The sequence below is a fragment of the Mytilus trossulus genome, chromosome 7 (assembly GCF_036588685.1).
Source record: "Mytilus trossulus isolate FHL-02 chromosome 7, PNRI_Mtr1.1.1.hap1, whole genome shotgun sequence".
Lineage (NCBI taxonomy): Eukaryota > Metazoa > Mollusca > Bivalvia > Mytilida > Mytilidae > Mytilus > Mytilus trossulus.
Window position 1 is genome coordinate 64020371 of NC_086379.1, and position 126328 is coordinate 64146698.

The 126328-nt window shown below is 32.3% G+C and overlaps 7 protein-coding genes across 7 annotated transcripts; 4 read left to right on the forward strand and 3 right to left on the reverse strand.

The window, feature by feature from the left end:
* Window positions 1–455: 455 nt before the first annotated feature.
* On the forward strand, window positions 456–9103 carry LOC134725551 (uncharacterized). The gene is made up of 5 exons (XM_063589465.1): window positions 456–640; window positions 3626–3746; window positions 6692–6788; window positions 7610–7722; window positions 8906–9103. The coding sequence occupies exons 2-5, from the start codon at window positions 3642–3644 to the stop codon at window positions 8981–8983; spliced, it is 393 nt and encodes a 130-aa protein (XP_063445535.1). The 5' UTR covers window positions 456–640; window positions 3626–3641; the 3' UTR covers window positions 8984–9103.
* A 10702-nt stretch (window positions 9104–19805) lies between these two features.
* LOC134725545 (DNA topoisomerase 3-alpha-like) lies at window positions 19806–69391 on the reverse strand. The gene is made up of 31 exons (XM_063589454.1): window positions 69090–69391; window positions 65086–65222; window positions 64121–64196; window positions 63620–63728; window positions 62389–62440; window positions 61953–62044; window positions 61029–61199; window positions 60584–60629; window positions 60311–60365; window positions 59726–59800; window positions 59027–59207; window positions 58475–58581; window positions 57968–58078; window positions 57387–57461; window positions 41862–41912; window positions 41347–41425; window positions 40753–40866; window positions 40108–40177; window positions 39841–39869; window positions 38943–39001; window positions 38388–38454; window positions 37400–37487; window positions 36677–36776; window positions 34711–34784; window positions 34190–34248; window positions 31389–31844; window positions 27252–27381; window positions 25866–25964; window positions 23983–24089; window positions 23353–23511; window positions 19806–19902 (listed from the first exon to the last, which is right to left on the reverse strand). Exons 1-31 carry the CDS (start codon window positions 69228–69230, stop codon window positions 19871–19873), a joined length of 3201 nt encoding a protein of 1066 aa, XP_063445524.1. The 5' UTR covers window positions 69231–69391; the 3' UTR covers window positions 19806–19870.
* LOC134725549 (uncharacterized) lies at window positions 42085–51111 on the forward strand. Its single transcript, XM_063589462.1, has 2 exons — window positions 42085–42504; window positions 50024–51111. The coding sequence occupies exons 1-2, from the start codon at window positions 42104–42106 to the stop codon at window positions 51081–51083; spliced, it is 1461 nt and encodes a 486-aa protein (XP_063445532.1). The 5' UTR covers window positions 42085–42103; the 3' UTR covers window positions 51084–51111.
* On the reverse strand, window positions 52584–55227 carry LOC134725547 (uncharacterized). Its single transcript, XM_063589460.1, has 2 exons — window positions 54552–55227; window positions 52584–54095 (listed from the first exon to the last, which is right to left on the reverse strand). The coding sequence occupies exons 1-2, from the start codon at window positions 55106–55108 to the stop codon at window positions 52892–52894; spliced, it is 1761 nt and encodes a 586-aa protein (XP_063445530.1). The 5' UTR covers window positions 55109–55227; the 3' UTR covers window positions 52584–52891.
* A 222-nt stretch (window positions 69392–69613) lies between the features above and the next one.
* LOC134727211 (uncharacterized) lies at window positions 69614–87062 on the forward strand. The gene is made up of 2 exons (XM_063591591.1): window positions 69614–69792; window positions 86449–87062. Exons 1-2 carry the CDS (start codon window positions 69728–69730, stop codon window positions 86870–86872), a joined length of 489 nt encoding a protein of 162 aa, XP_063447661.1. The 5' UTR covers window positions 69614–69727; the 3' UTR covers window positions 86873–87062.
* A 10294-nt stretch (window positions 87063–97356) lies between these two features.
* LOC134727212 (uncharacterized) lies at window positions 97357–99220 on the forward strand. Its single transcript, XM_063591593.1, has 2 exons — window positions 97357–97523; window positions 98660–99220. The coding sequence occupies exons 1-2, from the start codon at window positions 97462–97464 to the stop codon at window positions 99081–99083; spliced, it is 486 nt and encodes a 161-aa protein (XP_063447663.1). The 5' UTR covers window positions 97357–97461; the 3' UTR covers window positions 99084–99220.
* Window positions 99221–113593: 14373 nt separating this feature from the next.
* On the reverse strand, window positions 113594–116128 carry LOC134725552 (histone H3.3A). The gene is made up of 3 exons (XM_063589466.1): window positions 115966–116128; window positions 114696–114986; window positions 113594–114034 (listed from the first exon to the last, which is right to left on the reverse strand). The coding sequence occupies exons 2-3, from the start codon at window positions 114975–114977 to the stop codon at window positions 113906–113908; spliced, it is 411 nt and encodes a 136-aa protein (XP_063445536.1). The 5' UTR covers window positions 114978–114986; window positions 115966–116128; the 3' UTR covers window positions 113594–113905.
* Between the last annotated feature and the right edge of the window lie 10200 nt (window positions 116129–126328).

A 126328-nucleotide genomic window follows, 5' to 3' on the forward strand; every position in this document is an offset into this window, starting at 1 on the left:
AACAAGTTTACTTTAAACATTTTTGATTTTGAAGCTCTGTGATTCACTAAAAGCTTTGTGCATGATATTGTATGATTTATCGGGATACAATGAGATAATTTTAACCTGCTTGATTTTTATTTTTTATAAAACATACAGTCAGTAAACAAAAATCTGAGATCTTTTTCATACTATGTTTGATCACAGCAAATTATTTCAACAACAAGTTTAGACCAAGTATTTATAGTTAGACTTTAGAAATCCTTGTTTAGAGTAAGACTAATATGTTTTCATTGCAAAAAAGAAATTCACTATATTGCTAGCCATTTCTATAGAAATATGCTATTTTGTCGGCCTGAATTAAGATATGTTTAATCAGAGCCGGCAAAATAGCCACTGCCTTAAAATATGAGCCATATAAAATGAAAATCCCGGATAACCCGTTCGATTTCGGAATCGACTTTTGGTATTCTAATGTATCGACTGGTATCTTCTTTGTGCAAGGAACCAGCTTGCAACAGAATCAGCTGGCCAGGGTATCCAGCCAAACCCGGCGAATAATCTGAAATCTGGGTCAGTCTGTTGAAAGAAAATGTGCTAGATGAAAGAAATAGTGTTGAGGAAGATAACATTTAGTCAAACAGGAAAGTGAGGGGAAGAGGTAATTCAGACTATTTGTCGCAAAATGATACGCAGTTTGTTTTTGTGACCCTGAACTCAACCGGCAGCAAATTGGGCTTGCATGTATACTGTCTGCATATATTTACAACAAAATGAGAATAAAACTGCATATATCACAATGATTCTTATAAAGACATTTAGTTGAAAAAACACACCCTCTGCATCTTCAATAAGTTTGGAAAATATTGATTTCTTTGAAAAACATAGGCAGACCCAAAAGGGGGGCTGGGGGCCTGAATCCCCCCTTTTGTCGGGAAAATTTGTTTGATCTTAAAGGGAATCACTTAAGCATGACGGGAGTTGTACCCCTTAGGTCAGTCAGCAGGTCCCCCTTATAAAAAGTTCTGTATCCACCACTGAAAGATATGAATTTTACTTAAAATATGATATTGTAGAAGTCAGTACACCTTATCGCTATCTGTCTAGGTTGACCTGAGAATCTGTATCAGTTGATGAGGGAATTTGCCCGGCTTGAACTATCTACATCAAACAACAATCACTTTTCCTTTGTGGCTTCAGATATTATGTATTATGACATGAACATTTTTCGGGAACCTTTGTGATGTCCAGAAATGGCAGATAAATAGTAATAAGGTGTATATTACATGTATTATGAATCCGGGTAAGTTTGCCCTGATTCGCATTCGCCATACTACCTGTTCGCCCTGATACCCGTTCGCCCAGAGTCCATTCGCCCAGATTTTTATTTTTTCTCTATTTGTTGTCCAGTCGCATAATTTTAAGTATTTAAACAAAATAAGTTAAAGTTTGTAAAAAAAATTGACAGAATATTTATATTATCGTAATCATTTTGTCATTTTCCCTTTGATTTACAGAGTAAAATACTAGAAAACAATGTATTTCTCTTTATTGATATCTGTTAACAAAATAATTGTATTCAGTCAATCATGAATGTATGCAGTATGAGACTAGTCTCCGAGTATAATAATAAATGAACTTGTAAATCCGTTTCATGATTTACAGTTCTTACATCATTGTGTTTCAAGCTTAATATTTTATCAAAACAGAACGTTTGATTTTTATTAATATTCCATCTATATCAAAATAATCAGTGATCTGATTCAGAACTTATTTTGTCATTGAACAATTATAACGATCCTAAACAAGCCATAAACTTTTAAATATTTCCCTGTTTCCAAAATTTCAAGAATATATACTATAGAAATATCTGAATAAGTTTATTCAAATTCAATGCCCTGAAAATAAATATCTTTTAGTAGGGCGAACAGACTCTCTGGGCGAACGAAGTCAGGGCGAATGTACCCAGGGCCAACATGTTATTAGGACGAACGTTCCCGATACCATGTATTATAGGGGATCATAAACCAATCACCCAAATACTAAGTCACTCATTCAATATGGTGCTCATTAAAGATGTGAGGATGTTTTTGAATGCCACTGCATCTAGTTTGAGATTGCTCTGACATCCAACATCTATTATATTGCCAGACAAGTTTGGAACGTCAGAGCTTGTCCCTATATAAAAATGTGGATATTGCACATCGTGAAGAGTTGTGCTGCTTCTTTGTTTGATGGATTAAACTGACTGACAGCCTCAATTTGATCATAAATCTGGCTCCAAAATTTGTTCATTTTTAATTGACATCTCTTCATTTATAAATGTAAAAGAGGGACGAAAGATACCAAAGGGACAGTCAAACTCGTAAATTTAAAACAAACTGACAACGCCATGGCTAAAAATGAAAAAGACAAACAGAAAAACAATAGTACACATGACACAACATAGAAAACTAAAGAATAAACAACATGAACCCCACCAAAAACTAGGGGTGATCTCAGGTGCTCCGGAAGGGTAAGCAGATCCTGTTCCACATGCGATACCCGCCGTAAGATTCATCTACCTGCCACCCTTTATTTTCTCAAATTTGGATACATGTAGCATTCACAGTGACCCATTGATACTGGCATATTAAATTTAATTTTCAAATGGATGTCATGTTACAAGAGACTTTGCAGCCTTGACCCTTCCTAGTTAAACATGATAACAATTGGAACAAACTCTGCAATTCAGTTTATTTGTGATGTAAATGAATGATTTGTTAGGTTATGTATTCATGATAACCCAGGGTCATTTGATTAAACCAGCTCCCATAATGTATTGTGTCTTACTTTTTCTCGTTGGTCACATGACAAACTTTCAAAGTGAAAGTTCAAATGCTGGAATCAATGTGCAGTAACGCCAAAGTAAGTTCTGCAAATTAGTTTATATACATATGACCAAAATTGTCATTTGTTAATGCAAAGCCTAATGGAGTTACATGTATTGTCTTTTAAGGAAGCTTACATTAAAAAAAACTGCTGAATTGTTGCAATAATGATTATAAAAGATTGATTAAAAAATTATGATGAAATTGACCACATGATCAGTTTATGCTTATGGGATAAAATTGAGAATGGAAATGGGGAATGTATCAGAGAGACAACAACCCTACCATAGAAAAAACAACAGCAGAATGTTTAAAAGATGTATTTTTGAGCATCAAAGTTGTAAAACGAAGCCAATGAATTATAAACCATGGGATAATGCATTTAGATAAGCTGTTTGTCATGGAAATATTGAGGGCAAGGCTGGTTACTATAACAGGTCATTGTATGACCTTCAACAATGAGAAATACCCATACTCTAACTGTCTGTTATGAGAGTGGTACACATATTTGGTTGATTGTTTACCAATAGCTCTACAATGTATACATCAAAATGAAGTGGCCACCCTGAATGTATTCCAGTGAGAACCCTGTTCCACCTTTGTGTTTGATCTGTCATGTGGTATTTCTCTAATACAAAATTGTTTGTAATTTAATTTACAATGGAAAGAGTAGACTTACTTTCTTTGCTAGCAAACCAGCAGCTCTGGATGTATATTTCTTCAATGATTTTTTTCTTTTTCATCCTTTACATTATATATATTTCATATTATATCAGGAGAGACAGTAGAAATATGCCAAGAACAAGAAATGGTAAAAAGGGTGTTGTTAAAAGGAAAGAAGTTGAGGAGGAACATCTTAAAATCTTCAAAAAGACAGTACCATGTGGGAGATACAAGGTAAAATACAATATTAATAATGTAGGTACTCTTTGAATAGAGTCTCCATGAGTTCATTTACATATATAAAGCAAGAATTAATTATAACCCATTTCTCAAGAACATTAAAAGAAAAATCTTGTTTAACCTGTGTATGTATCTTGTGATGGACTTGCATACAATTTTAAAGTAGGCCAACATGACATGTGTTTCATGCTTGAAGATCTTAAACATGTTGAAGAAAATGTTTTGAAATCATATTCACATCTTTGAAACACTACTATATTACCATGATTACATGTACAAAAAATGTAAGTTATAGACTTATCTTAATGTTCATGCATTCAGACGGAGATACAAAATATGCATGTTTTTACCTGCTTTTAATCATTAATAAAATTGTTAATGTTCAATAAATGTTTATTTTGGATTATCCTGTAACTTCAAATATTACATGCAAAATTTTAGTAAAATGAACATGGTCAGTATCTTAAAAGTACATTTGTAGGAAATGCATAGTTGACTGACTTTAACTAAATATTGAATTATGTTTGTGTAACATATTTTATTGATATGTGATATGTTACACAGATATAAAATTCAAAATAATCTTTTTGATATATTCTTGATGTTGTTATTTTTGTTTTTATTAGTATGGTTATTAATTTCATTGATGGTTCCTGAGGGTGTCATCCTGGTTTGCCCACTTTTAATTACATGTATATATAAACATAGAGGGAATTGTTGTTTTAACAATTATAGTTTATTTCTGTATTATAGTCATATTTGTTACCTTTTATTTTATCTGTAAATGTTCAAAAGAACATTTTATTCTGTTATTAAATCAAGGAAAGTGTGCAAAACTTTCTAAATTTTATATATTTTTGGTAGGAAAATGTATTTTTATTCATACAAAAAATAGGAAAAATGTGCACTTGAAATGAACTATTTTTCCAATTTATCAACAAATAGTTTTAATTATTGGTACATTCTGAAAAAAGGTAAAAAGTAAAAGAATGAAACTAAAGATTTATTAGAATAAATCTCATTGAATATCTTTAACTTTATTTAACTTATTTTTTTTTAAATTTTAATAAAATACACTGTTCTGAAACTTAATATAAAAAATATCCAATTTATTCTAACAACTAGAATATAAATGCAACTGTTCAATAGTCAAGCTATAAATATAACACAATTTACACAGTAATCTGCATCCAAGCTAGCATTTTCTTTACAAAAAAACAAATAACAACAATAAAATATTTTTCGATTAATAATCATAAGTGCTAACAACATCAGTTAGAACTTCAACCAGAAAGGCTATTTACTGACTATGAAACAGCAACCAACAACGCAGCACGAACAGTGTGGCCAGGGGTTAATGTGAAAGTCTGCTACTTCAACTTCACCCAGTGTATTTGGCAATAGTCACAGAAATATGGACTACAGTCCTATTAAAGAGATGAAGACATAACTCAATTGCAACGAGGAGCCGCAGTACTACCTCTTGTTCCACCCCACCTTGTTGGGGAAGTTTGGCTAAACACTAAAGAAGACATTTAAGAAACTGAAAACATACTGGCTACAACTTCATTTACAGAATACATGACAGAGTTCAGGATTGAAAGCTACCGTTTTCTATGGAATCACTATTACACAGAAGGACCCCCACCACAAATCACTTGGAAGGGTGGCACAACAAACTTAAGAAGAGACTCAAACATGCCCACGCAAACATCTACGAGATCATTGAGCTAATGAAAAAGACACAGGCACTTACAGAATGCAACATTATCCAGTATGCAGCAGGAGGAGCCTGCCCCCCAAAAGATGACGATACAGAGTATAAGAACCAGACTCCAACTACTGAAAGAAAGATTCCAACAAGGACTATTCAGCGTGGTAGATTACTCGGACGCAGCTGATGATCGATCCCATCTTCTCCATTTGAACTGGACAATGAAGTGAAGATTTGTGAATATCATGTTTTGTGACTTTTGGTGTGAATTTAAAAGATTGTATTTATCCTCATTTTACATATTTCCTTATGCAATGCATTTATAAAATTGAGAATAATGAGAAAAAATATTTGATTTTTTTAATAATTTTTTCTATACAAAAAAAAACCTGAATATGCAGAAAACACTTACTAACAATATACCTGACAATACCTAAGTTGGAACAGACTATACAATTGTATGCTCATTAAACCTTTTGTCTTTTTTGTTTTCTTTACTAATAGATAATTGGTAGAATTAAAAGTGGGCAAACCAGGAGTAAACCATTCCTGAGACACATGGGGCATGCTGGGACAAATCCCCAAAATATATCTAATACTTATATTTTGATTCTAATTAATGCATTATTCATGCCTGCATTTTTCAAGCAAATTTGTGGTTTGAATAAAAATTTTCTTTGTTTTTTTTTCAAAAGATTTTTATCATATATATCTTATACACTTTAATGAGGTTATCTAGGTTATAGAGAGTCCAGTAAGGTTCATCCCTAAAATGTAATGGCATCAAATTACTGTTCATCATGGTACCTTGACATTACTGTGTGCATGTTTCAGTAATACATTATATTGTTATGAATCCATAGCTGCGTATTATCTCACCATAATTTTATCAATGTGATGACTAGCTGAAACCTGTAGTCCTCTCCGTGCAGAGTTCTCTAAATCATGAAGTCTGAGGGATTTGACTTCCAAAATTTGGAAAAGTGTCGGTCACTCAATTTATTTATTTTGCAATAGAATTAACAGTGAGGCCAGCAGATTTTTCATAAAGGACCACCTGGAAAAACTCTGACATTGACCTTTAGATGTCTTGATTTTATTTTTATGGGTTTCTGTCTAATTTGGGTGTATCAATATACTTATTTTTGAACGATTTGATATTTATAATGTTCATTTTGTATTTGAAAAAAAAATTGATTTAAAAATGTGCATTTTTTTTTTGTAGACTACAAACTTAGGTATTTTTGAAGACCTAGAGAAGACCGAGAAACGTCTACAGTACATACATGCTAGAAATGAGAGACGTCTCTGCTCAGATGAAGGTATTACATTATAATAATGTCATTTATACATTTATTGTAATGTGTACATGTCTGTCTGGCACAGTTCATCTGACCTTGACCTCATTTTCATGGTTCATTGGTCAATGTTAAGTTTTCCTGGTTAATATAAAAAAAAAAGATGTGGTATGATTGCCAATGAGACAACTATCCACAAAAGACCAAAATGACACAAACATTAACAATTATAGGTCACTGTACGGCCTTCAACAATGAGCAAAGCCCATACCGCATATAGTCAGCTATTAAAGGCCCCGATAAGACAATGTAAAACAATTCAAGCGAGAAAACTAACGGCCTCATTTATGTAAAAAAATGAACGAAAAACAAATATGTAACACATAAACAAACCACTGAATTACAGGCTCCAGACTTGGGACAGGCACATATATAAATAATGTGGTGGGTTTCTTAGAAACTGTATATGTATAAGCAAAATATTAACTTTACTTGGTGAATGGAATGATTGTAAGGTGTAAATGTATTTCCAGCTTGGTTTATCTGACATTGACCCCATGTCCTTGGATCATGTGATATGTGTAGCAAAAATTTATATTTAGTACACATACTATCAACATAAAATAAATGGTCAGTAAAGCAGGTGAGGCATTAAGTGTGTACATTCTTGTTTTTTTACGGGTCCTGTTTACTTAGAGAAACATATTCCCCAAACACAAAAAAGTATTAGATTTAAAAAGTAGCTTCTCACCATGCAGTCTTAGTTGACATTATTTAATTGATATAATTCAATGTTAACTTTTTCAATAATAAATGAAACCAAGTTGATATGTTTTTAATTTTAGATAATCAACCCGAGAACTCAACAAACAAGATAGCAGAATTAAAACAAGAGAAACAACAAATGAAAGAAGAAATAGCATTGTTGAAATTAAAGATTGATGTTTTGTTAAATACGGTTGGTATTCTAGAAAGTTGAAATGGATTTTGAAAAAGTATATCAATATGTATAGAGGGCGCACAAATAACACATTGAACATGGAATTTATGTAAATTTTGTCAATTAAAGACAAACAAACAACTTTTGTGATTTATCTGAACCCTCAACTTCAAAACATTGATGATTTCCCTCTAAGCAAAATTCAATGGATGCAGCGATGTTCAGATGCTTTTTTGACTGTAATGTCATACAATAACTGTTAAAAATAATTCATAACAAATATTTAATGAATTTTAATTGCTAAAACTCATATAAAATTTAAATTTAGTTTATTGTCTGACAATCTCATCTTAAATTCATAAATTTTGAAAATCAAGGATGCAAATGAATTTACTTGATGATAAAAGAATATTTGTATACCCCTTCCCCAGCACAGCAAGGTTGTACAAAGATAATAGTGTAACCATTGGTTTATTTGGGTTTTTTTTGGTTCACATATAAACACTCTGTATTAATAACTCCTTCTAAAGCACTTTTCACATATAAACACTCTGTATTAATAACTCCTTCTAAAGCACTTACGCTTTGAATTCCCAAGCATTTTATGAAAACCTCAAAATTGATGGAATTGGATTTCAGTGTAACATATAAAGAATTTTTGGTTCAGTTTAAAAAAAAGTTATAAACAAATTGAATGGGATTAGCTATATAGACAACAAATCAAGGTTATGTCAGCCCCTCTCCACATCTTATGCAATGTTAGGTTCAATGAATATCAGCTACCATTTGATTTTGATGCATTTCATATAAGTTGTTACAAAGTGATACTTTATCTTAAAATTTGAAAAAAAACACATTTACTTGTATTTATATGCATGTAATGTTTGTCACTGGACAAAATTTTCCTTTTCATGGTTCAGCTGTCAAGCATCATAACAGTAATTTAAACAATCCTGAAGGTGTCCGGTTTCAATATTGCAAACTATTCATTCAGAGGAGTTTGAACTACCGAAGTACACTGAAGAGTAACAGTTTTACAATACTGTTACTCAAATTGTGATTTTTACCAATAATATATAACATATAACTAATGTCAGTTGATGGATACAGGCTTCTTTAAGTCTCTAATGTAGTTTATATTTCACATATTCCCTGATTCTTTTGTGAATTGTTGCTTAAACCAGTGTTTTTGTACTTTTAGTTGGCCCAGGCTACGGCTGTCACGAATTACCAAAATGATGAGCTGAAAAGACTCAGAGCTCAAATTGGAAACACATAGAAAGACCACAGAATAAAGACCTATAGATCTGATTGTTTGGTTATAGTTCATGGATGAACTGTTTGGATGATTCTGTTCAAATATAATTGTATTTTATCTTAAATTTTTTTAGAAATTTAATTTTTTTTACAATATTTTGATTTTGATTTTCTTTTTATCAACTATAAATCAAACGGATCGTTAAATTTGGACCATTGTATTTTTTTTATATTAGGAAATTTATGTTATAAGATATTAAGATAAAAACTTTAAATTTGAACATATTAGTGAACTAAACTTTGATAAACATTGCAAATTTTTGTATTGACTTGGTTATTTTTTTTTTAGATTTAGCAGAAGACACACACTACTCCATGAAACTTAAAACCAAGACAATATAGAAATACAAAATATATATCTTTTAGCACAAATGTATTTATTTATACATTGTTATTGAAGATATATATCCTTTTTATACAGATTAGCCAAGTTTGTGAGAATTTTACTATAGGCACTTAATACTGTGTAAAATTCATATCATAGTGGTTTCAATATACAGTATAAAAAGTTTTGTTAAAAATATATGCCATTTTACGACCTTAAATGACGAAGATTTTTTTTTATTTAGTGAATTTGAGCTGTGATTTATGGCACTGAAAATTTAAAAGAAGTTAACAGAGCCCTTTTTTTTTCATATATTTGTTATGGAGATTTTGTAATATTTTTCTCTAAACCCATCACTTTTTTAAGGATATTTGCTACATTGATAGCTTTAAATAACACAAGAAATAGGCTTTAAAATTGTTAGATTTTTGTTAAAACTGTCAAAAGTTTGAAGTACTTATATTGCTGTAAAGGTTTATACTGTTCTGTGATATTTTAAGAATATTGTTAATTGACAGCAATTATTGTTACACAGTTAATTTTTTTTTTTATATAATAAGAACTTTTTTTTTTTAAATGCATCTGTTTATCATCCTTGTATTGTTATTCTACTTGACATAGTTGACCTAAAAAAATTAGCACATAGAACTTGCGTATTACTTTTAAAGTAGTTATTAAATGAGATTAGAAATATAGAAAACCAAAGTAATATTATATTTAGCATGTGTTTATTCTCAGAAAAAAGACGCCCACTCAGTATAATTTCAGAATTTAGAATATATAAGTCTACATACTTTCATTTACCAAAAACTGATAAATAAGGAAGATTTTTTAATTTGGTGGATAAACCATTTCATATGTACATTTTTGGGGGACAGGTTTAATGGACAAGTTTAATGTTCATATGTTTAACAAGGACAATTTTAATGTACATGTGAAAAATGATGTGTTAAACATGGGCAAGTTTAATGTAGATCTGTTTCTATATGGACAAAATTAATGTACATGTGTTTAACTTTGGCAAGTTTAATGGACATGTGTTAAACATGGTCAAATTTAATCTACATCTGTTAGATATAGACAAATTAAATGTTCATGTGTTTAATATAGACACATACACATGTAAAAACTTTTGAGATTATAAGAAGATCACAGGAATCTTCTGCTAGTTAAAATTGTTATGTACAGTATATAGGATTAATTATTTAAAAATTTTGATCACTTTTAGATTAGTCATGTTTAAAAAAGATTGAAGAAAAAAAAAAGGCAAAATATCATTTATATTTTCTTGAATGAAGATGTTTTCCCATGTATTGCAAGGCAGCATTCTAAGCTTCAATGACAGGGATATATTGTTCAATACAATAAAATGTTACTCACAGCTTATTTTTTTATTAACATTTATGTTGCAAAATTTAGAAGAGGTTCATATTTCCTTTTTGGTTTAAAAAAATACTAAAAAAAAATAATAATGTTTTAAGCTAGAGTTTTGGAGTCACTTTTACAAAAATGATTGACTAAGACTGATCTTAAGTTAGTACACTGAATTGTTCATGACCTACAGTCAATCTTAATTGTAAGTTTTTTTGTGTAACTAACTCCTGATTCTGACATCTTGGTAACTGTTGTTTAATGATATTGTATGAATAGACGAGGTATATGTATTCTAATAGTTCTTGTTAATAATAAGTTTTAAAAATCTATTACTTACTCTATTCACATAATGTATAGAAAATATTTTCAAGTCTTTTATTATATTTATAGCAAGGTAAAGTTGAATCACTACTGGAACCACTTAATATATATATATATATAAGTGAGTTTAAGATACAATATTTTACCAAAGCCACAAATACAATTCTGGTACAATATTTGCTATGTTTCCATTACTTTGTGTAAAACTTTCAAGCATTTTTCACCTGTAATACTATTTCCTGCTTTTGGCTTAATTATATGCTTATGTTTTTCCTATTCATCAATATAGCCATGAATTGATGCTCTTTATATAAAAATAATCTTCTGCTAGTTTGTGTAAAATTGACAATAATAATATAAATACAGCATGTAATATTATACCTTTTTGTATAATGTAATTAGATGATATTAGATGTAGAACACCAGGGTTTTTCTTCTGCATTATTGTTCCCATTAAATTAGGATTTATAAAAAAAATTGTAATAACTATGAAGGTGTATTTGCCTGTGAGTACTACTTGTTGTGGATTGTAAAATCAATGATTTTTAAAGATAAATACTTTTGGACTAATGGAAAATATGTTATTGCATTAGATACTAATTTTTTTAATGAAGGAGACCCAGAAAGCCACGAAATTGTACACCATTAACAATTATACTTTCTCAGTTATCACTAATTTTATGTCTGCTTCTTTTTGTTGTTTGTGTTTTTCAAAGATATGTTCAGGGATTATTATATACTGTGCCATTATTTCAAATATAGGAATGTTTCATCTTTCTATAAATAATCTGGAAAAATCATCTTACTGCTCATAATTTATTAAATCACAAAGAATATTTTCTAATTTGGAATACTTTTTTTTTAATATTAATTGTATATGAGCAGAAAACTCTTAAAGCTGAGAATTTTTTTTCTATCTAAATGATTCAAAATTTCAGTACAATGCGAAAGTAAAACTTTTTGAAAATAAGTATACATACTCTTCCTGTTTGAAAGATTTAAATGTTTTGTTTTAGAGGATCTTGTAATGAATATTTTTGTCTGTTGTTTTGTACTTGTGCTTCTTTGATCATGCATGTTTAAAAGATTTCTTAGGTTTCATAGCTACATCTAATTTCAAAGTGAAAATCATAAGATCATTTTCATGGTATAGATTGTCATGGGTATTTAGGATTTTCTCTTTTGTATTAATTATGAGTTTTTGACTTTTTTATGAGCTTTCATTTTTTGTTAGAACTTATATTTTGAACACAGCACAGCCTGCATATTTTAACAGATATAGAAAGGATTTATATTAACATGTCACTTGATGTGGTCATGCCAGATATAAAATTTGCATTTTATTCCCTTTAAAAAAAAAAAAATCTTATTTTTATAGTCTGATATACAAGTTAGTTATGTAAATTACTTTGTACCATGTTATAAATTTGCAGAGGGTACTGTGTATAAGAAATTTTTAAAAATGAGACCTGACATATTTGTTTAAAAAACAATTTATTTTGAGAAATAATTTTACACACAGTTAATTGTCTGGATAACTGTGTTGTGACCTACATTTCAACTTGGAGGAGAGGGGGCAATGAAATTAAAGTACTAAATAAATGTAAAAATCAAGAATTTTAATATCATAGATAAAATTAGAAACCCAATTTACAAAAAAAGTGAAAAATAAAAAAATGGGTTCATGGAACAGACAATGCAACAATGTATGCAGATTATTTTTCAGAAAATCTTCTGTGACATTGTATGTGGACAGTATGTCTGACAGTAAAAAACAGGACTACTTACAGATATAATTGTATCAGTCAACACACAATGTTGCTTTATATGCAAATAATGTATCAATCCACACACTTGCATAGTTATACAGATGGTGATTTGATCATTACACAATGTTACATTGTATGCAGACAGTGAGAGCATCTCCACACAATGTGAAAATGTGTAAAGATAAGGAATTAGGAAGCATACAATGTGACATTGTATGCTTATAGTGCCAGTCTAAAACCACAATGTAACAATGTGTACAGATAGCAAAAGCCTCTCCACACACTGTGACAATGTGTACAGATGAGGCATTGGGCAAGCATACATTGTGACAATATGTACGGACAAAGTATTGGGCAAGCATACATTGTGATAATGTTTGTAAGTCATGTTTTAGTTAAGTCTACCTGACTTAATCCTCAATGTTAATTATTATATAGCTAAAAATAAATATTGTTTTGTATTTTGATACTATTGTTACTCAGTTCTTTAAATACTAAAAGTTGTTGTTGTAACTTCAAAATTAAAGTCAGTAAAGTATAGAAAACCTATCGTCTAGTTTGTTATTTTTGATGTGTTTTACAGATTTAATACTTTAACAAAATAATACACCCACACTTCCACATATTAATTTGATCACTAAACATATTTAAGCTCATTAGTTCACAATTTCAAAAAATGAGACACAAGATTAACAAAACCTGAGAACAACAAAAAACAAAAGTGCACACCCAGAAGTGTCTTTCCTTTGCTGATCATTGATATTATATTGAAAGTAAAAAAAGATCAAGTATCACATATACTTAATATTGATAAAGACCCATTATGAGGTCAAGGTTAAATAAATCCTATTAGACTGACATGTTAACATGACGATTATTCCATACACCAAAATGTAGTTGACCTATTGCTTATGGTAATAGAAGAACTGCCTTAAACACTAAAACTTAACACTGACCTATTAAAATTAAACCAAGGTCAATTTATACCTGCCAGACAAACATGTACCCCTTACAATCATTCCATACATAAAATAACTAATCCATGAAATGAGGTTGAGATCAAGTGAACCCTGTCTGATGGTCATGTAGTCTGCAAGGAAGCTGTTTACCAAATATAGGTATCCTATTATTCATAATAAATGAGGATTTCACTGGAAAAAAATATAATTGTATGTCCCCTCTGTAGTTGAGCATTGAATTTTACATACATTCATATGTCCCATATTGGTTTCTGTACTTTAACTTCAGTTTTTTTAAACCAAATGTTATAAAACTCATACACAATAATTATTTGCACAAAAACACATTTTTAGCTCACCTGGCCCAAATGGCCAAGTGAGCTTTTCTCATCACTTGGCGTCCGGCGTTAACTTTTACAAAAATCTTCTCCTCTGAAACTACTGGGCCAAATTTAACCAAACTTGGCCACAATCATCATTGGGGTATCTAGTTCAAAAATTGTGTCCAGTGACCCGGCCAACCAACCAAGATGGCCGCCATGGCTAAAAATAGAACATAGGGGTAAAATACAGTTTTTGGCTAATAACTCAAAAACCAAAGCATTTAGAGCAAATCTGACACGCGGTAAAATTGTTTATCAGGTCAAGTTCTATCTGCCCTGAAATTTTCAGATGAATCTGACATTCCCTTGTTAGGTTGCTGCCCCTGAATTGGTAATTTTAAGGATTTTTTGCTGTTTTTGGTTATTATCTTGGATATTATTTAAGATAGAGATAAACTGTAAACAGCAATGATGTTCAGCAAAGTAAGATCTACAAATAAGTCAACATGACCAAAATGGTCAGTTGACCACTTTAGGAGTTATTGCCCTTTATAGTCAATTTTTAACCATTTTTCGTAAATCTTAGTTATTTTTTACAAAAATCTTCTCCTCTGAAACTACTGGGCCAAATTAATTGAAACTTGGCCACAATCATCATTTGGGTATCTAGTTTACAAATTGTGTCTGATGACCCGGCAATCAAACCAAGATGGCCTCCATGACTAAAAAGAGAACATGGGGTAAAATGCAGTTTTTGGCTTATAACTCAAAAACCAAAGCATTAAGAGCAAATCTGATTAAAGTAAAATTGTTGATTAGGTCAAGATCTATCTACCCTGGAATTTTCAGATGAATTGGATCATCGGTTGTTAGGTTGCTGCCCCTGAATTGGTAATTTTGAGGAAATTTTGCTGTTTTTTTGTTATTATCTTGAATATTATTATAGATAGAGATAAACTGTAAACAGCAATAATGTACAGCAAAGTAAGAACTAACTAGAGGCTCTAAAGAGCCTGTGTCGCTCACCTTGGTCTATGTGCATATTAAACAAAGGACACAAATGGATTCATGACAAAATTGTATTTTGGTGATGGGGATGTGTTTGAAGTTCTTACTTTACTGAACGATTTTGCTTCTTACAATTATATCTATCATGAACTTTGCCCATTAGTAACAGAGAACTATATTTGGTAAAAATTTACATAAATTTACCAAATTAATGAAAATTGTTAAAAATTGACTATAAAGGGCAATAACTCCTTAAGGGGTCAATTGACCATTAAGGTCATGTTGACTTATTTGTAGATCTTACTTTGCTGAACATTATTGCTGTTTACAGTTTATCGCTATCTATAATAGTATTCAAGATAACCAAAAACGGCAAAATTTCTTTAAAAATTACCAATTGGAGGGCAGCAACCCAACAACCAGTTGTCCAATTCATCTGAAAAATTCAGGGCAGATAGATATTGACTTGATTAACAATTTAACTTCTTGTCAGATTTGCTCTAGATGCTTTGGTTTCATAGTTATAAGCAAAAAACTGCATTTTACCCCTATGTTCTATTTTTAGCCGTGGCGGCCATCTTGGTTGAATGGCCAGGTCATCGGACACATTTTTCAAACTAGATACCCCAAAGATGATTGTGGCCTAGTAGTTTCAGTGGAGATTTTGTAAAAGATTACTTAGATTTATGAAAAATGGTTAAAGATTGACTATAAAGGGCAATAACTCCTAAAGGGGTCAACTGACCATTTTGGTCATGTTGACTTATTTGTAGATCTTACTTTGCTGAACATTATTGCTGTTTACAATTTATCTCTATCTATAATAATATTCAAGATAATAACCAAAAACAGCAAAATTTCCTCAAAATTACCAATTCAGGGGCAGCAACCCAACAACCGATTGACCGATTCATCTGAAAATTTCAGGGCAGATACCGGTAGATCTTGACCTGATAAACATTGTTATCCCATGTCAGATTTCCTCAAAATGCTTTGGTTTTTGAGTTATTAGCCAAAAACTGCATTTTTCCCCTATGTTCTATTTTTAGTGGTGGCGGCCATCTTGGTTGGTTGACCAGGTCACGCCACACATTTTTTAAACTAGATACCCCAAAGATGATTGTGGCCAAGTTTGGATTAATTTGGCCAAGTAGTTTCAGAGGAGAAGATTTTTGTAAAAGATTACTTTAATTTACGAAAAATGGTTAAAAATTGACTATAAAGGGCAATAACTCCTAAACGGGTCAACTGACCATTTTGGTAATGTTGACTTATTTGTAGATCTTACTTTGCTGAACATTATTGCTGTTTACAGTTTATCTCTATCTATAATAATATTCAAGATAATAACCAAAAACAGCAAAATTTCCTCAAAATTACCAATTCAGGGGCAGCAACCCAACAACCGATTGACCGATTCATCTGAAAATTTTAGGGCAGATAGATCTTGACCTGATAAACATTTTTATCCCATTTCAGATTTCCTCAAAATGCTTTGGTTTTTGAGTTATAAGCCAAAAACTGCATTTTACCCCTTTGTTCTATTTTTAGCCGTGGCGGCCATCTTGGTTGGTTGACCAGGTCACGCCACACATTTTTAAAACTAGATACCCCAAAGATGATTGTGGCCAAGTTTGGATTAATTTGGCCCAGTAGTTTCAGAGGAGAAGATTTTTGTAAAAGATTACTTTAATTAACGAAAAATGGTTAAAAATTGACTATAAAGGGCAATAACTCCTAAACGGGTCAACTGACCATTTTGGTCATGTTTGACTTATTTGTAGATCTTACTTTGCTGAACATTATTGCTGTTTACAGTTTATCTCTAACTATAATAATATTCAAGATAATAACCAAAAACAGCAAAATTTCTTCAAAATTACCAATTCAGGGGCAGCAACCCAACAACCAATTGACCGATTCATCTGAAAATTTCAGGGCAGATAGATCTTGACCTGATAAACATTTTTACCCCATGTCAGATTTGCTCTAAATGCTTTGGTTTTTGAGTTATAAGCCAAAAACTGCATTTTACCCCTATGTTCTATTTTTAGCCGTGGCGGCCATCTTGGTTGGTTGACCGGGTCACGCCACACATTTTTTAAACTAGATACCCCAATGATGATTGTGGCCAAGTTTGGTTTGATTTGGCCCAGTAGTTTCAGAGGAGAAGATTTTTGTAAAAGTTAACGACGACGGACGACGACGGACGCCGGACGCCAAGTGATGAGAAAAGCTCACTTGGCCCTTCAGGCCAGGTGAGCTAAAAATAAGTCAACATGACCAAAATAGTCAATTGACCCCCTAAGGAGTTATTGACCTTCATAGTCAATTTTTAACAATTTTCACAAAATTTGTAGATTTTCACCAACATTTTCCACAGAAACTACTGTTATAGATTGAGATAATTGTAAGCAGCAAAAATGTTTAGTAAAGTAAGATCTACAAACACATCACCATCACTAAAGCACAATTTTGTCATGAATCCATCTGTGTACAATGTTTAATATTAACATAGACCACGGTGAGCGACACAGGCTCTTTAGAGCCTCTAGTTTTAATTTTGGTGGCTTCACTGAAACTACTCGAGTAATGGCCCTTCACAAATGAAAAAATGCTGAATTTTACATATACATACAATGCTTTTTACCACAAAACTCAGATAAAGTACAAATCAGTGTTAAGTCACTTTTACCATTCTTGATGTTATGTCCATTTATAGACTTGTATGCAAGTAACCTTTGATAAATTGACCTCAAAATCAAAAAGTATCTATCTATCCTTATATGTGAAAATATATCTAAGTTTGGTTGCAATCTGATAAAAAAAATATTGAGTTAGCAGAATTCGGAAACAAAAATGACTATCAAGGGAATGACTGATAGACAGGTCATAAACTCTATGTACCCTAGATACCAAGTATAGCCTGGGGTATAAAATAGAAAATTTTTGTTTACTTATATATATTTATGACTTCATAAGTAAATAAGTTATTTTTTTATATCAATTGTTAAATAATGATTGAAAATTGAATGATGAAGTTAAAGGCATCTTATGGATAAAACTTGAAATACTAGGAGACCACAAATAAAGGTAGATCTGTGTCCTTGACTTGGACCTTGAAATCCATAGAAGGGCTTTGGTCTCAGGATAACAACAAAAGACATGACTTTAATTTTCCCCATCATGAACTTTCCATTTGTATGTAGTTACATTGTGGAATAGCAACTGCATATCAATTACTAGTATGTAGGCTATTCCAGAGCTTGTGTTCCTATCAGTATTTACCTGATGGACATTTTCTGTTTACAAGGAAGCTACAAAATTGTTCTTCACTCCGCATGTGGTCAAGTTGATTTGATTTCTTTAAAAACAAGCATGTATCCCCAGTACACGGATGCCCCACTTGCACTATCATTTTCTATGTTCAGTGGACCGTGAAATTAGGGTCAGAACTCTAATTTGACATTAAAATTAGAAAGATCATATCATAAGGAACATATATACTAAGTTTCAGGTTCATTGGACTTCAACTTCATCAAGAACTACCTAGACTTAAAACTTTAACCTGAAACTGGACAGACGAACGCACGAATGAATGCACAGACCAGAAAACATAATGCCCCTCTACTGTCGTAGGTGGGGCATAAAAATATGCACTCTAACTTTACAATTTACATTTATGATTGTTTCAGAATGTCTTGTCAGAGATGGACCTGTATGTTAGTCACAATCCTTGTCTTCTTTCCATGTTGAAGACTTACTACTAGTTTTGGTCTATTAATGAGCTACATATTACTTTTCTACATTGGCTAGAGGTATAGGGGGAGGGTTGAGATCTCATAAACATGTAAAACCCTGCTGCATTTTTGAGCCTGTCCCAAGTCAGGAGCCTCTGGTCTTAGTGAGTCTTGCATTATTTATTAATTTTAGTTTCTTGTGTACAATTTGGAAATTAGTATGGTATCACTGAACTAGTATATATTTGTTTAGGGGCCAGCTGAAGGACGCCTCCGGGTGCTGGAATTTCTTGTTACATTGAAGACCTGTTGGTGACCTTCTTCTGTTGTTTTTTCTATGGCGGGTTGTTGTCTCTTTGATACATTCCCCATTTCCATTCTCAATTTTACATGACATGTGCCGTAAGTGGAGCATGAACTACTTACACTTCAGTGGTACTTAGTTCACTACATGTCTTTGTTATGTTTGTGTTATACCATATTTTTGGTTATACATGTATTATGTTCATTTGCCTTGTACTTTACTGTAAATTCAGAAATTATTGCGTGCATTTATTATTGCAACTTTGTCATTTTAGACTTAAATGCGATTTTATTTTTTACAATTTTGAGAAAAATACTGTTTAATTCATATAAAATATTTCAAAATGCGAGTTTAAATTATTGCGTTTACAACACTGTCACTTTTTTCGCAATAATAAAAACCTCGCAATAATTTCTGAATTAACAGTATTATTCTCCATTTCTTTAGATGGGTTTTGGTTGTCCCTTCCTGGTTTTTATTTATTTTTTGGACTACTGTTGGTGTTTTCAACATTGTATTTAATCAATAACCTCCATATTTTTTTTTCATCTCCTTGATATTTTCTTACTTTTTTTCTTAACACAAGACAAGTTAGTTGAATCTGAACTTCAGTCACGGAATACTGTATACTTTAGCATACATAAATATGAATAACAATGCATGAGGTGTTATGATTTTATATAAAAACAATAATAAAACAAGTTATCTTCTATCACAGTCGTTGTTCTATTTGTGTGGACAGGTCTTCTTAGTATGTCCTAAAAAGAGAAAAAAAAACCAGGATAATCTCAACTATTTTGTATCAGATTATAATACCAACAAATTAATTTCATAGTCTATAGTACATTATACACATGCCTAGAGTACTCAAATAATCTCTCTCAACTCTATTGAGATATATACTAACCAGATGCTCCGCAGGGCGTAGCTTTATACGACCGCAGAGGTTGAACCCTGAACGGTTGGGGCAAGTATGGACACAACATTCAAGCTGGATTCCGCTCTAAATTTGGATTGTGATTAAATAGTTGACACAGCATAGGTTTCTAACACAGAATGAATGTATTCAAATGAACTTAAAATTTTTGTTTTCTCTTAGAGCAATTCACTATGCTGTTGAATATTAATCCTCTCAAAAAAATGTTTGAAGAAATTTTCTTTTTATTTATGAAATTTCAAATGAGAAAAATTGAACCCAATTTTTTAATCACATCCCCCTTTCCCTTATTCCAAAACTAATTTCAATTAAAATATTCTAATGGAGTTTGCAACAATTACTACTCATTTAAATACATCATAAAATATTAAGATGTAAAAAAACTGCTTGTTATCACTGAATGGTAAAGATTATTTAAATTTATCAGTTGGTAGTAAAAAGTGAATATACATTGTATATTGTATATAACAAAGATTTAAGTTGATTCTAGACAAAGAAAGATAACTCCAATTAAAAAAAATTCTTGCAGATATTTCTTGCTTACTATACTGGACAAAGAAAGATAACTCTTAATTAAAAAAAATTTTGCAATTTCACAATATTGTGAAATTAGATATTTCTTGCCATTGCACAATACTGTGCAATTGAAAAGACTTGCTATTGCACAATACTTAATATAATAGTTTTAGATCCTGATTTGGACCAACTTGAAAACTGGGCCCATAATCAAAAATCTAAGTACATGTTTAGATTCAGCATATCAAAGAGGCCCAAAGAATTTAATTTTTGTTAAAATCAAACTTAGTTTAATTTTGGACCCTTTGCACTTTAATTTAGACCAATTTTAAAACTGGACCAAAAATTAAGAATCTACATACACAGTTAGATTTGGCATATCAAAGAACCCCAATTATTCAATTTTTGATGAAATCAAACAATGTTTAATTTTGGACCTCGATTTGGGCCAACTTGAAAACTGGGCCAATAATCAAAAATCTAAGTACATTTTTAGATTCAGCATATCAAAGAACCCCAAGGTTTCAATTTTTGTTAAAATCAAACTAAGTTTAATTTTGGACCCTTTGGACCTTAATGTAGACCAATTTGAAAACGGGACCAAAAATTAAGAACCTACATACACAGTTAGATTCGGCATATTAAAGAACCCCAATTATTCAATTTTGATGAAATCAAACAAAGTTTAATTTTGGACCCTTTGGGCCCCTTTTTCCTTAACTGTTGGGACCAAAACTCCCAAAATCAATACCAACCTTCCTTTTGTGGTCATAAACATTGTGTTTAAATTTCATTGATTTCTATTTACTTTAACTAAAGTTATTGTGCGAAAACCAAGAATTATGCTTATTTGGGCCCTTTTTTGGCCCCTAATTCCTAAACTGTTGAAACCAAAACTCCCAAAATCAATCCCAACCTTTCTTTTGTGGTCATAAACCTTGTGTCAAAATTTCATAGATTTCTATTAACTTAAACTAAAGTTATAGTGCGAAAACCAATAAAATGTTTATTTGGGCCCTTTTTGGCCCCTAATTCCTAAAATGTTGGGACCAAAACTCCCAAAATCAATACCAGCCTTCCTTTTATGGTCATAAACCTTGTGTTAAAATTTCATAGATTTCTATTCACTTTTACTAAAGTGAGAGTGCGAAAACTAAAAGTATTCGGACGACGACGACGACGATGCCAACGTGATAGCAATATACGACGAAAATTTTTTCAAAATTTGCGGTCGTATAAAAATAGATAAGAATGTGTCCATAGTACACAGATTTCCCAATCGCATTCTAGTTTTCTATGTTTAGTGGACTGTGAAATTGGGGTAAAAACTCTAATTTGGCATTAAAATTAGAAAGATCATATCACAAGGAACATGTGTACTAATCTTCAAGTTGATTGGACTTCAACTTCATTTAATACTACCTTGACCAAAAATTTTTAATCTGAAACAGGACAGATGGACGGATGAACAGCCGAACAGACACACAGACCAGAAAACATAATGCCAATAAACGGGCTATAAAAAGAAATAATACTCACTTACAAACCAACTGCCTAAACCATAATCCGGGCAATGTGAAGCATGGTAGAAAGTTGACCCTCTCTAGTGAAATATTTCAAAATTCTTTATTTTTTACTATATTTTTCATACAGTTAAAATTTAAATACTTAAAATTTTAATGTTTTAATACTGACAGTGTAAACTGGGAAATTTTGAGCAGTCTTTTTTTTAACAATTTCCCAACAAAATCTAAATTCCCTCCGTTTTGAATTTGTGAAGTCCCAGTCGTGTCCTCTATAGTTTTTTTTCATAAATGATTTGGAAACAAGTGCTAAAAATTGTTTTTAAATGAAGTGATAAAAATCAATCAGAATTTTTGTTTGTTTGTTCACATTTTAAATTAAGTCATTTTTGCCTTGTAAAAACACAATCACAATAGACTAAGAGGAATGACCTAATAGACACTTTCGAGTCATCCATTACGGGGTAAAACTTGTCAATTATGCACGCCTTTATGGCATCATTTACAAGATAAAGGGGATCACCTGTATCCCTGCACTATTAACGTTCATCAAGCGTCTTGGTGATCGTCATTGTGCAGGATAAACAGAAGGTAAAGTTCGTTTTGTAAGTACTTTATCACAATCCCCTAATGACAGCAGTGCTGAATAACAATCATAAGAATTTAATGTTTTCCAACCACTTGCTCAACATTGGAACGGAAGTGACGATGCCCCTAAACGCACAAATGATGTTGACGAAAACCAGAGTTTTAGACGGAACTGCATCGAACTCGAAAGTTGTGTATTAAGAGTGAGTTAAATGCTAACAGATGATTACTGCTTATTAGTTAATATTTCAATCTGATTGATCTGTGTAGCAGATACAATGAGTAATCATATTATAACTGTGCCATTTACATAACTATAAAGATATAGTTGTTTATTCAGCAATATCAGTAATGTTCACTTGGATTAATTAGGACTAGAATGACTCCTTTAGAAATAAATTTATGTTTTTCAGTATAGATCTGTTGTCTGTAAAACCAATGTTTAAAATTAGCCATCTACATACCCTATGGACATACGTTCATGTTTGGTATTCATATTTGTATTCAGATTTCCTTCAAATTTTCGCGCTGTCATTAATTTTCATGTTTCAACTCTTATTAGGAAAATAGCAAAAATAAAACTGTCGCGAAAATTTCCCTGTTTACAGTACTGAAATTCATTATCATGACAATTGACAACTAACCTTCCACACCACACAGCCCACATTTCCTGGCTCTTTTAGCACCAGGTTCATTGGATGTAGAACTTGCTCCCCGTTTCTTTCCCCCTCCTCCTCTATTACTCCCTCCACCCCATCCATCATTACCTCCCCCTCCACCACTCCCCCAGTTTCCACTGGTACCTGAGAAATAAAATTGATATCAGTATAAATAAATGGAAATGTGAGTAATCTGTCAAAGAGACAGCAATCAAACAACAAAATTAAAAGGCTATATTAGACAGATGTCTATGTAAAAATATGCCAAGTTCTAAATCATCTGGAGTCTATAAAATATTGGCCATTATAGCCCCTTCTCCTTTAACCACAGATCTGCCTAAGGAGCTAGTTCACTAACTCATAATTTTTACCTTAAAATTCTGAAAAATTTTCCATATGAGAATGCAGTGAAAACTTGCTTAAAATATATGTTAAATTGTCCCAATTAATTCTGTTAAAACATACTTTCATCAATTACGTCGTCATAAGTAACATAATTGTAACATGATAATAAAGCGAGAATTATTAAAAAATTTGAATTCTTTAAACTTTATGACAGTTTTCTGACAAAGGAACAGTGGTGCCACCTTTTACGGACAGAAATAAAATTTTCACCTGAATTTTCATCTGCCCATTGAAAAAAGTTACATCCTTCACCTCTAGGTTTAGAACAGCCAAAGAATTGTTTCCCTTTATTTGGTCCTTCTTTCTGGACTGTTAAACTACAATATAGTCATGTTACATATATCAATATTGAAAAGTAAAAGTCACAATTCATATATGAATATTGCATAACAACATGACATATGTTTAAACTAACAACATGACAAATAGATGAAAAAAATATTATCAGGCAATTTCATCCAATATTTGAATGACATTTCATCATTCATAACACCTCTCAGAGCAAATTTTTTTCTGAAAATTCAAATATGTTACTGTAATTTCAGTATAGGAGTAAGTCCTATAAGAACCAATTTTGGCTTCAAATTTCAGTTCATCTGACGAATGATTTTTACCACTTTTTAAACACTTAAGTGTCTATTTCATTTGAATCAATTAGTGTATGTGAAAGATTTTAACTCATTTAGTCAGTAATAACGATCCGATTCAAGATATGAAAAATCTACCAAATATGCAGAACAATATCACTTTTCAGATGGTTTTTGTCAAAAATGAAAGTAGCCGCATCCGTGTTCATCCTCAACCTTAATATATGTTATGTATTATCATCAAATACAACTAACATTTCAATATTGAGGATGAACACGAATGAGGACACTGCCATTTGAGACAAAATGGTCTGAATATTAACTCAAATGCTAGAATTGTGAAGATTTCAGTAATTTAGCATGACTTAATGGTGCTAGTACTCAATATATGTGCATTAAAATGTCAAAAACACCCCATATTTATGTAGCAGAAACATTCTACTGTCCAATAAATAACTAAAAGTTTATAATTAAGGTAGCACAATACAAAGATTTTATAACTCCAACTACCAAGTTTTAAAATGCTGTAACTTTCTTAATAATGCTTGAAAATTTATAAAAGTTGTAGTTTTGGATAGCTAACAGATTACTCTTCCAAATTAATGCAATGTTAGCATTATGCAACAATTATGTAACCAATTATAATGTTAACGGTGTCTTAAATATTTTACACCAAATTTCCACTTTCAAATGAAATTAGCTTCTGCATAGGTATCCCTAGAGGCATGATTTTATTATATGTTGTTTCTATGGCCATTATCTACAAAAGGGTGTCTCAGATTTCAGCTAGAATGTATAGAACAAATTTTACACCTAATTAAACATTATCTTCTTTTATGTGGTTAGGATGTTTCACTAATTGGAGATTTTTGAGAGAATAGAATACCATAGAGACAATCTGAGACACCCTTTTGAAGCCCATGATGTGTTGATTAAGATTTTGTTAAAATTTTCTGTATAGTTAAAGAGATGAAAGAGCTAAATTCATTCAAGTGACCTTACCCAGATTTTGCCACTAATTACATAATAATTGATTACATAATGATTCCATAATAAAAATATTACATTCATTTAAAAGATTAATCTTTTATCTATATATATATACCTCTTCTATTATTTTCTATGCATTCATAAGAAAGTTACAGCATTTCAAATGTTAGTGATTGGAAGTAAAAAAATCTTTGTATTGTGCTACCTTAAGCAATTTTGTAAAACTGCTATATTTTTGGGCCAAAAAGGGGTCTTACTGGACCTACTCCTTTCGAGTGCATCTACTATTGCAATTGCTGATCAAGGACAAATTGTGAGATTAATTAATACAACAAAATTTGTCCAAAATAATGCAAAAATATAAAATGTGATTTTTATATTTTGAGACACCTATAGCATTTATAATTTTCCTATACTCAGCATTACAAACATGGCAAAATTTTCTCAATTTAATGTATTTTCAGTTAATGTAAATTAAATAAGAACTTTTAGGTTGATATAATTTACAGTATTTACCTTTTGCCAGGGTTGCCACATTTACAACAAGGATCACCACTATCATTTGCTGTAGGAGGATAACTTCTTTGTGTTGATGAAAAACCAGAATCATTTCCTCTGAAAAACAAAAATAGTTATGCACAAGAGAGTTTATATAGAGAATAATACATGACAAAATCCGTATCATATGTCGTATCATCCCGAGACATCAATATCAGCCCGAGGGCCCTTAGGCCCGAGGGATGATATTGGTCGAGGGTGATACGGCATGTGATACGGATTTTGCCATGTATTATACGCTTTATCATATATTTCAACAGAAGAGTTTTATATTATATGAACTGTTTTCTGATGCATAGCACTGGGTTACCTTCAGTTCTGCTTTTGTCTTGTTTCAAAGCTTTAAAATAACTGCTCAATTATTTATACGAAGCACCTAGGTTACCTTACAATCTGTTGTTTTGAAAATATTTTGTTTATTATTGTATTATTGAGTGTTTTGTATTTTTTATAGTTGCATTTAGTGTGCCAAAAAAATTGTTGTAAAAACTTGATGTTCGTAACGTTACATACCAAACAATGACGTCATTAAAAAATTGACCTATTTTTTTTTTTTTTTTTTTTTTTTTTAATATTTAAAAAAAAAAAATTTTTTAATAGAAAAAAAATTCTTAAGCAAAAAAAAACCCCAAAAAAACTGACTTAAGTTTAAAAAAAAAAAAAAAAAAAAAAAAGGTATGCAAACGGGTTTTACCATGCGATACGGGGTATGCGATACGGGTTTAGCCATGCGATACGGGGTATGCGATACAGGGTAGGTGATACAGACTGGAAAAAAGAACCTTTATTAGATATACAAAATAGCTGTATTTTGTACTAAATATATGATAAATATAAATATTCACCAGTCAAATTTTGCCATTAATTCAGAAGATTCAAATTTTGTTTACTTTGTTCAATTTAGAAATTTACCTTTTATTCAATTTTTTTGTCATATATTGTCAAGGTTTACACAAAAAGAAATTTTGAAGATGACCTTAAATATAGTTTTGGTTAGTCCCTTACTCATATCCAAATATATATATTAATAATAACATCTCAAAATGAGGCTTTTAAGGAAATTTTCTACAAAATAAAAGTTGGACGTCCTTAAACGGAGATTAAAAAAGTATAAATACTGATATCTGATACACTAATGTCTAGCAAACATCTGAAGAATATCATATGAAAGATCAATGTTTAAATTCAGATTATCACCATTACAGTATCCGCCAAAATATTTATTTTGGAATTAAAGAATCTGCAAAAACTTTTGTATACCTTGTTGCAGCTAAATTGCTAAATTTTACACCTGCAAAAATTACCCAATATAAGGTATTTTGCAACATTAGAAAATTTATTTACCTATATGAATTAGCTCCACTTCCTCCATACCCACTACTTGAGCCAGAAGTATTATTTCTGTTTTCCCCAGCCTCATCAGCCCAAAGAAAAAATTGACACTTAGAACCACCACATTTATAAAACTGTCTTCCTGTAATTAAATAAAATTTTCTGAGAGTTTAAGTAATGAAAAGTCTGTTTTTTATGAGTTTCATATGTGAGCCTTGTTTATGACGTTGACATTTTATTTCCATAGAGTCTCATTTATGATGTACATGAAATATACAGGTTTGCAAAATTTTATGTCTTCCACTCCAAATTAAGCAATGCTGGTTTTGTACTGGGCTGAAAACAGGTAGAAATGCTTGGCATAGCCTTACTTCCCATCTGTCTCTAAGCCTTGAATAAATCAAATTCATATTTTTTCGAGACAATATATGGTTATTCTATATTTATCAGAATGATGTTCTGCAGAATGATGTTCTGCAGAATGATGTTCTGTTCTCAATTCATATATATTCAAAGCCAAAAATAAAGTTTTATAACCAATTAAACTTTAGATGTTCACCCTTTCACATTTTTCCAATTTTCTGTCTACATCTAAAGTATATGCAAGACCAATTGCAAAGAATTAAAATTTTAAGTGGTGTGAAACACGACCCCATGAGAATTTTCTTCAATGATCTAGTGAAACTGGTCCGTGTAACACTTATCAATTCATAGTTTTAAAAAGTTTTGAAATTTTAGATTTTTTGAATTTTGATCAAAGTTTTAAAATATCAAAATTTCAAATTGTGTTAAAGTTTTGAAATTTTGAAATTTTAACCAAATTATTAAAATATCAAAATTCTAAATATCGTTTATAAATTTGATAGTTTAGAAATTTGATCAAACTTTTAAAATACTAAACCTAACGCGCAATTTTGATTATTTCACTGTTTGAAAGTTTGATTTTTTAAATGTTTGCTTAAAATATCAAAATAGAAAAGGGGCAATAAGAGGGATACCTGTAAAAAGCGAAACGAAATAAAAGCTGAATGAAACGAAACAATATGAATTAAAAACATACTGATACTTAAAAGTTTATGTATGAACTAAAACGGACATTTGTAAGCGATGCAAAGTTGGATGACAAAATTAATATTTCTTAAAAGAAGATAATCTATTTAAAAAACAGACGTACGGCTCTGATATTGACCATTTTACCTGCTGGTTTTATTATACTGAATGATGGTGTCCTAATTAAGGTTGTGCTAGTCCACAGTGTGGGAGGTTTTTAATATAATCTTATTTACGCTGAAATTAAGACGGTACTAAGATCCAATATCAGCAAATTGGAACCAAGATACTGTTACAAGGTATCTACAAAAACTCAGCATAGATGGATACCAGAATATAAATTTTGCCGGTTTTTGCGCCAGACGCGCGTTTCGTCTACAAAAGACTTATCATTGACACTCGAACCAAATGACGTTAAAAAGGCAAATAAAGTCAAATAAAATTGAAAAGGCCAAATAAAGTAAACTTTTAAATCCAAAGTATAGCTCTGGTTTGGAAAAGTTGAAACCTTTCATATCATATATAAACGTATACCATAAACATTATTTTCACGAGCATTCATATTTATGTAAAAGTTACCGCTGTACTACATTAAGCACCCAACTTGCATTCATGTTTATGTAATAGTTGCCGTTGAACTACATTAAGCACCCACCTATCCAGTTGTAGGTGCCGGCATTTTGAAAGTTGAAAATTGTGTTTAAAAGTTTCTATCAGCGATAAATGGTAATCTTCTGGGGAACCAATATTTAGATAGTCCCTGTTTCTTTACTTGATATTACCACTAGGGGCTTTCGATAATGGTACATTAAAATATTCTGATCCCTAATTTGATGATATAATATTCTGTGCCAGCGGAGGACAAAAGAAAAATTATCCATGCCTTTTAGTGTTAAATTTTGAACCAGACAAGTTGATTAATAGCGATGAAAAACTTAATAAAATTGTTAGTGCTTCGACAAAACAACCTCACCCCACTTTAAAAGTTAAATGGTTGCCCCCTTAAAGACAACATTTGGACTGGTTATCATACACGTAGCTCCATTATAGGTTCTAAATCAACCACTGTTTTATAATAGTAAACAAAAGGAATTGATTTTTTTGTATTAAAGGATAATTATTATTGTCCCGTATTTGCATTTTGTTATTTGGGTATTTTTTAGTTATCGTACGACAATCGACTTTGAGCAAACTAAAAGTACACATGTACATCCAGTCAGAATGGGGCGTGCAAAGAGAAGCCACACTGTCAGCTGCATGATAGAATTTTTCCATTTTTGGCCGTACACATATGTTGCTCTCGAAAAACCAGTACAATGTAAAACGCTGAATTTTTAGTAAAGAATTCACCTACGGAACACTGAAACTGAAATTTGAAATTCAAGAAAAATAAGAACGAAACAATTAAAGAGGTGTTTGACCAATGTGAAGTTAATACATATTTAAATCCATCTATAAGGGAAACTTTGTCCTTGGAAGTTGAATCTTACATTTCTTCGTAATTTGTATGTAAACAACCTATCTTAAATTATCGATTTTTTTTGTTGCCAGTGAGAAATATTTCATGAATGTTCTGGAACAAATTAGCAATAAATGCAACAAGGAGAGAGTGTGCATAATGAAGACATATAAAACCTTTCAATTAGTTTATAAGTTGAGGTATGAAGCTGGCGTATGATAGTAACTGCTAGCCTTATATATATAGTAGTCCTTTGTTATTTTATAATCATTGTCATGTTGATTAGTTTCATAGTTTGTTTCCTATTTTGACATAGGACTTGTATTTCCTATTAAAGTGCGTTTTGCTGTTCGTATTACTGTGTGTTTTTCATTCTTTATTGGCTAGAGATATAGGGGAGGGTTGTGATCTCACGAAGCATGTTAAACCCCGCCGCATTTGTGCGCCTGTCCCAATCCAGGAGCCTCTGTCCTTCTAAGTCTTGTATGATTTTGATTTTTGTTCATTGTTATATTTCGGAGTTTAGTATTACGTCTATAAGCACTGAACCAGTACATATTTTTGTCTAGGGGCCAGCTGAAACACACCTAGCACAACTTTCATTGCAACGCTATATATTAAGTATTACTTCCGTATCATTTCTTGGAACTGAAATAAATCATAAAAGGCAATATATTATCATCATGGCTTTTGCAATCGATAAACAAGAAAGGAAAACGTTTTAATTTGTATGCGACCGAAGCGCTTTTTCTGGATCTACCTTCATCAGGAACGTCAAAAAGGCGAATAATACTATATGGTTTACTTCGAGTTGGTCATTTTTCACTGATACTTCTAAATGTTGGGCACTGGGAACACAAAATAGCTTTGAATTATTTATCTCAAACGCTAAACCTTATATAAGAGATTTAAATCAACATAGTTGATTCCGGTTCAAATAGGTTTAATTATATTTTTTTTGATAGATGCACAACCTTAAAATTTCAGGATACTTTTATCCTATGTGATGTCTAATATGTTTCATAAAAAAAAACGACTTCTTCTTTTCATTATTTATTTTGTTATTAAGAATGATTTGATATATTTCATGCTATTTATTTATAACTAAGAATAGTTCTTATCAGAGCCGTGTTTACATCAGTGATTACAGGTACCCCTCTTGTCGCCCCTTTATATTTTTGATATTTTAAGCAAACATTTAAAAAATTAAACTTTCAAAAAGTGAAATAATCAAAATTGCACGTTAGGTTTAGTATTTTAAAAGTTTGATCAAGTTTCTAAAATATCAAATTTATAAACAATATTTAGAGTTTTGATATTTTAATAATTTGGTTAAAATTTCAAAATTTCAAAACTTTAACACAATTTGAAATTTTGATATTTTAAAACTTTGATCAAAATTCAAAAAATCTAAAACTTCAAAACTTTTTAAAACTTTGAATTGATAAGTGTTACACGGACCGAAACTTCATTGCTGAACATAGTGGCCTCAAGTAACCACTAGGATGGTTCTAATTTTACCTAATTACCAGTTAACATGTTTTCACAAATCACAGATCCTCATAGATACTATTCAGAAAATAAATGATGAGCAATTTTGCAAAGATTTCTAATATGATACTTTATATGAAATAACTAACCTGTATTTGGACCTTCTTTTCTGACTGTTAATAAAACACCATCTTCACCACAATTACATACAACAGAATTGGAACCATCAGACTGTCCACTCGCAGCACTTCTATTAAATGGTTGTACTGGCAAGAGAGGCACTCGTGGGTTATCTCCCCTATTTTGATTTTCACTTCCTCTGGGATTATTCATTGAGGGGCTACTGAATCTATTTGGCACAGAAGAACTATCATTTCTGTTCTGATTTTGTCCTCTTTGAAAGGGACTATTATTCTGTTGAAATGGCTGTCTTTGATTTGTGTTTCTTTGATAAGAATTTTGTGTTTGAAGTGATGAATTCTGGGTAGAAAATGAACGTGAAGGTCCTGAACTACCATATCCACTATCTGGTATAGATGTATTCAGTGAAGTATTGTTACTAGGTCTTTGAGTTGAAACATTTGATGGTCTTACTGGCCGAGACGCTGTATAAAACATAATATATATATATAAAACAAAAAAAACAGACCAGTAACAGAGTATTACCAAAGTTAGAAAAGAACAAAGTTCCAATGTTCCCTGTATTAAACATATTTGATATATCAAAAGGGAAATAACAAAAAAATAACAAACAAAAAAATTCCTTTTTTTGTTTCTTTAAATCTTTGTATATGTCGTGTACAAGTTGCGATTTTGTACAGGTTATAACATGTACAAAAATATTGTACATGTTATAACTTGTATAATGCAAAAATACAAGTTATAACATGTACAAAAGTACCTCATACATGTTATAACCTGTACAAAAGATTGCTTAAAAATGGTTTTAACTTGTACAAAATCGAAAAATAAGAATATGTTTTTATTATCGCAACAGAATGATATACAATTACTGTCTTTTGATGAGGTAATATTATACAATAAATGTCTTTTGATGAGGTAAATATCATCTGTTATTCCATATTGGTATTATTTTAGTAGGTTTCTCTATATGAATTGGATTTGAATTAAAAAGCATATTCACCTGAGAAAGTGTTATTCACCGCGCTAAACATCACGCGCTTTTACATGCAACGTTATAATTTTATTTTTCATGTAAAATTTGTTTTGGTATATGTTATACCTTAAATACATGTTCTTCTCTGGGAATATGGAATAAAACAATTACTGTCTTTTGTTTTCGGTAAATATGGGGTTTAATTGACTTTTGAAAAAACTGATATTCACTTCGGCCGTCGGCCTCAGTGAATATCATTTTTTCAAAAGTCAATAAAACCGCATATTTACCTCATCAAAAGACGGTAATTGTATAATATTGACCTCAATAACATTTTCATAACTTTTTTTACTGTATTATTTCTTCATGTTAGTGTGTATTGTCCTTTTTTGGAACAGTTAAAGTCCAGGGGTCGGTATTACAAAGCATTCCTAAGACCTGTCCTAAGATAAATATCTTAGGACATGTCTTATGATCCTCTTATGCCTTTCTATGGACATATCTTTATTTGATGAATTATAATTGTGAGTGTCCACTTTGAAGGCAATAGTAAAATACTTTCATTCTAGTTGACACTAAAAGACATAAGAGGATAGTCAGGGTAGATGTGTCTACAAATAAAATTGAGAATTAAAATTGGGTATGTGTCTAACGACAACAACCCTCCAATGGAGCAGACAACATCCAAAGGCTACAAATAAATGCTTTCAAAGAAGAGGATATATATTTAAAACATCAAAATGACATTCGCCTGATGCAATGACCTTATAATTAAACAAAAAGTGAGTTATGAATTAACATAAGTCATGCTGAAGGCCAAAAATGTTGAAGAGTAGATCCAAAGATATTGATAATGGAGCGTGGTCCAATTAAAACAATTTCAGCTCTCTATTGCTTTTACATTTTACAGAGTTAGCATATACGACATTGTTTTAGTCTTTGCATGCTATAAACACGAGAGGGAGGAGTATTTCCCAAAATTATTAAGAATCGTTCTTAAATTTTTTGGAAGAATTCAGAAACTAGTATCTATTGTAATTGTCATTGAGAAATGCAAGTTTTTAGTAAATAGCTTCACACTTATTTCAACCATGATGAACTGCATAAAACATACAATTTCATGAAAACACATTTTGCCAACATTATTCATGAAACATATATTTCTGAAACTTTGTGATCATTGTCCTTAACAGAAAAAAACACGTTATGGCCTATTTATTGTTGTTCTTTATACATTGGTGAATTTAAATGTATATTTTACTTCTTTAAGATTTATTTTAAATTTTGTACAAGTTAAAACCATTTTTAAGCAATATTTTGTACAGGTTATAACATGTATGGGGTACTTTTGTACATGTTATAACTTGTATTTTTGCATCATACGAGTTATAACATGTACAATATTTTTGTACATGTTATAACCTGTACAAAATCGCAACTTGTACACGACATATATATATATTATATAGAAATGAAGGCTTGAGAGCAAAAACCTTTGATATAAGTTTCATAAAAAATCTGGCAAGAATTGTACATTATGAGAGCAATAACAAAGAAATTTTCCATATCACTAATATTTCTAAGGTGAATAACTCCTTAAAAATAGTTGATCCATCCTGATATTCAAACTTGTCTAAGACATTGTTGATATAAAAAATATGGTATATTTTAAACAAGACAGGATTAAGAAACACACAGAAAGGCATACACCCTATATTTTTATGTTTCATGCAATCCTAGTGTGGAGAACAATATCACTCCCTCTATAAACCCATTATAAACAAGGATAGCTAAGAAATACACAACCTGCAGATGCATGCTAAAAACACTCACCTGATAAATTAAGTGCTTCATTTAACATTTCATCACATCCTCCTATACAACCAGTATACCTACAAAATTATAGGCTTATAGAGGATGGACATAAAGTGTTAGCAATAGTTCTGATTTTGAGCCAACTGAACTAAAAAATAATAGATGTACATTTTTTTTTAACATAAAGTATGCATCAAAATATGGAAGTTCAAAGAAAAAGCAAATATCTCATTTCCAGTTTTGATCCTTTATTAACTCCTGATATTCTTCCTCAGTCATAATAATCTTCCATCATTACCCAACTGAACAAAGAAATAACACAACAGGTGATGTATACGGTGCAAGAAATGCTTACCCTTCAGGGGCACCTGATTTCACTCCTGTTTTTTAGTGGAGTTTGTGTTATTTATTATTTATAACTGTTGATGTAAATGTCCTTTGGTTTTGTGAGTCTTTGTTTACTCCTTGGTTTTGATTGTTATTGTCTGTTAGGAGTGATAATTCACTTTCTGGTAATATAATCCACTGTTATCACTTACTCTGTTGGAACCATTGGAGGAACCGATCCTCTTTTAAACTTAAACTTGATATTCTTTACTTCATTTGGTAAACACTAAAAAGAAAATATATAAACTAATTAACAGCCGAGCCATGAGCGCATGATACGGCCGACGACTTGTGTGGAAAATTTTTGAAATAATCATAAATAGTTTCTGAGAAAGTTTTAAGCAATAACCATATATTGTTTTTGAGACACGGCGAGACATGTGAAACCCCCAACCCTTTTTTTTTTTTACAAAAAACTAAATATCACTAAAATAAAATTTTGAATCAAAACCAAAAAGTATACAGATCTTTAGATTAATATAACAAAGAAGTGTGTGAAGTTTTAAGCAATAATCACAAATTATTTTTGAGATACGGCGCGACATGTAAAAAACCCTTCCCCTGTTTAACAAAATACTCAATAACTCAAAAATGAAATTTTGAATCATCACCAAAAAGTATACAGATCTTTAGATTAATATAACAAAGAAGTGTGTAAAGTTTTAAACAATAACCATAAATTGTTTTTGAGATACGGCACAACATGTAAAAAAAACTCCCCCTTTTTTACAAATTACTCAATAACTCAAAAATGAAATATTGAATCATCACCAAAAAGTATACAGATCTTAAGATTAATATAACAAAGACATGTGTAAAGTTTTAAGCAATAATCATAAACCGTTTTTGAGATATGGTGCGACATGTAAAAAACCCTTCCCCTTTTTTACAAAATACTCAATAACTCAAAAATGAAATTTTGAATCATCACCAAAAAGTATACAGATATTAAGATTAATATAACTAAGAAATGTTTAAAGTTTTAAGCCATAATCAAGAATCGTTTTTGAGATACGGTGCAACATGTGAAAAAAAAACACACCCCTGTTTTAGTAACTAAGTGCCGTAACTCAAAAAGTTTTAATCTTATTTTCACCAAAAAGTATACAGATAATTTGACCATCATAAGAAACAACTATATTAAGTTTCATGAAATTTAGATAAGTCGTTCTCAAGTTACGGTGCTACATGTTTACGCCGGACAGACGGACAGACAGACAGACGGACGGACGGACGGACGGACGGACACCAGACATTTGTATACCATCAAACGTCCCGTCAAAATTTTGACGGGCATATAAATTTTGAGGGGTGTATAAAAACGAGTGTATATAAACTCACATAGGTATTAACAAGAATGTGTCCAAAGTACACGGATGCCCCACTGGCACTATCATTTTTCATGTTCCATGGACCATGAAATTGGGTCAAAAGTCTAATTTGGCTTTAAAATTAGAAAGATCCTATCATAAGCAGCAAGTTTACTAAGTTTCAAGTTGATTGGACTTCAGCTTCATCAAAAACTACCTTGACCAAAAACTTTAACCTGAAACTCCCATTTTCATTTTCTATGTTCAGTTGACCGTGAAATTGGGGTCAAAAGTCAAATTTGGCTTTAAAATTAGAAAGATCATATCATAAACAAGTGTACTAAGTTTCTAGTTGATTAGACTTCAGCTTCATCAAAAACTACCTTGACCAAAAAACTTTAACCTGCTGATGAATGAACGAACGAACGAACGGATGGACAAACAAACGAACGGAGCCACAGACAAGAAAACATAATGCCCCTCTACTATCGTAGGTGGGGCATAAAATTGTTGTACATGTTAAACAATATATTTTACATTTTTTCTAAAAGCTCTGTAATATATTTGCTTAAACAACGTACTGTCACAATAAAATAGCCGTTGCCCAGTCATATCCTCAGCATGCAAAACACATATTTTTGTATTATGATTGGCAATATTTTATATTATGCAGATGAATATAAAATATTGTTTTTAAAGACTTGAAAATGAAAAAAAGTTATGTACATTAAGTGACGTCCTCTTGTAAATAAGAATATGTGTATTACTACATCGACACAACATCTTATAAAATATACAACGAACTAACCCTCTGACAAACTGCTTCCTCTACTGTGGCTTCTAGTACAAAGTCAGGTAACCATATAGCACTCTTACATCCAGGATAACCCATACAACCGATGTAATGTCTGAAAAGCAAGATAACAAATGCTTAAACATAAAGTCAAAAACAACATTAACATAAAAAACAGAACATTAAAAATGTTTTCCTTTTGTATATATCACCACCAGATATTTACTTCAGGGAAAGTTATAATCTAGAATTGAAATATGTGGAATATAGCAGAATAAAGTATTGTATCATTTTAAAACAGATTTAAACTGGACAATTAGTTAACAAAAGTTCCTTTTGATGTTTCCGAGACAAATGTGTTTTTTTATGTTTGCTGGCACATAAACATTTCTAATAGAGTTGCTGTATTTAGAACAGGAGCTACCGTACTAACTTTTCCTTAACTTCAAAAGTTCACTCTTCTTTTCAATATTGTTCATTTAAACTTAGCAGTTATATGTTTGTGTTCTGTTGCCTGCTTGTCATTTCATATTTTTGGGACGACTTATCCTTTTATTATCATGGTCTATCAAACTTCATGATGTAGGTCCAGATTACCTCCCTTTGTATTCTACAACTTATCTATTGGGTGATTATCTGAACAGTGCCACAGTATTTAGATAATCTTAATGGACACTGATTGAGTATAGTAGCTATCATCTTTTTGTTACAAGTTTTCATTTTGGATATTAGTCTCACCCTTTTCCATCTTTCTTTGTTTTCAAGGTCATATCTTGACCACAATTTGGACATTTCTTTACTGGTAAAGAGGCCATAATATTCAGAACTAAAAAAGGTAAAACAGCTTAATTTGTAATGAAGGCTGGTTTTCTCTTCATAACAGATATCAAAATTCTTATATTTTTCCTTTTGATGTTATATTTGAACTTTTATTCATTTAAATACCTCATACTGATTTGTTATTGTTGTTTGTTAATTTTATTTTTGGCAATGGTTTTTCGGTTATTATTGGACTTTTGATTTTTGATTGCCACTTGTTACCAGTTGTTGGCATGACATGGGTTATGTTTTTCTCATATATTTTATGAAAGTATAATACTAAACCCCTAACAGGAGGAATTGTGCTTGTCCTTTGTTAATTTATGTATTATTGTCATTTTGTTTTGTTTCTCTTGTTACCTATTCTGACACTGGACTCAAGACTTCTCTGAAACTGAGTTTTACTATGCGTATTGTTGTGCGTTTGTTGTATCTATATTGGCTAGAGATATAGAGGGAGGGTTGAGATCTCAAAAAACGTGTTTAACCCAACCACATTTTTGCGCCTGTCCCAAGTCAGGAGCCTCTGGCCTTTGTTAGTCTAGTATGATTTTTCTATCATTTTATATCTTTAAGTTTAGTTTCTTGTGTATAATCGGAGATTAGTATGACATCCATTATCACTGTATTAGTAACATATTTGTTTAGGGGTCAGCTGAAGGACTCCTCCAGGTGCCAGAGTTTCTCGCTGCATTAACCCATTGGTGGCCTTTGGCTGTTGTCTGCTCTATGGTCAGGTTGTTGTCTCTTTGACACATTCCCCATTGCCATTCTCAATTTTATTATAAAAATCCTTCTTTTTTCCATTGAACTTATATCCAAATGTATTCCTGTCACTCATCCTCTACCCATCCCGTTTCTATATAATCAAAAAATATAATGTGATAGGACTAAAGTAAATAATTACCATCTTCAACAGGCAAATCCTTAGCTTCACCCAAATATGTTGACAATGCTGTATCTAATTTTATGGCCTTTAAGAAACAAAAATACCATTGTTAGAAATCATTTTCAAAGAAATTTTACTTTCATTGGCAATGTTAAAACTGTATTTTAAGAATTTAAAATATCATTAATTGTTCTCATCTAATATTTTTGTCTTCTCTTATAAAAAAAACCTTTTGCCTCCAGAAAAATCAATATATTTTCCGAGCATGAATTCCTCAAACATTAATAGTATCAAAAGTACCAGGATTAAAATTAAGTACGCCAGACGCGCATTTCGTCTTCATAAGACTCATCAGTGACGCTCATATCAAAATATTTATAAAGCCAAACAAATACAAAGTTGAAGAGCATTGAGAACCCAAAATTCCAAAAAGTTGTGCCAAACACGGCTAAGGTAATCTTTGTCTGGGATAAGAAAACCCTTAGTTTTTTCAAAAAATTCAAAGTTTTGTTTAAAACATTAAAATATTAATAAAACAACATAATACATACAATAAACATCAGATAAATATACCTGTTTACAGGCTTCCACGAACACTTCTTTGTATTTTGCTACTTGCTGCTGTAAAACATCTGTAAATAAACAATTAATATTTCAAGTTGGAGATTTTTCATATCCTATGTCAGATAAATTTTAAAATTTTCTATATAAATTTGTCAACTTCATTTCTATTTTGTTAAATTTGTCTACATATCATACCAATATTATATAAAAAGAAGAATGTGTCTGAGGACAAAAAATGCCTCTGCTCAAGCTTTGAAAATTGAATAGACAAATGGAAGGTCATAAAGTCAAGTGTAACACTGAATGCCCCTGTTGCCTACAGCAGGGGCATAAATAAAAGATCTACTATCAACCTTCATGTTCATGTTTGTATATGTCTTATATAATGCAGACAAATAATCTAAATTAATTATCTTTAAAGACAGCCTCCATATATGATCAATAGACCACTTTCGAGTTCATCCGTCACCGGAAAAAACTAGTCAATTATACGCGCCTTTATCACCGTCATCTGTGCGTTTAGGGGCGTCGTCACTTCCTTACAATGTTGAGCGAGTGATTGGAAAATTATAATTCTATATTGTACGAATTATTCGGCAAATTGAATTCTGAAAATAGACAATCAACACTGCTGTCATTAGGGAATTGTCAGTAAGTACCTACAGAGCAACCATTATTTCTAGTTTATCCTGCACAAAAACGATCACTTAGACGCTTGATGAACGTAAATAGTGCAGGGATACAGGCGAGCCCCTCTATCTGGTAAATGACGTCATAAAGGCGTGCATAATTGACGAGTTTTTGCCGGTGACGGATGAACTCGAAAGTGGTCTATTGAACTCTTAGTTTATCAATGTCCATCCATCTTAATAAAATCAGTTTGAAGTAAGTTCCTTGTTTAACATACCAATGTTATTCTTCTTTCCTTCACAAATCCTGAAAAAAAATAATACTTGAATTCAACTACATGTATTATGTATGAAGAATTTTCATGTTTTTACAAATATAAAAAAAAATGCATTATAAATAGTAAATTGTAAACAAAATGCAGTTCCTTTACAAAATGTCAGAAACATGGCTGACTGAGGAAAACATAGAACATTCAGTATAACATTCTCACTACTTGTTATTTTTTCCAAAAAAATAATTTTTCATCTGTGTAATCTGCATGTACCTTTTAAGATCAGCCTCCAGTTCTGCACGTAAATTTGGTTTGGACATCTGATATCCCATGGAATCATAACCTACAAAGAAGATTTTTATTTTATAAGTGAACCTAAAATATATATTAAAGAGGGACAAAAGATACCAGAGCGTCAGTCAAACTCATAAATCGAAAATAAACTGACAACACCATGGCTAAAAATGAAAAAGACAATCAGACAAACAATGACACAACATAGAAAAACTAAAGAATAAGCAACACAAACACCACCAAAAACTAGAGGTGATCTCAGGTGCTCTGGAAGGGTAAGCAGATCGTGCTCCACATGTGGCACCAATTGTGTTGTTCATGTTATCAACAATCACAATCATATCATTGACAATTGTTTTACTGTAAGTAATTCTTTTGCCAAGTTTAGGTTTAATTGCATAACATCTAGATAAATGTTCATGGTTGTCATCTCAGGAAAACTTTAAGTGGTTCAAAGTATTTAACAAATGAAACCAAAAATTATAGAAATAATATGAAATTTTAAAATTGGTTGAATGTTTTGGTTCAAAATAAGTCCACTAAGCCCTATGGACAGCAGAAAAACATAAAAGCAAAGGACTAAAATTGTTTTAGCTAAATGTGCATATACACAAATTAAATTACCTTCAACCAGTCCCATTCCTAACTGTCCTGGAACAAATTTCCCATCAGGCTTCACACCAACATACATTCTACTTTTAATGGTTTCAATGTGATCGGCATGTGTTGCATCTGTTCCTGTAATTAAAATAAAATATGATTTTTTTATGATTGTAAACTACAGGCTCCATGGAGATGCTCAACTGGTATTTATACATGAAAAAGAAACCGACCATACAAGGGCTATATAGCCAGTCAAGGTCGTTAAAATCTTTCATCATCATACATAAAGTTGATAATGCAAATTGTTCAAGCAAAAATGAAAAAATATCATCTTTCAACACTATAAATAACTCTAATCTGAGTTAACTGACAATATCAGGAATGTTGACTTCTTTGAATATCTTATACAATGAAAATTTTTGCTGTATCAGATAGTTTCTCAATATCTACTTCATTTTCAACAAAAAACACAAAAAATTACTACAAAATTGTTTTTCAAGGGTAACAGCTCCTATCAAAATAAAAAGGACACTATTAATTTTTTTTTTTTTTTTTCAAGCTTACACTCATTATCAATCATCACATCCATCCATAGTATATAATAATCAAACCTACCTATTCCATGTTTATCCATCAATGCTATAAGATCAGCTTCTGTCAGTAAAGATGGAGGACTTGTTTCACTGGCAACCATCTGAAAAGTTTCAAAATTAGGTACAATTAAACAATCTGTATGGAGCTATATGTATTCCTAATAAAATCAGTATCCAAACTTACTTTCTATTGAAACTTCATTTAAAATACTTGCATTGTTCATTCTTGAATGTTCACACTGTACAAATTTATAGAATTTAATAACTTGTTAATTGCCTATGTGCTTTAATGTTCATCTAAAATAATATACATTATCTGAATAATGACTACAAATAAATAATGTAAATTGAGACTTGAATTCTTGCAGTTTTTATTACAGATCTTTGATTGCTAGCTGAATGTGATTGTTGCAGTCAATATATATGTACATGTATATTCAAAGGAAAATAAGATTCATCTGTCCCACATCCTAACCATAAGGTCATCAAAAAATTCTGAAAATTAAACCAAATTGAAAGTTGTGTTTAAAATTTTACCTCAATGGAGTTTGGTTGGAATGAATCTCCTTTATTATAAACAGGAATAACCTGAAATATTAAGAATAGTTTAAACAATAAAACATGAGACTGAAGATTTTGTTTGGATTATACAGAAGTTCCTTTAAGTTATCAAACAATATAAATTGTATTCCCCGTTTGCGGTTTCGGGAGTTATCGTTCGTTGTCGGAGTTGTCTTTCTTGTTATCAGGTGTAAAACCATTTCCGGTAGAATAAGAAAATGGGGAAACCTAACTATTGTGCCATCAAAGACTGTCACAATAAGTCCGGAGACAAAGGGAGATTTGGTAGAACAATAAAACTACATAAATTACCAAAAGAAGGAATCGTACGATCGGCATGGCTACGTGCAATTAGTCGGAGAGACTTTAAACCATCAACGTACACCTCAGTCTGTTCAGATCATTTTCCGAGAGGAGAAGGACGTACATCCGTTCATAAAGTACCAAGTCTTCACCTCCCACAAAAAGTGGTCAAAGAGGGAAAAGTAAGGAACACAAAAAACAGTCTATCCACAAGTATTTCGGAAACAGAGTCAATATTACAACCATCCATTTCACACTCCGAGTCGGACCAGCCTAAGCCTTGTTGTTCTATAGATGTGATTGAGCAAACTCATTCGTAAGTTGTAAATGACAAAAAATAATGTCTCTTTTTACAGAGATAAATGAATGGAACTCATACCAATTTCTTATTTATAATTTATATATTACTCTGAACCTTTTTGTACAAAACCTATCCAATGACTTCATTGTTAAGCATCAATCAATGGTATACATGTCCATAAAACAAAACATGCATCTAGTTGATCATTCATTGCCGTGCAGGCGCATGCGTGAGGATCGGGAAGGAAAAAAAAATTTCTCCGAGAATTTCATCAAGTTTTCGATATAATTTGTGAATTACATATTACAATGGGAAGATTACATTTAGAAAGGGACTAATATTCATTGTGCTCAGTAAGCTTTCTCTTTTTGAATGGAGTTCCAGTCAAAATAACGGATAAAATAACTTTGCAAAATTACCGGCATCTACCTTTGTTTGACATTTGGCGGGACTGTGAAATTTTTTTTCAATTCACTTGCAAAATCAAATTTACATCAAAGGAAGAATGGTTACAGCTAACCCTATTTGAGAGACAAACAACTGATCTATCATACAAGATAAAAACTTCATCTCAGTTATTTTAAGGCTGAAATCCGCAATTATTTAATTTCAAGTTGGAACGTTACAGTTAGGTTATTGGATATATCATCTGTTCGGAACAGTAAAAACATTGTGAAAACAACAAGTCAGTGTGATCAGGAGAACGGGCAGTATAAAATTAAGTATTAAAAGAGAAGAGAATACGGTAAGAGTATCATTTCTAATCATTTATGTCTGCTGTGTTGTGATGTGATGTCTTGTTGTGTGACAGCTTTTTGTGTGTAACTAAACGTTTGCAACGAAGATATATGTAATTTGTAAATGAGTACCAGGTTAAAACAATATATAAGAGACCAACCACACAAACCGTGTAATAAGGAAAAATATAGAACACCAATATTAGTGTCAGACAGTAAGGGATTCACCCTCCAAAATCATAGCCCAGACAGTGAGTTCCCATTTGAACTCTGGTGCTGCTCAGGGGCAAGAACACATAAACTTGTAGATCTGATTGAAGAGAGGATCACAAAGGCGGTTAAAAGGCATGGTAAAATTGTTATTTACCTTTGGGCCGGTACATGTGACATTACGCAAAAGGCTGGCAAATATATAAGACTGCGAAGTAGTAGTAATAAAGCAGTGGAGGAAATTATATCTGAATATAATAGAGCAATAAAAATAGTAGAGAAGTTTCACACACAGGCAAAATTGAAAATAGTGGACTGTCCTATTTCATCAATACAACAGTGGAATAAAAATAAAGGGCATTATAATCCGTCCATCTTTAAAAGTGAGGACAGTAATCTGACTAAACAAATAACATTTCTAAACAAGAAAATCTGGTGTATAAATAAAAAGTTGGGTACAAACTCGGTGAGAACAAGCCAGTTCTATTTTAGGAGTAGAAAAGAAAGATCACATCGATCAAGAAAATCTATTAAAATCTCATTGAATAATAAAGACGGTGTCCATCCAGGGAAACTATTAAGCTTGGCAATAACTAAAAAACTTTTGTTAGACTCGTATAAAGAGTGCTTTATTACCATCCCTGATAACGCAATCCTTCAAATTTTAGTTGAAGAAGAAGAGCTTAAGTCCATTATCTAGCAGGCTGAAACTGGAAATACAGAAGACAAGGCAAGTGTTTACAAGATACAGAATCTGGATACAGGGCGGTGAGTGTTTACTTTCTTATTAATACTTACCTAAAAACAGTCTCATACAAACTAAATTTATTCCTGTAAATTGGAAATACATATATAAGTATAGATAATCAAGTGATCTCCTGATGCCTCCTAAAAGAAAAAGCACAAGGTCGCTGTCAAACAAATTGTTGGTCCTTGTTAATGAGACAGAAGAAGATCCATTTGAAGGGAAAGTAAGCACTAATAGCTCAGAAAGTAGCAAAAGTGAAATAAAACAGACAGTAGAAAAAACGGACAACTGTTACGGTTGTAATCAGGAAGACCCCCCAAAAGGATTATCAAAAATCAAGAAGGTAATCTGGCTGTCCTGTGATATATGTAACAAATGGTGGCATAGTGCATGTGCAAGCTATACCAATAAAGAAGCACAAAGGATTGTCGAAGATAAAATCAAATTCGTATGCGCATTCTGCGTTATATCCAAGGCACCTATATACATACAGGCACAAGAAATAATTAGCGCCAAATTCAAGGAAGTAAAGAACAAAGATGAGAACAGCATAGAACACAGCATAAATGACAAGATTGACAAATTAGTAGAAATAACTAAAACAATACTACTAAATGAAAACATACCAGATACAAAGAATAAAATATACATAAAACCTACAGAGAGTACGCAAACAGACTCACAATCTATACTTATAATTGACAACATTATAGTGGAAGATAAGACAGCGCTTTATAGAGACAGTAGGAACATCAGAAAGGAGTTAAACAAAATTCCAGTATTAACCAATAAAGTCGAATCAGCTTATAGTCTACCACATGGTGGAATAGCACTACATCTCAAAGACAAGAAAGATAGCAAGAAAATAGTGGACTCCTGGGCAACAACAAATCTAGGTGGTAACTCCATAATTCATACACCACGTCGGAGTCAACAAACGAGTACAGTAACATACCTACACAATATACCAACAAAGATAGAGGAAAGTTACATACAAAAAGAACTAAGTAAAGATTACAACGAGAGCAGGGTACACAGACTAAAATACAGAGACACAGGCAAACACCTTCCAGTAGTCAAAGTAACATTTAAAGATTGCGACTCAGCAGAAAAAGCATTGAAATCAGAGGGTATATATGTCCCAGAGACTGACAAAAGAGAAAAATTTGAGCCAGACAGAAAATCTAAAGTGACGAGGTGCTTCAACTGCAATAAACTAGGCCACATAGCAAGAATCTGCTCCTACAAGCACGCTTGCAGCAACTGTGCTAAGGAGGAGTGCATCCTCAAACAGTGCACGTCAGCTCCCAAGTGTGTGAACTGTGGTGAAGACCATCCGTCAACGTCAGCAAGGTGCCCAAAGTATAAGCAAGTGCTAAAGAGACTAGAAATACAATGGATACTAAGTGCTGAAACCCGTCAGGATGAAAATCCTTCTTATTAATGCCCAAGCTATTAATACGGCATACAAGGACATTGTAAATACTGTAAATACTTTTGATGTTGATGTTGTATGTATAAATGAAACTTTTCAAGATGTAAATAGTAAACTGAAATTTTTAAACTGGAAAGTCTTTGATAAACCCAGGATAGGCAGAAAAGGTGGAGGAGTAGCAATATGTGTGAGGGAAAACAATGGAAAATTTGTTGCTATTGAAACAGACATCTATAACAGCTTGGAATATGAATCAGTAGCAGTAAATATTACAACTGACAAAGGCATAAAGTTTGCACTGCTGTGCCCATACATACCACCAGAAAGATCTGACCAAATAGAAAAACTGTGTTCTAAACTCGAAGACGTAAAAAGCAATATTCCCTTGATTATTGCAGGAGACTTAAACGCCAAAAGTCAAGAATGGAGAAACATCAAAACTAACAAAGCTGGTGAACTAATAGAGAACATGCTAACCAAACAAGACATGATCTGCATAAACGATGGCCAGCCAACACGAAGGAATTCAGACTCTGTTATAGATCTTATGCTGATGAACTCCAATTTCCAACATAATATGATAAGTTGCGACACTCTTTCACACGAGACCATCAGATCTGACCATATCAGTATCCTTACTAATCTACGTGTTTGCTCTGAAGATAATTGGGGAACACCAAAGAAAATATGGCAACTTAACAAGGTAGATTGGGAAGAGTGGAAACGTGTCACAGAAGAAAGGTTTGGTGAATGGTTGGAAAACAGGCCAGCAAATAACAACTCAGTTGACCATATTTACCAGTCATTTGCTGACATCATAAATGCAACACAAAAAGAAATGATCCCATATAAAGAAATTAAACCAAGAAAACACCAAAAGCCATGCTGGTGGAGTAGCTCAGTAACATCTGCCAAAAAACACCTAAATCACTGCCAGAAACAATACAGAATGAGGAACATTCCACAAAACAAACAAAGACTCATCATTGCAGAAGACAACTTTGACAAGGCAAAGGAAGATGCACAAAAAGAATGGAGTAATAACCTCGTAAACCAACTAAATCAGGCTAAAAACTCAAAAGACTTCTGGAACACGTACAAAAAGATGTCCAGGAAAACAGAAGATAACTCAGTACTCCCATTAATTGTTGATAATAAAGATCCAATATTTGACAACAAAAGTAAAGTTGAACTTCTACAAAAAAATTTCTTTGGAGGTAGCCACCTAAAGGATGAGTCATTTGATAAAGAATTTTATGATAGTATCAACAAAGAATACAAAGAACTAAATAACATGTATCAGGCAGCAAATGAAACAGATCAACATAGAGAAGGCTTTGATAGAGAAATAGACAAAGACGAGGTAGAAGCAGCTATATACCGCCTTCGCACGGGGACTGCCCCAGGACCAGATCAGCAGTTTGCTGAATTCTATAAGCATGCAGGTGACAAATTTACAGAAGCCTTAGTAACAATGATGAACATCATATGGCAAAAAGGGGAATTACCAACAGAATGGAAAATGGCAGATGTAAAATTTCTAAGAAAACCAGGAAAAACCAGCTATTACTCATCCTCTTCTTACAGACCAATCAGCCTAACTTGCATTATATGCAAACTAATGGAGAGAGTCATCCTAGAACGCATTGTGGCATATATTGAGGGTCACAGATTGATTGATTTAACTCAAGAAGGGTTCAGAAAGAATCACTCAACCACCAATGCTCTACTTCGGTTAGTCCAAACAATAGCTGATGGTTTCAATGAGGATGAATCAACTCTTGCATGGCTAGTGGACCTTGAAAAGGCATATGACTCAATATGGCGTGAGGGGTTAATGATCAAGCTGCATAAACTTGGGATAAAGGGAAAAACCTGGTTATGGATAAACAGCTTTCTCACAAATCGAACAGCCAGATGTATGCTGAATAACTTCTTTGGAGAACAATTTGATACCAAAATCGGCTTGCCACAAGGGTCAGTACTATCACCCACCTTGTTTAACATATTCATAGCTGATATAATGGATAACACAAAAGGAGAAAATTGCAAGTTTGCAGATGATGGCACTTTATGGCATAAGGGGAAAGACATAAAGGAAATGAAAGAAAGAACTTCAGAGGATGTCAAAACTATTTTAAAATGGACAGAAAAATGGAGAATTAATGTAAACCTGGAAAAGTGTGAAGTATGCCTATTCTCAAAAGGCAACACAGATGCAGAGCAGAAAACATTAAAAGTCAACTCCTTCTCCTATAGATATAGTCCAACACCGAAGCTACTTGGAGTAACTCTAGACGAGAAGCTTAAATTTGACACCCACATCAATCTGATGCAGAAGAGGGCAAATAATGCAATATATGTAATTAGAGATATTAAGGGCATGGGAGGAATATCAAGATCAAAACTACTCCAAATATACAACAGCATGGTTAGATCTATCATGGAGTATGCATGCCCAGTCTGGCAAATAACATCTGCAGAGAATATGAAGAAATTAGAAGCTGTACAAAGAAAAGGCTTGTCAATATGCCTAGGACTACCAGGAACATCAGGTAGAGAGGCAATGGAAGTTGAAGCCAACATACAACCCATAGACCTCAGAATAGAGGAAATATCAGTACGTGAACTGGCAAAAATACAATCAAAGAACATAGCAGAACCAATTAAACAACAACTAGAACAGTATTTAACAAACAACGCAACCTATGAACAACAGGATTCTCCATTTGGTAAAGCTATAAACCAATCCATAGACATGTTCAAAGCCACGAAAGTTGACATCAAACTTATAGAACCAGAATTCACATACAAAGCTGGTGTAGATGTCATGCTAAGGAGATCACCAAGTTATTGGAGTCGTCTAGGTAGCTCAAAGAACAGAACAGCCGAACAAACTGTTGAAAGTAAACAGGTTGTAAAGGACCTATTAGGAGACAGCACAGACTCAACAGTAGTGGCATTCACTGATGGTTCATGTCAAGGTAACCCGGGACCATGTGGGGCAGGAGCAGTAGTATATTCTGGAAATAGCCAAGGCATAAGTCTAAAGAGGCCAGTAGCTAATAGAGGATCGATACTTCTTGCTGAACTAGTAGCCATACTAATGGTCCTGGAGCACTGTATAACGACTATAAAGGACCAGTTTTCTGAGCTTAAAATACTGTCAGATAGCCAGACTGCTGTAGGCATCTTGACTCTGAACTGGAAATCTTCTAACTACATCGACACAATTACTGATATCAAAGAATGCATGGGAACGCTCTTAAGACACGGCATACTAACAACCCTATCTTGGATCCCAGGCCATGCTAATATAGCCGGGAACGAGATAGCGGACCAGTTGGCAAAAGACGCTGCAAAAGAGGCCTCATCACTAAATGATCAGTATAATGTCATAACCATGTCAGATGTAAGATGTGCAGTCAAGATGTCTACAAAACTCAAATGGCAAAGCAGATGGACAATTGGTGAAACTGGAAGACAGCTTTTCAACCTAATTCCTATCGTTGGTAAGGACGCACAACTAGACAAGCCTAACAACCAAATAGGAAGAATATTGTCAGAAATAAGAACGGGCTACAGCAGACTTAACAAATACAGAAACCAAATCGGTCAATCCCTCACGCCATATTGTGAATGCGGAGAAGAAGAAACATCAGAACACTTCCTGCTATACTGCCCAAGATACCAACAAGAAAGAGAGGACATGCGAAGACAAATGGAACTACTTAACATCGATCCAACAAATATACAGTCAATACTAGCACCACCAAAAAGAGAAACCTACGAAGCAACATCGCAAATTGTAGGGGAATATATTACAAAATCAGGGAGATTCCAAGAACTTGCAATCCCTGATTCCCGATCCTGCGCCTAAACAAGTATACCAAAGTACCGCGAGATATTACCTCGAGCAACGGTGTACCATAAGAGGAGGAAGATAGCACACAGAGAACAGTAGTGTCAATTATTGACCTTAGGATCAGAAAGATAAAATGTATGTCAAAAGTGACCTTGTCAACAAATGATAGATTAATAGTGTACTATTGCACTAGTCTACCCAAGACTAAAGTGTGGCATTGGTACAAAAATCACTGCTTATACATGTTATATACACATGTAATACAATAAATGTTTTTCTAGTAACTGTAATATTCACCTGAACACACAATTTATCCAATGTGCATTAAATGTAGGTCTTGTTTGTATCTGAGATATCCACTTACAGACACAATTTTAACAAAAAATGGGACATACATGTACATGAACTTTAAGGGTCAATCTATTCAACATCTTCCTCTGCTGATTGGGGATAAAAATACATATCACATAAAAAATATTGGTTCATCCATATTCTTGTTTTAATATATTCAATTTAATAAATTGTATTGAATATTTCAGGTACTCTAAAACTCCAATGAGGACACTTTGTGAATCTGGAACAGAAAGTGAGAATGTGCCATTATCAACAGCTTCATGTACAAAAAATGACAAAATCACTCAAACCAATACACCACCTGCTGAATTATCTGTTAAAGTCACAAGACCAGAAATTATAATAGATGATATAGCTTCATCAGATGAGGAGGTACTTTTTTATACAGGTTTACCATGCTACCAGGCATTTAAAGCTTTGTTCGATACTCTCATTGCTGCAGGAGCTGATCGAATGAATGTGGATGACGAGATATTGATGCAAGAAAAATCGTATAGGAAGTTACGGTTGATTGACGAGTTTTTTATGGTAATGATGAGACTACGTTTAGGTTTATTGTTAAATGACTTGCAATATAGATTTAAGATTTCAACAGGAAGAGTTTCCAGAATTTTTAATTCCTGGATAAGCCTAATGGCAACATGCCTTAAATCAATCGTGTTCTTGCCACCTCTCCAAACACTTCAACAGAAAGTACCTAATTGCTTTAAAAACTTTAGTGATACAAGAATTGTTCTCGACTGTACAGAAATATTTATAGAAACTCCTTCAGCATTACAAAATAAATCACTGACTTATTCCAGCTACAAATCCCATAATACTTTTAAATCACTAGTTGGTGTAAGCATGACAGGAGCTGTTGTTTTCTTATCAAATTTATGGGGAGACTCAGCATCTGATGTGCATATTACAAGAAACTGTGGCCTTCTTGAACTTTTAGAAGAAGGTGATGCTGTAATGGTGGACAAGGGTTTCATTCACATACAGTCAGATTTTAAAAAAAAAGGAGTTAAATTGTATTGTCCACCATTCATGTCCGCTAAAAGGAATCAGTTTTCGAAATCTGAAGTTGATTGTACAAGGAGGATAGCGTCTGCCAGAATTCATGTGGAGCGAAAAATGGAGCAGATCAAGAACTTTCGCATCTTACAAGGAATATTACCCATCAGTTTGAGTTCAAAGGCTGACGCCATATTTTTTGTGTGTTCTGCTTTAACTAATTTATTGCCTCCCCTTGTGAAATGATTGCATGCAATAGGAATTAAAAAATGTTATGCCAATTTTTACAAGCACTTGCTTTATTCATTGTTGAAGGCAATTCTCTCAATGAAATTTTGTATTTAGGTGCTTTTGGTCCATTGTCTCATGGAAATATATTTAAATAAAATGAAGCCTATGGTAAATGTATACATGGTATATGAAACAAAGCCCCAAACAATCCATCATAGTAATCATAGATAAAAGCAAAGGATTGCAATGCTTATTGTTGTTCATCATCTAAAGATAACAATTATTCAAGATGGGGTATGAGTGCCAATGAATAAACTATCTATCGAATTTATACAATGTTGTTAATGTAAGTCATAGTTCAGTCTTCAACAGAAACATTGGCTCACCTAACAGTAGGCTATAAAATTACCAGTGTGATTATGCAGTATGGGCTTTGCTCATTGTTGAAGGTGGTACAGTGACCAATAGTGGTTAATTTCTGTTATTTGGTCTCTTGTGAAGAGTTGTCTCATTGGCAATCACACCAAATCTTTTTTTATATTTTTATATGAAACGATTAAAATTGGAAAATTAACTGCCACAACTGCCTAATTTAGGTAAAAATACAACTGCAACTGAAGAACAGGCTTCGACTACATGGAATAAGAACAGGAACAAGATGCAGCAGGGTTTAATATTTCAAAGTTTTAAACAAACCTTCCTTGACTTAGCCAGGAGTGTACATAATGGACACAAATGTTAACCAAAAAATTACAATGAAGAATAAGTCATATATTAAGTAAGACTTTCTCAATTAGAAAATAATGCACACCTCATAGCAAGTTCAAGGTGGCTTTTAGTGTCTGGCCTTCTCTCTATATATAGGTTTTGTTGAATTGTAGACATTTATTCTGCGATACATGTATCACAATATTTCACATGTACAGGATTGACCAGAAGTGACATCATTGTTCATTGATGAAGACTACTAGGTGTACTTTGAATGATATTGTGTATTTTGTTGTGTTGTCAGATAATTGTGGGGTCTCATGGACATTCATTCACATCTCAGTTTTTATAACTTTGCAAGTATACCAACACTGCATTGGAATGGGAATATACAATGTAAATAATAATAAAGGCAAACAAATGTCAGAAAATAATTTTATGTCATTTACTGACGAAACATAATTTGATTTAATTCAATGTAAAAAAAAATGTAGAAATATAATCTCAACAAATAAAATTTCAACGAACATGACAAACAACAAAAATAATATGAATTATATATATATTAATAACAAGAAAAAAAACAAAGAACTGCTTATTCACACTTGTATCAACAAATTTATATATATATATGTAAACAAAATAACAAAAAGCACCTGAACATTACTTAAGCTGAGATCATAAACATGACTAGTTACATGTACATGTACATGTAGGAATGAAATAGAGTACAAATTGGTATGGTTTTGACAAGAAATGTATCTTCCAGGCTTAACCTTCATTTTATCAAAAAATATTTATTAATATTTTTTTCTAGAAATTATTTCTATAAGAATGTATGTTATTTTAATATTCTGCAATAACTCAAAATGGATAGACTGTCATGACTCTAATGAAAATAAGGCCAAATAAAATTTATTTAGACTGTCATTTGCTTACCACTAGAACTTTATTATGTATTTATAATACACATTAAGTGTTTCAAATTATCATTTTGGCACTGAGAAAACAGGAGGGGAAGGGAATGAGGATTTAGAACTTCAATTTTATTAAGCCTTACTACATTTTACTTCTTATACATTTGTTATACATTTTACTAAGAATTGTCACTCAAATCAATCATCAACAGACTGAAGACTTTGGCTACATGATACAATATGTTGAACCATATTCTCTTTATAGAATTCAATAAGCTTTTGTTCCATATTCTCCCAATACAATTTGTCAAATTTTACTTCAACTGTGAGAAAATCATTCAAAAGGTAAATTACCAAATCACAATTCTCATATTTACAAATTCCCATTTGTCCTTGTATTTGAGAAAAATACTTGTGGGATTTTTTCAGTTGCATATTGTTTTGTTCATCAATTTCAAGGAAAAAATCTTTGCTTGCACATGCCTCTCTGATTGTTTTCATTCTCCATTTCCATGGACATTTTATCTCTAGTACACACTTTTCCTCACCAAGCTTTGTGCACTTTTTAACAAGTCCATCAGGACTAGCACCAAGAAATCCAAATTTGTCACATAAGAATATACCACATTCTTTTACAAAAAATTTTTCACCATATTTTAATCTTCTGTGAGCAATATATTTTTTTCTTGCTATCGGTTCATGCTTTCGTCCCCAAATTAATGGTGCCACATTGATTACCTTAGCCGACTTAGAAAAAGATTGCACTAATTTATCGACATCTGCCTTTTTGTGTGAAATAATAGAGTGAAAATTTGAACTTGTTATTCTAAATTTTCTGGTATCAAACCAAAGTTGATTTTCAGATTGACCTAATGTTCTTTTTTCTATCTCATCAATTACTGTCTGGGGAATATTCACAAATTTGTCGAGCAGTATGGTCTCATTTATTGCTGGTTCTTTTTGAACAATTGACATAATGTCTATGTAGCTGTCAGATTCAAAATGTAAATATTCAGAGGTCTCAACTTCTTCAAAATTAACTACATTTATGTCACTATTAATGTCATAAACTTCACAACTTGGGGCAACTAAATCAAAAATTGCTGGAGAATAATTCAAATTTCCTAATTTAGCTGTTAATAGTGATAAAAAATCCTGACCTTGGTCAGTAATGGAATTTTTCACAGTAAATTTATTTTTCTTTTCATTTGCACATGGTTCATTTCCACCATATTTTAACTTTTTGAAAGATATGTTTAGCACTTCTTGAGGATCTTTTTTCCTTTTACCTCCCTTATTCCAATTACATGGTTTTGAAGTACATGCAGTATTTTCTTTTTCCTGTGCACATGCCTCAAGCTTGAAGAGAAGACCTGCGATATGGGTACATCCTTCACCTAGGCTGAAAATAGATATCAGAGTTATTGTTCATTTAAGAAGAAATGACAAGGGCAGTTAAGAGTCAGTAAAATCACAAACTGGTTTGAAGTTGAACAATAATGGTTTAAACCACCAGCAAGCTAAATTTTAACAACATTGTGTTTTGAATGGAAAGTTGTCTCATTGGCACTCATACCACATTTTCTTATTTATATTATAATTTTTTTAGCGCGCCTGACCATAAGGATAATCAATGTGAGCAACATTATAGTCTTCACTTGCGTCCTTAGTCTGCCGGCATAAAACGTGTTTACAAAAGCCACTTGGCCATATAAAACCATTGAAAGTCATGTATGTTAAATGAAGGCAAATTTGAATTATGGAGACAGGGATGGTTATAAATAAAAGAAAGTCTTGTGTTGAACACTTATAAGGCCCAACTTATAATGAAAGTGTTAAATAAAAAAAACACACATACCCAGCTGGACAACTACAGTTGGCTTTGAAAACTACAACAGGTGTTTTCTTTGAAATTAAAATCCATTGTTGATATGGTCCCTGTTGTTTCATGGAAGGGTAACACTTTGATCTGATGTAACAACTTTCACAATCATCATCGATACTGTTTATCATTAAGTCATGAACATAGTTCTCTTTAAAAAAGTTATATCCACGGATGAACTGGCGATAGCATAACATTTGCTCATTGTCTCCAGTTCTGTGACTGCTGTGAATGAGAAAGGATTCCACATCCTGATGGGAAACAAGTGGCAGCAAAGATAGATCACTAGTCCACCCAGAGTTTAGTTCATTATAAGGGGGAATATCAACATTGTCATTAGTGAAAGAGTGTTGAGAAACAAGAACTGTCGACAGTGACGCAGTCACGCCATTGTTTGTTTGATTAGTTTCAAAGGCTCTTCGTGCAAGTTCGTCTTTATTCCCAGATATCTTTGCACTGCTTGATCTCAGGAATAGTACTAAATCACTTTTCTTCAAAGTTAAAAAGTCCTCGACAGTAGTTTTATTTATCATTTATGTCTTCTATTTTCATTAGTTTACTGATTGTTTACACTCGTTACGGAAGAGAAGGAAGTGTCGTCACCTTCACGCAAGAAAGACAACTCCGATAACGACCGATAACTCTGTATATCGAAAGTCTGGAATATTATGAATTGATTAACATTCATGGGATAAAATTGTCTTAGATTTTATTAAAGGAAACCGTTAATTTAGATACACGACAAAATACGATTGTTTGTTATTTTGATAGGAGAAAATGATAAGACAATGAAATTAAAATCCCTCAATATAGCTCTTTTCATTGGCAATTTACAGAGTTGGGTTTAGACAGTTTTCACAATACTTTATTATAGTATTAATGTATGGACTTTTTCATATTGGCCCTGTACATGCCCGAGGTGTTAATAATGGCCAAGGATGGTTGTAATGGCCCTGAGGCCAACTTACTACAATATGTATAGAAATGCCCATGCTTTATGAAAGGAAAATTTCGACATCTGGTCATTATGAACGGAGAAATTGCTACAGCCAGTCATTACGAGATCTCAGCCATGCATTACGAAATATCAGTCATGCATTACGAAATCACACCCGTGCATTACGAAATCACAGTCATGCATTATGAACAGATGAAACAGGACATCGATTAAATCAAAATGTCGTTTTATTTCTTTAAATAAGTGTGACATTTTTTTATTCTTTTTTAAACTTAATATCATAAAAACAAGTTTAAATGATGTTCATTGACATTGTTTTGTAACGACTTGAAACGGAAATATTTCACAGCCTTTTTCGAGTACGACTTTCGTTTATTATCACTGTTTCATTTCCGTTTATCAATCCTCAGACTTTAGAATCGTTATTCTGATTTATTCTTCCCAGCTACTTTTTATTTGCTAGATGAAATGAAATTTAATAGCATAAAATTAAGTACTTGGATGAGAAATCAGAAATAACATCTGACAGTCACAATGTTGACTAAAATTCCATGCGAAATTGAATGCGAAAAGACAAGTTGAAGTTCAGCTATGAAATTCCTGTATCTTCTTCACGGTAAGTTTCTTACTCTTTTCTTAATCGAAGAATTAAAACCATTTTTAAAATAGAAATGTTATGAAACGGGCTTTTCTGTATTGGTCTTGTTGTAGTGTGTGGATAGCTGTATACTTTTGGATCCGAGACTCGAAGACTGTTCTTGAAACTTGAATTATGAAGTTGCCTTTATAGCTGGTTAATAAAAGTATCAATATATGGACTTTTTCATATTGGCCCTGTAACATGCCCTTGATATTAATAATGGCCTCGGACAGTTGTAATGGCCCTCGGCGTTGCCTCAGGGCCATTACAGCCATCCTTGGCCATTATTAACACCTCGGGCATGTTACAGGGCCAATATGAAAAAGTCCATACATTAATTCTATAATAAAGGCAACTTCATTCAAGAACAGTCTTCGAGTCTCGGATACAAAATTATACAGCTATCCACACACTACAACAGGACCAGTACAGAAAAGCCCGTTTCATAACATTTCTTTTTTAAAAATGGTTTTAATTCTTCGATTAAACAAAGAGTAAGAAACTTACCGTGAAGAAGATACAGGAATTTCATAGCTGAACTTCAACTTGTCTTTTCGCATGGAATTTTAGTCAACATTGTCATTGTGACTGTCAGATGTAAATTCTGATTTCTCATCCAAGTACTTAATTTTATGCTTTTTAATATCATTTCATCTAGCAAATAAAAAGTAGCTGGGAAGAATAAATCAGACAGTTTAACTATTTAAAGTCTGCATTCTGAGGATTGAACAACGGAAATGAAACAGTGATAATAATCGGAAGTCGTACTCGAAAAAGGCTGTGAAATATTTCCGTTTTAAGCCGTTACAAAACAATGTCAATGAACATCATTTAAACTTGTTTTTATGACATTAAGTTTAAAAAAGAATAAAAAAATGTCACACTTATTTAAAGAAATAAAACGACATTTTGATTTAATCGATGTCCCGTTTCATCTGTTCATAATGGGGACTGTGATTTAGTAATGCACGGGTGTGATTTCGTAATGCATGACTGAGATTTCGTAATGCATGACTGAGATCTCGTAATGACTGGCTGCAGCAATTTCTCCGTTGATAATGACCAGATGTCGAAATTTTCCTTTTATAAAGCATGGGCATTTCTATACATATTGTAGTAAGTTGGTTAATAAATTTTCAGAATCTTAAGGATGGTAAGATTCTGCTCTATCTACTCAACCGTCTAATTTTCTCTATATATAACAGGTGTTTACCTTGGCATTCCATTTGTCATAAACATATACTTCCAGATAATTCTTGGCTGTAATCATTAATCCTTGGGCTGTAAACTGTAAACAAATGTGTGGATAATACATATTTACGAAAATTTTAATAAACCCTCTTAATTGAGGCTACTCCAAAAAATATTATCAATTTTATAAATCTGCAGACAACTACAGTGTAACCTGCCTAATCCAACACACTGGGGAACAAGAAAAAAATGTTGTATAAAGCAGGGTGTCGGAATACTCAGATTTTTTCTGCAAAGATGGGCATATTTTGGGACCATGAAAATGTGTTTGTTAAAGTAGGATGTTGGAGTACTCAGGTGTCAGATTAGTCAGGTTGCACTGTATTCTAAAAAAATAAATTGGTAACTGAGATGTCTTAAATCGAATGATGATAATAATGAGTCCATGTTATTCTTGAAAATGCTTCTTATTGTCTAAAGGAAATGTTTAATTACCAGAGCACTAGCTGAAATGTTTCTTTGAACTTAAGTTTGAGGATCTATCCCTTCAAACTTAAATGCTATTATCATTATCAAGTGGTAGATATATACAATAAAACTTACCTTTTCATTAGCTATATCAACTTCAACAGTTGTCTCAAACCCCTGTGCATCCTGGGAAACACATGCCAAGAAATGTCGAACCACAAATTCATATACTTTCTTTTCATTTCCCTGAAAACACCAACATTTAATTTGTTAATACAATTATACGAGATTCATTGACACTCTTCATTCTTCAAAAGAGCAACACTTATAAAGTTACAAGATATGTTAAAAGATGTTTACAGAAAATCTACACACAATTAAATTTGTCTTTAATGCTATCATTCTCTAAGTAAAATAATGTACTTATAAATATCTGGTTAAAATTGTGAGAAACACTACTTCCTCTTATAATTTTATTGGCCAGGTATAATCGTTTTGTTTATTAGACAAATGCATACTGCTGTTTCTGTAAATAATTGGAGCTTAGTTAACATGTGTTTTATGGTTCCTGAAATTGTTAAAAAAAAAATAATTAAAAAATTATTCTAATTTATCAACATAAGGCGTATGTGTACTAAATACCTGTAAATTATCTGTATACTTTGTTGGATGTATAGGAGGATGGGCCTGGTCAGTCTTATTACCATTCCTAGGATTAGGACCATTTTCTAAAACTCTCCTGGCAAAATCTAAGAAATTAAAACACAAAAACAATTTTACTTTTAATTCTGTCATTGCTTTGGCAGTTCACATGTTCTTTCAATTCTAATTATCCCAAATGTATATGACTTAATTTCTGAGCACATATATGGTTTGATAATTGTGGATCTTTATCATTTGTTTCAACTTATTAATAAGTTTTTTAATATGAATTTTAACAGAATACAAAATTTTAATATTTACTCCTTTTGCAATGAACAGCATAGTATACTTATTTTGTTTTTGCTGTTTTATATTTCTTTTCAACTTTACATTGGAGAAACCATAAGGAGAAGATGAACATTTACATAACTTGTGAATGCAATGACGTACACCTCCTAAATAATACAAAAAAAATAATGTTCAGAGTGAATTTAATTTCAATTTATCCTTTTAGGGGGGTATTTGTAGGCAAGAAATGGACAAAACACCTACCTCCCCAATTATTATCCCTGGTCTGATCTTCTACTAATTTCTGTAAATCTAATTCTTTAGGAAACATGTTGGTTTCTGTACGAGGATAACTTATAAATCCCTGTGTATATAACTTCTCTGCAATCTTCATTGTTTCTTTGGCATTAATCCTCAATTTTCTTGATGCTAACTTTTCCATTTCCTATAATCATTTTACAATGATAAAATAAAAAAAGGCAAGCATCTTCTTTTGTTAAACTATTTAGTAAAAGTTTTTATCAATTTTGGACATCAGTGTTTAAATTATTATAAATGACACTTCATGTATATGTAGTTTATAGTTTAATGACTTAACTTGGTATGCAAACTGATGAATTACAAAACCATAAAAATTTGTATTTAGATATTCAATATAAACAAATTTCCTTAGCACTAAGGTCTCCCAACTATTATTGATATTCACTAGGTCAAAAGAAGAGAAAAAAGTTGTAAATTTTCTTTTTTTATCAGTTCTTATTCATAATTGTCACATACATACATAGATATCTATGTTGCAAGTACCAATCAAATGAATATCAAATATTTTCAAATATGTTCATTATTTTAAGTGGCTTCATCTTTAAATCCATGCTTGCACACTAGTATATCTAACAGGAGTGTTGGTCTCTGCTTACTGTACTTTAATTTTTAAAATAGACAGACCAATTAAATCCCACTTACAACTGTATCTAAAGCTGTTGGCCTCCATTTACTCTTTGTTTTAGATTTGACATCTACTACTTTAGCAACTGGATTCTGAAAATAAACATGTTTAAAATAGTAATCTATTCCTTAAACAATAGAACTAAGCTTACAATATCCCTTACACAAATGGTAACTAAACGACTCTGCTTTTGATGGCTACATAAACTATAAACATCATATAGATAAAGGAAGATGTGGTGTGAGTGCCAATGAGACAACTCTCCATCCAAATAACAATTTAAAAATAAGTAAACCATTATAGGTCAATGTACAGCCTTCAACACAGAGCCTTGGCTCACACCAAACAACAAGCTATATGTTTATTTCTATGTCATTGCATACTGAATGTATCAGACTGATGAAAAATAGTTCTTTGAGAAATGAAGTTTGTGTCATTTTGGTCTTTTGTGGATAGTTGTCTTATTGGCAATCATACCACATCTTCTTTTTTATACTTACTACATACTTAAACACTTGTTGTTGTCATGGCTAGAAAAGTCACAACTTTAATTCTTGTAATAGCATTCTATCATACTTTACACCTAAATATGCAAGGCTTACCTCAATGCAATGTGTGTACAGCACCAGGCAAGCAAGATGGTCAAAAAGACGATTTCTGTAAAAGAAACATGATTTAGCTTTTAATTTCAAAATAATTGTACTGTTATACTGTCATTGTTAGTATTTAATGAAGAAGAAAAATGAACCAAGAAAAAAAAAATATGGTGAGTGTTTACCCAAGGTTAGGAGTAGATTTATCATCATATTCCTAAAATTTGTCTGCACTTTTGTTTTATAAATATAAATGATGAAAACAAACAACAATGAACTTACCTTTTCCATGTAAATTCACAATCTCCATCTTCATGACTATGAGAAACTAAAATAAAAATATCAGTAATATGAAACCATAAGAAAAGATTGGAACAAATTTTTATTGCAGAAGCAATACCTCAAAAACAGATATACTTGTTATGCACATTAATTTTACTTGCTCATTTTTTTTTTCAATTTCTTTATATTTTGAAATATTTGCCAACACTATTGTTTAACTTTTCGACACGTTGGCCATGTTGGTTAATCAACCTAGTTTAAAACTTCAAACTTTAAAGTTAAAATCCTACAGATGAATCAGACAGGCAAACTTTGCTTTGAATCCATTGTGCTTAAAAAGTAAAAATATTTCAAGAAAATTTTAAGGAAGAGAGATGCAAAGTGTTGTCAAAAAGTCAAATGGTCCTTTCGAAAAAACAAATTGAATCTTACTTAAGGTACCCACCTTTTAATTTCCAGAATGGTTCTGGTATAAAAGCCTGAACTTGTTTATATCTCTCCACAACAAAGCCCATAGTTGGAAACTGACAACTACCATAACTAATTAACTGGTCTGCTAATACATCAGGAAAGATTTTCTGTAGACGTAAAGTCTGGAATCGGGTAAAAGAAGCACCTGTTAAGTAAAAATGAAAATCAATACTATTCAGTTTTCAACGTTACTTTAGATATATCTGTGCAACATGCTTTTGTTTTATGTAATTTAATCAATGCAAACAAACTCATCATAGATACCAGGACTAAATTTTGTAAATATGCCAGAAATGCGTTTCGTCTACAAAAGACTCATCAGTGACCTCGAATCCAAAAAAGTTAAAAAGGCCAAATAAAGTACGAAGTTGAAGAGCATTGAGGACCAAAATTCCTAAAAGTTTTGCCAAATCCAGCTAAGGTAATCTATGCCTGAGGTAGAAAAGCCTTAGTATTTCAAAAATTCAAAATTTTGTAAACAGTTAATTTATAAATATAACAATAATAATGATAATTCATGTTAGCACAAAAGTGCTGACTACTGGGCTGGTGAAGTAGAAGTATTCTTTGTCGTTTTTCTCTGTGGTAAAGTTTAAAGTCTGCTTCATGTTCAGAGATAATACTGGCTCAGTTATTCAAATGTACCAGAATTTCTCATCTTATCTTTAGAAGGACTTTGTATGTTTGTCTTGATATACGTGTTTCATACCAAAGATGCAGTGTAAACTATCTGTATACATGTACTAGTGTTTTCTAAGCTATTTATCAGAAATCAGAGACAACCCTACTAAATTGTACTCATTTTATGAAATACATATACTGCCTTGAGTCAAGCTGTTGTCTTCCAATTAACAAATAATCCTAATTTGTAATCATGAATTATATATATATATCTTACCTATTCTCAAGTCAAGCTCTTGTCTCACATCAACTGCATCACTAACGTTTTTATCTGGTCGAATTAAATTACTACATGCTCTTGCTATTGCTCTAAAATACAAATAAGAGTATTGAGTCTTTCTTCTACATGCATAATTTTTTCATTCTTTATGTATTATTTCATGCTCATATATGCTCAGATTTCTCTAAATTAAGACTTGTCTTTTCTCATTTTGACTTGAATTCTCAGGTATTAAAGGTGGCCAGACACCAAAAATATGAGATTCTTCTTAAATTTATCTGCAATAAATTCACATTAACTGCCTTTTATTAATCAATGAGCTAAAATATCTTACTAATTGAAGGATTAGTAGTGATGGACTCAGACTTTTAATTGGGTAAACATTTTAGAAACTGGACAAAACCTTTCAAATACAAACTCATTTGTTACTTACTGTGGTGTAATTTCTGAAAATTTGGCTCTGTAAACTGGAATATTTGGCTTAACTGAAGAAAAAAAGAAGAGACAGTGGCTTGAATTTCTTTGACTTAGCAAAGAACAAAAGTTATCATCCAACATAATTCTGAAAGAGAAAAATCTCCACAGATACATTAAAGTAGATTTAAAAAAAAACTTTTTAAAAATTAACACTGGCCTTTTCTGCATCAAAACTTTAAAAGATTCTTAAGTTTTTTTAAAACTTGCATGTTCACAACTATCAAAATGGCATGTCTTAATAGGAAAACCATTTTCAAAAAACAATTATATAACTACATGGGTATCATACATATCAAAGAACCCTTATAATTCAAAAATTTTGATGAAATTAAACAAAATTAATTCTGGACCAATTGGACCTCAATGTGGACCAATTTAAATAAATGGATACAGCCGCAGATGAAAAACCCTATATTGGGGAAAAATGGACACAATTTCACACTTAATACAGTCTGAATTTGGATTGTAATTAAATATGTGACACATAATAGGTTTCTGACATAGAATAACTGTAGTCAAAGAACTTGAATTATTTTATTAGAATTTATATTCCTTTTGTATGTTTTTGTGCAGTACGCTATTCTGTTGCCATTTGACGACCCTACACTCCCTCAACAACAAAAAAAATATAACCGTAATGTTCGGGATTGCACACAAGGTGTTCTTGCTACTGTTCTATATGTACACGACGTCACCGATGTGACGTTATCTATTCAGAGTTTCGATACAAGAATCATTGCAAGCAGACGTTCTTATTTCTTAGCCTTTACTTGTGTCCAATACAAACACACTACAATACATAATATCCCATTTAAATACATCATAAGTATTGAAGGCTTCATGATTAAATGCAGACAACATTTGGCTGCCGGTCCGCCCAGCCACTGACCACCCACCTGCCGCTGTCCATCCCCAAATCAATAACCAACATTTTTGTCACAAAAATCCAGTAAAAAACAGATAAAACATTTTTCATGAATTGATTGATTGGTGTTTACTGCACATTTCAGCACAGTTGTTATTTCTTGGCATTCAGTTTATATTTGTGGAGGAAAGCAGAGTGCCTGGTCAGACCCACTGGCATTGGTAGGAAAACAAACAATACTAGTCAATTAAGATTAGAGTCGGTTAACATGAAGAGTGGAAACATGATTGTTTAATGACGATGCTTTTCAATATCTAAGTACCTGCTTTACAGACTTGGATGGCTTCAAAACCAATGTTTTCTCCTTCTCTGTCACAATCTGTCCATATAATTAAATGCTGGCAACCTCGTATTTCACGTTCTAATGTTCTCTAGATAACAAACATATGATTAAATGCTGGCAACCTCGTATTTCACATTCTAATATTCTCTAGATGACAAAAATTCCATTTTATCATGGTTTTATTATAAACTTCAAAATTTAAATTCAAGTATATATACTGCATTAGAATGTTCATGTATTACATTTATAACATCATTTAAGTAGATAAAAAAAAATCCATCACAAACAAAATGTCAATCTATGTTGTTGCAAACAGATATATCAGAGTTTCTTAAGTTCCCAGTTAAGAAAACAGCAAACCAATATATTATCATAAAATCAACAAACATCTATTTATTTGAAATATGTATTTCATATAGTATCATTGCAAACAGATAAAAATAATTAAACTAATGTTCTTAAATGTTTTAAACATCTTACCTTAATGTCCACCATATTTGGATGACAATGTTTTTCTACTGGAACATCAAATAAAGTAACAGGACTGCAGCTATACCTGTAAATTCATTCAAAACTGTGTTATTGGTATCAAATTTAAATCTATCAATTTTATACTTTCAAAATTTTATTTTAAAATAAAACAGACATAAATTCCAACCATGTGTTGTTTTGGTTTAAAATAATCCATTATTTTATGTTAATTACATATGATTTACTTGTCATTGATATTGTACAGTTGCTCATATTCAGGATGCTGCATTTCAGTTCAGATATTTCTTTTTTGATTTCAGATTCTGGGTTGATGTCTTATTAATGTACACTCAACCTTAAGTTTTTCATATAAGTTTGAAATTTCACCTTATTTCTTGAAGGTGAAAAGAGTGATATAAGTATATGTGATTGTGTTTTGTAAAATCAAACTCTCCTTCAAAAGAATCACTTACAAGTCAGGAATATGACAATTGTTATCCATTCGTTTGATGTGTTTGGACTTTTGATTTTGCCTTTTGATTTTTGATTTTCCTTTTTGAATTTTCCTCGGAGTTCGGTATTTTTGTGTTTTTACTTTTTACATGACTTATTGTTTTCATTGTTCTAGTTGATTAATGATTCAAATCAAGGAGGGATACTTCCTTGAAAAATTAAATGCATGAAAGGTGAAAACAGTAATTTAGTTGTCATCTTTTTTTTTCTAACCAAACATAAATAAGAGATACAATATATCTATTAACAGTTGTTCTTTGACAAGATCTACCATGGCAACTTGTATTTTTCAAGACTGTATTCTGACAGGATTAGTCACAGAAAGAGAGAAGAAAAATGTCATGTAAAAATTTGCACCTTTTTCCTACTTAACAGCTTTTTTTTTCTAGTGTTTTAATCTGAACTATAAACAATATGGACAATAAAAATGTAAGGGACATTTCTACTAAAATTTGACTGACCATTTTCTGTATTGACCAATGAAATCCATCTCCAACAAATGCCCTGATAAACTTGTCATTGACATTGTACAGTTGTTCATATTCAGAATGTTGTATTCAAATTCATATATTTTGTTGAATTTGGAAAATCCTTCTCGCTGAAAAACAGAAATAGTTGTTCATTTAATGCAGAATGGAATCAGAACTAAAGAAAATAGATTTAGAAACAAAATGCATGTGAATTTTTTTTTTAAATCATTTTAAATTTTATTTCTTGTACATTTGTATCTTAAACGGGAAGGAAACACACTAAAAATGTAATTGTGTAAAGAATCTATTTTATATTTGTATAGTACTGTAATAAAACATCTTATCTCTTTGAAATATTGTCATAAACCTGTAAAAAGGATGTAAATATATTACCCATTTTAAATTTCCCGCCGACATGGCAGATACCATTTTGTTTTTATTAGTGACGTCAGCCCGTCTATTTAGATTCCAACGTTCAATTATGTAATACCATTAAAGCAAAACAAAAACATTCACCAACTATTAATGGACAGAGAAGATAAAATAGGTTTGGTTCCGTATAATTTTGAACCAGAATATTCTGTCAAGGAAATGAACACTAATTCCATAGCCGAGCCAATTCACGTACCTATCCATTAAAAGGGTCAATATTTAAAATTCATTACAGCAATACCAATAGTTACATTTTTGATTGCCTATACATATATATAAAAAAAAATGTGTTTTGACTAATTCTTCAATTAAATATATTCACATACATTTTGTATGTAGGTCAATTTTCAGGGTCCAGCTTGAAATCAAATTTTCTTCAATTTAGCAGATCTTTAAAACTCCTTTCTGGTTCAGTTTCTTCTTGAAGTCGGTATGGTTTTTTCTATGGTCCCCTACACTTTAAACAGCACAATTTTATTGCACAAATGGTTTAATCAATTAATCAAAATAGCAATGTGCCATTATTGTTGAATATCTTGACACAGATATTTTTTGGTTTACAAATTAAAATTGAGTTTCTTATTTGAGAATTGAGACGGTTATCCGTAAATTTTAACAATACTGAGAATTATTGTTATTCATATAATATGCATTTGTGCTACTACAGTCTGTCAATACCTATATTTTGCCATTGTTCATGGTCATATTTTTCACAGACTCTGAATATAATGACATATTTACACTAAATCCATTGGATGTTGAATAAGCACTGATTGATATTTTAGTCTTAGATACAAGATAAGATAAATTCGATTTTCCAAATTAGGTCCCCAGGGGGCATATACACATAACATAGATACAACATACAGTATTTTACATAACATTGTATAATAAACTATTGAAATCAAGTCATACAGGTATTATTTGTTAAATTAAAAAGTATTTGAAAGTTGCAACTCCAGAGATGTGGCAAACTTTAATTATTTATTTACTTATATTTTTTCACTTGACACATGATTGGTTTGGGCCAGCAAAACAGAAAAGAACCATAGTGAGGGCAATTAAAGAGGGTAAGAATGCCCTTTAATGTCAGTCATAAAACTATCTTTTTCAGCTACAGTTAGCGTCAAATTGGTTAATATTTTACCATGATTCGTCAAAATATTCTTATCATGATTTGTAAGAGGTCTTAAATAAATATCATTCCCATTATACAATGTATTTGGAAATAAAGTATCATGATTCACCAGTTGATTTTTTTGTAATGGTCTAAAAAAGTGTACATTTGATCGTCATGCACCAAAAAATACCATTAGCTAGGGCGAGTAGGTGAGGGGTCTTGAACCCCAAATCAAGGGCTTCAAAACACAAAATCCTGAGCTTAAAAATATTAAATCCCCAAATCCTGAAACTCGAAAAAAGAATTCCCAGATCTCGAAAGGGTCAATCCCGAAATTCTGATCTTAAAATCACCCATTCCCTGATGTCTTATACACCCCTCATTAGCTTCATTTCGCAAGAATTTTTATTGTTCTTCATCATGAAGATTCCCCCATTACCACCCTCATTTAACATTTCTAGATTTATATGAGTATGATGGTTTGTAACATCAAATATTGTCCCCCATCAAATATTGTCTTTCGGACAAAATTTCATATAGAATATTGTCCACTGACAGTATTTCATAACATTTTTCCATAGACGAGGACAATATTTCATACTACATAGTTATGAAATATTGTCTTGTGGTACATTATTTCATACGGCAATATTTTGCTTTACAGGTTCATATGATTGAGGGAGGAAATGCCCTTTGCCATCAGATGTCAAACTTTAATTTTCTGCTACCAGTACCATTACTGGCATTAGCAAGGTACATCCATTAATACTACGCTTGTGATATTTGTGGAGAATGAGTTAATGGATCATTAGGCGGGAGCGAAGCTATAATCCAACAACCCTAAATTCCGACAGTTCAGTAGTCTGACAGTCGGATAGTCTGACAGTCTGATATTCTGACAGTCTACTAATCTGACAGTCCAATGGTCCGACACTAAGCTCTTCTGCTGAGGGGAGGGGGCTCGATCTTCTGCTGCAAAGGATATGGATATCGTCCTATATAAAATTAATACAATTTTGTAACTTCATTGGTGTGTAAAAGCGTTGACCGAAGTACATTTTGTATGAAGCATGGAATCTTCGCTCTCACCCCATATATCTCGTAATAGGTCACTAACACACCATGTAACTAATAATAATGAAGGAGAGACACTATTATATGTCTCTGACGGATGTTTTGACGATCTTGACTGCCTATACAACTCATGCAAGGTCGGTAAAATTCTTTTACTTATATTTGAAGTTCTATTCAGCCTTGTCTGGCTATACACGGTCTGTTTCCAATGTTCAACAAATGGAAGTTTTTAACGACCTTGACTTTCTATGGAGTATAATATTAGATTATAATAAAAAATAAAGTTAAACAAGTAAAGGATGTATTATCATGATTATAGATGAAAAAAAGTAGTTTTCAAAGTTAATTGTTCTAAGGAAGTCATGAAGTAAAATAGTGAAAGAATTATTATGCCCCATATATGGTTTTATGTTTTCTGGTCTGTTCGTCCGTCTTATTGTTCGTCTGTCTGTTCGTCTGTCCCACTTCAAGTTAAAGTTTTGGTTAAAACTTTAGTCGAGGTAGTTTTTGATGAAGATGAAATCCAATTAACATGAAACTTACCAGGAACTTAGGAAACATGTTCTTTATGCTAGCCTATTAGGATATTTTTTAAATTTAATGCCAAATTAGATATTTTACCCTATTTACATGGTCCACTGAACATAGAAAATGATAGTGCGTATTGGGCATCCGTGAACTTGGGACACATTCTAGATTTAATCTTTTTAAAATGAAAAAAAACATAAGGTGAAGGATTGTGAAAGGTGAAATGACTCAAATTATTATTTAAAACAACTGTAAAAGACACAATTATTAACAACATAAGTAAACGCATAGGTAATGACTGTTAATCAACAATGCATGTGTTTGAGACCAAAGCTGTCAAGTGAAGCCATGCACTGAAATGGGTCAGGTAATTTGAGTTTACACAGCTAGTTGAATTCCTTGTCCAAGGAGAATTACGAATTTACCGGCACTGCAATCAATTATGAAATTAGTCTGAAGGCTTTGAATCTAGTAAAATCGTGTCATTTTCAGAATTCCCGGTTTTATTTATTTTTCTCATGTCACACCCGCAAGATAAGTGTCAGTTTACAGTATGAAGACATCCTACTGATTGATTTGACACAGTTTTTGCGTAAAAAATAAATAAAATACAATCCTTCCATGTCGTAATAGGCATGGTTTTCAGAGACAAGTGACAGTGAGTCGGACTATCGAACTGTTGGACTATCGGATTATAGGACTGTCCGACTACAGTACTGTCAGATTATGAGACTGTCGGAATTATGGGTCTGACCCCATCATTTGGCTATGGTGGAAGATGGTTTGACATGTGAGTTGACCTTCATAACACAGTCCAAGGAGACCTCTCTTTTAGATGTACCTTTCTGGAACTTCCTCTTGACAGAACATTTGCAATTGATTTTGCAGCATCATTTTTCTCAGCAACATTAAGGATTCTAACCATACTTTTTCCATTTACTTCAGAACTGAAATGGCGTTTAATTATTTTTAGAACATACATTCATATTTCATAAAATGTATATCAATATCTGTTTTGATATGATGCAAACTTGTTAGACATCTGCTTATTTAAGTTCACCGCCAGTAACTTGATGAATGTGTATCATTTTAACGTAGAGACAAGGAGATTGGCATAAATGACTAAACCAGTCGAACCAGACTTTCGTGTCAAGGTCATAATTGTATGTCGTAAAATGAAGTGCTTGGTTTCGATTTTGAGAGAAAATACTTCTTAAATAATAGTAAGATACAAATCATACAACAGAAATGATTTAAAGAATAATGACTATGAAGAAATATGTTTATTACATCATAGTTTTAATTTGCAACAAACAATTCATATGTCATGGTCATGATTGCGTTTTTTATAAGGCAGTTTTATCCGTTGATATTGATGTAAAATAATGTCATTGACTCTTACGAAAGACGTTTCGTAATAATGTGACCGGCGAAGAACATTACTGAAAAAACTATAACCTCGCGTCCTTCATTTGAATCATGTCGTTTTCGAGAAGAACAAGTGTGAGGGTCTTCAATTGTGTACGAAAATTAACATATGGAGGGTAAATATTGCAGTACAATAAACTTTTCTAAAATAAATAAAAAGAAAAAAAACACACTAAACCTTAGTCCAAATAATTATGACGTTTGGAAGGCGTCCCAGAAAAAAAATTAAAATAGCCTTGCCAAACGTCATTAGTTTACAAAGGAGAAACTACATAATTTTTACTGATAATTATTTTACAAGAGAGGATAATTTACAAGAGAGATTACTCTGTCATCACGACAAAGATTGAAGAACGTCATAATTATTTGGACTAAATTAACCTATGTTGTATGTACATCTATAGCTGGGCAAATTGAAAAATATACAATAAGGACCTTAAGGGTAAGGTTCTGTTGCTAAAAAAACACCCTCAAATGCATATAAAAGTTGGTTAAATTTGAAGTAGAAGATTATTTTATGATATGAGGCAATACATAATTTTGTACATTGTGCATGCTAGATTACATGCATTTTCACAATACACATTATCGCTAGTCTTGGCTGACTCGGCCGCCTTTATTTTGACACATACAACAATCACTGTTTCATTGTGGTGTCATATATTTTGTAATATTAAGCAGGAATTACATAATGTACCTGTGAATGGGGACGAAGTCTATGATTTTTTTTTTAAATCAACAATGTGAAAAAGAGAAACGGAAATACCGTAACGTTTTCAATTTTGGTTCTGTTGTTAGTTTAATTTAAACATATTTTATTGTCCAAAAACATTGACAATAGGATTAGACACAAGTTTTGCAACTTAGAATGTCTTCTCCCTTACATACAAATAATAAATAACCGAACAAAAATGAAATAGATAATAATAACATCATAAACAATATTGATATCAAGACATGAAATTAACGAGAATTTAAACGACATGGCTCATCTATTTCTAAAAGTCGAGTTGACCGTAAATTTTTATGATAGACCTACCTGGTAGGTTATATTAATCTTGGAATAAATATTCCCTCAAAAGGTAAGTTTTTACTGTATTTTAAACCAAATAAATTAAATTGTTGTTGTCAACTGATGAATTATATACTAAAATCAAATTGATGATCCGATTTTAGTATATAATTCATCAGTTGACAACAACAATTTAATTCTGTTGTTCTGTTGGTTCTATTGTTAGGGATTTTAGTTATGACGTCATATTCAATGTAAACAAAGAAACGCTGTCATCAGGTAACGATTTTTTTTAATAACAAACATTTTTTTTTAAATGAATTAATACGTTCATTTTTTCCCGATTTTTTTTTTTCATTGAATTTTCTACTGTTATAGGGGACTTCGTCCCAATATTATAACGCCAAAATTTTACTGGACCAGTGTGATAGCTAGTTATGGCAGACAAATAGCCATAAGGTGTATACACGTTCTCACCAAACAAGGGTGCTAACCTGTAGGGTGCAAGTGAATCCATGATATCTTGTCCTTTAACAAAATTGGACTATAACAAATTTGGCCTTTAACATAATCTGCATCCCAAAATCAGACTATAACAAACTGGTTTATACCAAAATCAGACTTACAGAAGCATCTAAGTATGATGTTTGATGTTGTTTTTAGCTCACCTGGCCTCAGGCGTCCGTAAACTTTTACAAAAATCTTCTCCTCTGAAACTACTGGGCCAAATTAAACCAAACTTGGCCACAATCATCATTGATGTATCTTGTTTAAAGTTTGTGTTTTTTTTACCCAGCCAACCATCCAAGATGGCCACCATGGCTAAAAATAGAACATAGGGGTAAAATGCAGTTTTTGGCTTATAACTCAAAAACCAAAGCATTAAGAGCAAATCTGACATGGGGTAAAATTGTTAATCTGGTCAAGATCTATCTGCCCTGAAATTTTTAGATGAATCAGACAACCCATTGTTGGGTTGCTACCCCTAAATTGGTAATTTTAAGGAAATTTTACTGTTTTTGGTTATTATCTTGAATATTATTATAGATGGAGATAAACTGTAAACAGCAATAATGTTCAGCAAAGAAAGATTTACAAATAAGTCAACAGGATCAAAATGGTCAGTTGACCCCTTTAGGAGTTAATGCCCTTTATAGTCAATTTTTAACCTTTTTTCGTAAATCTCCATGATCTTTTACAAAAATCTTCTTCTCTGAAACTACCGGGCCAAATTAATCCAAACTTGGCCACAATCATCATTGATGTATCTAGTTTAAAATTTGTGTTTTGTTACCAGGCCAACAAACCAAGATGGCCGCCATGGCTAAAAATAGAACATAGGGGTAAAATGCAGTTTTTGGCTTATAACTCAAAATCAAAGCATTTAGAGCAAATCTGACATGGGTAAAATTGTTTATCTGGTCAAGATCTATCTGCCCTGAGAGTTTAAGATGAATCAAACAACCCCTTGTTGGGTTGCTGCCCCTAAATTGGTAATTTTAAGGAAATTTTACTGTTTTTATACGACCGCAAATTTTGAAAAAATTTTCGTCGTATATTGCTATCACGTTGGCGTCGTCGTCGTCGTCGTCCGAATACTTTTAGTTTTCGCACTCTAACTTTAGTAAAAGTGAATAGAAATCTATGAAATTTTAACACAAGGTTTATCACCATAAAAGGAAGGTTGGTATTGATTTTGGGAGTTTTGGGCCTAACATTTTAGGAATTAGGGGCCAAAAAGGGCCCAAATAAGCATTTTCTTGGTTTTCGCACTATAACTTTAGTTTAAGTTAATAGAAATCTATGAAATTTTGACACAAGGTTGATGACCACAAAAGAAAGGTTGGGATTGATTTTGGGAGTTTTGGTTTTAACAGTTTAGGAATTAGGGGCCAAAAAAGGGCCCAAATAAGCATTATTCTGGGTTTTCGCACAATAACTTTAGTTTAAGTAAATATAAAACAATGAAACTTAAACATAATGTTTATGACCACAAAAGGAAGATAGGTATTGATTTTGGGAGTTTAGGTTACAACAGTTTAGGAATTAGGGGCCAAAAAGGGACCCAAATAAGCATTTTTCTTGGTTTTCACACCATAACGTTAGTATATGTAAATAGAAATCTATGAAATTTAAACACAAGGTTAATGACCATAAAAGGAAAGTTGGTATTGATTTTGGGAGTTTTGGTCCCAACAGTTTAGGAAAAAGGGGCCCAAAGGGTCCAAAATTAAACTTTGTTTGATTTCATCAAAATTGAATAATTGGGGTTCTTTGATATGCCGAATCTAACTGTGTATGTAGATTCTTAACTTTTGGTCCCGTTTTCAAATTGGTCTACATTAAGGTCCAAAGGGTCCAAAATTAAACTTAGTTTGATTTTAACCAAAATTGAATCCTTGGGGTTCTTTGATATGCTGAATCTAAAAATGAACTTAGATTTTTTATTATTGGCCCAGTTTTCAAGTTGGCCCAAATCGGGGTCCAAAATTCAACTTTTTTGATTTCATCAAAAATTGAATAAATGGGGTTCTTTGATATGCCAAATCTAACTGTGTATGTAGATTCTTCATTTTTGGTCCCGTTTTCAAATTGGCCTACATTAAGGTCCAAAGAGTCCAAAATTAAACTAAGTTTGATTTTAACAAAAATTAAATTCTTGGGCCTCTTTGATATGCTGAATCTAAACATGTACTTAGATTTTTGATTATGGGCCCAGTTTTCAAGTTGGTCCAAATCAGGATCTAAAATTATTATATTAAGTATTGTGGAATAGCAAGTCTTTTCAATTGCTACAGTATTGTGCAATGGCAAGAAATATCTAATTTCACAATGTTGTGAAATAGCAAATTTTTTTTTAATTAGAGTTATCTTTCTTTGTCCAAAATAGTAAGCAAGAAATATCTTATTGCAAGAATTTTTTTATACGACCGCAAATTTTGAAAAAATTTTCGTCGTATATTGCTATCACGTTGGCGTCGTCGTCGTCGTCGTCTTCCGAATACTTTTAGTTTTCGCACTCTAACTTTAGTAAAAGTGAATAGAAATCTATGAAATTTTAACACAAGGTTTATGACCACAAAATGAAGGGTGGTATTGATTTTGGGAGTTTTGGTCCCAACATTTTAGGAATTAGGGGCCAAAAAGGGCCCAAATAAGCATTTTCTTGGTTTTCGCGCTATAACTTAAGTTTAAGTTAATAGAAATCTATGAAATTTTGACACAAGGTTGATGACCACAAAAGAAAGGTTGGGATTGATTTTGGGAGTTTTGGTTTTAACAGTTTAGGAATTAGGGGCCAAAAAAGGGCCCAAATAAGCATTATTCTGGGTTTTCGCACAATAACTTTAGTTTAAGTAAATATAAAACAATGAAACTTAAACATAATGTTTATGACCACAAAAGGAAGATAGGTATTGATTTTGGGAGTTTAGGTTACAACAGTTTAGGAATTAGGGGCCAAAAAGGGACCCAAATAAGCATTTTTCTTGGTTTTCACACCATAACGTTAGTATATGTAAATAGAAATCTATGAAATTTAAACACAAGGTTAATGACCATAAAAGGAAAGTTGGTATTGATTTTGGGAGTTTTGGTCCCAACAGTTTAGGAAAAAGGGGCCCAAAGGGTCCAAAATTAAACTTTGTTTGATTTCATCAAAATTGAATAATTGGGGTTCTTTGATATGCCGAATCTAACTGTGTATGTAGATTCTTAACTTTTGGTCCCGTTTTCAAATTGGTCTACATTAAGGTCCAAAGGGTCCAAAATTAAACTTAGTTTGATTTTAACCAAAATTGAATCCTTGGGGTTCTTTGATATGCTGAATCTAAAAATGAACTTAGATTTTTTATTATTGGCCCAGTTTTCAAGTTGGCCCAAATCGGGGTCCAAAATTCAACTTTTTTGATTTCATCAAAAATTGAATAAATGGGGTTCTTTGATATGCCAAATCTAACTGTGTATGTAGATTCTTCATTTTTGGTCCCGTTTTCAAATTGGCCTACATTAAGGTCCAAAGAGTCCAAAATTAAACTAAGTTTGATTTTAACAAAAATTAAATTCTTGGGCCTCTTTGATATGCTGAATCTAAACATGTACTTAGATTTTTGATTATGGGCCCAGTTTTCAAGTTGGTCCAAATCAGGATCTAAAATTATTATATTAAGTATTGTGGAATAGCAAGTCTTTTCAATTGCTACAGTATTGTGCAATGGCAAGAAATATCTAATTTCACAATGTTGTGAAATAGCAAATTTTTTTTTAATTAGAGTTATCTTTCTTTGTCCAAAATAGTAAGCAAGAAATATCTTATTGCAAGAATTTTTTTATACGACCGCAAATTTTGAAAAAATTTTCGTCGTATATTGCTATCACGTTGGCGTCGTCGTCGTCGTCGTCTTCCGAATACTTTTAGTTTTCGCACTCTAACTTTAGTAAAAGTGAATAGAAATCTATGAAATTTTAACACAAGGTTTATGACCACAAAATGAAGGGTGGTATTGATTTTGGGAGTTTTGGTCCCAACATTTTAGGAATTAGGGGCCAAAAAGGGCCCAAATAAGCATTTTCTTGGTTTTCGCGCTATAACTTAAGTTTAAGTTAATAGAAATCTATGAAATTTTGACACAAGGTTGATGACCACAAAAGAAAGGTTGGGATTGATTTTGGGAGTTTTGGTTTTAACAGTTTAGGAATTAGGGGCCAAAAAAGGGCCCAAATAAGCATTATTCTGGGTTTTCGCACAATAACTTTAGTTTAAGTAAATATAAAACAATGAAACTTAAACATAATGTTTATGACCACAAAAGGAAGATAGGTATTGATTTTGGGAGTTTAGGTTACAACAGTTTAGGAATTAGGGGCCAAAAAGGGACCCAAATAAGCATTTTTCTTGGTTTTCACACCATAACGTTAGTATATGTAAATAGAAATCTATGAAATTTAAACACAAGGTTAATGACCATAAAAGGAAAGTTGGTATTGATTTTGGGAGTTTTGGTCCCAACAGTTTAGGAAAAAGGGGCCCAAAGGGTCCAAAATTAAACTTTGTTTGATTTCATCAAAATTGAATAATTGGGGTTCTTTGATATGCCGAATCTAACTGTGTATGTAGATTCTTAACTTTTGGTCCCGTTTTCAAATTGGTCTACATTAAGGTCCAAAGGGTCCAAAATTAAACTTAGTTTGATTTTAACCAAAATTGAATCCTTGGGGTTCTTTGATATGCTGAATCTAAAAATGAACTTAGATTTTTTATTATTGGCCCAGTTTTCAAGTTGGCCCAAATCGGGGTCCAAAATTCAACTTTTTTGATTTCATCAAAAATTGAATAAATGGGGTTCTTTGATATGCCAAATCTAACTGTGTATGTAGATTCTTCATTTTTGGTCCCGTTTTCAAATTGGCCTACATTAAGGTCCAAAGAGTCCAAAATTAAACTAAGTTTGATTTTAACAAAAATTAAATTCTTGGGCCTCTTTGATATGCTGAATCTAAACATGTACTTAGATTTTTGATTATGGGCCCAGTTTTCAAGTTGGTCCAAATCAGGATCTAAAATTATTATATTAAGTATTGTGGAATAGCAAGTCTTTTCAATTGCTACAGTATTGTGCAATGGCAAGAAATATCTAATTTCACAATGTTGTGAAATAGCAAATTTTTTTTTAATTAGAGTTATCTTTCTTTGTCCAAAATAGTAAGCAAGAAATATCTTATTGCAAGAATTTTTTTATACGACCGCAAATTTTGAAAAAATTTTCGTCGTATATTGCTATCACGTTGGCGTCGTCGTCGTCGTCTTCCGAATACTTTTAGTTTTCGCACTCTAACTTTAGTAAAAGTGAATAGAAATCTATGAAATTTTAACACAAGGTTTATGACCACAAAATGAAGGGTGGTATTGATTTTGGGAGTTTTGGTCCCAACATTTTAGGAATTAGGGGCCAAAAAGGGCCCAAATAAGCATTTTCTTGGTTTTCGCGCTATAACTTAAGTTTAAGTTAATAGAAATCTATGAAATTTTGACACAAGGTTGATGACCACAAAAGAAAGGTTGGGATTGATTTTGGGAGTTTTGGTTTTAACAGTTTAGGAATTAGGGGCCAAAAAAGGGCCCAAATAAGCATTATTCTGGGTTTTCGCACAATAACTTTAGTTTAAGTAAATATAAAACAATGAAACTTAAACATAATGTTTATGACCACAAAAGGAAGATAGGTATTGATTTTGGGAGTTTAGGTTACAACAGTTTAGGAATTAGGGGCCAAAAAGGGACCCAAATAAGCATTTTTCTTGGTTTTCACACCATAACGTTAGTATATGTAAATAGAAATCTATGAAATTTAAACACAAGGTTAATGACCATAAAAGGAAAGTTGGTATTGATTTTGTGAGTTTTGGTCCCAACAGTTTAGGAAAAAGGGGCCCAAAGGGTCCAAAATTAAACTTTGTTTGATTTCATCAAAATTGAATAATTGGGGTTCTTTGATATGCCGAATCTAACTGTGTATGTAGATTCTTAACTTTTGGTCCCGTTTTCAAATTGGTCTACATTAAGGTCCAAAGGGTCCAAAATTAAACTTAGTTTGATTTTAACCAAAATTGAATCCTTGGGGTTCTTTGATATGCTGAATCTAAAAATGAACTTAGATTTTTTATTATTGGCCCAGTTTTCAAGTTGGCCCAAATCGGGGTCCAAAATTCAACTTTTTTGATTTCATCAAAAATTGAATAAATGGGGTTCTTTGATATGCCAAATCTAACTGTGTATGTAGATTCTTCATTTTTGGTCCCGTTTTCAAATTGGCCTACATTAAGGTCCAAAGAGTCCAAAATTAAACTAAGTTTGATTTTAACAAAAATTAAATTCTTGGGCCTCTTTGATATGCTGAATCTAAACATGTACTTAGATTTTTGATTATGGGCCCAGTTTTCAAGTTGGTCCAAATCAGGATCTAAAATTATTATATTAAGTATTGTGGAATAGCAAGTCTTTTCAATTGCTACAGTATTGTGCAATGGCAAGAAATATCTAATTTCACAATGTTGTGAAATAGCAAATTTTTTTTTAATTAGAGTTATCTTTCTTTGTCCAAAATAGTAAGCAAGAAATATCTTATTGCAAGAATTTTTTTATACGACCGCAAATTTTGAAAAAATTTTCGTCGTATATTGCTATCACGTTGGCGTCGTCGTCGTCGTCGTCTTCCGAATACTTTTAGTTTTCGCACTCTAACTTTAGTAAAAGTGAATAGAAATCTATGAAATTTTAACACAAGGTTTATGACCACAAAATGAAGGGTGGTATTGATTTTGGGAGTTTTGGTCCCAACATTTTAGGAATTAGGGGCCAAAAAGGGCCCAAATAAGCATTTTCTTGGTTTTCGCGCTATAACTTAAGTTTAAGTTAATAGAAATCTATGAAATTTTGACACAAGGTTGATGACCACAAAAGAAAGGTTGGGATTGATTTTGGGAGTTTTGGTTTTAACAGTTTAGGAATTAGGGGCCAAAAAAGGGCCCAAATAAGCATTATTCTGGGTTTTCGCACAATAACTTTAGTTTAAGTAAATATAAAACAATGAAACTTAAACATAATGTTTATGACCACAAAAGGAAGATAGGTATTGATTTTGGGAGTTTAGGTTACAACAGTTTAGGAATTAGGGGCCAAAAAGGGACCCAAATAAGCATTTTTCTTGGTTTTCACACCATAACGTTAGTATATGTAAATAGAAATCTATGAAATTTAAACACAAGGTTAATGACCATAAAAGGAAAGTTGGTATTGATTTTGGGAGTTTTGGTCCCAACAGTTTAGGAAAAAGGGGCCCAAAGGGTCCAAAATTAAACTTTGTTTGATTTCATCAAAATTGAATAATTGGGGTTCTTTGATATGCCGAATCTAACTGTGTATGTAGATTCTTAACTTTTGGTCCCGTTTTCAAATTGGTCTACATTAAGGTCCAAAGGGTCCAAAATTAAACTTAGTTTGATTTTAACCAAAATTGAATCCTTGGGGTTCTTTGATATGCTGAATCTAAAAATGAACTTAGATTTTTTATTATTGGCCCAGTTTTCAAGTTGGCCCAAATCGGGGTCCAAAATTCAACTTTTTTGATTTCATCAAAAATTGAATAAATGGGGTTCTTTGATATGCCAAATCTAACTGTGTATGTAGATTCTTCATTTTTGGTCCCGTTTTCAAATTGGCCTACATTAAGGTCCAAAGAGTCCAAAATTAAACTAAGTTTGATTTTAACAAAAATTAAATTCTTGGGCCTCTTTGATATGCTGAATCTAAACATGTACTTAGATTTTTGATTATGGGCCCAGTTTTCAAGTTGGTCCAAATCAGGATCTAAAATTATTATATTAAGTATTGTGGAATAGCAAGTCTTTTCAATTGCTACAGTATTGTGCAATGGCAAGAAATATCTAATTTCACAATGTTGTGAAATAGCAAATTTTTTTTTAATTAGAGTTATCTTTCTTTGTCCAAAATAGTAAGCAAGAAATATCTTATTGCAAGAATTTTTTTATACGACCGCAAATTTTGAAAAAATTTTCGTCGTATATTGCTATCACGTTGGCGTCGTCGTCGTCGTCGTCGTCGTCTTCCGAATACTTTTAGTTTTCGCACTCTAACTTTAGTAAAAGTGAATAGAAATCTATGAAATTTTAACACAAGGTTTATGACCACAAAATGAAGGGTGGTATTGATTTTGGGAGTTTTGGTCCCAACATTTTAGGAATTAGGGGCCAAAAAGGGCCCAAATAAGCATTTTCTTGGTTTTCGCGCTATAACTTAAGTTTAAGTTAATAGAAATCTATGAAATTTTGACACAAGGTTGATGACCACAAAAGAAAGGTTGGGATTGATTTTGGGAGTTTTGGTTTTAACAGTTTAGGAATTAGGGGCCAAAAAAGGGCCCAAATAAGCATTATTCTGGGTTTTCGCACAATAACTTTAGTTTAAGTAAATATAAAACAATGAAACTTAAACATAATGTTTATGACCACAAAAGGAAGATAGGTATTGATTTTGGGAGTTTAGGTTACAACAGTTTAGGAATTAGGGGCCAAAAAGGGACCCAAATAAGCATTTTTCTTGGTTTTCACACCATAACGTTAGTATATGTAAATAGAAATCTATGAAATTTAAACACAAGGTTAATGACCATAAAAGGAAAGTTGGTATTGATTTTGGGAGTTTTGGTCCCAACAGTTTAGGAAAAAGGGGCCCAAAGGGTCCAAAATTAAACTTTGTTTGATTTCATCAAAATTGAATAATTGGGGTTCTTTGATATGCCGAATCTAACTGTGTATGTAGATTCTTAACTTTTGGTCCCGTTTTCAAATTGGTCTACATTAAGGTCCAAAGGGTCCAAAATTAAACTTAGTTTGATTTTAACCAAAATTGAATCCTTGGGGTTCTTTGATATGCTGAATCTAAAAATGAACTTAGATTTTTTATTATTGGCCCAGTTTTCAAGTTGGCCCAAATCGGGGTCCAAAATTCAACTTTTTTGATTTCATCAAAAATTGAATAAATGGGGTTCTTTGATATGCCAAATCTAACTGTGTATGTAGATTCTTCATTTTTGGTCCCGTTTTCAAATTGGCCTACATTAAGGTCCAAAGAGTCCAAAATTAAACTAAGTTTGATTTTAACAAAAATTAAATTCTTGGGCCTCTTTGATATGCTGAATCTAAACATGTACTTAGATTTTTGATTATGGGCCCAGTTTTCAAGTTGGTCCAAATCAGGATCTAAAATTATTATATTAAGTATTGTGGAATAGCAAGTCTTTTCAATTGCTACAGTATTGTGCAATGGCAAGAAATATCTAATTTCACAATGTTGTGAAATAGCAAATTTTTTTTTAATTAGAGTTATCTTTCTTTGTCCAAAATAGTAAGCAAGAAATATCTTATTGCAAGAATTTTTTTATACGACCGCAAATTTTGAAAAAATTTTCGTCGTATATTGCTATCACGTTGGCGTCGTCGTCGTCGTCGTCGTCGTCGTCTTCCGAATACTTTTAGTTTTCGCACTCTAACTTTAGTAAAAGTGAATAGAAATCTATGAAATTTTAACACAAGGTTTATGACCACAAAATGAAGGGTGGTATTGATTTTGGGAGTTTTGGTCCCAACATTTTAGGAATTAGGGGCCAAAAAGGGCCCAAATAAGCATTTTCTTGGTTTTCGCGCTATAACTTAAGTTTAAGTTAATAGAAATCTATGAAATTTTGACACAAGGTTTATGACCACAAAAGAAAGGTTGGGATTGATTTTGGGAGTTTTGGTTTCAACAGTTTAGGAATTAGGGGCCAAAAAAGGGCCCAAATAAGCATTATCTTGGTTTTCGCACAATAACTTTAGTTTAAGTTAATAGAAATCAATGAAATTTAAACACAATGTTTATGACCACAAAAGGAAGATTGGTATTGATTTTTGGGAGTTTAGGTCCCAACAGTTTAGGAATAAGGGGCCAAAAAGGGACCCAAATAAGCATTTTTCTTGGTTTTCACACCATAACTTTGTTATAAGTATATAGAAATCTATGAAATTTAAACACAAGGTTTATGACCATAAAAGGAAGGTTGGTAGTGATTTTGGGAGTTTTGGTCCTAACAGTTTAGGAAAAAGGGGCCCAAAGGGTCCAAAATTAAACTTTGTTTGATTTCATCAAGAATTGAATAATTGGGGTTCTTTGATATGCTGAATCTAACTGTGTATGTAGATTCTTAATTTTTGGTCCCATTTTCAAATTGGTCTACATTAAGGTCCAAAGGGTCTAAAATTAAACTTAATTTGATTTTGACAAAAAATTAATCAGTTGGGTTCTTTGATATGCTGAATCTAAAAATGTATTCAGATTCTTGATTATTGGCCCAGTTTTCAAGTTGGTCCAAATCGGGGTCCAAAATTAAACTTTGTTTGATTTCATTAAAAATTGAATAAATGGGGTTCTTTGATATGCAAAATCTAACTGTGTATGTAGATTCTTCATTTTTTGGTCCTGTTTTCAAATTGGTCTACATTAAAGTCCAAAGGGTCCAAAATTAAACTTAGTTTGATTTTAACAAAAATTGAAATCTTGGGGTTCTTTGATATGCTAAATCCAAACATGTACTTAGATTTTTGATTATAGGCCCAGTTTTCAAGTTGGTCCAAATCAGGATCTAAAATATTATATTAAGTATTGTGCAATAGCAAGTCTTTTCAATTGCACAGTATTGCACAATGGCAAGAAATATCTAATTGCACAGTATTGTGAAATAGCAATATTTTTTTTAATTAGAGTTATCTTTCTTTGTCCAAAATAGTAAGCAAGAAATATCTAATTTCACAATATTGTGAAATAGCAATTTTTGTTTTTAATTGGAGTTATCTTTCTTTGTCCAGAATCAACTCAAATCTTTGTTATATACAATGTATATTCACTTTTTACTACCAACTGATAAATTAAAATAATCTTTACCATTCAGTGATAACAAGCAGTTTTTTTACATCTTAATATTTTATGATGTATTTAAATGAGTAGTTATTGTTGCAAACTCCATTAGAAATTTAATTAAGATTAATTTGGAATAAGGGAAAGGGGGATGTGATTAAAAAAATTGGGTTCAATTTTCTCATTTGAAATGAAATTTCATAAATAAAATGAAAATTTCTTCAAACATTTTTTAGAGAGGATTAATATTCAACAGCATAGTGAATTGCTCTAAGAGAAAACAAAAATTTAAAGTTCATTAGAACACATTCATTCTGTGTCAGAAACCTATGCTGTGTCAACTATTCAATCACAATCCAAATTTAGAGCTGAATCCAGCTTGAATGTTGTGTCCATACTTGCCCCAACCGTTCAGGGTTCAACCTCTGCGGTCGTATAAAGCTACGCCCTGCGGAGCATCTGGTTGGTTATTATCTTGAATATTATTTTAGATGGAGATAAACTGTAAACAGCAATAATGTTCAGCAAAGTAAGATTTACAAATAAGTCAACAGGACCAAAATGGTCAGTTGACCCCTTTAGGAGTTATTGCCCTTTATAGTCAATTTTTAACCTTTTTTCGTAAATCTCCATGATCTTTTACAAAAATCTTCTTCTCTGAAACTACCGGGCCAAATTAATCCAAACTTGGCCACATACATCATTGATGTATATAGTTTAAAATTTGTGTTTTTTTACCCGGCAAACAAACCAAGATGGCCGCCATGGCTAAAAATAGAACATAGGGGTAAAATGCAGTTTTTGGCTTATAACTCAAAACCCAAAGCATTTAGATCAAATTTGACAGCCTAAAATTGTTTATCTGGTCAAGATCTATCTGACCTGAAATTTTTAGATGAATCAGACAACTTGTTGTTAGGTTGCTGCTCATAAATTGGTAATTTTAAGGAAATTTTTCTGTTTTGGATTATTATCGTGAATATTATTATACGACCGCAAATTTAAAAAAAATTTTCGTTGTATATTGCTATCACGTTGGCGTCGTCGTCGTCGTCGTCGTCGTCCGAATACTTTTAGTTTTCGCACTCTAACTTTAGTAAAAGTGAATAGAAATCTATGAAATTTTAACACAAGGTTTATCACCATAAAAGGAAGGCTGGTATTGATTTTGGGAGTTTTGGTCCCAACATTTTAGGAATTAGGGGCCAAAAAGTGCCCAAATAAGCATTTTCTTGGTTTTCGCACTATAACTTTAGTTTAAGTTAATAGAAATCTATGAAATTTTGACACAAGGTTTATGACCACAAAAGAAAGGTTGGGATTGATTTTGGGAGTTTTGGTTTCAACAGTTTAGGAATTAGGGGCCAAAAAAGGGCCCAAATAAGCATTATTCTTGGTTTTCGCACAATAACTTTAGTTAAAGTAAATAGAAATCAATGAAATTTAAACACAATGTTTATGACCACAAAAGGCAGATTGGTATTGATTTTGGGAGTTTCGGTCCCAACCGTTTAGGAATTAGGGGCCAAAAAGGGACCCAAATAAGCATTTTTCTTGGTTTTCGCACCATAGCGTTAGTATAAGTAAATAGAAATCTATGAAATTTAAACACAAGGTTTATGACTATAAAAGGAAGGTTGGTATTGATTTTGGGAGTTTTGGTCCCAACAGTTAAGGAAAAAGGGGCCCAAAGGGTCCAAAATTAAACTTTGTTTGATTTCATCAAAATTGAATAATTGGGGTTCTTTAATATGCCGAATCTAACTGTGTATGTAGATTCTTAACTTTTGGTCCCGTTTTCAAATTGGTCTACATTAAGGTCCAAAGGGTCCAAAATTAAACTTAGTTTGATTTTAACAAAAATTGAATCCTTGGGGTTCTTTGATATGCTGAATCTAAAAATGTACTTAGATTTTTAATTATTGGCCCAGTTTTCAAGTTGGCCCAAATCGAGGTCCAAAATTAAACATTGTTTGATTTCATCAAAAATTGAATAATTGGGGTTCTTTGATATGCCAAATCTAACTGTGTATGTAGATTCTTAATTTTTGGTCCAGTTTTTAAATTGGTCTAAATTAAAGTGCAAAGGGTCCAAAATGAAACTAAGTTTGATTTTAACAAAAATTAAATTCTTGGGCCTCTTTGATATGCTGAATCTAAACATGTTCTTAGATTTTTGATTATGGGCCCAGTTTTCAAGTTGGTCCAAATCAGGATCTAAAATTGTTATATTAAGTATTGTGCAATAGCAAGTCTTTTCAATTGCACAGTATTGTGCAATGGCAAGAAATATCTAATTTCACAATATTGTGAAATAGCAAATTTTTTTTTAATTAAGAGTTATCTTTCTTTGTCCAGTATAGTAAGCAAGAAATATCTGCAAGATTTTTTTTTAATTGGAGTTATCTTTCTTTGTCCAGAATCAACTTAAATCTTTGTTATATACAATATACAATATATATTCACTTTTTACTACCAACTGATAAATTTAAATAATCTTTACCATTCAGTGATAACAAGCAGTTTTTTTACATCTTAATATTTTATGATGTATTTAAATGAGTAGTCATTGTTGCAAACTCCATTAGAATATTTTAATTGAAATTAGTTTTGGAATAAGGGAAAGGGGGATGTGAATAAAAAATTGGGTTTAATTTTTCTCATTTGAAATTTCATAAATAAAAAAGAAAATTTCTTCAAACATTTTTTTGAGAGGATTAATATTCAACAGCATAGTGAATTGCTCTAAGAGAAAACAAAAATTTTAAGTTCATTTAAATACATTCATTCTGTGTCAGAAACCTATGCTGTGTCAACTATTTAATCACAATCCAAATTTAGAGCGGAATCCTGCTTGAATGTTGTGTCCATACTTGCCCCAACCGTTCAGGGTTCAACCTCTGCGGTCGTATAAAGCTACGCCCTGCGGAGCATCTGGTTATAGATAGAGATAAACTGTAAGCAGCAATAATGTTCAGCAATTTAAGACTAAAAAATAAGTCAAATGACCAAAATGGTCAATTGACCCCCTAAGAAGTTATTGTGCTTTATAATCAATTTTTAACAATTTTCATAAAATTTGTAAATTTTTACTAACATTTTCCACTGAACTACACGGACAAGTTCATTATAGATAGAGATAATTGTAAGCAGCAAGAATGTTCAGTAAAGTAAGATGTACAAACACATCACAATCACCTAAACACAATTTTGTCATGAACTGTCTGCTTCCTTTGTTTAATTCACATATACCAAGGTGAGCGACACAGGCTCTTTAGAGCCTCTAGTTCGTTTGTATATCTTAGTACCCTTTTACAAAATTATTCTCCTCTGAAATTACTGGGCCAAATTAATCCAAACTTGGCCACAATCATCTCATGGGTATGTAGTTTAAAAAATGTGTCTTGTGACCCGGCCATCCAACCAAGATGGCCGCCATGACTAAAAATAGAACGTAGGGGTAAAATGCAGTTTTTGGCCTCTAACTCAAAAACCACAACATTTAGAGCAAATCTGACATGGTTTAATTGTTGATCAGGTCAACATTTATCTGTTCTGAAATTTTCAGATGAATAGGACAACCCGTTGTTGGGTTGCTGACCCTGAATTGTTAGTTTTAAGGAAATTTTGCTGTTTTTGGTAATTATCTTGAATATAATTATAGATAGAGATAAATTTTAAAAAGCAATAATGTTCAGTAAAGTAAGATTTACAAACACATCACCATCACCAAAACACAATTTTGTCATGAATCCATCTGCTTCCTTTAATATTCACATAGACCAAGGTGAGCGACACAGGCTCTTTAGAGCCTCTAGTTGTTTTTTTAGCAGTTTGTCAATTAAAAAAGTCAGGATGAACTGATAAATAAAGAAGGACCAAATAGATCATGTAGATTGAAAAATAAAAATGCAGGGCAAAATATTTTCATCAGCAATGATATTGCAATTTTGTCTTTGTAGACTAAAATGTAAGTTTAATATTTGTGATATTGAGAAAAATCCTGTTTAATTAAAATAAAAAAATTCAAATTATGAGTTTAAATTATTGTGATAATAACCGTCACTTTTTTCGCTATATTACAAATGTAACAACATCACAACTATTTACAGTTGACAAAAACCAATAACAATCACTGAACTACAGGTTACTCTCTTTGGACAGACACATAATGAATGTGATGGGATTAAACATGTATGTGAGTTCTCAAGCCGCCCCTGACCTAGTACAGCATCACATAAGAAATCAGTTGAAATATGCATAAACTTAATCAGTTTTAATGATTATTTGTAGGTGCTGTTGTAGGGGAAGTAATGCAAGATACATTCATCATTCTTCTACCTTATTGGCAGAGGACAAAATCATTGAAGAACCGATTAAGTTTTCAACAAGTAAAGCTGCAAATGTGACTCCTTCATTCATCAAAGAAGGAAACGATGATCCACCACCAGCAGCTCAACCACTTATTGTTGCCGTCAGTTTGGCTGCCTTTTTAATTTATTTTGGTATTTTAAGAGAAGAAAACGATCTTGATGAACAAATGGGCATGACTTTATATGAAAGAGTTGAAGGATTGGAAGAACAGCATTTAGAAAATTATATTGAACATTGTAATAAAAAAAAATTGCCATCAGAAAAGTATGTGAAAAGACTAGAAATGCTACATAAAGAAAAAGAAGCAAGAAAGCAAAAAAATAACGCTAGCGGACAAGATTAACACAGTTATATTTACTTGTCTGCTTGTTTTGGTATGAACAGTTTTGTCCATTTTGAGTATTAACACTTGCCAAATATGATTATTTACTTTAGTGTCATGAATAGTCATCATGTTTACCAATTATGTTAATATACTTATACATCTTCCCTATCCAAGGGTTAAGGACAGAAGGTGATTGTAACCCCTGGCAAGCGAAGATAATACTTATAGAATATCATTGTTTTTAACAATAAATGAAGGATTTTTAAAACCATGTAGTCAACAAGTTTTATTATGAGATGGCATATTCACCATCTTGAGTCTTGTTACATGCATTCACTATTTGTACCCATATTTTGACTATTTTATTAATTGTGACTGTTTATTTAACGCATCATGTCAATATAACGGAATTTGATGAGACTGTTATTAAAGAGAGAGGGTTAGCGCTATAGAACCAGGTTTAATCCACCATTTTCTACATTTGAAAATGCCTGTACCAAGTCAGGAATATGACAGTTCTTGTCTATTAGTTTTAGATGCGTTTTGTTATTTGATTTTGCCATGTGATTATGGACTTTCCGTATTGATTTTCCTCTGAGTTCAGTATTTTTGTGATTTTACTTTTTAGTGCTGAGTCCAACTGACATGTGTATGGTAATAATCTTAAAACTAATCTAAATAGTGTGCTGTCTACTATAACTTTATACTTTGGTAGATAATTGTCTCATTGGCAGTCATATTACATTTCTTTATTAGACCCCTAGCAACAAAGGAGACTTAAGGTTTGCACTCTGTCCCTCTGTCGAACCGGCAAATTAGTTTTCCAGACTTTTTTTCCTTCATGCTTTTAAAATTTAAAATTTTGTCGAAATACTTATTAATTACGAGATTCTGTTCAAAGGTAAATAACATATTTTTATACGACCGCAAAAATTTGTATATTGGTATCACATTGTCAGGGTCGTCGTTGTCAGTGTAGTCCGAAGACAGATGGTTTCAGGATGATAACTTAAGTTAATTATAAGTAAATAGAAATCAATAAAATTTTAACACAAAAGAAAGCTTTGGGATTGATTGTGGGGGTTATGGTCCCTAAGGTTTAGGAATTAGGGGCCCAAAACAAGCATTTATCTTGTGTCAGGACAATAAGTTGTGTATAAGTATTTCAATTGTTCTGAAATTGTACCACAATGTTTAATACCATAAGTAGAAGGTTGGGATATATTTTAAGGGTTATGGGACAAACAGTCTAGGAATAAAGGGCCAAAAACAAGCCTTTTTGTAGTTTCAAGACAAATAATTGGAGTGATCTTTCTTTGTCGAGAATGGTTGTAAATCACCTAAAAGGTCTGAGACCACAATTATTTCTTAGTGCATTTCTTTTAGAACATAAATGAAAATAAAAAAATCCCACCTGCGCTTTCTCAAAGGAACTTTTACAGTGTGTTGTACTACTTTTGGGGCAAATCATATCAAACTTATAAAAAAACTTCATCGGCTCTAACTCAAAATATGGACAATTTTATGTTTAGGGTGTCTTGTAATCTTTTTACACATACCAAAGTGCTAATTTTTATCCTTTTTCAGCTGGACCAAATCACTACTTTCCTTTAAAATTCTGGACCCAAAATTTTTACAGTGTAATTTCACCCCCTACTTGCAATTTGAGGCATTAAACATGGAAAAATAAATTTGGAAGGGGTATAAAAGTTAATAGCAAGTAACCCACTGTCAACACTTGGAACTATATTTGTGAAAAACGAAAATCAAGGGACGACAATTATTGTCTTGGACCAAAACCAATATTCTTTTTGAAATCTTCTTTAAAAAATTGGAGTTATCTTTCTTTGTCCAGATGCTATATAAACCATTCAAATGGGAAAACCAACGGTCTAATCCTTTTTTAAAAAATCGAGAAACACGTATAAATTTCATATATATAAACAAAAGACAACTACTGTACATCAGATTCCTGACTTTTGACAGGTTCAAATATTTGCAGCGGGATTAAAAAACGGTTTAATGGATACAAACCTTCTCCCTTTTCTTAAACAATAGCATAACATCACAACATAGAAATACACACGATAAAATATCATTTCGCAGGTTTAACTCAAAAAATGTATATTGATACACTATGCACGAATAAATTTGATCTGCGATATCTGAATGCAAATGCACAGTTAATAAAATGTTAGGGACAAACATTCAAGGCCAAAAAGCAAAGAAACAAGTCCAAACAAAGCCATGGCAAGACACCACTGCGAAATATTTAACCCTTCGAAAATATTCACTTTAGATTAAAAAACGTTTTAATGGATACAAACCTTCTCAAACCTTAGCAGTTTGTCAATTAAAAAAGTCAGGATGAACTGATAAATAAAGAAGGACCAAATAGATCATTAATCTATCCATGATTTTGGATATAAGACCATAAAAGGTAAATGTACAATGTTAAAATTTTTAAGTTTTCAAGTTCGTAGACCACATTCAATCTGTGTCAGAAACCTATGTTGTGACAACTATTTAATCACAATCCAAATTCAGAGCTGTATCAAGCTTAAATGTTGTGTCCATACTTGCCCCAACTGTTCAGGGTTCACCCTCTGCGTTCGTATAAAGCTGCGCCCTGCAGAGCTTCTGGTTTTTTACCAGGTTAAGATCTATCTGCCCTGCAATTTTCAAATGAGTCTGACAATCCGTTGTTGGGTTGCAGCCCCTGAATTGGTAATTTTAGGAATTTTTAGCCGTTTTTATACAACCGCAAAATTAAAAAAAAAAAAAGTTGTATATTGGTATCGCGTCATCTTCAGTGTTGTCAGCGTCGTCCTAAGGTGGATTGTTTCTGGATAAAAACTCTTAAATAAGTTAAAAGAAACCAATAAAATTTTAAACAATGTTTATAACCACAAAAGGAATTCGGGATTGATTCTCGGGGTTATGGTCCAAAAGGTTTAGGAATTCAATAACGGGGCCGAAGGGGCCAAACACAGCATTTTTCTAGTTTCCAGACAAAAAGTTGTGTATTATTATTTCAATTAATCTGAAATTGTACTACAATGTTTAATACCATAAGTAGAAGGTCGTGATTTTTTTAAGGGGTTATTGGGCAAACAGTCTAGGAATTAAGGGCAAAAAGAGGCCAAAACAAGCATTTTTCAATAACTTGTGTGTAACTTATGGATCTCTCTGACATTTTACCCGAAGTTTCTATATAACACAGAGAAGGCTAAGATTTAGTTAGGTGTTAATTTTCTCATATTTGTAGGAATAAAGGGCCAAAAAGAAGCATTTTCTAGTTTACAGACAATAACTTGTGTTTAAGTGTATGGATCTCTTTACATTTTTACAAAAAAATTCCATACCATTTTGAGGGTAATGGTCGTCCCAATAGTTTAGAAATTAGGGGCCAAAAAGAGGGCCCAAAATAATCACTTTTGTATTTTTCAAACAATAACTTATGTTTAAGTGTATATGTTCCAGACCATATGAGTATTTGGACCGTACGAGTACGGTACGCACCGTATACGTATACTCGTACGGTCCGACCATACGCGTACGGTCGGACCGTATTGTAATGTTTATTGGTCGATATGGTTATAAATCTGGAGAATCTTGTATTATATATGCTTATTTTATACAGAAAGAAACGTTGTGTGGATTTAGACGTTTGGCGGGGAAATTAGTGGCAGGGTCGAAAGTTAGTGGGGTGATCGTAAGGGACTCTCTATGTTCGGTATCGGAAACATTTAGAGAACACCCCTATCCAGAAAATAGTATATTCGCCCTGGGGTATATAAGAGAGTGAGAAACGGCACTCTAGGGTCGGTTGGCTGTCGATGAGCTGTCATCCTGCGTCCGTTGGATATATTAAGTGCTAGAAGAGCCTTGATATTCAGAGGACACTTCGTACTGGGTACAGAGTGGACGTACACGTTGACAGGATCGACATAGCAGACTGTCCCACTCGGAGGACAGGCTGTACCAGCCCGTACTGTCTGGTAGTGACAGGTTGTCCCACTCGGAGGACAAGTTGTCCCAGCCCGCACTGTCTGATAGTGACAGGTTGTCCCACTCGGAGGACAAGTTGTATCAGACCTCGCTGTGTTTTGTATTGACAGACTGTCCCATTCGGAGGACAAGCTGTACCAGCTGTACTGTCTATAAGTGACACATCGTCCCATCTTGAGGACAGGCTGGTTTATTGAATTATATTTGTATATGTATTTATCTGTTGTTACTTTATTTCGACAAAGAGTCAGTGTGTATATTTTAGTTCATTGTGCATAACGTAGAAAGTTGAAGTTTTTAGTATTACCGTATTGTTTGTGGACAACTTGGATCCAAGTATTTACTGGAACAGACGTTTGAGATATAAACGCCTGGTTACACGTTACAGTATGAGTATACGCGTATGGTCCAGTTCGAGCTGACCATACCTGTTATGGGTTATACTGGTTAAATTTAAACAAACATTTATCACAATCTCAATTTTGTGTTACAAATTTTTATTATTACAAATAGATGGATAAAATGAACAAAGGAACAATTGAAATTAAATATTTGTTCCATTGTATATCTGAATCCTATTTTGGTACTCTCTTCCAAGGTGACACTTGCTACCACAAGTAACATAATATTTATTTACATTTAGATGTTTGCAGTTCGTGCATGTTCCTTTGCATCTGATTTTTCGTAAAATTGCTAAATATTCTAAAGCAATTGTCCTCTCAAATTATGTTTACTTCCGATATCTTCAATTTCAGTGTTCATAATTCAATTAATGTATTATACTGATCAATATGCTAAATACAAGAGATTAACAGATTTAATTAGCGTGAATTTTTTATTTACTTCATAAAAAAGAATGGCCAACGTAGATACAAGTATCTTGTCTTAGGGAGGGATAAATCCTACTTTGTAAAGAATCACTCTGATTCAAACAAAAAATTCTCTGAAACCGATATTATCAAGATGATTGATTTCTTGATTGACAACATATTTGTTACGTTCGGAGGACGTGTTTTTCAACAGACTGTCGGCATCCAAATGGGAACAAACTGTGCCCCTCTACTTGCTGACTTGTTTCTTTATTATTATGAGGCTGACTTCATGCAGGAACTTCTTAGGAAGAAAGATAAGAAGTTAGCAATATCCTTTAACTCTACTTTCCGCTATATAGATGACGTTCTTTCACTAAACAATTCAAAATTTGGTGACTATGTGGAACGCATCTATCCCATCGAATTGGAGATAAAGGATACTACAGATACAGTTAAGTCAGCTTCATATCTTGACTTACATCTAGAAATTGACAATGAGGGTCGGTTGAAGACAAAACTTTACGACAAAAGAGATGATGTCAGCTTTCCAATTGTAAACTTTCCATTTCTAAGTAGCAACATTCCAGCAGCACCTGCATACGGGGTATATATCTCTCAATTGATACGATATTCTCGTGCTTGCATTTCCTATCATGATTTTCTTGATAGAGGGTTACTGCTCACAAGGAAGCTATTAAATCAAGAGTTCCAAATGGTGAAGTTGAAATCATCCCTTCGTAAATTTTACGGACGCCATCACGAGTTGGTTGACCGTTATGGAATAGCCATTTCACAAATGATATCGGATATGTTCCTTACGTCGTAACTACAATCACCTTCCCTTTCATGAATTTGACCTACCGAATTAGACTATTTACCGGATTTGCAACACTACAGGTGCCGCATGTGGAGCAGGATCTGCTTACCCTTCCGGAGCACCTGAGATCACCCCTAGTTTTTGGTGGGGTTCGTGTTGTTTATTCTTTAGTTTTCTATGTTGTGTCATGTGTACTATTGTTTTTCTGTTTGTCTTTTTAATTTTTAGCCATGGCGTTGTCAGTTTGTTTTAGATTTATGAGTTTGACTGTCCCTTTGGTATCTTTCGTCCCTCTTTTAGATATAAAGTTTTTATTTCAATTACAATTGAGTTTTTTTTCATAGCAATTTGATAGTTAAGTTATGTTGATCTGTTATATGTATTTGTATCTAATAAACTTTTTTTTCCCATGAAGGGATGGTAAGTATTGACTTTCTGGGGGGGGATATGGCTCAAAATGTTTCGGATTTCTGGTCAATGAATAATTTAACAAGACAATTTAGAAGCAGCGTAAGGGAGGTAATTCTAAAACAATTAACAATTAACACACAATGTTTGGTATGTTCTGATTTACCTCCCTCACACTACTTGTATATTAAAAGAAATGTCAGGTTTTGGACTATTGCAAAAAAAAAGGGGGTAGAAGTTGTTTTCAATTTTTATTTTTTCAAATTTCTCAAATTCCAAATTTTTAGAAAATTAAAAGAAGAAATCTTTAATTGCACAATATTGCGCAATAGATTTGTAAGATATTGACATTGATTTTGTGTCAGAAACTCATATAATGACAAAAATTTGATCGCAATCCAAATTAGAGCTGTATCAAGCTTGAATGTGGTGTCCATACTTGTACCAACTATTCAGGGTTTGACTTCTGCGGTCGTATAAAGCTGCACCCTGCAGAGCACCTGGTTGGTTATGATCTTGAATATAATAATAGATAGAGATAAACTGTAAACAGTTATAATGTTTAGCAAAGTAAGATCTTCAAATAAGTTAACATGACCAAAATGGTCAGTTGACCCATTGAGGAATTATTGCCCTTTATCATAAATTTTTAACAATTTTTGGTAAATGTTTTTAATCTTTTACAAAAATCATCTACTCTTTAAGTAAGAAAACTTGTCCATAATCATTATTAGGGCATCTAGTTTAAAAACTGTTTTCAATAACCCTACCCGTGAACAAAGATGGTCGATATGGCAAAAAATAGATCATCATGGTAAAATACTGTTTTTGGCTCAGATCTCTGAAACTAATTAAACATTTAGAGCAAATCTGAAAGGTTTAAATTGTTCATTAGTTCAAGATCTATCTGCCCTGAAATTTTCAGACCAATCAGGAAACCTGGTGTTGGGTTGCTGTCCCTGAATTGGTAATTTGAAGAAAATTTTGCAGCTTTTGGTTATTTTCTTGAATATTATTATAGATAAAGATAAACTGTAAACAGTAATAATGTTCAACAAAGTAAGACCTACAAATAAGTCAGCATGATCAAAATGGTCAATTGACCCCTTAAGGAGAAATAGCCCTTTATAGTCAATTTTCAACAATTTTCATAAATTTTGTAAATTTTTACAAAATATTTTCCACTGGGCCAAGTTCGTTAAAGATAGAGATAAAAGTAGGCAGCAAGAATTAACAGTAAAGTAAGATCTACATATACATCACCATCACGACATGAATCTATTTGTGTCCTTTGTTTAATATGCACATTGACCAAGGAGAGTGACACGGGCTTTTTAGAGCCTCTATAGTTATAATATGCATTCAAAATTGTTAGGGAATTCCTATAGTCGAAATTGTGTTCAGAAAACTTTTTAAACTGATAATTTTTTGCTCGGATTTTTACGAAAAAGGTCTGATTTGCTATTACGAAATGAGTGTCAAAATTAACGGTTGTACAACATTTACGGAATTGCCCATCAAAATGCATATATAATGCTTGGATTTTCACATAACAACCTGTGAACACTAAATTAGCTTCGTCAATTAATTAGACTGTTTGGTTTGTATGCATCAATTCTTTTGCCTCACTTAATAAACATATACAAGAGGGTTCCTTACTGTCACTCATGGCATGTCAGTTTTCTAGTATTAACTGAACTGAATTACAGTTAGTAATTACTAGTATGTGGAAGCTGAGATACGATGTATCATTCAGTTTCTATTTTTAGCTCACCTGGCCTAAAAGGCCATGTGAGCTTTTCTCATCACTTGGCGTCCATCGTCGTCGTCGTCTGTCGTCGTTAACAATTTTTCAAACATCTTCTCCTCTGAAACTACTGAATGGATTTGAATGAAACTTAGCAAGATTGTTCCTTAGATTATCCTGCACAAATTGTGTGCTTCGAAGTATAAATGTTCATTAGGTCAATATCTATCAGGCCTGAAATTTTCAGATGAATCAAACAAACCATTGTTGGGTTGCTGCCACTTAATTGGTAATTTTAAGGAAATTTTGCAGTTTTTGGTCATTATCTTGAATATTATTATAGATAAAGATAAACTGTAAACAGCAAAAATGATCAGCAAAGTAAGATCTACAACTAAGTTAATATGATCAAAATTTTCAATTGACCCCTTAAGGGGTTATTGTCCTTTATTGATAATTTTTCACAATTTGTTCATCATATTTGCTAACTTTAAAAAATCTTCTCCTCTGGAACTACTGAATGGATTTGAATGAAACTTAGCTTGGTTGTTCCTTAGATTATCCTGCACAAATTGTGTGCTTCGATTTTTGATCCGTAAAAAAACATGGCCGCCGTTACTTAAAATAGAACATAGGGGTCAAATGCAGTTTTTGGCTTAAATCTCAAAAACGAAAGCATTTAGAGCAAATCTGAGATGGGGTAAAAATGTTCATTAAGTCAATATCTATCAGCCCTGAAATTTTCAGATGAATCAAACAACCCATTATTGGGTTGCTGCCACTTAATTGGTAATTTTAAGGAATTTTTGCTGTTTTTGGTTATTATCTTGAATATTATTGTAGTTTATATAGATAAACTGTAAACAGCAAGAATGTTCTGTCAGCAAAGTAAAAATTACAAATAAGTCAACATGACCGAAATGGTCAATTTGACCCCCTAAGGAGTTATTGTCCTTTATAGTCAATTTTTAACAATTTTCATAAAAATTTTAAATTTTTATTAACATTTCCACTTTTGCTCATTATCTTGAATATTATTATAGATAAAGATAAACTTTAACTGTAAACAGCAAAATGACAATTTTTCACAATTTGTTCATCATATTTGCTAACTTTAAAAAATCTTCTCCTCTAAAACTACTCAACCAAATTCAACCAAACTTCAACTGAATGATCAGTAGGGTGTATAAAATAAAGTTTGTGCTTTATTTTTTATTTCGTCAAAAAAACATGGCCGTCATGGCTAAAAATAGAACACAGGGTAAAATGCAGTTTTTGGCTTATATCTCAAAAACTCCAGCATTTAGAGCAAATAAGACAAGAAGTTAAAGTATTTATTAGGTCAAGGTCTACCTGTCCTGAAATTTTCAGCCGAATTGGGTAGCTGATTTTTCAGGTATAATGCCCCTTAATTGATGATTTCAAAGAAATTTTGCAGTTTTTGGTTATTATCTTGAATATTATTATAGATACAGATAAACTGAAAATAGCAAAATTGTTAAGCAAAGTAAGTTCTACAAATAAGTCAATTTGACCAAAATTGTCAATTGACCCCATAAGGAGTTATTGTCCTTTAAAGACTTTTTTCACAATTTGTTCTTCATGTTGACTTACTTTAAAAAATCTTCTCTTTTGAAACTGCTGTATCAATTTCAGCCAAACTTAGGCTAAATGAGTTTCAGAGTATCTAGTATAAATTTTATATTTCATTTCCTTGTATGTCAGAAACATAGCTCCTATGGCTAAATTAGAACATAGGAGAAAATGATTTTATTTTTGCTTTTGAAGAAAAGAGGACAATTCAAAGAACATTTAAATAAATTGAAAAGCCAAAATAATCATTGATGAGAGATTTAACAAAAAAAATTAAGGTGAGCGATTCAGGCTCTTGAGAGACTCTTGTTATAAAACCGGAACCCCTAAAACAAATCTTGTGTGTGTCCATTAACGAAATTCCCCAATAAAAAAGAGTAGAAGATAGATGAAGTCAAAATAAGGATAAATATTTGACGTATATCAGTGATGAATGTAGGGTGTACATGCCAAACAGTCGGTGCATGAGCATCTGCATCTTACAGACAGTCATGGGCGCCTGTCAGGTATGTTAGGAAATTGTAGTTTTTGGTTAATATTGGATACCATTATAGTATCTAATAATATCTTATAGTTAATAGTATTAATTATGATTTTAACCGTATTTGCCATGATTTGCAAAGCATCAGTAAATACAGGTGGGCGACACAGGCTGTTGAGAGCTTCTAGGTTTTTTTTATGTAACTGGCTTTTTTACCATCCTTCGTGTTATAGTTTCCATTGGATAGTCAAGACTTGCAAAGTCTTTACCCTTTTAATATGTCAACGGCATACCTGCCAAGTTTTCAAAATGCCCATGGGGGTTTTGCGTGCAAGATGGCTGCCGTACTCCTAAAAAACCTTCAAGGGGGCCTTCAAATACAGTGTAATGTTGTTTTTTGGCTTCTTCATACTTTAATAAGCCTCAATTCATTGTAAAATTAATAGTTTTTTTTTAAATTTTGAACAAAATTGCTCTTTGAAATTTCAATTTGGGAGCCTCCATGGGGGAAATCCCCCGCAAATAGTGACAGTTGGCAGGTATGCAACGGGATGACACTACACAAGTTAACAATTTTCACTAATGGGCCGAATGGTAAAAAGGGTCGAAAGGTTACCGATAGCTGAAGTCATCCCAATTCGAATGTTTCTCTCCCCGTTCTTTAAGAGCCCGAATTCTAGTTTCGTAATGCGTTTTGACAAAATTTATACTTAAATCTGACAACAATTCAGCCGCACTATGTCTTTTTCCAGTAGGGTATCTAGCATCAAACCCTTCAAGTGTTTGCAGCTCATTCCAAGGTAAAGTATGATACTATTTGTGTAATATCCGCCGGTTGCAACATCAAATGTCACATGTAATGATGTACAATAAACAAGGTCATAAATTATCGTCATTATGCATACTAAGCACCTTATATTTACACTAAAGACTAAAAGTTAGTGGTTTCACAATTATTGAGTGCTAAGGATCAAGCCCCACCACAATATGTAAGATTATCCACCCATACATATATATATCTATTTGAGTATTGATACATTATATGTTATAATTTGAACCAGGATTTGTATAGTAGCATTTCTATAAAAATCCTTGATTTTAACAACTTGATTATAATAATGCAATCATATACATGATCAATATAAGCACTAAATGTGCACCATAATTCAGTTACCTTGTTAATGTTTTGTAACCCCCATTGACATAAGGCCTGGTCAGTTGTCTGCAACTCCTGACCATTATTAGAAGATGATGATGGTGACTGTCACAGTTTCAAATGTATGATGCCAAAGAGCAAAAATAAATAATGTTGTATGACATCAATAGCTGAAGTGAATTTGTTTTCTTCATGTTCTGTATGACTGCACTGACATATTATCTGTACTTTATTTATGGTTATTTTATTCAGTTAAGATAATTTGATCCAAGGATTGTAACAGGCTATTATAATTCTTGGTTTTCATAAATAGTTTCTAATGGCTTACATGTACTTTTTATAAATTGTGACTCATATCACATCTTCTTATCCTGTTTTATCGGACCACAGATGAATTATCACGTTGTGATTGGTTAAACACCGTCACGTGGTGACCCCCTAGGAGACCGTATGGGGTTAGTAAGTTTCATACGGGGTTCATGACGCGATAATAGCGACGTCATCTATTAATGTTGTTGTGTTTCATTGTTTATTTTTCAACAAAACGCCGCAAAAAAACTCCAGCGTCCGATAAATTCGTTATACGGTTAACTACTGACCCCCTACGGATCCATAGAGGGTGAATAAAATTCATAGGGGACTCCGCCTCCGGCCTCACCCCCTATGGATTTTACTAACCCTCTATGGATCCGTATGGGGTCAGTAGCGAACCATATAACTTATAATATCTATCTACTAACTCAGACATGTGCATATTAAGATTAAATAATTCTTTTTCAGAGTTATTTGCAGAGGAAGTGGTATTCACAGTTCAGCTAATCAAGTTTTACGAAGACAGAAGTTTGATACAGTGAAATTCTGCAAAAGAAATGCATCAACACAGAGTAGTGTATTGGAAACAGTAAATTACCTGATATGGACCCCTGTTTATCAACCATTAAGTGTTTTGTTGAGCTGTGCTGCATACATTATTTATTTCTATTATCTTAAAGAAGACCTATCAAATGTTGAATCAAATTTTAGAAAGATAATCTATGAACAAATTGATCCAGGAAACGAAGAGTATCAGGAAGAGATTCATTTACGGAATTATATCAGATTACGTATCTATAACAACCTACCAACAGATGACTACGAGAAAAGATTAACACAGCTTGTGAGGGAAAGGAAAGCCAAACAAAGTCAAAGATTTGAAAGCCAATGAACTGGGGCAATGGTATGACAATATGATACATATACATGTAAATTAAATGACTTTCTTTATACAAATGTTTTTCTTTACAATTTTGTAGTACTAATTTATTTTGGTAACTTCAGCATGAACATAATAAATAAATGTATCATTTGTTAGTACTACATGTATAGATGTACTGTAATTTTTATGTAAAATATAATTTTTTGAAAGAAAATGAAGTAGTTGACAACTTGTATTATTTATTATAAAAAAAGAAGATGTGGTATCACTGGTATGATTGTCAATGAGACAACTCTCCCCTAGAGACCAAAATGACACAGAAATTAACAACTATAGGTAACTGTATGGCCTTCAACAATGAACAAAGCCCATACCACATTGTCAGCTATAATAAAAGGCTCCAAATGACAATGTAAAACAATGGCCTTTATTTCTTCAAATTTGAATAAAAGTTTATCTGCCACTGATTTGAATATTGGTGTTGGACAGTTTATAAACAACTAAGATGTGTTAAAATAGCCAATGAGACAACTCTATACCTGGCACCAAATGACAAAGTTTGATTGTTGTTTCAACACTATCCGTAATTTGCTATTTCGTGGTGGTCAGTTTTTGTTGGTGAAGAAAGCCAGAAGGCCTGATAAAACCACTGAAAATGAAAAACATATAAACAACTATAGGTGACTGTGTTGCCTTCAACAATGAACAAAACCCATACCCTGTTGCTAACTAAGTTTCTCTCATCCTAAAATGTTGTGACAATTATTAATTGCTGATCTGATATCATAGGGTTAGAAGTAATTATGAACCTCCTACAATAGTTGCAGGGCATTATGTTTCTGGTCTGTGTTTCCTTTCGTTCATCTATCTGTCCCGCTTCAGGTTTAAGTTTTGAAACTTAGTACACATGTTCCCTATGCTATGATCTTTCTAATTCAAATGCTAAATAAGAGTTTTTATCCCAATTTCATGGTCTACTAAACATAGAAAACGATAGTGGGAGTGGGGAATCCGTGTACTGTAGACATTCTTGATTTGCTTATGTGTCATGATACTTCACTGTTAAGTGACCGATATTACATGTAGAATCTTTTGTATTCAATTTACTGTTATACAATTTAAATAACTGTTGTTAAGTTCTTTGTGTGTACACTTAGATGGAAAATAGCATTGCAGCATCGGTGAATTAATCTTGTCCAGCACACCAAAAAATGTCAATGGCAGCCCTTTATTCTGAAAACCCTTATATGCTTACACCTCAATAGTCTATCCGTCATATTAATCCCCTAATAGTATAACACTCCAACACCCTGATAGTCAAACACTTAAATATTTAGACAATGATTAATCCCTTGTTATATTAGAAAACACAACAAGAGTTCATTTAATATTTTGTGTGGGTTTAGACCATGTCATGGATGTCAAGCCACACTTCTAGACTTTTATAGGTTTGGAGAGAGGCATTTGATAAAAATCATGAGATAACCACAGTTTTAAGTTGCCTTTTCAAATATTTGATTGCTTACTTCATAATTTAAAACTACTAAAGTTTTACATGACAAATTGTCCTTTTTTATGTTTCTTCTTATCCATGCATATTAAAATCCAAAGGAAAACAAAAAAGTTGGAATATATAGATCTAAAAATTAGTTGAGCTGACATTCATAAAGGTATGCAACAGGGTTCTATTCTTGGACTTCTTTCGATTACCACTTTTATAAATTAAAACGATAGTGTTTATATTATTAAGCAGAGCTCATAATATAACTACGCAGCTGACAACACATTATTTTTCTGTTTATTTTATTAAGCAGAGGTCATAGTATAAACTACGCAGCTGACAACACCTTATTGTTCTGTAGTCCTGATTTTTACAAGCTAATATATCTACATTAAAAGATGCACCCAAACAAATAATGTTTATAAAATGCACTTGCTTATCCTAACACATTCCAGACTTTTGGAAGACTTTATACCTGCCATGCCATATTTGTGAGAACAGCTGTCATTGCAGTTTAGTTTGTCTATATGTGCACCATTGATGCAAGCGATTGGATAGAATGTAAAATCCTTAAACACCGGAAACAGTGAAAAACTTGTTACAAATCAAAGTGCTTGTGATATTCAGCACAGTCCCACTGAACTTCAAAGTTCCATATTCTGCAATGTGAACATTGCTTTTTTCTGTCAAAGTTCAAAGCATGGAATACATTTAGGCAATACCTTGAATCAAAGCTAGATCGAAGTTGTGTTACAAAGGCTACTTCTCAATGTATTTGCCTCAATCATGATAGCAAAATGTTATGGTAAAATAACACATTTTCATCAGTTGAGACCATTTTGGAGACCTATCAGATTCATCATAACTGGCGTGCTCGTATGGGTACTCTACATGTCTCTGTTGTATTATATTGAGAATCGACTCAGATATCATCAGTAAATTATATAAATAGAGTGTATTCCATGGCCATGTTCATTCTCCTTCCCTAACTAACAAGAAATGATCCTCAGATTTGTATTTGTATGGCAAAGTTTGCTTCATCCGACATGACTGTGACATGCCATACTTACTTCGCGGATCGGATCATCCAGCGAGGAGGGGCCCTGTCCCCTTTTTTTCGTGGGAAACTGAATTTGGTTGATTATATAGGTAATACCCGAAGCCTGACCCCCAGAAAAGTTCTGGCTCTGCCACTGCATACCTTGTAGAGAGTATAGCAGATTTTCTATGACAAGGGATTTCCTTTCTAAGGCACAGGGACCCGGTTGGCAGATTTAAATTAAAAATCTAGTTATTTTAATCAGAGACATATAATACAATAGACCACTTTCGAGTTCATCCGTCACCGGAAAAAACTCGTCAATTATACGCGCCTTTATCACCGTCATTTGTGCGTTTAGGGGCATCTTCACGGGTTACACTAATGACTGGACCGAATGACAGGACCGAATGACAGGACCAAATGAAAAATGCTAATAACTTTTTCGTTTCTTGAAGGATTGATCTCAAATTTGAAATATAATAAGGTTTCATCATTTGATATATAGATTTAAGAAGAAAAAAAAAAAAAAAATGTAAGAAACTTTAAAAAACGTGACATGACCAATTCTGATAATGACAGGACCAACAGGACCAAATAAAAATGCTAATAACTTTTTTTATTTTTCAACGAAATGATCTCAGATTTCAAATATAAAATGATATGTCATATTTTGACACCAAAATGTTATAAAAAATGTAAATTTATTTTCAAAAACTTTCAAAAACGTGACATGACCATCGCTGGCTGACAGGACCATCTTGGACAATGACCGGACCAGATGAAATTGCTAATTTCTCTTTTGTTTCTCAAAATATTTTTCTGAAATTCGAAATATAATAAGATTTCATCATTTGATAAATAGATTTAGGAAAAAAAAATTAAAAAAAATTGTAAGAAACTTTAGAAAACGTGACATGACCAACTCTGATAATGACATGACCAACATCGACAATGACAGGACCAAATCAAAATTCTAATAACTTTTTTATCTTTCAAAGGAATTCTCTCAGATTTGAAATATAAAATGATATGTCATATTTTGAAACAAAAATGTTATAAAAAATATAAAAAGTTTAAACGTGGCATGACTATCGCTGACTTACATAACAAACCTCGACATTGACAGGACCAGATGAAATTGCTAATTACTTTTTATTTCTAATTTAAAAAAAATTCTCTGAAATTTGAGATATAATCAGATTTAAGCATTTTATAGATAAAGATAGGAATAATATAGGAAAAAAATATTAAACGTTTGCTGTAATGTGACCTCGACAAGGACAGGACCAAATAAATATGCTATTCACTTTTCAAATTTGAAAAGAAATTATGTCAGATTTAAAATATAATAAGATCTCATCTTTTAATACATCAATTTTGCGAAAACATGAAATAACTAAAGTTTTTCTATAGAAATCCTGGTTGAAATTTATAAAAATAATTTTAAAAAAAGCACACATTGAGATTGAATGAATAAGTTTTAAGAAAATAAGGGAAAAAAATAACTTGGGGGAAAACGTTAGGTCTGCGAACTCCCAACGCGTTATTTGAACTTTTTATTGGTAAATTGTTGAGCTTGAGAAACTTTGTAGATTTATATATTTCTGTGAAAGTCTATCCTACTGTTTAGTACAACTATATGTTTATTTATCTAACTATGTATTTGGTTTATGAGAATAAAGATCATTCATTCATTCATTCAGAATACTTTGTATATTAATTACCGGTCATAATCTGACACATCTGAAAACAATTATAAGGTAACAAACAAAAGGTGTGACATAAGCCATAAATAAGTTGATAAATCCAATAAAGATTGTGATGACAGTAATTAAAATCACATAGATTCAATATTTTATTAAAGTCACTACTTGCAATACATAATATACAGTACATACAGAGTATATACACAATATAAAACAGACACTACACAAATATAAATTACAAGTACCATTCTATTAAGAATTATGAGAGACTATAAAACCATTTCTATATAAAACTAGTTAAAATACATACGATTATTAAAATCATTTCATTTTAAGAATATAAAAAGGTATTTCTTCTACTTAAAATATCAAAGCAGGTTTTGGCAACCATATCTTAACAATTAATGTTTTTTAAATAAATAAACAAATTTATCATCATCAGACAAATCATTAAAATCTACATTTTAATAGCTTCGCTATATAAACAAAAGCGCAAATCTGCATATAAAGGACATGATAGTATTACATGTTTTTCGTCTTCTATGTTATCATAACACATAAAACACACTCTTTCGTCTACATTTTTATTTTCATACCGCCCTGTTTCAATTCTCAACGGAGCTACTCCGCATCCGCACATAATATTTCATGTCGTTGTTTTATTAATATTTTCAGAACAGTAAATAATTATTTCCATGTATGCTTGAGTATATGCAGGGTATATCTTAATAGTTTCCCCCCTCATAATAAATAAATAAATAAACATGTCTTGAAGTATGCCAGACTCTTGCATGCATGATTTCTTGGTAGTTTTAAATATTTTCATAAAATATTATGTAACTGAATCAAACATTTTCACGGACTTCTTTAAAAAGTTTGATACCTTTCCAAAGTGGCTTAAATTGGGCTTCCTGATGTCAAGAAATATTATGATGATTATTCAATAAATCTTAATTAATTTATAGTTTAATGAACTATCAACTGATTACATAAAATTGAGAATGGGAATGTGTCAAAGAGACAACAACCTGACCATAGAAAAATAAAACAGCAGATAATATATCATATATAAATTTTTCAACAACAGCAGATATTATAACATATAAATATTTCTTGAAAGATCTCTTTAAATATAGTGAGCACTCGTGTTTTTTTGTCCTGTGACTCTCTGTCAACATACGTTTAGTAGCTAGGTCGAGATATTTAACCACCATAGAATATATTTTCCTGAATTTATAAGATATATCTTATTAATTATGGATCAAAATTGAACAATTTCAGTAAAATAAGAAAGAAATTATGATATATCATCGGCCAGATCATAGCTGATGATGGTCAGGTCACACAACCACAAGCTTTCAATACGTTTTTTATTATAGTTTTCTTTATATGATGTGCAAAATGGTCTAAATTGTCATTATTTCAAATTTGAGAGGAATATTCTGACAAATGTTATGCATAATTAGCATTTTTATGTTGTCCTGTCATTAATTGCGAGGATTGTCCTGTCATTGACAACATTTACCAGGTCACAGTTCAGCAAGCTTTTTATACCTTTTTCTTATATGTATGTATAAAATGGTATAATCTTTACTTCTGAGTATTCTTCACATATTTTGAATTTCATAGAAATATTTTGAGAAATAAAAAACAAATTAGCGATTTCATCTGGTTCGGTCATTGTCGAGGTTGGTCCTGTCAGTCAGCGATGGTCATGTTACGTTTTGAAAGTTTTTGAAAATAAATCTAAACTTTTTATAACATAAATATTTCAAAATGTGACATATCTTTTTATGTTTCAAATCTGAGATAATTCCTTTGAAAAATAAAAAAGTTATTAGCACTTTTACTTGGTCCTGTCATTGTCAAAGTTGGTCCTGTCATTATCAGAGTTGGTCATACACGTTTTCTAAAGTTTTTTAAATATTTTTTTATTTTAATTTCTTAAATCTATTTATCAAATGATAAAATCTTATTATATTTCAAATTTCAGAAAAATACTTTGAGAAATAAAAGAGAAATTAGCAATTTTATCTGGTCCGGTCATTGTCGAGGTTGGTCCTGTCAGCCAGCGATGGTCATGTCACGTTTTTGAAAGTTTTTGAAAATAAATCTATATTTTTTATAACATTTTTGTTTCAAAATATGGCATACCATTTTATATTTCAAATCTGAGATAATTTCTTTGAAAAATAAAAAAGTTATTAGCATTTTTATTTGGTCCTGTCATTCTCGATGTTGGTCCTGTCATTATCAGAATTGGTCATGTCACGTTTTCTAAAGTTTCTTACAATTTTTTAATATTTTTTTCTTAAATCTATATATCAAATGATGAAACCTTATTATATTTCAAATTTGAGATCAATCCTTTAAGAAACGAAAAAGTTATTAGCATTTTTCATTTCGTCCTGTCATTCGGTCCTGTCATTCGGTCCAGTCATTAGTGTAACCCCATCTTCACTTCCGTTCCAATGCTGAGCGAGTGGTTGGAAAACTATAGTTCTGTATTGTACGAATTATTCGGCAAATTCAGTGGCGGATTCAGGGGGGGGGGGCGTAGAGGGCGTACGCCCCCACTTTGCTCGGACTTTTTTTTTTTTTTTTTTTTGTAAAATGATTAATCAGACTAGACTTCGTGAACTTTGCCATTTCCCGAGTATTTAATTTGTATACGACAATTCTTTACTTATGAAGATATTTTTCGCTGGTATTTACTGACTGTCAAAGTCATGTGCTTTGTTATGGTGGAGTTGACCAGTGCGTTGAAAAAACGTCACTCGGTCATTTTGAAATTCAAATTACAGTAATATACATTACTTAGGCTGAGGATGTCATGACAATCAGAACACCTTCAAAGCGACACAGGATTGAGCAAGAACGTATTGACTTCTGTTTCACTATTCGGATTTCCACCAAAAAGAAAGTAATAGTAAATACTCTAAAGACTATTATACTCTCATGAAAAAAAAGTTCCACAATATTATTTACATACGAAAACATGTCTAACCCCAAATGCCCCAGCCTATTTTATATTTTATTAATAACAAAGTTGAATAAGGATCCCCAGTCAGTATTAGAAAGATTTCAAGTCTCAGGTACGAAGCATTTGATTTGAGGAGGCAGTCTGAGATATTTGAGAGAAAAAAAATGTCTCTGATTCTTGCCTTAAACAAAAATTCTGGCCGTATCTGGATTGAAAAAATAGTCTTCTCCACTTTTTTGCTATTAAAAACGAAAATTTCCAACATAATTATTTAGCATTTACTGAACATGATGAATAAAAACGGGCGTATTTTTTTGTGGCCGGGGTTTGCATGTCTGACCGGAATGTCTGTTTCGCCGGACTTATATATATTGAATACTTTTTTTCAAGACCAGACTGTAACCTGCCTGCTGGATGTGACCTTTATGTCTCCATTTGTCGACCGTCATTCATAACTTTGTTGTCATTTCAGACACTTTCGTAGTCTTTGGTGGATTTGGAACCCTCACTTCGGTTCCCTTAGTTATGTTGAGTGAAACATAATTAGTCACATATTTTGATAAAAACTGCTTGTTTGTCTTTTTTAACTCGTGTCGGTCGTATTGTAAATTTCAACGAATTTCCATGTCTATTTTTTACTGACAAGTCCTACATCAAATATATCAGTACATAGCTTTAGATCAATACTATCATTTTATGATAGACAATTTTAAAATAGGGAGAAAACAGCATGAAAAATGTCCAACCCTTACACTTTACAGCAACTATGAAATATACATGCCCCACGCCAGGAACCGTTTAAATAGTGCATATTACACTTATTTTTATGTTTTTAGCCCAAAAAAGGTCTCAAAAAAATTTCGCCTCGCTCCGCTCGGCGAATTTTATAATCTTCGCCCCCCTTTCCAAAATCCTGGATCCGCCCCTGAAATTGAATTCTCAAAAATGATAATCAACACTGCTGTCATTAGGGAATTGTCAGTAAGTACCTACAAAGCAACCATTAATTCTAGTTTATCCTGCATAATGACGATCACTAAGATTCAAGTTTTTATTTCTCAAGACCCTTAACCAGGGTATGTGAACAAATACAATTGAATACAATTTAACACAATATAACAAAATAGGTTGATTAAATGAACAAGTTAACATATATACATGATATACATTTCCAAATATATGGAAGACGAACATATTATATAAACAGTAACTTCAATCATTTTACTAAAGAAAGTATGATTTTACAAAATTTTGCAGCTTTGAATATTACATTATAATTGTCTGAGTTAAACAAAGCATGAAAGTTATCAACATTTGGATTTGTAGTGAATTCTTTTGGCAATAACATTTTCCTCTCGTTTTTGAAATAAGAACATTGGAATAAATAATGAAATTCATCACCTAATGAGTTACAGTCACAAATATCACAAATTCTATCATCTCTTGCTATTCCCCAAAACCTGCCCTTTTCAACTGGCAGTTTATTATTAACACATCTAAAATTACATAAAGATTTCCTTAAATCTGTAGGAAGTTCTATTAAATATTTTTCAAAACAATGCTTTCTTTTAAAAATTCTATAATTGAGACATTTAGGTGATTCATACACAGTAGCACACCATTTCTGCTTAAATTGGTCACATAACCTTTGCTTTACAATCTTAGCTAGGTTGACAGATTTAGACACATTTTGAGTTAACCAATATTCAGAACAACCACATTCATTTAGAGTATTTTCAACACAACGTATCCATTCTGAATGGTACATATTTCTGTTATGCATGGTGTATAACAATTTATACAAAATAGATGAAATCTTATCTTGCTTACTACACATGAATCTTTTCCATAGACCAAATTGCAATCATCCTACTTTTAATAAATACATCAATAGGATATCTACCTAGTTCTCCATATATAATACAATTTGGAGTTGACTTCTTAACATTTAAAATAATCTTATAAAATTGTAAGAATAAAGATTCAACAGTATTATTGTTACTATAACCCCACACTTCACACCCATATAACAATATAGGTGCTACCATTGTGTCAAACATTTGTAATTGCAAATCAATAGGCAATCCTAGACTTCTACATTTTCTTAACATACTGTACATGGCTTTTCTACCTTGTTCTAACAATTTATTCTGGTTATTTTTAAAGGAACCGTTATACATAAATATAATACCTAAATAAGCAAAATCATCAACAATATTCAAAACCTCCCCATTCAGTGTAAATACAGGTTTATCAGGGGATTTACGTTTCCTAAATACAACAACTTTTGTTTTTGTAGCATTAATTTAAAGTTTCCAAGTCTTACAATATAAATACATGGAATTAAGTGCAGCTTGTAACTCAGCCTTAGATTCAGCAAGTATAACAGTGTCATCAGCATATAATAATAGATACAATCTTAAATAGACAGAAATTTCATCAGTATCAAGAGCAGTATGAACAGCATTACAAACATCTGACAACCCATCATATGCATTAGATACAAACTGGACTAAATCATTAAGAAACAGCGAAAAAAGTACAGGCGACAGGTTTTCTCCCTGTCTTACACCAACATTACTTTGAAAATAATCTGACATTTGACTACCCTGTCGTACACAAGATTTAGCATTTTCATACATAGCATGTACAATATTAAACATTTTACCATCAATACAGTTTTGCAGTAACTTATTCCATAAAGCTGTTCTATTAATGGAGTCAAAAGCCTTGCGATAATCAATAAAGGCACAATATAGTGGTTTATTCTTGTGTAAGTACAAATCAATTAAACATTTAAGATTGAATATATGATCATAAGTTCCATAATTCTAAGACGCTTGATGAACGTATATAGTGCAGGGATACAGGCGACCCCCTCTATCTGGTAAATGACGTCATAAAGGCGTGTATAATTGACGAGTTTTTGCCGGTGACGGATGAACTCGAAAGTGGTCTATTGTATTATATGTCTCTGTTTTAATACATGATTTATATATTTATTATCGAATTTAATATATATTTTTAAGTTCACTCCATATATCGACCTGTCAGCCCCTTTAAAAACCCTGCTAATAAAATTTAATAAAATGCTTCGCCGAGTGCAGCCTGGTACGGTTTCAAAGAATGAATACCGAACATGCAGTTGGGGCAAGTTTGGACACCATATGCAAGCTTGGTTCTGTCTGGTTTAGGTTTGTGATGAAATTTTCGACATATGGACTAAATATTGGTTTCTGACCAAAAGAAATATGGTCAAAGATCATACAAATATGAAATGGGAGTGGACATTTAATCAATTAGTTTGGTCTGATCAAGGATCTCACTATACAAATCCTTGGTCTGGTATGCAAAACCTAACAACATGGTAAGAATATAAAAATCACCAAAAAAAATAGTTGATATCAAACAAAGTTAAAACTCTCAATATACAAGAAGATTCAGCATATCATGGAGCCGTATACGTAAGAATTCAATTTTTGATGAAATCAAACACAGTTTTCAGTTGAAGATGACGCAATATACTGTGCTGTATCACAATACAATACACTCTACAAATTGTGTTAAGAGCCTACACACTTTCTTAATTAGATATAGAGTGCTGTCTCATTGGCACCCATACCACGTCTTCCTATATCTATCAGAATTTTATGTGCTAACAGCCTAAACGTAACAATTTAAGCTATAAAATGATAAGACTGTTAACCTGATAAGCTGTAAAGTGTTTGGACCAGAAACGGGTTTAGCTGAAAAGTGCTTAGCGCCGCCGTTTGTCCTTTGTTGATGTCTTATACATAGTTTTATTTTATTATATTTATAACACTTGTTACATATCTTTTATTGTGTGTGTATTGCATATGTTATTGTTTATAATAATATTGTCTGTATCATATGCCCTCCTCCTGGGGCCCTAATTTGGTAAATAAAAATATTCTATTCTATTCTATTCATAGTTACCCTATTTTATCAGGAAAACATATATATTATAAACTATATTATGAAATGAGAATAGAAAAAGTGCTCATGATTTTAGAATCGAGAAAGAAATAAAAAGTACATAGAGAGAAATCAACGTCTATGTCATCACTGCTTATCACCAAGGAATTGTATACATATATTTTAAAAATATACAATTTCTTGTTATCACATGGATCAAATTCTATTGAAGATGAGACCAATTTTACAGTAATTTGTCCTTTATGTAATGAACAGAGGAAATTATTATTTGTTTAAGTTAACACTTTTTGTACTAATTTTAAAGAACTACCTAATAATAAGAAATATTTCTGGCTGTTCACAAATGAGCATTTGCCAACTCTCATGTGCCTAGGAAATTACAGTATTCAAATTCAAATATTTTATTGGACAAAGCACATATGATACAATGCGTATTCCAAGATATAAACACATTAAACATGACAATTTATGCAAATACAACATAAAGAAAACATTTGAAGTACCAATTATATATATAATATCACAGTATTACATAGTATTATACTTATGGTAGACCAACTGACATTAGATTATTATTACGAGCTTCAAAAGCTTGACTTAAACAACTACATATGTGTCTGGTGTTAACTAGATTTACTGGATTAAGTAAATAGATCGTTGATTTAATATCATCATCATTATTAAGGTTTTTGAAAATATCAAACTTCTCTCGAAGGTCTTTATATAGAGGACAATGTAAAAGAAAATGAACTTCAGTATTAACGGTTTAGAAATAAGATCCTGATGTAAACAAAATATATGAAATAATATTTTATTGTTGTAAGATTTATAGTCTCTGATCCTGTCCATAACGTAATAGTATGGTATTTGTTTTCTGTTTTGCTTTTTCCAATCATGTTTTGTTGTAAAATGATGCCCTTTATGGGTTCTTGGTTAGATTAATTAAATTCTTATCTTAAATATACTATTCCCAGATAATATATAAAAAAATTACACAATCTGTTTAGGGGGGAATTGGGGACATATTTTAAATCTTGAAGAATATAATAATAATCCTCTCCCCACCAGATACAGAGAAAAAAATCTTCGCCGGGCGCCGCCTGATACGACCGCAGATATCGAACCCAGACAGGCGTCAGTTGTGGCAAGTTTGTTCAGAATACTTTAGCTTGATACTATTTGTATTTGGATTGTTCAATTTTATGACTTAATGTAGATTACCGTCACAAAATAAATGTTGTCAATATAATTTACCTTTACCAAAATCAAAATCTAACATGGTTATATTCAGCACAAAAAAAAATCTAAGTTTAAGCACTGAACGGTAAAGATTGCTGCAATTTATTAGTCGGGAGTAACATTAAAAATTGCATTGCTTGTAGTTTTATGTAACAACCATGCTAGACAAAAGGAGGTAGCTTTTATTTAACGATGACTTTAACAATGACACCATTTATATTTAAGAACAGATATTTGATTCCTGCACCTTGCAAACGTCATGTAATTTTCTTGACTGTTCAGTGTGAGCCAAGGCTCCGTATTGAAGGCCGTACCTTGGCCTATAATGGTTTACAGATTTGTATTTATTTTCAAATGGAGATTTCTTGTTGTTACGCAATTGTAGATTTTTTACTACTGTCCAATACTATGCAATTAATAAATATTTCTTGATATATAATATAAGCGCAATTGATGATTGTTTTTGTGTTGCCAAATACTGGGTAATTGGAAGTGATAACATTTTTATTTCCAATTGAAGATTTCTTGCTGTTGCGCAATTGTAATTACTTGCTATTGAGCAATAGAAGATTTCTTGTTAAAATATTGTGCAACAAAAGTTTTTGAAAAATCTTGAAGAAAAAATCCTCCAAAAGTACCTCCAAACTAATTCCAAGCCTTTCCTTTGTGGTATGGGACCTTATATTACAAATTTCCTGAACGTTAAAACTCAATCCAAGCCTTCAAATACAGATTAGACCTTGTTGTACATTTGCATACACTATAACACAAGGTTGTGTCCTGTTATGCTTGTCTTTGGATACTTAGTACCATAATCCCCAAATTCAATAACAATCGTCCTTTTAAGGTTTGGATCATAATGGTTAAATTTTATAGATCCATTCACTTAAATGATGTGTACTACATAACAGGTCAGTAGCATATATGCATACTCAAGTATATGCACAAATGTTTGGGGGATAGTCAGTGGCCTGATCCTTGTGCTCTATTCATATACGCTGGTGTTAAACTGACAACATTATCTAAAAGTACAACTATCCTAATATGACGACAGCAGAAATAAGCAAGATCTTTTTAGTCATTTTATCAAATGTAGCACGTTTTTGTAAGTAAATACTCAGATGCATGTTTTATCTATACCATTTCATGATATTACCTAAGGGCTTAGTTATGTATAATTTTAGTCTACTGCTATTGTTTTTTTAAGAATGCATGTACTTATGTGTATTTTTTAATCATTTAAATGTTTGTTTTGATGTGTTCAGTTTAACACTTATCATGGTGGCACTTGTTTATGTTTATACTAACATTTTGCTTATTCCTGAACCACACGATTGCTGTGTTTATCCCATGTTCAACTATAGGTTTCATTACTACCCATTCGGAGTTTACATGCTGATGGTGATTTACAAAAAAATGGTCCTGGTAAAGTTCACCTCGTTTTTCTAAATGGCACTGTTTTGTGTCCAGTATTTTGTCAGTCAGATGGATGTGTATGTGTACATAATTTTGAGAGTGTACTTGGAATTTATAATGGCATGATAAGATAACTGGTATAAGCATATCACTAACAAGAGTAAAACTTGGAACCAGATCCTTCCAAACATTACAACTGGTCATTATCAAGTCTAAAACCAAGTCGATTAATAATGATTAAAGGTACAGGGCCATATATTTTGTGAAAATAAAAATAAAGTGGCTAATATGGATACAACTAAAATTGAGAATGGAAATGGGAAATGTGTCAAAGAGACAACAACCCAACCAAATAAAAAAACAACAGCAGAAGCAACTGCATACTTAAACCCATTGACCAACAATAAATGATTTCCTTCCAGATGACTAACTAACTTTAACTATTCATATATACTCAGCGGTCAAAAACAAAAAGCACAAGTTTCACTTCCACCACTTCTATAGACGAAGATCCATCATTTAAGGTGAATCGTTCTTTTTTCACTATAGTTCACTGATTTCCAATAAAACACAGTACACCATAAGTTCAAATACACCTTCCTGGAATCCACAGCATGCTATATTAATACTGAACTGTTTGTGGACTGCAGTCTTTCAATAATTACAAGTAACAGATAAGGGACTACATTTATTCATAATTTATTACAACATGAATGAGAGATGTCTTTTTGGAACTTTGTACATGAACAGTTAGAATGGAAAGAGTGAGAATATGTCTTTAATGTCTATTGTTTGTCCAAAAAGTCAACTAAATAATGCACACATACAGAAATGAAGAAATAAAAGTTAAAATGTCACACTGTCTACAGACAGGCATCATGATTTTCTTATTAAAATATTACTTCAAAACTATGATTGTAAAAAATAACTTTAAAAAACATGTCCAATGTCACAATGTTAAAACATATGATATGTCTGAGATGATGCTTATGCTCTCTCTCCTCGAATTCTTCTGGCCAGCTGAATGTCTTTAGGCATAATGGTCACTCTTTTAGCATGAATGGCACACAAGTTAGTGTCTTCAAACAAACCTACAAGGTATGCTTCACTGGCTTCCTGAAATATATATATTTCATTATAATTTGATCATATGTTAAGCATGCTACAAATGTAAATGTCATTACTTCCTGAATCTTGTATACAAAATATTCACTTAAAATACATACAGAAATTATTTACAACCTATTCACCAACACATGAACATAAATTACTCATTTAAATCATTTTCATCTAAAAGCAAGAAACATGACTAAAAGTTAAAAGAAAACAATACGAGTTTCCAGAATTCCAACCTACCCACCCTATTTTTCAAAATGATGTTACCGGAAACACATTTTTTTTGGCCTCTGCTCACTACAAATATGAATCTCGGTTTCAGCTGATTTTGAAGCTATTTAATAGTACTATAATAGGGTGTCATTGTCAGTCCAAAAGGAGTCACCAAATGACAAGACCTTTAATTTTACCCTCAATGGTATTATACTAAATTGAATTTTGACTTGGAAAGTAGACCTGGTGATCAAGTCAAGACAAAAAAGCCTGTTATTCAGCAGTTATGGTTTGTTATGTCTTACATGCATGTATTTGGTCACCCATTGGTAAAGCCTTTACAATGACATGTAGGTGTTTATTGCAGTGTCATTGGTCTCTATAGGAGAGTTGTCTCATTGGCAATCCTTCCACATGTGTTTTTATATAATTATTATAGTTGTTGTACCTGTAATGCTCCAATAGCTGCACTTTGGAATCTCAAATCGGTTTTAAAGTCTTGAGCAATTTCTCTCACTAATCGCTGAAATGGCAATTTCCTGATCAACAATTCTGTGGATTTTTGGTATCTTCTGATTTCTCTCAAAGCAACTGTTCCTGGCCTGTAACGATGAGGTTTCTTTACACCACCAGTAGATGGAGCACTTTTTCTTGCTGCCTTTGTGGCCAACTGTTTCCTAGGAGCTTTTCCTCCTGTAGACTTTCTAGCTGTCTGCTTTGTTCTTGCCATTGCTTATAACTGAAATTAAAATATAATGTATCATATCATCTCACGGCCATGATAATTTAACAAACATAACTAAATGACAGACAATTAATAACCTAATGGCAAAATTCAAATCTTTTCTTAAATTGACTGAAAAGGATTTTAATCAAAGGTTTTCCATTTAACTATAAAGTTGGCGAGTTTTTTTTTAAATTAACATCAACTACAGAACTATTTATCCTGCCTACCTATAAATAAAAACATCAAAGATACATGTATACCAACCTACCACTGTCTAACATTTCTTAATAATGTATCAAGATTTGAAGGGGTATCGGGACTGTTCGCCCATATAACATACTGATGAGCGATGTTTACTGTCTTTTTATTACTATCATATTATAACAAACAATTACAAGTATTCACTCCAACTGTCGAGATGCTTCGTTGACGAACAAAACTTGAACATTCTCAAGAGTAGGCAGATTTATTTAAAAATATTTAGTAATAGCCACAAAATATTGCATCATTAATTGAAACATTTTATTAATTTAAAGTTATTATTGCATGACGTTATCATGTTATTTCGAAACATGATTTGGTTTGGTCTAAAGAAAAGAATTTAATGTACTGGTTCATTCCAGTTGTAAACAAACAATGGCGGGATATCCCAGTTCTAAAAATAGAACTACGCGGTTCATTTTTTTTATTTCATTTAAGTTACAACGCTTACGTTCTTAATATTTGTGTTTTAGATTTAACAAATTTCAACATTAAGTAATAATTTACAAGTCTGAACTCATCTGAAAATTTCGTTACAACAAATGACAACCCGGTAACTTTTCTCGATAGACAATAATAACAAATAAAATGGCGACCAGAAACACATTTTACATTCAGAATGCTTTGTCTTGAAGATGTCTTCAATTAAATAGAGAAATATATAGCTTAACCACTGCTTTATTTGTTATTCTACTTGTTATAACAGTCAAAGGTTTTACACTTCTCTTACCTTCGAGGTAGTTTTGCAATTTGCCGCAATTTTTTTCAACTAAACAAATTGAGAATACGTAATGATGTATATTGAGTACAACGTCATTGTGAGAACTTTGATATCATTGGATAAGACTCTTTTCAGAGAAGGATCTTCATTGGTCAATAAATACAATATATCATTGGTCAAATTTTATTACTTTCTACATTTTGATTGGATTAAAAGCTCGCATTTTCATTGGGTCAATTTTGTACAACTTCAATCCGCTTTAGGATTTAGCAGTATCTTTATTTTCAAATAACAAAAATTGAATAACGTTTTTTTTTCACTCAAAATTATTCCAATTACCCTTAAAAGGTATAGAGAAATTTAAAAAATTAGAAAATTTTCACCCTTGATCACCCTTCCTTGTCATTGTTCAAACCGCTATATGTTAATATCATATTTTGCTGAGCTATTTTGATGACCAGCACAGTATATCATTTAATGATTATGCGGGCGAATGGTTATTTTTTCATGAATCAACGCGTATCCATTATATCATAGACATTAGATCTAGTTGTTACGTTTTATATTCAGAGTTAATAAAAATCATGCCTCCTTTTATCAACAATTCAGTTGAATCGATCAGCTATACCTTTTTTTGAAACGTGAACGCATTAAAAGAAGAGCCAACGATACCAGAGGGACACTCAAACTCATAGATAGAAACTGACAACACGATGGCAATCATACCACATCATTGGAATAGACGGCAAGGTAGCATGATCCTTCATGTATGTTATTTATATATGGTTATCATAGGCTCACGAAATAACAAAATATTAAAATAAGAAGATATGTGGCCAATATGGCTCAACTGTCTCAACTGGACGGAACTAAATTTGTGAGATATTCTGTTGACTGCTGAATACGGAGTATACACCATCCAGTTGAAACGATATTTGAATCCAGTAAAAAAAATGACACCGATTGTGTAGTACGCGGGTAGGGAAATCTGGTATTGGTGAACTATCGGTCCATCCGGTGGTAAAGACAAGCCGAGTTGTGAAGTCTTTTGGCTGTGTGTCATGTAATATTGATATGCGAAAAGAGTCAGTACAAAGAGAGGACATTTGCAATGGCAATAATACTTATTCTATTTATAATCGAAACCACAAACAATTTGCAAAGTCGTGATTGATGATCAACTGATAAGGACGAGTGTCCCTGATAAACCTCAGTTGGCCTCATCTGTATAGGATTCTTCACCTACATGTATAAGCACTTCTGATACTTATATGAGTTCTGATAACTTTTGAACATGTCAATTGGGTGACCCTCTTGGCATATTTAGAAATAGAACATCCGTTTTTAGTTTGTATTACCTATCATAGTTAAACTTGTCACTCACTAATATCAAACTGATATCAGTTGCATCAGCCACAATCATAGACATTGAAATTTTAAAAATGAAAAGTTTCGTGCTGCTTTTGTTAGTGTTTTTGAGTATAAGAACTGGATCTTGTATAATGCCACCGAACTTCTGGAACAGAATCAGGTCTAAGAACATAAGGCGAGCAAACTCAGATCTAACTGCAGGAGGAACAAGGATGAACAACATCAGCCCGAGGCGAGCACTAGCAGATCTAACTGCAGAACTAGGAGGAACAACGATGAGCAACATCAGGCGAGCAAAAGCAGATCTAACTGCAGGAGGAACAACGATGAGCAGCACCAGGCGAGCAAAAGCAGATCTAACTGCAGGAGGAACATGGAGGTGCAACTTCAGGCGAGCAAAAGCAGATCTAACTGCAGGAGGAACAATGACGAGCAGCGTCAGGCGAGCAAAAGCAGATCTAACTGCAGGAAGAACAAGGATGAGCAACATCAGGCGAGCAAAAGCAGATCTAACTGCAGGAGGAACAACGATGATCAACATCAGGCGAGTAATAGCAGATCTAACTGTTACCTGGTTCCCTCCTTGGATCGGGAAGTAAAGAAGTATATGGATACTGCGTGATCATATTAAAGCAGACTAGTAATGTTAACTGTTCTGCAAACGGAAAAAAAATGTTTTCGTTCGTAGAATATTATATTTTTCTAAGAGCAGCAACAGATTATTTAGTGGATTTATAATTTATCAAACACTTGGTTTGTTATTGGATTCGATTATTTCAAAGTTTCTACAAGAAAACAGCTTTTATATATTAAGCAGTGAGGCTTACCGACACAAATATGTGTTTAAGGTAGATTCATGGTATACCGCCATCTTGGATTGTACAATCACAGTACAAAGGTGGTCTAGTTATTTGCCTAAATCTGCAAATTTGGGACATATTTGCGATTCAATGGTTAGAATGTTTTTTCTATTTAATGAACACTTGATAATTAATTAGATTATACAGAATATTTTAACAAATATCAATTTCTTTTGTTTAAAAATCATTTTTTTCAAATGAGCCATTTAGGGGGAGATTACTCTTTTAGTATAAAATTTATACTGGACTAATAGGGAATTTTTTTGTTTTTACTTGTGGCAAGAAAACAAGTTCGGTGAACCATGTTTTATTTTTATTTTCTTAAAACATATTATGAAACCTTTCTTCTCACAATTTATTTCAAAATTCTATCTCATAGATTTTTTTTTATTGTACACTAATGTGTTTTTTCATTAACAGACTAACAAAATTTTGGCAATTTTCAACGACTCATAGTTTGAAAAATAGCACGGTGGCCCATACTTATTCTGTCTCCAAAAAATATACTGGTGAACTACCTTAAAAGGAAGGAATCAACGTTGTTTTAGAAAAGGATTTCCGAAAACTAGTAATTATTTGTAAAATAATATGTTTGTTAAAAGTAATTTAATTCAAAAATTGATTCTGCTTGAACTTTTCAACAAATATGAATGATACAAATTAGACATGGTATTGACTTATTGGTATTAAATTTTGTGAAAACAATTCACTGCAAATTAAGAAAGTAAAAAAAAATGTTTAACTTTGTTTTAAATCAGAAATTGAACTCTTATTATTTGAATAAACATTGCATAACCTTAGAAGTTTGTGGGTTTTTTATTAACCAATATTATAATGATGATTCTTCTCAACAGATTGCTGAATCCCAACTATATTATTATATACAATGACGTCATAACTTCACTCTTCAACATCAGTAAAAAAATATATATTGCATGAGATGAGGCAATGTCTTGTGTTTGTTACCATCGGATGTGTCTTCTTTATCGATTCAAGAAAATAAAACAACGGTAAAATACTGTTGCCTTTATTTCTAATTGTATGAATTTCAAGATTATATATATATATATATAATCTTGAAATTCATACAATTAGAAATAAAGGCAACAGTATTTTACCGTTGTTTTATTTTCTTGATATATATATGAGTTATATATATATAAGTACGTCTGAGTCAGTGACAGCTCTACAACAGATGTATCCATCGGGTCGCCATCAATAATGGTGATACATGGCTGTGTACATAATGTATATACAACTTGTCTAAACATCAACCCAACAATGTTAGATCTGTAAATTTGCCTTTGCAAATTTTTGGTTCGAACCCATGCTACTGTGATATCGTGACACCAAATCGCCTGCACTGCAGCCGTCCCACTAGACCACACGACCACCTGGGCTCTACAAATAATAGAGCTTTCGCTGGCCGTGTGTTACCTTTCCTCGTCGGTTTTAATCTAGCGGCGTATCTTTTACTATACTAGATAATTTAGCTGATCTGTAACAATAATATCTTCATGCCTTATATATCATGTACTGTAGTACGCCGCTAGATTAAAACTGACTAGGAAAGGTCAAACGAACGAAAGGACGCACATACTAGAAAACATGATGCTCATAAATGGGGCATAAAAAGCGGAAATATAAATTTAGTAAAATCGAAAATAAAATAAAATTGAAGCGCAAATTCACGTTTGGAAAATATCCTTCAGAAGGCGTGACGTCGTTGCCTTACCTATTCAAGGGCATACATAACAAATAGCGAAATTGAGAACTTGAATGGAACTTAAAAATGAAACGGTTGTTCTTGATATTTAATCATTACAGTTAAATCTTTAAAAATTGAAGGGAAAGCAATCAGACATTGAGTTGAAAAAAAAATAAAGTGCTGTTGCCATAAAGTTATTTTGGTTTTTTTTAAGCGTAATCATGTACAGATTTTGTGCATGGATGGATACTTCATATCCTTTATTTTTCTAATACACGAACACTTGTGGTTTGTTGAGTCATGCTCACAACAACTGACCAATTGTTGTCTGACCTATAAATAATCCGGCCTAAATATGGCCTTTGTGTCTCGTTATATACATGAGACTGACTGTATCTCGAAGAAAAATAAGATTTCAATTTACATTAATAATAAAAAAACACGTCAAAATAATTTCGTGTCATCTTTACTATATATATTTTAAAGTTGAAGTAAAATAAGTCTTACTCTTTAGTGAACTATTCGGAAGGTATCCGAAAATGGTAACTATTTTTAACTATGAGGAAAGTGAATTTATGGCGTATTTTTAACATGTATTAGGCTACACGGTTAAATATGAAAATTGATAATTGATTTAGAAAAAAAACTGATATCAGCAAAACTGAGTCTTACCTCGTTATCCTGTTGACTTTATTCAATGTCATGAGGCCTCCGTCTTTTCCTTTATGTATATAGTTGCATTCAAAACAATTGCCGATGTACCCCGAGGCCTATCCAATCAAATGCATATTTAGATCTAATCGTTTACTTTTTGGAAAAATAGAGGATGACAATTGACGCCTCGAGTAAAAACTCAATTGTTTGAGTTTTCAGATTGTTCTATTTATTGTTACATATAAAATTATAAATACAAAAAACTTGTTTGTTTTTTACCATATAATCATTTCTGTTAATTGTACACTTTTCCTGGAAGCCACTGACCAATTATTACACATATAGCCAGAATCAACCCATGGATGCGACCGATGGAAATCTTCTAATGCTTCTAACGACTTTAACATGCATTTATCATTATAACAGATAACTATTGTACAAATAAAATGTTCCATATATAATTGTTTGCTTTATTTATACTTGTACTTTTACTAGTCTCATGTTACCCCACTTCCATAATGAGCAAGCGGTAGCGTAGATATTTCTTTTTGCGTAAAAGTTCGAGAATTCAAGAAAGCAAAAACACGAAAACGCGAAAGTGAAAGGAGAACACGCGAAAACACGAAAAGACGAAATAGCCGCATCCGGCCACCATAATAACCTGCTGCATTGGCTTGTATACATGTGTGAACGTTATTTGATAACGTCAGGAACGATAACTCGTGGCGTAACGTCATTCGGTATCGTGTTACCTTAAATAAAACGGTGACACTTTTATATAAAAGATACATTTTTTTTCTAATGTCGCCGACTTGTTTTAGACCGTCTTTCATACTGGTATTTCTTCTCAAGTATTATCCAGTAATTTCCCGTCACGTTTGAGATTATACATGATCGTCCCTCATTTAATGATACTTTATTGGCATTCATCCCATTTGATTTAAAATAAAGGGTGACACCTAATATGCATATATCAGTCTGCTTCTTATTTTGAATCACGTCTATAAAAAAAATACCGCATATATATAGATTTGGTTTGGAACTGATACCTGTAATGTTTCCAGTGTTAAATTTCCACTTGTTTTATATATATGAACCGTTTGTAGATCTTATGTTGCTTTTCGTTTTTGCTTTATCTCTTCATCTATATAATTTTCTGCAAAATCGAATAAAACATATATGCTTCCATGGCTTCGTTCAATGATAAATACTACACGATTTCGCTAAAGGTGACTCATGTCACTGAACATTTTGCTCTATTAAATTTCTCTCTAACTATATCATAATTTTAGTTTAAGTAGTCTTACAAGGGAATTCGCTCCTATAAGAGACGTTTGACGATGTCTGCCTAGTTGCCTTATTTGTTAATTTTATTATTCGAATCATTATATACTGTTTAAACTTTCTCTATATCTATAGTTCTCAAGAAACCGGTAAAAACAAAAAAAAACTGTAAACCCTTTTCTCCCAAAAAATGACATTTGCAGCTTTTTATACTGAAAATACCAGAGATGGCAGACATTGATCTCGCTGCAATTTAGTAATGAGATATAAGTCAAATACTGCTTTTTACGACATATGATCTATTTTTACCAACATAAGCCATGTTTGTTGATGGATCAAATACAAAAGCAGCTTTAAACAAAATACCACAAAGAACAAGAACATTCTGCAAATTTCTGTAACATTTGGCAGAGATTTTTGTTTTAAAGTTTACAATGACAGACAGGCGACAAAGACGAACACCAAGTGATGGCAAAAGGTCACATGCATGCCTTTAAGCCCATGATGGCAGGTGAGCAGAAAGGTTTGTTTGCTGTTAATCTTGCTTCCTGAGGAAAAAGTAAATAGCAAATACAGCGGTATAACTGTTAACATACAGTACCAGAAAGGATCAGGAAGATATTGAGAAAGAAACTAACTGCATTTGAGAATTAATAAGGGAAATCAGATTTGAAATAAAATAAAAATACCTATATATGATATAATAACCGGACACTTTGAACTGCAATGAAATTAGTTTTTAAACAACATTTTATTAAATTTAATTAATTGTTTAAAATACTTTTATATTTGTATATTCATGTTTTGCGCTGATTTTATTATTCTGGACTTTGTTTGTAAATTAAGACATAAGCGTATTACACAGATTATGTGTAATAACCTTCGACAAAGGACTTGAATAATTTAATCTATTCCTTTAATTATTTATGCTCTGTGACAATTTGGACAATAATTTACATCTACGTGTCGGACACCAATTACTCTTTTTATCTATTGTAAGTTCTATTTGGCATCTGTTTATCTACTTAATTCTTTAATTGCTTATGCTAATATTCAATGAATATTGTTATTGTTTGTATGTCACATCACATTTAGTTTGGAGTTTGTTGTTTTCGATCTTGTCGGACTACTAAATAAAAGTTATAGGAGTGAAATATTCCTTCTTGATGTCCATAGTCGGAACGCCATTTTACCCGGCTATTGTATTTTAAATTCCTGTTTTTATTTTAGGCCCCAGGCGAGGTTCCAGAAGGGGGAGGGTTCCGGGGGTTGGAACCCCCCTTTTTTTTGGACGGTCAATGCATCTGAATAGGGACATGTAGTTGGAACCCCCCTTTGTCCTGGGTTAGGAACCCCCTTTTTAAAATGGCTGGATTCGCCCCTGGGCCCAAATGTATGAGAACATAAATCTGCATCGCTTTTATCCCAATACAAAATAATGAAGAGTATGTCTGCGCGTAGGGCTATGCCTCCTAAACGCAATTCATTATAATGCCTTAAATAAAAATTACTCTCTTCTTATGGAAAAGTTTTTTATATGACCAGTGTAGGCAAATTATAGAGTCTACGTGGTTTTTTTAACAGATGACCTTAATTTTCTTGAAATAGAGACCCTTTTCTGGTATGTTTGGTCTAGATTTCTTGCATGTGTTACTGAAAGAAAGTCAGGACATTGAAAAGATAGTATCATATCCCTTCCACAACATCCTTGTGAAATGACAAGTCATAATTAATGTGAACTCTGGAAGGCCATCAATATTTTTGGAGCAACATGGATGACTGTCAAAATAGTATCTTATATGTTATTAATTGATGTATGTCCTAATCCAATAAACCTTAATTTTCTAGTCCAAATTTCCCAACCTTCATCCTGGTAGAGTCCTTTTACAGGACCCATCCACCTTATTTTTTGGAAACTTGTTCTCATCCGGAACATGCATAAACTAGAGGCCCTAAAGAGCCTGTGTCTATGTGAATATTAAACAATGGACACAGATGGATTCATGACAAAATAGTGTTTTGGTGATGGTGATGTGTTTGTAGATCTTACTTTACTAAACATTCTTGCTGCTTACAATAATATCTATCTATAATGAACTTGGCCCAGTAGTAGTTTCAGTGGAAAATGTTAGTGAAAACCTACTATTATGAAAAATTTTTAAAATTTGACTATGAAGGGCCATAACTCCTCAGGGGGTCAATTGACCATTTTGGTCATGTTGACTTATTTTTAGGTCATACTTTGCTGTACATTATTGCTGTTTACAGTTTATCTCTATCTATGATAATATTTAAGATAATAACAAACCAGATTCTCCGCAGGGCGCAGCTTTATACGACCGCAGAGGTTGAACCCTGAACAGTTGGGGCAAGTATGGACACAACATTCAAGCTTTGAATTTGGATTATGATTAAATAGTTGACACAGCATAGGTTTCTAACACAGAATGAATGTGGTCTAAGAACTTAAACTTAAAAACTCAAAATTTTTTAAATAATGTTCAATTTTAGACCCTTTAGACCCTTTAGACCCTTTAGACCCAATTTGATATCTGGGCCCAAATATTAAAAATCAAAATACATGGTTAGATTCAACATATTGAATAACCCCTTATATTCAAATTTTGTTGAAATCAAACAAAGTTTAATTTTTGACCCTTTATCTTGGACCTTATAGTACGGGATAATACTGTGCAATTGAATATTTCTTGCTATTGCGCAAAACTGTGCAATTGAAAAAAATTTGCAATTGTGCAATATTGTGCAATTAGATATTTCTTGCTATTTCGCAATACTGTGCAATTGAAGATTTCCACCAAGTATAAAGTATGAAATATTAACGGTTCTCGAGAGGTAGAGCGGACACAATTTGTTAAGAACAACGAACCGATGGACAGACCGACGGACTGACCTTTGACCTAGGATGCATACATTATGACACATTCTCTGGTGTTGGTTAATATATATGTTAAGTTGAAAATGTTTGTCAGGTATAAAGTATGAAATAATAACAGCTGTCCTCTCAAAATATAGTGTGGATCAAATTTGTTAGCGATGGACAGACCAAGAGACAGACAGACAGACCTTTGACCTAGGAAGTGGTACATACATCATGACACACCCTCTGGTGTTGGTTAAAATGGATGTCAAGTATAATATTTGAAATCATAACGGTTCTCAAGATATAGAGCGGACACAATCTTCACCACAGGACACGAGGTTGTCAACTGAAACCAAAGTTTTTGACCTAGGAAGTTGTACATACATCATGACACGCCCTCTGGTGGTGGTTAAAATGGATGTCAAGTATAAACTTTGAAATCATAACGGTTATCTAGATATGGAGCGGACACGATCTTCACCACAGGACACGGGGTTGTCAACTGAAACCAAAGTTTTTGACCTTGACCTTTGACCTAGGAAGTTGTAAATACATCATGACACACCATCTGGTGTTGGTTAATAATCGTTTAGTATTAAGTATAAAATCATAACGGCTATCTAGATATGGAGCGGACACGATCATCACCTAAGGACACGGGGTTGTCAACTGAAACCAAAGTTTTTGACCTTGACCTTTGACCTAGGAAGTTGTACATACACCATGACACGCCCTCTGGTGGTGGTTAATAAACATGTAAAGTATAAAGTATGAAATCATAATGGTTCTCTAGATATGGAGCCGACACGAAAGTGTTACGGACGGACGGACAGACTGATCACTATAGGGCGACCCGCCTAAAGGCGGGGCCCTAATAATTTGGACCCGGATTCGGACCAACTTGAAAACTGGGCCCATAATCAACCAGATGCTCCGCAGGGCGTAGCTTTATATGACGACCGCAGAGGTTGAACCCTGAACGGTTGGGGCAAGTATGGACACAACATTCAAGCTGGATTCAGCTCTAAATTTGGATTGTGATTAAATAGTTGACACAGCATAGGTTTCTGACACAGAATGAATGTATTCAAATGAACTTAAAATTTTTGTTTTCTCTTAGAGCAATTCACTATGCTGTTGAATATTAATCCTCTCAAAAAAATGTTTGAAGAAATTTTCTTTTATTTATGAAATTTCAAATGAGAAAAATTGAACCCAATTTTTTAATCACATCCCCCTTTCCCTTATTCCAAAACTAATTTCAATTAAAATATTCTAATGGAGTTTGCAACAATTACTACTCATTTAAATACATCATAAAATATTAAGATGTAAAAAAACTGCTTGTTATCACTGAATGGTAAAGATTATTTAAATTTATCAGTTGGTAGTAAAAAGTGAATATACATTGTATATTGTATATAACAAAGATTTAAGTTGATTCTGGACAAAGAAAGATAACTCCAATTAAAAAAAAATCTTGCAGATATTTCTTGCTTACTATACTGGACAAAGAAAGATAACTCTTAATTAAAAAAAATTTGCAATTTCACAATATTGTGAAATTAGATATTTCTTGCCATTGCACAATACTGTGCAATTGAAAAGACTTGC

Coding starts and splice junctions, on each gene's coding strand:
- LOC134725549 (XM_063589462.1), top strand. CDS start 42,104: ATGGGGAAACCTAACTATTGTGCCATCAAAGACTGTCACAATAAGTCC. Junction 42,505..50,023: donor GTGATTGAGCAAACTCATTC/GTAAGTTGTAAA, acceptor TGAATATTTCAG/GTACTCTAAAACTCCAATGA.
- LOC134725552 (XM_063589466.1), bottom strand. CDS start 114,977: ATGGCAAGAACAAAGCAGACAGCTAGAAAGTCTACAGGAGGAAAAGCT. Junction 114,035..114,695: donor CAGCTATTGGAGCATTACAG/GTACAACAACTA, acceptor TATATATTTCAG/GAAGCCAGTGAAGCATACCT.
- LOC134727212 (XM_063591593.1), top strand. CDS start 97,462: ATGTCTTTTTCCAGTAGGGTATCTAGCATCAAACCCTTCAAGTGTTTG. Junction 97,524..98,659: donor TGTTTGCAGCTCATTCCAAG/GTAAAGTATGAT, acceptor ATTCTTTTTCAG/AGTTATTTGCAGAGGAAGTG.
- LOC134725551 (XM_063589465.1), top strand. CDS start 3,642: ATGCCAAGAACAAGAAATGGTAAAAAGGGTGTTGTTAAAAGGAAAGAA. Junction 3,747..6,691: donor TACCATGTGGGAGATACAAG/GTAAAATACAAT, acceptor TTTTTTTTGTAG/ACTACAAACTTAGGTATTTT. Junction 6,789..7,609: donor ACGTCTCTGCTCAGATGAAG/GTATTACATTAT, acceptor TTTTAATTTTAG/ATAATCAACCCGAGAACTCA.
- LOC134725547 (XM_063589460.1), bottom strand. CDS start 55,108: ATGATAAATAAAACTACTGTCGAGGACTTTTTAACTTTGAAGAAAAGT. Junction 54,096..54,551: donor AACTGTAGTTGTCCAGCTGG/GTATGTGTGTTT, acceptor ATCTATTTTCAG/CCTAGGTGAAGGATGTACCC.
- LOC134725545 (XM_063589454.1), bottom strand. CDS start 69,230: ATGTATGTTCTAAAAATAATTAAACGCCATTTCAGTTCTGAAGTAAAT. Junction 40,867..41,346: donor GATGGATAAACATGGAATAG/GTAGGTTTGATT, acceptor TTTTAATTACAG/GAACAGATGCAACACATGCC. Junction 40,178..40,752: donor AGGAATGGGACTGGTTGAAG/GTAATTTAATTT, acceptor TCTTCTTTGTAG/GTTATGATTCCATGGGATAT.
- LOC134727211 (XM_063591591.1), top strand. CDS start 69,728: ATGTCGTTTTCGAGAAGAACAAGTGTGAGGGTCTTCAATTGTGTACGA. Junction 69,793..86,448: donor CGAAAATTAACATATGGAGG/GTAAATATTGCA, acceptor GATTATTTGTAG/GTGCTGTTGTAGGGGAAGTA.